This window comes from Alosa alosa, chromosome 5 (assembly GCF_017589495.1).
Source record: "Alosa alosa isolate M-15738 ecotype Scorff River chromosome 5, AALO_Geno_1.1, whole genome shotgun sequence".
Lineage (NCBI taxonomy): Eukaryota > Metazoa > Chordata > Actinopteri > Clupeiformes > Clupeidae > Alosa > Alosa alosa.
The window spans coordinates 5535768-5679946 of record NC_063193.1 but is presented as its reverse complement, the minus strand read 5'-3'; the positions used below and the strand labels follow the sequence as shown (position 1 = coordinate 5679946).

Sequence of the window (144179 nt, the reverse complement as noted above, 5' to 3'; positions counted from 1 at the left end):
GACATCAGGCTACCAATCCTCATTTTCAATTTATCTCTGCAGTTCCTGTATCCTATCAAATTCCAACATCCTAGATGCATGGATGAGCTTTAGTCATGTCATCTGCACCTGCAGCTACATCAACAATCCACCCGCCATCCACTAAACAATGTTTTTCCCAATAATTGATATCGGCACACATTTCAGTCAAAACCTTAGGTGATTTTGAACTGGCCATGTGAATAAATGTTACACATTATGTAAAACACAGGTAGCTCTCCTCATTTTATTCTCTAAGCTCTCAGGGGAAAACGGTCGGAAACTCCATGCATCAACTGCGTGCAGGCCACCTATATTAATTAATTAATGGCCTTCAATCAATGGCCAATTGCGCAAAGACGGGCGGAATTCTTACGCTCCAGTAGCCTAAACCACTTCAGAGAACGTTCAAATAACCCCCAGAGTTCAGTGTCCATCAGGGTGTTCAAACTGGATGTGCGATATAGTTGCTTATATTGCATTTTAGAGGACAATGATAAAGCCATGTGCAACGCATTTTGGCTTGCCAGCAGGTTGGATAAACTCAATTTACTACACAATAATGTAGGCTAGGCATATATATTTTATATGTCAGGCGTGCAGTTGTTGAATTGCACATAACATGTCTGCATATTTATTTAGTCTTTCTCTCGACTTTAGGCTAGCGCATGCATTATCATGGCCCTATAATTGTGCAAAGACAGGCGGGATTTCCGACGCTCCTTTTACAGTAAACCACTTCACAACGAACGTTCAAATAACCCCCAGAGTTCAGTGTCCATCAGTCCCAACATTTAGAAACATAATCGTAAAGTCCAAGCGTGAATTGGGTGTTTTTGATTTTGAGAGAGACTGGAAAAGGGCCGTATGTCTCACAGCAACTGTGATAACCTTGTTTCTTGAAGGCCATCCTTACCTCCAAATATCCACATCTAATGAGGGTCGGCAACTATATCCAACACCCAATACTATTTGCAATACCCTCGATATACATATTGTTGGAAAGCTTAGTTTATGGCCGTTCGTGTGAGTACAATAACTTAATTTTGTAAATTTTACCAAAACGACTGGTTCCGCCTCGCAGGGTCACATTTCATTTGTTGTCTTATCTTTTTTTATTCAAAACAATTTGTAGGTATCCATACTCAAGTCTAATTACCACCAGACACAAATAATCATCAGGTTAAGTCCTCTCTCTCCAAAATCTCTTCCTCTGAGATGCACGCGCTATAGGCTATATCATTTAGGCTACCCAACATTTCAAATGTGACTCTCTAATCAACTTTTTAAGCTCTTAAACACGAAAAATACTGTTCAACGGAGCTGGTTTGTGTGAGGCGCACTCTTGGACTCCTTGAGACGCGACTAACCTTTCGGTTGAATTTTTTGTGCGTAGGCTATTACAGAATCCAATCCTGTTGCCCCTGCTACTTATCATTGTAGCCTTTTATTGTTTATTTTTTGCCATGAATCCTCTGAGCTGTGATGAAATCGTGTGTTGTTTAAAGTTGGGACGATTACTGTAGGCCTAGGCTATACTACCCATATTGGAATAAAAAAAATAAAAGCCCACCCTAGGCCTAAGTGTCGCTACTCCGACAATGGAAAAAAAAAGTGTCGCAGTAGTGGGACGCTTGAAAATTAATGTTAATGCCGCCACTTTGACAATTAGACGCCAATGTCTAAGTAGCGGCATGTCGGAATAGCAGCATGTAACCGATTATGTGATCTAATCCAATTTCAGGACCCTTGTTTCCCTTTGAACAACCCATTTTCAAGATTTGATCCAATCCGACAGCCGAAATCCGATAACCGAAATCCGATCACGTTTCTTTTGAACAATTGGGCCCAAACAATCAAAGCATATGTAAAACTAAAAAGCTATGCTACCTCATGTTCGTTTTGCTTGGACCCCGTAAATCACCGCTTGCGGTTATATTTATTGGGGGCCTAGCAGCGAAGCTAGTCTAGTGCCACGGACAGGTCAAAATCTGGCCGAAAATTGAACCGCTGGGTCTAAAGTTATGAAATTCGACACACTGATTCAGCACTGTCCCATGATCACTCTCACCAATTTACAGAACTCTATGCCCAATACTCTAGCGCCACCAATGGGTCGAATCTAGATTGCATTCATGCATGTGACCATTGAACGGTGCGTCCAATTTTCACAAATAAAGGACTGTTGGAATCACTGGACCGTCCAGAGTTCACTGACCCCTATTACGTCACTTTCCGCCATATTGGACCTCCGCCATATTGGATTTAGTCCAAACTCTACGAAAAGTTTCAGCGGTCACAAATTTTATCCGATTTTCACAAAACTTGGTGAAGTTTACCATCAGACCAAGCCGCACAAAAGATACTTGTTAGATTTTTCAATTTCAACTTTGTTTGCCCGTGACAGATCAAATATGGTGATGAAGCCGCAAAACAGGAAGTGGGCTAACATCTCGGTGACACTTTGAGTTAACATAACAAATCTTGATACCATTAGTCAGGACACTGTCCCAATCACTCACAGCAAAGTGACACAGTGACACGCGTCACTTTATGCCATATTGGACCTCCGCCATATTGGATTTGGTCCAAACTCTACGGAAGGTTTCAGCGGTCACAAATTTCATCCGATTTTCACGGAACTTGGCGGAGATGATCGTCAGACCGAGCCGCACAAACGATACTTGTCAGATTTTTCAAATTCCACTTTATTGGCCCATGACAGCCAATCAAATATGGCGATGAAGCCGCAAAACAGGAAGTGGGCTAACATCTCGGAGACGATGTATGAAGTCCAAACTTGGTACAGGGACTTGGTATCTGATTGTGAGGACGCACTAGGAAATTGGCATCATTTGGCTTCTATAGAGGGCGCTGCAATACAGGAAGTGAGCTTGTATCTCAGCAATGCTTTGATGTACAAAGTCCAAACTTGGGATAAGGACCTGTTACCATATTGTGATGACGCACTAGGAAAATGGCATTATTTGGCCTCTATAGGGGGCGCTGCAATACAGGAAATGAGCTTGTATCTCAGCAACACTTTGATGTATGAAGTCCAGACTTAATACAGACAAAGCAGCTGATTGTGAGGACATGCAAGGAAAGTGGTCTCATTTGGCCTCTAGGGGTGCTGTAATAGACAAATTGAGCTCACATCTCAGCAACTCTTTGGTGTATGAAGTCCAGGGACATGGTAGCTGATTGTGAGAACGCATAAGGACATTGGTGTAATTTTCGCCTCTAGGGGCACTATAACAAAGTAAATGAACTTATTTCTCAGCCATTCTTTATCCAATTGCAATCAAACTTGCTGTGAGTGCCATATCAATGCCATTCCTGCTATAGTGCACTGCTTGGCCCTTACATTGCTGCTTGCAGCTATATTTATTAAGTGTGCTTGCAAAGCAGCACACTTATTGTTCTTCTTAAGTTTTATTATTTTTCCCGTCTCCCTAATTTTTTGTCAGCTCTAGCGCCTAGGCCCTTTGAGACAGAGCCTGTATGTGCAACAGACTTTTCCCTCTTTTTGTTCCAAAAACAGAAAAATTAAAAAGAAAAAATTAAAATATATTAAAAAAAATGTAGGCTACATTTTGAAGTATTACCAAAAGACTTTTTTGTAACAAAACCTTAAGCTTGTAAGGTAAATAATATCAGACTTTTGTCAATTGACAACTTTGTGGGAACGCTCAAACTGTGACTTCAAGAAGCTGAATTCAAAAAGAAAACTGGAAAAACTTCTGTGTATCGCCTACTCTGTCTTACGGAAGTCTATTCCTCAGACCATAAACCCTTGCAGAGCAGTGGTCAGCACCAACGTTCATGAGAACCTTCTGGATGACTTCAAAGGTGTATCGTAGCTCCTTTGGATAGTCAATGTTCAGCGCATACAGTAGACCCATTAGCATAGCTACCGCTTTTGAGAAGTCCTTGATGTCATGGAGAATGATTTGATCCTCGAGCACCACCGTCATGTCAAGGAGGTCCTCTCCATCTTTTACCAGGATGATACCGACGTTCATCTCTCTTGCCATGCTCTCTTCAGTGTCTGTCAAATTCAAGAAATCTTTCAAAAATAAGGAAAAGAAAACAGATAAACATTATTTTCAGCCTGATCTGCCTAAGACCTAAGCCATCTTGCAGCCAGAGAACGCAATGGCATTTTGACAAACTGCTTTTGATCTGTAACTTGAGTCCAGACATGAAAACTCTGATGGGTAACAAAGGTGTAAGACAGACAATGTTAACAATAAAACAATGTTATTTATCAAACTTAAATTGGTTTACTGTTTTACTTTACTGCTACCCCCAAATCCATAATTAAAACTGCAAATGACTAGCCTGTAACCCTGATTAAATACACTTACATGTTGCTCTGTAAATAAAGCTGGCCACTTAATCTTCACCTCTGCCACAGCTGGCTCTTCTTCCACAATCTGTTTTCTCCGCAAAGAGAAGGTGCTGACCATCATTTCTTCAATTTTCTTCATATCTGCTCTCTTCTTCTTCATCACTCCAATAATCTGCAATCTCTCTTCTTCCAGGACATCTTCGGTTCTTCCCTCAGGGAAGTCTGGAAGAAAGTTGACCAGCTTTTTTAGCTCACTTGAGTTTCTGTTTTGGTCCTGAGGAGCGGCTGTTAACTTGAAGTTCAGAGCATCCAGCCATATGAAGCTTGTTCCAGTAGTTTCCCATTTTGAATTTCAAACTGAACTTCCAGCAGTACCAACCCTTGGAAGACCCAGGTTCCCTAAGGCAAGGATGCTTTTTGATGAGACTTTGTGCAACAATGTCGTATTCCTCTCGTGATGGGTAATTTTTTTCCGCCAGCGTGTCAAGAATTTCACTTTTAGTGTCTTTCCTTATATTCAGCAAAGTTCCATCTTTCTGGTAGGCTTCGTTGCCCCCTTTAAGCTGCAACTCTACATCATATGGAAATCTTGGTATCTCAAATATCTCAGGCCAAGGCTGTCGTCTGGTGGAAACGTCCTCACGAGAAGATGTGGACGAGGGCAAACTTGCAGTGTCCGATGCTGAATCTGTGTGGTATGACGCAGTTGCGTTCTTGACAGTTACTTTCAATGTCGCCCTTCCTTCAGGAAGATCAGACAAGTTTGTCAAGTTGCACAGCTCATTGTCAAAGTCTCTATCTTCGTACTGGACTATCAGGTCATCTTCCACTCCAAGCTTACATTTCAGTAATTTCCTCGAGTGTCTCTGGCAAACTATCGATCTGTATCTTCCTGATGTCGTCTTTGTTGAAAATGACTCGGAGCAGCATACTGGGCACTGAATAACACAATAAGAGTTTTAAAATACTATAACAGCAGTGGTGGAGGAAGTACTGAAACTCAGTACTTAAGTAAAAGTACAAATACACAGAGAAATATTTACTTTAGTAAAAGTACCACAATGACAACCCTACTTAAGTAAAAGTAAAAAGTACCTGCTTTTAAATGTACTTTAAGTATTAAAAGTAAAAGTATTTGCATAATGATTTATTCTCTTAATATCTATATTCTAAAAGGAAAAATCAGTATGGGCTGTGGCATTTTAATTAAGCTAGTTTTAGGTTATACTCGACTAGATAGTTTTAAGCTAATGGCCCAGTACATTCTGACCTACAAGACTGTAATTCTGGTTACTAGGGTAATCTGCTGAGTAATATCATTCAGCAAAACACGAGAGCCTGAAGTTTAACGGGGTAGACAAGGGAAACGTCGGGCGGATCGTAATGCCAATTATGCTGATTGAACAGAAAAGTTGCTGAGAAAGGTGTCTTTATGATTAGGTTCAGTTTCACTTGCGCAGACTACCCCCCAATTGTAGGCTATGCATCTTTATTTGATCACACACAATTAAGGAATATTTCCTAATCTGGAAAATGTTACGTTTTTTTCCGGCCACCGGTTCATTAATAGTCTAGGCTACCATTAATTTGTGCTGCAAATGATCAGACGTGTGACAGTGTGACAAAAGCAATCTCATCGGAGAGGAGGCCCTAACGCTGCAGATAACAGACAGAGAAAGGCACAGAACACAGTTGCATGTACAGTGTAGCCATGGGTCTGGTGAATATAGCCTACCGAATGCAGATGGCTACAAGCTCACGAGTTGCCTGGTCTAGACTAGAAGCTTATGTTTCTAAGAATTCACATAGCGCTCCAGAATCTTTGGTAGCAACCCCGCCCCCTGGTAAAACAAACGTGTTTGTCAGAGAGAAAAAAAAAACTGATCATAAAATGTATTGTAAAAAAGGAACGATGGTGTTGTAGAAATGTAGCGGAGTAAAAGTACAGATAATTGCTGTAAAATGTAACGAAGTAAAAGTCAAAAGTATGCACTATACATTTTACTTAAGTAAAGTACAAATACGTGGAAAATGTACTTAAGTACAGTAACGAAGTATTTGTACTTCGTTACATTCCACCACTGTATAACAGCAACAGTACTCTACTGCAATACAAACAAATCTTCAGTAAGAGTGCAGCAATACCAATCTCCTTCAGATCTTAGAGCTGGGAATGAGGGAAACAACCTGTAAATGACATAAGTAAAGCATGATAAACAGCCCCCATTCTACATACTACCTCTTTAAATGAGCAACAACAGTGGCATGTTAACATTGTACAAAAGACATTTATGTAATTCTGCAATTAACCCACTTCAATCCAGGAGAAATGCTTTAGGAGAGACCAGAAGTTTCTCTTGAACCATATACGCTGACAGGGGGGAGTAGTCATTGAGCTCCTCTGGCTGGACTACAAGCAGTTTAGCAGAGGGATTTTTGCAGACCTCAAAGCATCCCAAGTGCTCCATGTACCAGGATGTATATGGTTCCACAACAAAACAGGGTTTGTTTTCAACAATTAGCACGTGAACAATCTTCCCAAAATCAGGAAGTCCACCTGTGTTCCCAGATGATAAAAACATGCCTTGAGTGTACCGAGTTCCATGTAGAAAGACAATTTTTGTAAGCGCAACAGTCACATTTCTGAATTTCCTCCTGATAGTGTCTTTGACAGAGGGGTCCAAAATATCAAGGGAAACTGTTGATACTCTTCCAAGTTCCAGTGCTGGTTTGAACAAGTCTGGCATGCCCATGTAGTATGCCAGCTGAAGCTGATGTCTAGAGGCTAAAGTTAGTAGTATATTTTTGAAGTTGTTAGCATCCTTAACAGTCTTCTTAAAAAAACTGTGCTTGGCCTCAAATCTAAAAGTCCAAAAGTTCAACACAGGCCCAAAACAGCGAGTAAGATGTGGGAAGTGCTCTAAGAAATGATGTTTTGGTTTTAACTCAGGAAACACCTCTTGTAAGAGCTGCCGGTGTTCGAAAATTCTGGTCTCAAGATAACACAACTTGTCCTCTGCGAATGTAGATGATGCTAGAATTTCTACAATGTCTTTAATATCCAAAATGATTTCCCAAATCCTATCATTCTCTGGGATTTTACTGCCAATGAGCAAGGGTAACAGCCTTAGAAGTGACCAATTTTCATGCCCGTTCCCACCAATTGTTCTTTTTGATTTAAAAGTCTTTGGAATGGTCTGTGGCCTATTTGTCTTATCTGAGAATGTATAGGGAAAACGCCTAATGGAGGTATTCAATTCCTCTAAGGTAAAGTATTTTTTATCAATCAATGACTTTAAACATAAACTCAATTCAACAGGCACGATTCCTTCCAATAAATCGTGTAAAAAGTCAGGTGGAAAACCTGTTATGCAATGAAAGTAGGTTAGCTTGTTTAGGACACAGTCTGCTTTTACTCCATCAACAACAGCCTCGTTTACTCTTTGAACAGCTTCAGCATGTAATAGTTTTGTTCTCAGTGGAGACAAATCATCCCTTACAGAGACAGTCTGAATAGCATCACGGCTGGCAAAACAAAATCTACAGAATTTATCAACATTAAATGACTCTTGGAAACCGGCCAAAGAATGTGCACCTAAATTATCTGATGACACATACAAGACTGTGCCTTTGATGAAAGAACCTAACCTATCAATGTAAAAGCCCTGATTTTCAAGAGTACAAAGCTCCTTTAGAAGTGGTTCAACAACTGGTTCAAATCCAAACTTTTTCACATCATTCCTGTTGCTCAGTACTGCAAGGTATATACTGGATAAGGTTGATCTGTACCTGGCAGGCAAATCTGCAAGTACCCAGTAAATAGCAGTGTTTTTTTCTTGACGTTCCTAGAGGGTTACATATTTCAAATTCATCAACATATAATCCTATAGAAATGGCCAAGTCTTCACCTCCTGAAAAGAGTGGGTTTTGTTTGTAGTACAGCCCGTCATGAAATGATTTGTAGTTATCAGACTGAGATGTACTAGACTGTTCAAGGATTTTATCAATTACATCACCCCTATTTAGTAACTTGTAAAATAATTGAAATTGGGACATACACAAATGTTCTCTTGTGCAGATCATCTAATACGTATTCAATTGGCTCAATAACTTCAAAGTTACTCTTGTAAGATAACTGCCTTCTGTACTCAGTTCCTAGAGGGCCACAGTCAGCAAGACAGCTAAGAGGATTGGTGTTCTGAAGTGCCTCAGTAATTAAATTGAGAGTAGCATTTTCAATATTTAAGTTGTGTTCTTCAATAACTTCTTGTACTGCAGTTTTTGAAAGTTTACCAGCTAAAATACCAATTTCGTGAAATCCATCAACAATTTCATGTGTCGCTGATTTGGACACATGCAAAATAGTTTGCACTCGTAAAAGCAACGAACAAAGTTTTCTCTTAATTTTTTTCCTTTATATCACTGCTCTGTTCAATGTCAGTATCTTCATCATCTGACTGGATATGGCCATATTCTTCACACCCTGACTGTGTGTTAGTATTATTTGTTTCTGCTGTAGTGTTTATAACCTCCCCTTCTAAATGTGGGCCAAGAAGAAGCTCGGTTTTAAAATCTTGAAATGATTTGGAGTTATGGTATCGACTTTTGTGTGCTGTAAAACTAGAACTTATTTTTGTTTTAAAATTACAACTGCTAAATGGGCAAAAGACAAGTTTCTTTGTTTTTCAAATGTGTGCCAAGTGGACGAAAATATATTTTAGTGTCTGCAGGTTCTTCAAAGTCACATAAATGGCATCGGATCTATGGCAGGGAGCACTGTACGGAACACTGTTGCTAGCTTCTACCTCACCAACAAGTGTAACGTTAACACAACAAAATGTCACCTAGCTAGCACTCTCCCTTTTCTTTTTCATGACTCAAACTACCACGATTCTAGACGGTGATAAAAGCCACATTGAGGTCCACTCATTTGTTTTGCATGTCGTCTCTGGTGTTAATTGCCCGTAATATTCAACCAATATCCTTTTTAAACAAGACATAAGTTAAAACTTAACACTGTAATTTCGAATCTTACTGACATTTCACTCTGACTAACTTACAGCCTTCATTAACTAACGTTAGCCTGGTTTAAACTATAGTGTACATTTTCTATGTTGTGCAGTTTAGCTGCTAACAATATTTCAGCTAGCTGTTTTAATATACCAAGCTAATAACTGTTTTACTTTAAGCTGTTAAGGTTACTTGTAATCGCCTTGTAGTGAACGACAGAAAATGGCGGACAGGTGCATTTTTTTTTTTATTGATGCTTAACAACACACAGTACAGTAATTACAACAAAGAAACTGCAGTACAACACACACATAGACAATGGTCACAGAAAACAAATAATACAATAGACAAAAACAAACAAACAAATGTAAATCAAGCATAAACAGAGGGAAGCGTTCTTTATCTATTTAAAGAATGTATGGAAGAGACAAAGAAGTCTGGGTTAACTTTTGGGTTATTACAAACCAAGCGAAGGGATGCAACAAGTGAGTCTAACTCTAAAGTAAAAGCAGAGAAGGATGGCTGTATAATTGTTGCCATTTCTGTTTGTGAATAAAAAATTTGGCTTGTAGAAAACAAAAGTTCACTACAAATTCCAGGGATTTATTTTCAGAGTTTTCATAATAAAATAATATATCTTTTAAACTAAAAGGATGAGATCTATCAGATTGGTTGAATAGGCCTAGGTGCTTACTTATGTCATTGAAAAAAGCTTTGGTCATTTCACAATCAAAAAAAAGATGTGACAAAGTTTCATCTGAGTTATTACAAAAGCAACAGGAAGTGCTTATATCTGCATATTTGGCTATGTTCACATTTACAGGATAAATATTATGGAGAATTTTAAAATGAACCTCCTTTACTTTATTGGCAATGCAATATTTGTAGGGCAAAAGCCAGGCTTTCTGCCAGTTAACATCTTAAGAACCCCAATAGAATTTCCCTCTTGGTGTAACTCTCTTTCTAAATTGAAAAATCTGGCGAATGTGTTTGTTGTCACATTTTTTATCTACCACCTCAACCCCGTCCAAAATAAGTTTATGTTGAATTATACTATCCATACCAAAAGACAAATGACTTTTGATCAAATGAGTTAACCCCACAGGGATAGCCTTAATCAGTGAATTAAATTCCTTAAAAGGGACTGGGAGGCCATGACGTGACAAAAACTGTTCATATGTCAATAACATGCCAGAACTGTCAAATTGGGAAATAATATTATGAATACCATTGTCAAACCACCTAGAGAAAAACAGGGCCTTAATTCTTAACAGTAATATTTGCATTGTTCCAAATTTTGTGAGGTGAAAAGTTGTGAATGTAACATAGTTTCCAGGCAAGAAGACACTGTTGATGAAATTCAGATAAGGAAATAGGTAATTTGGTAGGGGCATAGTCACATTTTAAAATAAAAGAAAGACCACCAATTTTGTTGAATATGTGATTAGGGATAAAGAACCATAAGGAGTTAAACTGGAGCAGACATCTCCTAATCCACCCAGTTCTAAATGAGTTAGCAACATCAGTAAAATCCAAAAAGTCTAACCCACCTTGGCCTCTACAACCAGAGAGCACCTCCTTTTTAAGCTTATGGGGCTTATTTTTCCAAATAAAGTCCAGGAAGATTGCACTAATCTCTCTTATTGTCTTGTCATTAATAAATATTGAAAGGGCGGGGTATACAAAATGAGACAGTCCATCCGCCTTGGATAGAAGGATTCTACCCAGCATACTCAAATCCCTCTGCAACCAAGAGTTAAGAATTCCTTTGGTTTTAGTAATTTTCCCAGAGAAGTTTAGTTGCTGTCTATCCGTAACGTTCTTGGCTAAATTAATTCCTAAATATTTAACTGAGTTTTTTACTGGGATATTGTTCATAGTAGTATCTATATTTATGAAGAGACAAAAGCTCACATTTGGAAATATTCAACTTAAGACCAGAGGCACTGGAAAAGTTCTCTACAAGGCTCAACACATATGATAACTGATATTTTTCTTGCAGAAACAAAGTAGTGTCATCTGCCAGTTGTGCAATTTTTATTTCTCTGTCAAAAATATTTATACCCTTTAATTCAAGATCATGAACTACACTTAAAGATAGCAGTTCTGTGACCAACAGAAATAAATAGGGGGAAACTGGGCATCCCTGTCTAACACCACGTTTTATTTCAAATCTCTGAGTCGTATAATGATTAATTATAATAGAGCTATTTATATCTTTGTAAAGCATCTCAATTATATCAATGAAAGAGTCACCAAAAACAAATAACTTAAGGGTATGTAAAAGAAATTTATGTTCAATGGTATCAAAGGCCTTATAGAAATCAAGAAAAAGAATAAGTGCGTCAGTTTGTATCGTATCTGCATAATCTAGAAGATCGAGTATCAGCCTTATATTATTTGTTATATGACGCCCTTTCATAAAGCCAGATTGTGTTTCTGATATCACATCATCCAGACTAGTCTTCAGCCTATTTGCATAAACTAAAGCTAACAGTTTGTAATCAATAGTTATTAATGAAATCGGACGCCAGTTGTCAACTAATTGTGCATCTTTACCTGGTTTAGGGATGAGTGAAATAATACCCTGCTTCATAGTACCGGTCATTTCCTTCATCCCCACACATTCAGCATACATAGCAAGCAAGGGACCCTCAATATATTCCCAGAAATGAACATAACATTCTACTGAAAGCCCGTCGATTCCAGGTGCCTTTCCCTTTTTCATAGACTGGAGGGCTTTTTGTTTTTCTGTAGATGTTACATCAGAATCACAGATGGCCATGTACTCATCATTAATAACTGGGATGTATTTTCTAATTTTTTCAATAAACAAGTTGCAACTAGAAGGGTCAAATTTGGAAGAGTATAGATCCTTGTAAAAGGCTGTGACAAAATTAGAAATTAAAATAGGGTCAGTACATTTAGAGCCATTTATATTGAGTGAAGTCAATGCTTTCCTTTGACCATTTCTTTTTTCTAATGCAAAGAAATAACTAGAATTCTTTTCTCCGTCCTCTAACCATTTGGCCCTAGATCTTATAAAGGCCCCTTTAGCCAAATCCAAGTAACACTCTATCAAGTTTTAAACTAATGGTTTTTATCTCTAACTTTTCTTCTTCACTAATATTCTTATTTGACAACTCATCTATTCTACTAAGTAACTTCATTTCTAATTGATTTCTAGTGGCTTTAATCATTTTACATCTTCTAATAGCTATAAATCTGGTCTTATACTTAAAGAATTCCCATTTTTGCTTACATCCCTCATGTAAATCAGAAAAAATGTCAGCTATAAGGTCCTTTTGTTGAAGTTTTCATCCTTCAACAATGTATTGTTGATTTTCCAGTAACCTCGTAGTGTCTGGACATCCCGCTGCCCCCTCAGTTTAATCATTATCTGCTTATGGTCAGACAATGGAGCAAAAGAGTGTGCAATATCCTGGACAAAATGCATAACAGATTGAGAAACTAAGAAAAGATCAATCCTTGAATTTAGTGTGAGGTTTTTGTTTGACCAAGTAAAGTCTATTAAATCAGGGTTGAAGAACCGCCAGCCGTCTACCAAAGAAAGATCAGCACATAAAGATAAAATCAAATTGTTAGCAAGTGGACCTTGATTTGCTTTTGGAGGGAATCTATCCAAACTAACATCAATACATTCATTGAAGTCACCTCCCAAAATAATATAAGACCCATTATCATATTTGTTAAGAAGTACGTTGATCTTATTGGAAATTTGAGAAAATAAAGTTTTGTTGGAAGTAGAGATGCACCGATAGATCGGCTGGTGATGTAGGGCTACAAGATCGGCTGGATGTAGGGCTTCAAAGAAAGCGCTAATAGACTACTGAGTTTTTCTATGCAGCAAACGCTGTGCTTTACCATTGGCCTACTGCGTGGAATTTACTAAGCTGTCACTTCATTAGGCTACATAAACATCGCTCATCACCGCCCGTCACTGCCGCTAATTGCATGCCCACAGCTGAACCACAAGCCTGCTGAACGGAGATAAACGATTGCGACATTAAAAATAATCAAAGTTTAGCGATCATAGGCTAGGCTACATAATAAGATGTCAACAAGCAGCGACATACAGTAGCCCTAGTAGTTCTACTCCACCAAAAAAATACTCTAACTATTTACTGCACGTAGACTAGGGCTATGCCTTAAAATACCCTAGTCTAGCAGATTGAGAAGTGGATGTCGTGAAAGTGAACAAATGATAGCCTATTAGAAAGGCAAACAAACGTTAAAGTTGCTTTTGACATAGTAGCCTACAATGAAGAAAACTGATGCTCTGAATACTGAATCAGCCGTCTCTGAAAGTTTCTATAGCCTAATTGATGCATTTAACCGGAATTTGGATTTCATTTTTTCACCGCAAAACAGACGTGCACTGTTTTCATATGGTGGAGCACCTAATAGCTATTAGCACTTCTCCCCTGTGTTTGCGTGATAGCCTAGGCTGCTACCACTTTTCCCTCGCCCTCCCATAAATTCATCAATGCATATGAAAATATGTTACATGGTAGTATGTTCAAATGTATCATGAAAATTGTTCTTAAATCTTTAGTTGGATATTGGATGTGAGAAGCATAAAATCTGTGTTCCATAACTTAACTTAATCCATAATTTGATACTGCATCTGAAGTTAGACTTGAAAAAGAATCTGTCTGCTCACCGGTTCCATTTTTTTAACAGCCATTTCATCATTGATAAGTTGATTACACGTCTATATTAACATGTTCTATCAAAGAAAAGATAGAAAATAACTATTTGTGTGTGTGCTGTAAAATGGTTAGAAGAAATGAAATCGGAATCGGCTAAAATCGGTATCGGCAGGTCAAACTCTATGAAAAACCAGAAATCGGTATCGGCCCAGAAAATTGCAATCGGTGCATCTCTAATTAACATGAATAACAGTCAACATGACTCCTTATAAAGAGAATGGGAAGAATAGTGTAAAGTAAGAGAGAGAAAGAAAAGGAAAAAACATCTGTATTAGATCTATGGGAAAGGATAGTCTGAATATGCGACTCGTTGAATAAAGGAGTGAGTGAACACAAATGATGTCTTCATATGACTTCAGAGAAGTTGTATTTCTTTCCATCAATGAGGGCATATGAACTCCTGAAGGAAGCTTTCTTACCCTCGTCTCGTGCCTTTTTAACCAGAGGCCACAGTTTATTCCTAGCAGCTCTGTCCTCGGGGATAGGGGTTCTGTGATGTTTAGATGAGACTCATGTAGATATTTGCAATTCCTGGCAGCCAACCAGACCGCATCTCGAACACTACGCATAGCGAAGAGAATGATGATGGATCTGTTCTTCCCAGTTTGTTGAGGACCCAGACGATGTGCAATGTCAACTCCATTATGCAGACTGTCACAGACTTCAGGTGCCACTCGCTTTAGGACATCTATGACCCTCTTTCTCACGATCTCCCCGTCAGATTCATTCAAGCCGTGAAGTTTTAAGAGAGACTTCCAACTATAACGGCGGCACTCATCCACAGTTATTTTCATTGTTTTATTGACCTGTTTTAAAGTTTGAACTTCATTTTGCAAACAGTGCAGCTCTTTCTTGTTCTCCCCCACATCGATCACCAGTTGCTTCACTGTCGCAGATAAGCTCTCAATTTGTTTAGAGGTAGCCTGCGTCGTCATTTCAATCGCGGAAATGTTTTTGAAAGTGGCGTCATGCTTACCGGAGAGCTCTCGGATAGCAGTTAGAATATCCCAATCCTTCTCATTCCTACTAGCCAATCCCGTCCCCGTTTCACTTTTGTTTTTTTGTTCAATGGTTTCTCGGGGGTGTCTGGGATGTGGCTGTCAAGCGAAGGGCTTGGGTCGAACCAGACTCTAGCATCTTCTTCCCCAGAGTTTAACGGAGAGTTAGCACCAGAGCTAACACTAACTATAGCACTACCTCCAGTGTTGTGCAGCATTCTCGCTTTCAGTTGTCCTTTTCCTCTATTCTTCATTTTTTTCTTACCCATACACACAATTTCAATACATTAACTTATAAAAGCGTGTCACCCATACACTGTGTCGAAAATAATGAACTATTATTAGTTGTATTAACCACTTCTCTGAAGTTTCTCGAAGAGCTCAAACGCAAACGACCTCTCAGACGCCGTCTTGGCCAACCCCCTGGCATGCATCTTTGCTGTTCAAAGCATAGACATAATATACATAGACGCCGCATTGGCTGCTGGAAACAAGAAATGCGGCCGCCATCTTAGACCGGTCATACTCCTCGTTGCGTTGCAGCAGAAGACACAAGATGACAGCACTGTGCAGCATGTTCCTTCTCAAATCGGCGGATTTACTTTTCACAAGTAAGATTTAACATAACTGTACTATTGGTTGTATTTTGTGAATAGAATATTACCAGAGCTGAGAAGGAGCAATCTTTGATATTACTGTATGAAAATCGTAGCCATCTAGCTAGGCTATGTTTACTCGGTGTTCACCCGGCTATGAACTGAGACTTGATAAGTCATATTCCATAACACTGACTTAGATTACAACTGACACAAGAAGGCTATTGTAGAAATAAATCGTACTAGATTTGGCCGGCGAATTTTACACAAGTGGCACAGACTAGCCTATTGGGCAATCGCTAGCTGCTACTTGTAGCCTAAGTGTGTTGGTGGTAGCCTCACTATTTCCTGAATAAAGTAACTTTTCAATAGCTCAACTTCTTTATTTATCAAGTAGCTTAGCCAGACAAGCTACACTTTTCTTGTCATGTGAAATAAGCACAATTTAAAGTAGCTTCCTATGTAGTGAACTAGCCTACTGCTGTGTTTGTGTTAGGCTACTAACACATTTGCCTGGGTGGTAGTTTTGTGTAGTGTTTTATTCATGGCAGAGTAACTGATAGTTTAGCTCACTAAAATTTCGAAGTAGCTTGCCCAACACTGTATTATTCACATGTCATTTACCCTAACAAGAATAAGATGCCTCTCAAATTCCTTTTAATTCATTTATTTATTATTTTGTATCTCTCCAGAACAACTGCCTTGTTCAAGAAGACTGTGAATGAACTGAACGGTCTCCTCACACCCTGGAACTGAGGAAGGTGCAGCTCTTCATTGCAGTACTGCAGGGCATCTGCTACACTGTGACTGAATGTTTGATTTATGAGCTCCACCTTCATCACCTGCATTCGCCACTCTGTGTCCCATTTTCCCATCGTCTGGTTGACTCAGTCCTCTTTTATGGAGTTTACCCAGTTTACTATACCATCTTATTTGCCCACCTGCTGTCTGAAGCACTTTTGTTCTCAGCCAAAGTGTACCCAAGCAATTTTAGCAAGGTGGGAACATACAAAATGACATGCACCAGTTGTCGAAATCATAGAACCAACTGCATGACGCTAACTCTGTCTCACTGAGCCTGTGAAGACACTCCCTGATTCTTTACTGATTGCAATGAACGGGTTGATCTTAGCAGTTCCTAAAATGTTTCTTAATTCCTTTTTATTTAATCTCTTCATTGGGGCTGGAACCTTTCTGTGAACTGTAAATAACAGATGCTGTTGATGAACCCATTGACACTGTACAAGTGACAAATCACCTTTTTGTCTTGAATTGATGAACTGTTACACTTACTATGCCAAACCAATGTCTGTTTTTTAAGGATCAGAAACAAACCTACAAACTTGCACTTTACAATATTTATGGAACTTGTCTAACAAATGCTGTTGATATTGAACCCAGTTACTCCATTTCCTTTATGCCACACCAACGTCTGTTCATCACTTTATTTTTGATGGCACTGAACTGAAAATGTTAATGGATTTTTTTCTGTAAATTTAACTCATTAAAACTTGTATCAAACCAGTTTTTGTCTATGCTGTCAAACGTGGATTAGTTATGTTCCCAGTTTTGTATATTGGATGTCATCACTTTATAATATATCATATATCAGAATATTCTATTACTGTTAAGCCCACTATGAATATTAAAATACACACAACCATGTTTCCTGTATCATACAGCTTTTCTAAGGGAGGTTTACAACTTATTCTGAGTCAATTTACCCAAGTTTGTCACTAAACCACATAGGCCTACTTGGAATACCCCTCAGATGTCTGAATGGCACTGATCTCACTTAAATGTTTATGGAACCTGTCTGGACTGTGAATAATGCTGTTGATGGAACTTTTCTGTCAACTGTGAACTATATTTAACTCATTAAACTTGTATCAAACTAGTTTTGTCTATGCTGTCAAACATGGATTATGTTCCCAGTTTTGATATCGGACGTCAGGTCACTTTATATCATATATCAGAATATTCTATTACTGTTAAACCCACTATGAATATTAAAATACGCTAAATCATGTGTCCTGTATCATAGCTACATGTATGACCTTTGCAGCAAAAAAAAAGCGTGAGAATCTGTTAAATTATTCAGTGAGATATGATTAATTAAGTGCGCTGACAGCTCATCTCACCGGCCAAACAGATTACACTGAGTGGAGTGGATGACCGGTCCAAGATGGCGGCTCCAAATCTCGTCAGCGCTAGTAAGGAGTAGCGGTCGATGCGGCGTCTATGTATATTATGTCTATGGTTCAAAGTGCTGACGTATGAAAAACCAGCCAATCACAAAAGCGTTCATCTGGATATCGTTTTGACTCTCATTTTTAATTTCGGTCAAATAGGATTTTGAGGTCTAATTAACTTTTCATAGAGTTCAGACCTCAAAAAAGTTTGCACAAATAAAAGGAAGTCTTATTTTTTACAGTGTATGCAAATTCATATGTTTACGGGAAATTAGGTTTTACTGGGTTGTTTTGTTGTAAAGACGTGCAAGGCATTCTGGGCCATGTAATAGACAAACAGTGGTCGGCAGCGTTAACTTGATTTCCATACGTATTAAAATGAATAGGTGTTTCTGTAAACCTAGGGACAATAAACAGCCATCTCTGTTACAAAAACGACCTGGTAATCGCTCACTGAAGAGGAAACTATGATAAAAAGATTGTTTTCCTCAAAGCATGGATTTGACGACAGTACAAGCAGGAAATGTCACGTTAATGTTAAATACATCTGAACGCTAGGTGGCATCGTTGTATTAGGCTACATTTCACATACATACGGTGACATCATTAGAATTATGTGAGCTTCACAAGAAAGGAAGGTGCAAATATTATGTAATTTATAATGGGAAATTATTGGAAATGTTATTTCTTGTTTATTCTAATTGCAAACCACACACATCCATTCGTAATCACACGTACACATTTAATACTGAAAGACTCTCATTTCGTTTATTTGATGTTGCCAGCCTACAGTAGTCCAGTTTCAGAGTGATGAGTTTGTGGCCAAACAAGTGCCCAAAATATCGGTTTCCATGTGTATGTGCTGGATGATGTGCGTCCTTTATGAAAGTAAGTGTTTTATAGAGTTACAGACATGAGTCATGATCATGGTCAACATAAATGTGCCCCTTCTGTTAGAATGCTAAGCGGAGGAGCATGCTAAGCAGAGATTTAGTAGCCTATCATTAATTTCTTGTGTGGCTAGCTATAGGGAGGAGATGTATGTTGCTAATTGGGATTTATGTTGTTTAGCGTAATGCCATGGTCATTTCATTTCATATGAGATGCTTGCACTCGTAACTTAGTCACTTGTAAGTTTAGGACTGCTATTTTTTTACTGACAGTAATTCACAAAGCACTTTAGCTCTGAAAGTAGCACCTAAGTCTGTGACAGCTTAAAAGAAGTCGCGAGGACTCCTAACTCCTAATGTGATGTTTTGAAATGCGTCTACTATGATCTACAGGAGCTTCCCATCACGAGGGAACAATTTTGCATTGTAGGCATAACTAAGGGATGCAATAACACCACCAACAACCAAAACTAGCCTACTCATTGTCAACATGTACATTAAATGTAACGTTTCATTGTGAATCAAATTCAAATGTTTTCTTTGCAAACGTAGGCATAGGCATATGGTGACAGATGAATTCAATAATGTTGCTGTGTGAATCACTGTAAGCGCGAATGAAGTGGCCACTTCTTAATGGGACCCACTGTATGAAAGTGGGCTAAGTAAAATAGAGGTGTTTCAAATAAGATAAGGTTAATCAGAATTCTATGATATGCCCGCTTGACAACAGCAGAGATAAAACTGGCCTTTGGCCATAGCAACCATCCATTTAGAACGACTGGCCTTCATAGCAATCAAATATCTGAGCTGTGATGTATACATGCAATGTGAGGCAAAGTATAGAAAGGTGATGAAATATACAGAGACAGGTCAAGAAATATAGTGCAATGTAGACAGTAGTATACAGTTGATTTACAGACGGTGGTATAAAGTAATATGAAGTATTCCTTTATTCTGAGATACATCTGAGATAGGCTACATCAATAGGCTCTCAAAACAACCCCAGGCTCACAAATCAATCCCAAACAGACATAAGGTCTTTATAGAGCAAATCCATATAGATTATTTGTCAAATAAACCAGTAAAACATAATTTGTGGGATGGAATATATAACATTCACACTCATAACTTATATTTTAAATAAATCAGTGAAAAAGTATCCTGATAAACATCAGCTTTTTAATGCCTTGGTCATATTTCATAATTTCAATTCCTCTGTAGGTTACCTGATAGCCCAGTTTGAGAGGCGCAAGACGCATGACATTATTTATTTTTGCAGCCAATCACTGCTGTCGTTTTATTTTATTGATTTTATCTTAGTCATAGAAGCTAAATTCGAAGGCAGGCTTGAGTGTTTATACTACTGTCCCTGCTGTTGTGGACATGCCATGATTCACAGTTTCATTAGTAGTCTGAAGTTAAATTTTGTAGTTTGAAATCAACTAAGCTTAACATCTCTACATTTTGTCTTTCTACAAAGACTGTTTTTTTCTTAGTTTTTTTTTATTTTGTTTTGGCTCTTTATAACCATCATAAATGGTTATAAAACCTTTAAAGCTGGCAAATGCACAGGACAAATGTCTGAACTCTGTTTGGTAATCCAATTTTACAATTCTCCATAGTGTGAAATTAATGACTCAGGTTATCACCAAGTACTGTAGTCCTACTTAGATTCCAAAAGAGTGTACAGATACAGAAAGCACACTTACTAGTCACTAGTTGGCGCTGATTAGTCTCTTTTTAGTGTAAATGTATTTTGCTTGCTCTTTGTAAAAGGCTTTTGTTTGTCTGCACATGTGCAGAGAATGTGCACAGGTCCATGCAGACACAACATTTTTGTGGTGTGTGGAGACCTTCCACGCTTACCATGATGGTGATGAAATTCACATCATGTACAATTGTGTGCCGCTCCGTTGGCTAGTTTACCCTTGCCTTAAACCTACAATCCAGGGGCGCGTTTCCCAAAACCATAGTTGCTAACTAAGTTAGCAACTTTGTTGGTTGCAATGCAATTTCCCATTGCCAACCATAGGTTAGCAACTATGGTTTTGGGAAACGCACCCCATATTGTAAAGATTCCTTTGGATAGATTCTTTAGCCCTTTCCAGATGATCCCACCCATACTTAGCCTGTCTTCCTGATCTCTTGTAGACCACAAAGACATATTAAAACTTTCTATTAGCAACTCATCTGCCAAAAATAATTCACTAAAATAATCGTACGCTGTCCAGCAAAATCAAGACATGGTGTCTGGCCAGGTCCAATGCAACCCTCTCTAACAGCATGTGCCTTTTGGTCAAATTAGCCAACAAGTTACTGTGTTTGGAGATGTTCCACATTTTTTCCACGTCTGTCTTTGTTTCAGGTTTGCTATCTCGCTTACTCTCTCTCTCTCTCTGTCTCTCTCTCTCTCTCTCTCTCTCTCTTTCTCACACACACACACACACACACACACACACACACACACACACACACACACACACACACACACACACACACACACACTAATGAAACCTACAGCGTTGTTGATGGCTTGGTAAGATTCTGCTCTTTCCAGCTTCAGTCTTCAAGCAGCAAGGTCTGTAAAATGTAATTACCCTGAACGGAGTCTTGTAACAAAGTGGTATGTTGTGACCTGTGTGAAACTTTTTATAATTTTTGTTACTTAATAAATTTCCGTGGTAGACTCCCTCTGTTAAGCTTCAGCCATGCCCTCTCAGTGAGACTGCAGTTTCCGACAGCACTCATTAACTCCAATGGAAAATTCTTCCTCAAGCTCTAATTGTAGCATTAATGCAAAAGAGGGGACACATTAAGAAAAAGGAGGAGGGGGTTGAACAGTTTTTTTTAGGATTTCTTGGAAGAAACATGCAAATATTTGATCTATTTATGCAGCAAGAACATGCTTGGTAACTACGCAGCAAAGTAGATAAGAACATGACAGACAGATGATCTTTTAATGCTTTTATTACAGTAAGCGGTATGTTCCTGTTAGGAGGGATGTTTATTTTAACGGGAACCCATTGGTCTAGCTCTAGGGAATTTACAGGGTAATATACTGTGGGAGATTGCATGGGTCTGCAGTGATATGTAGTCCTTTCTCTAGAGATAGAAAGAGCGCAACCTATTTGTGCGGCACAGCATATGTTGCAAGAGCCTTTTGTGACTACAAACCTCTGGCTTATTTTATTGTATTACAGCTGTGAAGTGTTCCTTCTTATCACACCACACCTTTTCAGTGCAAGCTAATGCCCCATGGTGTTTGGCTTTGATCATCTGTGTCATCACTAATGATGGCTATGACTGAGTATCCTGTCCCATTGTATTTCTTTTTCCTGCTGCGTCACATTTGAGGCAATGAAAGCAAACAAAGCTGAGCATCAGATGAGTCAACATTACCTTGAAGTGGCTTTCTGTGTAAGACCATAAGAGGTGTAGTATCGCCAAACCACATAACCAATCCAAAAGGTATTCAGGGACTCTCCAACATCCAACAGGGACAAGGAAGAAAGAACAGAGTGGCGTTGTTTGATCGGATGACTAAGTTTGTTTGAATGGTTTGCTGATGTACAGTACATTCAGTTATTTTCACTGAACGGCCTAGTTTGGATACAGTTTAATAAGTCAATGTACCATCACAGTGAGTTTGAAGCCATTATTTTAAGGTAAAAAATGCATAGTGTTTCTTTAGAACATCTTTAGGGTGATGAGACAAGACAGATATGAAGGAACTGCGTCCAGTGGCTTGAAAATTCCATAATGATGACTAGAAGGGGAAGGAAAGAAAGGTTACTCCAAGTATAACTCTTGATGTGTCTGACCAAACACATGCTGATAGTCGAAGGCGTAACATAATACACCTGCTCATAAATGATGAGTCTTGAGACAATGCCATGGTGGGGGAAAGGTCAAAACACATGGTCATGTAGTTAGCCACTTTTTCCTCCGGGTTAAGGTTGACATCAGCTCTTCTTTTAATACAACCATAGCTCCCTTTCTCCTCATCACATCACAATGGGATGTTTCTCTTCTCTGATCACAGAGTGTGTATATCTAATTCAGACAGAAGCCTGTGGCCAAAAACTAAGTAGTTTACACATGTTGTACAGTTGATGTCAAGATGGTAAAGAGCTCAACAAATTTTTAGCTACTCATATTTGTATCTACATTTATTCATTTAGCAGATGCATATCCAAAGTGACATACAGCAAGAGAATAACATTCAAGTTACAGTGAAGAGGAGACCTTAGCTAGGCATTACTACTGCATCTGTCAATATAATTACTAGAGAATAGGAGTGCCCACATTATAAGTACTAGTCAAAGTGTGGTAGGAGGAGAAAGTGGTAGAAGAAGAAAATAGAGAGGGAAGAGCTTGGTAAGTGTGCATCAGGTTTGTCAGGTTGTCAGAAATGCTAAGAGAGGAGGTATTCTTGGAATAGTTGAGTCTTCAAGAGTTTTTTGAAGACAAAGGGACACCCCTGCTCTGGTGGCACATGGCAGATGGTTCCACCATGAGAATAGTCTTAAATGCCTTGGGTGGTGGGGTGGCAGAGCCAGATGACAGGGTAGCCAGTGGAGCTCAATGAATAGCAGAGTAACATGTTCTCTTTTTGGTTGATTGAAGACCAGACGGGCTGCAGCGTTCTGGCCCATCTCTAGCAGTTTTACTGTACAAGCTGGAAGGCCCGTGAGGATGGTGTTGAAGTAGTCAATGCGTGATATAACCATAGTCTGTATTAGGAGCTGAGTGGTGTGTTGGGTTAGATATGGTCTGATAGTCCTTATATTGAATAGTGCGAAATGGCAAAATGACAGTGACAGAGGCAACATGGTCAGAGAAGGTTAGTTGGTCATCAATCATGACACCTAGATTTCTTGCCACCTTGGTAGGTGCAAGAGGAGAGGGTGTCAGTGTTCATGTTGATGTGTTGTATGGTTTGTTTGGCTGGGAAGACCAGTAGTTCATTCTTCGAGAGGTTTAGTTTGAGGTGGTGTTCCTTCATCCTAGCTGATATGTCAGAGAGACAATCTGAGATATGTGCCAAGACCGTGGCATCATCAGGCAGGAAAGATAGATACAATTGTGCATCATCTGCATAGCACTGAGCCTTGGGACACTCCTGTGGCAAGGCAGTGAGATGTCCTAGCATCCCAAGTGTCCTAGCCACATTAAATGAAGGCCCGGTGAGGTAGGTTTCAAACCAGGAGTGCACTTTGTCTGTAATGCCCATGTTTGACATGTCATGACACAGTCAGAAAATCATGAGACACCAAACTTCTAACGCCATTTTTAGTTCACTACAGATGATTAGGTTATCATGCAGCAATTACTTCAGCCTAAAATGACAGGAACCTATTCCAGCACACATCGTCAATACAACATAATGATGTCTGAAGGTAAACATCAGTCATACTAGTGAGTGAGTAGGTCAAACCTCTAATAATACTACACATATATGATACTACTACATGAAACATATACATGATACTACTACTGTACATGAAAAAGCAGACATCTGGTGCTTAGAGGGTCCTTCCTGTAGATAGGCAGCCATGTTGTCTTACTGCAAATTGGAGGTCAGAGCACCCTCCTCTTCCATCGGCAGCAGTGGGAGTGTCTGTCAGTGCACCGCACCATGCTGCACCACACACGGGTCGTATTAAAAACTCGCTTTCCCACAGTCTGGCCTTCATTAACGCGTGTAATGGCGGCCCCGGCAAATCAGGTACATCTGAAGCAGCCCCGATAGAGACAGAGGGAGGCAGCAAAAAGCCTGTATTTCAGTTCAGTAGTCAGACAGTGGTATCTAAAAATATATATAAAAAAGTAGGCTGACCGTGTAGAGCAGGGGTGGGCTTTTTGGCTCAAGGGCCACATTGGGTTTTGAAAACTGGCCGCGGGCCGGACCACCAATAAATGAGGAAAAATGCCATGTAATGCAGTGTTTCCCCTACAATGTATTTAACAGCGGCGCAGCGCCGCTGCAACATAATATCACGAGATTCACTTAACACACTGTAAAAGCACAAAGGCCAACGTCATCTCGAAATTGTTTTCTGAAAGTCTTGAGTAAGTTAAGTGCATCAAATCCGCACTTAGCCTCTCATTATTCAGGACATATATGCGGCATGATGTGTCAGGTGATTACAAGCCCAAAGACAAATCTGCAGCCCATGGCTAGCCTACGTTCTGAACACGGTTACATTGTTTAGCTATCCGACTGATGGGGTCTTGCTCCGCCAGTGTGTAGCCTATGGTGTCATCGTTCACTTGTAGGTTACACAATAAATAGCCTACTTATAGGCCTGGTGACAATAAAAATGATATTAGTTATATTTCATCACAAAGCTGTTTGTATGCGTGAATTAAACTGTAGCCTATGCCATATGTTAAGCTTGAGCAATTCCTCTGATCCAAAGCCTGCTTTGACACATTGACACTAATGTGAAACATGCATCCTCCTCTCCTAGCCTACATCAAATAAAAGAAACCAATTCATGATTACGAAATGAATTTAACATGGGGAAAAAAAAAGTTTGTTGCAATTTAGCCTACTGTTGTGATCGCGGTTCTTTCTGCTGATTGGATTTACCCGTGTCGTCAACTCTGAGAACTCTTGCTCCGGCTGACAATTTTATCCAGAGAGCTGATTTCCCAAAGATGAGCCTCCATCAACATTCAACGACAAATTATTAAAAGCGTAAGTAATGCAATAGAGTAAACCAATGTGCTACAAGGTGTATGGTCTTAACGTTAATTGTAGCCTAGACTTGTAGCGTTAGCGTAGGGCTATATGTAATGTTTGCATGGGAAATCTGGCGAACACAGTCTAGGCCTGTTTAAACTGTCTGATAGTTAAAGGAAATATGAGCATATGTTGGCATATCGTATAGCCTAAATTCTGTCCACTTAGCTATAATAGGCTATCACAAACAGACCTTTTTTCTACGTTTTACGGCATTAGACATATAGGAGCCTACATTCTCTTATCAGAAAGGCGTGTTCTCATAACTTCAGGGTTCTCTTGGCGGTGAGACGAACGGTTGCACTTCAATCAAGTAGCCTAGGTCTTTTTTCGAGTTAATTGTGAGTGAGTTGTATGGTAACTGTGGGAGTGATGTAGAAGAAAAGTGAGTATTTACTTTTTTATCATTGGGTTTGTTGTTTTGGGACTGAGAAATAGACTACAAGGAGAGCATCTGGCTTTCGTGCATGCGTGTCAGCATTAATGCCCCCACAATTCAATTCAATTACCAAAGAGCCTTAGAGATGTTCTTTGAAAAGCCCAGAAAAATTAAGTGCTTTCGCAGATTGGGTGTGGTCTTTGCCATTAAGACAATTTTAAATAAATTGTAAATAATCTTTTCTGGGTTGTGCCATTTCATTTTTTTTTAACCAATAATGTAAAAGAAAGCTGAAAATGCCCGCCAAGTAATAGCACAGCTGCTGGAAAAATTCTAGGGGAAACACTGTAATGACATCAATAACATGTAATTCATACTGTATCATTCACTGCTATTGAAATACGTGCAAAGAAACTACTGGGTAATTATTATTATTATTATTATTATTATTATTATCAGTATTTCCCATACATTGACTAATCTGTGGCGGGACGCCACAAAATAAGAATCGGCCACCACAGATGAATATTCTATGGTTAATTTAATTTAAATTAAATATAAGGTCAAATCCTTGCATTGCCATTGAGCTGCGCTTTTTACGCACGCAGCCTTTCCTTGCCCCGCCCGGAGATGGAGAGGAACGGAGGAGCTTGTGTAGGTGAAAATGATCCGTTTTAAAAAGTTGCCTGATCCGTGATCACCACCACCACACGCATTGCGCACTGTGCATAGGGCACCGAGAGACAGAGGAGGGGTCAACATGCTACTCCATTTCATTGAGAACGCTCTGAGCACGCACAAGAGGAAGAGAAAACGAGTGGCAGCTTCCAGCTGGCTTGTCATTGTTGATGATAATTGATATCAACTTTTTATTAAGTAAACTAAATGCGGCGGTGGTTGGGACAGATTTATGGGGGCGAGAAGAGGAATGAAGCAGGTGATGATACCATCAGAGAAATAGATAGATATATAGAATGATAGATAGATAGAGAGATAGATAGATATCCCAAACATGAAATGAAGTGTTTGCACTTTCTGTGTAAATTTTGTGGTATGTATTCATGCCAACAATGTTAATAAAATGATCAAATGCATTCAGTGACACTCATCTCATAAACTCATAATTCTCTTATTTTCACTGAAAAAAATTGGCTAGTAGAAATGCTGATTGGCTAGTAACTTTAAAAAGTTACCAGCCACATTGGCTGGTGATCAAAAAAGTTAATTTAGAACCCTGGATACAGTGTAGGCAAATTAACCCCAACTCAGGCCTTTTTTCTCTCACTTTGTCCTGAATTCTTTTCAGAAGTCCGACATTTTTTCCTGTTAAATTCGGTGATCCATCAGTGGTGACATTCACCAGTTTACTCCGAGGTAGCTTCAGCCTCTCGATGACCCCAGACACCCGTCATATAAGTCCATTTCTTGCGTTGTGCCCTTGATGGACTCCATGGCCAGAAATTCTTCTGTGATTTCAAAATTGCTATTAATACCTCTGATAAAGATTTAGAGCTGAGCAGTGTCTTTTACATCATTACTCTCATCCAGAGCTAACGATTAGAAATTAAAAGACTCCGCTTTCTTGTTCAACCCACTGGCCAAGTCATCGTCAATTAGCACTGCACGGCGAGTCACAGTTCTGTGTCACAGACTGAGATTTTCGAATTTGCTTGTAATCTCTGGACATAGCAGTCTCTACCATGCATTCTTTCAGAAACTCGCCTTCAGAGAAGGGCTTACTTGCTTTGGCTAACTTGGATGCCAGCACATAACTTGCCTTTGTGCATGACTTCTGAATAGTCGCCTGTCGTGTGAAATGCTCTGCTGAGCCTGTAAACTCGCAGCTAACCTTGAGGCAGTAGTGGCCCTGTCTTGAACTGACAAGTTACTAGCATAGTTAGCATGCCTGGTGGAAAAGTGATAATGTACTCTTTAACAACGGCAATACTTTCTTTACAAATCAAACACATGGCCCTTGACCGAACTTCAGTAAATAAATATTTTGTTTTCCAGTCTTTGTTGAAAGTCCGGCACTCGGTGTCGACTTTACGTTTTTTCCGACCGTTCATTTTGTCAGTAGGCCTATATTTCTCATGCTGGGGACAGACTACAGTGGCGACGAGAGAAACGATTGATTGTCGTTGGGCTGTACGTGCATTGTGCTATCTAGTGGTACTAACACAATGTCGGGCAGGGGGAAAATGCAGCTCTGTAAGGTTTATATTGCTGTTTTAATGTGTATTTGCAATTTTTTCTTTCCAATGTACATTAACAAGAAACAAAACATTGAATTCAACATGCATTATAATAACTATCTATGCATAACAACTATCTATTCTTACAGCAAATACTGGGAATAATCGGTTACACACAGAATTTACAAAAAACAACACATACTTCACTATAAACATATGGGGTTGCAATGTTTGTCTGGTAAAAATGAAAAGTAACTTCTGATATTCAAAAAATCAGTTCTGTGAGATAAAGGACATCATTTAACATGTTGTGATTACAGTATATATCCCTCTTGTTGGATGCATTACCACACAGCCAAGGCCTATGGGAGTGGAGTGAAAGAAAGGAAGAACTTGTTCATGTTTTGACTCCAAGATGGCAACACTTGTGGAGTTTTGTTTACCACCATTCATCATTTCAATGATAAAAGCAACTAGCCTGCAGTGGCGCAACAGGCTAGAGCGCCCATACCATGTACGGGGTGCCCACGGGGACCCAGGTTTGAATCCGACCTGCGGTCATTTCCCGATCCCACCCCATCTCTCTCTCCCTCTTACTTCCTGTCACTCTTCACTGTCCTATCTGAATAAAAAATCTGCAAAAAGCCCAATATATATACATATAAAAAACGTAAGGAATGAGACAGCTTTGGGACGTTTGTGAAGTCGTCAACATGAAGGTGCTATTGTATTTCCAACATGACTTACTTTTTTCACCAGATGCTTGACTGAATGAATATCTTTCATTCATATCAATAGGCCTTTAAAGGAACACCGTATCTCCGAGAGTTAAGTCAATACATACCCTTCTCATCATTGTCTGTGCAGTATCTTGGTCTGACGCACCCACCGCTAGCCTAGCTTAGCACAGTGCCTCGAAGTGAGCGGCTCCAATAGTTTACAGCTCCCAATAGTAACAAAAGATCTCACACAGAGAGAAAATGGCACAAATCTAAAACTACCAAACACTCCTATTCTGCTTTTCAGCCAGCATCACTGCTGCAAAGATGGCTTTCTACAAAATTAACAGTGTCTCAGACACTTGGAAACTCTTCTCAGCCTTCTAATCACTACTCAACCCTCAGCCTTCTCCTCCTCCGTTCAGCCTTACTGCTGATACCTTTGCCTTTTTTACAAACAAAGTGGCGGCAATCAGCAGCTTAGCTCTGGCACATTTCCAACAGCATTCAAAATGGCTCAGGTAACACCGTTACTTAAGAAACCTTCTCTACCGTCCTGTTTCACTTCTACCCTACCTATCCAAAGGTATTTAACAAGCAGTCTCCAAACAGGTCTCTTAATTCCTTTCACGGATCAACCTTCTTGATCCAAACCAATCTGGTTTCAAGAGTGGCTACTCAACCGAAACAGCTCTGTTGTCTGTGACAGAAGCCTTAATGGAAGCCAGGGCAATCGCACGGTCATCAGTACTCATTCTGCTTGACTTATTGGCTGCCTTTGACACGGTTAATCACCGCATCCTTCTCTCTATACTTTCAAACATGGGCATCTTGGGCTCTGCTCTCTCCTGGTTTGATACTGACACTGGTGTGTGTCGAAGCACTGCTACTGGCAGGGTTCCCACGGGTGATGGAATTTCTGGAATATCATGGAATTTTGGAAAGTCTATTCCAGACATGGAAAGTCAGGGAATTTGATCAATTTTCAGGCAAAGTCATGAAAAATAAGGGAATTTTGTTGTAGCAGTTTAAAATTGACTTGCCAAAATACTGTAACGTCGGTGTGCTGGACTGTGTGGTAGGAACTCACACAAGGCATTGCAGCCGGGATTCAGGGAGAACTTTGGGGGGTTATTGTGAGTGTCATTGCCTTTATTTACTGTAAATGGATGTCTGGGCTTGTGATACAAGCCTCGTTGCTCGAGTCATTACAATACATTAATACAGATATTTCCATGCAGAATTGGTATATCTGGTTATTAGCTTTACTGCTTGCTTGAGTAGCACAACTTTGTTTATTCAATGATCATTCATTCATCTCCCACTCTAAAAAAGTAAAATATTCTTGAGCGCTACGCAGCTGCTCTAAAAATCATTGGTCGGTATATACCGTTCTTAGTAAGTCATGGAAATTATTAATTTTTTTGTCAGGGAAAATTCATGGAATTTTACATATGACTTGATCACTGGGGCTTTTCACGTGCTGCGTGCAAATCACTCTATCCAAGTAGCAGTGCTTTGCCTGAATGAGAACATAGTTCCAGGTATGTATGCTTAGAAAACGACTGTGTCTCATTTGACATTGTTATTTTTACACTTTGTAACTATACAAATCACAACATGTAAATAGGGAAATGGGACTATTGGAGTCGCTCACTTTGAGGCACTGTGCTAAGCTAAGGTAGCGGTGGGTGTGTCAGACCGATTTACTGCACACACATAGACGAGAAGTGTACGTATCGACTGCGGGGAATAAGCTAATGTTCCAAAATGTTGGCGTGTCCCTTTAATTAATATAGCTGTTACTGTCTGACATATGTTTTTAAATGTTTTTAAATAATGTTCCAGTTTGCTATAGACCACAAGGATGTTCAGTAGAAACCATTTCTCCTGAGGTCCAGTGTGATCCTGTTAGTGTTGATAGGGTTTCACTTTCTAAACTTTTGTTTTAAGAGTATCACTAGCATTAGATGAAATATGCTGTTCCTGAGAAACTGTAACAGTTAGAAAATAAGAATAACCATTGTGGATTCTCTCTCACTCTCTCTCTCTCTCTCTCTCTCCTCTCTCTCCTTCTCTCTTTTTACAGTCTCGCGCTGTGCATGTGGGGTAGAGATAAATAAGTTGAGTGAAAATTGAAGGAGAGAGGAATAGGTGGTCAGAGAGTTTGTTTGAGACGGTGTGAATGTGGTATGTGTTAGTGCAGGCACGGACACACTACTGTTCTGTAACTACTGGCGGGTATCACTAAAACAATGGCGTGCTCTCAGATTGCTGTTTGTGTTGGGAAGCTATATTTAGCCCACAGATTAACTCAGTTTAGCTCTGAGGTGAACCTGCATTCTTGACTCTGTGCCATGCACACAAAACCACAGATAGGAAAACAACCACATTCACAGGACAACAAACAACAACAAATAGTATGCAAGGCCTTGCAGAAGCTCACACACCCACAGTGTGCTCATACGGATCTGAACACTGATTCGTTTGGCAGTCACACTTTCTGCCCTTTTTCTGGAAGTGGATGATGAGCACATTTTCTTTATGGCCTGTCCTTATGAGCCAGAGGAAATAACCTCTTCATGTTACTCTCAAACGACCCCCACACACACACACACACACACACACACACACACACACACACACACACACACACACACACAGTTAGGTTGTGTTGTTCCTTGCTGGTGAAGATGAAAAAAAGGTAGCAGGATTTGTTGGTTGGATTGCCATTCCAACCAACAAATTACGTATCACTGCTTTGTCGGAAGTTATGTTTTGTGAAGATAGGGTTGGTCTTTTCCTGCTCTTCCCTTAGATTCAGCATCTTGTGGATGTCTGTGTGTACTGTACGCATACTAGAAGGTATGTGTTTTTTTTTACGTTTGTGATGATCACAGCAACAGAGCACATGTGCGTTCCCTCATGTTGCCAAATTCAGACCCATTGTTTTTCACCTCATGGCTAACACACCCTCCACACCCTTCTCTCTGCAACAATGAAGGCCTGTTATGAGTTCATTCACAGCTACACTTCCTTCATTTGGCCATTAGCTTGTTGACTTTTGACACAGTGACCCTTCGCAATGCATTCATGCCAGGTCTGAGCTTCAGTATCATTGCCAAACAAATCCACAATACTACAGACAGACAGAGTGACAGGACAAAGCTCATTTGAGAAGCGATGGAAAAATATTATTTCTCCAGAGCGAAGTGTAAAACTCTCCTTGATAACATCTCAACTGAACTGCCAATCAGTTTGCATTTGGACGGAGAATAGCCTTCAGTATTGCATTGAGGCCACTGTTTTGTGTAACACTCCTGCAACCATTCACCTGTACAAATGCATGACTCGTGCTTTACCTGAATGATACAGTTAACCTTTTTATCCACTTGATTTCTCTATACATCTAAAACATTTGAGGCAAGCCGAGAAACTGGGGTACCACAAGCTAATGACATAATTGCAGAAGTGATGTATCTTGTCCAGTGTCTGAGTCAGCCATCAGCAAAGCAGTTACCTCAAAAGATCTGGTGAGGCTTAAGCTTGTCTTTTCTGGCCAGAAAGACTTTGTCCCAACCACTTTGAGCTGATGGATGTCCATTTTTCCCTCCACAGCTCATTTGCTATTTTATGCTTGCTATGATTTCATCTTTGTAAAAAAAACAAAAAAAACAGGCCCTCCTCTCTCTAAAGATGTGGCACGCTGTGTGTATGTGTCTTATCACATTTACATGTGATCAGACTGCCAGTGCTCAAATCACTGCTAGAAAAGGTATTACTCTGTCAACAGATCTGAATGATCCTTCGTGTTGTGTCGATGTGTTCATAATGTGCTCATGATGACAACACATGCTTAAATCCAAAAAAACAAAACAAAAAAGCAAATCTTGCAAACATGCTCCACAACGTGTTGCAAAATGTTAATGTTTCTTTGTGTCAACACTGTTGTCACATCATGTGAGATAGCATCACGGGCACAAACATGAATCAGGCATGTATATCATCAAAGCATTATTCAGACACCAACAAAAGTTTCAACAGGTGACGACATGGCCTCATAGAAAATGGCCTCATCATTTTACATTTAGTTTCTCAGCATATGAGAGATAATGGGGAAAGTTGAAGCATGTTTTAAGGGCTCTGACTGTAATGCTTTGTGGCATTCAGTTGATTTATTTGTGCCATAATTATGCATAATTATGGTTAAAAGTTCCATCCATGCATGTAGACCCCTACTGAAGTCTCGAATATAACATTTTTGTAAGACATCTAAAGCTTGCAAAGATTAATTATTTTCTTTCCTTTTTTTAATGCCTGAAACTGTCTGGAAATTCATGCTCTGCATCTATCTAACTAGGAGACTTTTTCAATTAAATACATTTGTGGGGATAAAGAATTTTGTTGGGTCATACTTGAAATCAGGGACATACTTGAAATCAGGCTTGGTATATGAAGTGGTGGTATGTGGTATGGATCCATAACTAAGTCCTATTCAATTCTCTGCAGTTACTGAGATATTACCACCTTTCTCTTACCTGGATGCATAATTTTACCATAATTTCGCCACAGCTGTAGAATTCAGTTCACCGACTGGCTGTCAACAGGCCATCATATCAATCTGTACACGCTCCGCCGCACACAAACCACAGGGAATCCCAGAGGACAAGTGACTAGCTGGGAGGTGAGAAGGGGAACTACTGTGTGTCAACACTTTGATCACTGTGGCACTCACCAAAACAGAAGCTGGAAGATGTGCTTTTCAGCACACGGTAAACATGAGTCTAAATTTAAGGCCATCTCCAGAAAGCCTGTGTTTTCCAGTGAACAGGGTGTGGACAGGCAGCTGCATGTGGAGCTGGGGTGGGGGTGAGGGTGCGAGGGGGGTGGGTGCAGAACCAGGATTCTAATAGCATCTGATTGTTTTATGTATGAGCAGGTGTAGAGAGAGGCTTTCAGGAACTCATGGTGGGTGCCGTTTTAAGGTAGTAGTGGGTTATGTGTGTGTGTGTGTGTGGGAGGGGGTCGTGGTGGCTGTGTTTGAAAGGGAAAGGAACAAAATAGGGGTGTAGAGGGGTGGGGTGTGTGTGTTTGGGGGTGTAGAGGGGTGGGGTGTGTGTGTGTGTGTGAGTTTGGGGGTGGGCTTCCCAAATTTGGCCTGTGCAATCACTAGTAGGGTATTAGTGATAGGCTGCTTTCAAGTCAGAATAAATATGCGTGTGAACAGAAGAGAGCTGGTGTGCAGAGGAAGAGAGGCGAGGGGAAACAATGCAGCGGGGAGCAACAGGGGAGAGGAAATGAAGTCAAGTCAAGTGAGGAGGAAGTCCAGCAGCTTCCTGTGCAAGCTGTGGATGATTAGCGGTGATGACTCTGAGTGCTCCCAAGGGCAGGTGTTCACTGGGCCAGTTCCTTTCAATTAGCTCTGCCATCTAAATATTGACTGTGTGGACTTGGTTTCTACTGTAAATGACTTACCGTGAAACACACACCAAAACAAAAAAAAGAGAATAAGGACATAAGAGAAGAAGAAGAAGAAGGGAAGAGAATGAAAAAAGCAAGACATTATTTCACAAGGGATGTCTGACCAGGGAACACTTTGGTGTGGAAAGCCAATCGTGACTCACTTGGAGCAAGAGTGTTATCACTACAAAAGCTGCACACTCTGACGCACACGGCAAATCCTAAGCTGGAAGTATGAATTCATGTCATCTGAGCATGATATGTTTGCCTAGGCAATCTTAACTAACATGCTTGCCAGCGATTTATTACTGTCTAATTGGGTTAGACCCAGTCAAGGAATTGCTGAAATTTAATAAAAACGTACAAGGGCTATTGAATATTCCTGGAAGTAAGTGTGGAAGTCATGCCAAGAGATGAGAACACCAACCGTCAGCTCTCATGCCTTTACTTCTGAAAACAAACATTCTTATACAGTTCCATAGATCCATGACACATAGGATAGAGATTAATGTTATAGTTATGTCAGTTTCTTGGTGAGAGGAATGATTACTTAAACCCCAGTTTCTCAGTGCTGTCTGATGTAACACTTTTGGAAATGGGCTTTTCCATGGAACACACTTAAATTCACCAGCAGACATGGTTCATGGGGGGCCCACTGTTGCTAAAGCTCTTACTTTTGCTTCAGTCGAGCATTCAGTCCATTGCCTTGCCAATGTTCCCTTTTGTAGTCTGAGTGAAATAAAAAGTAATCAAACATATGGTGATGGAAGTGCTCATTTGTTGTTCATTATGATAACACAAATGTCCTCCCCTCCCCTGCCTTGCTCAAAACAGTTTTAGGTCTCTGTGAAGTCTGCAATATAATAAAAGTTATTTATCGCTTATAATACCAGCAGGTGTAGAATACGGGGAACTGTGAACAATTTTAGAATTTTGCACCAAGAGTACCAGTCAATCCAACTCTGATTTCAGATTTCTTGGAATGTCAGATTATGTAATTTTTGGAGCTGGTTAACTCTGATCATGAGCAAATAATGAAACCCAGACTTACTCATGCTGCTATGCTGCAAAGGAAAATAAGGGAAAGTTATTCCTCCACCTTAGTGAAGTCATAATATATACGTTTATTACTTAAGAACTGTATTATACAATTAATGCAAGCAAAAGTCTCCAAAATGTGTTCCCCCAAAAATAAATTTGAACACCTTGAGGTTTTATGAAGACACTTCTAACTAAATGAACAGCATTTTTAGAAGGTACTGGAAAAAAAAAAGGTAAAGAGAAAAGTAGGGGTTGGGTGTGAAATTTGCTCTCCAAGGAGAAGAAAAGGAAGAAAGTAAACATTCTGGTACATCATGTGCCCTTTGGATGCAAACTAAAACACTCCAATGAAGTAGGAACATGTGTTATTATTGATGACCTCAGTGTTTTAGTCTAGCCCTCTGTCATTAATCAAAATGCTAAACATTTATTTTCAGCTATTTTATTTCAGTGACTATGGCATGGGGACATACCCGCAGCTTTTGCTCCTGTGACCAGTGTGGGTGTATGTGTGTATCTATAAGATATAATTTAAGTAAATACATTCATCTCTCTCTCTCTCTCTCTCTCTGGCTACATCCACACCATTCCGTTTTCATTTTAAAACAGTAGTGTAGATGAGAGGCACAAACATAATATAAGTGCTTTAGATTGAAACAAAACTGGAATAATGTGGATGTCACCTCACAAATACATACAACACACACACATGGTAGAATCAGCTGGACTGTGACCACACTAGACCATGCCATGTGCGTGTGAGATACACCGTGTTCCAAATTATTATGCAAATTGGATTTAAGTGTCATAAACATTTATTTTTTGGTTTTTCAATTAAACTCATGGATGGTATTGTGTCTCAGGGCACTTAAGGTCATTGAAATCAATCTCAGACACCTGTGATAATTAGTTTGCCAGGTGAGCCCAATCAAAGGAACATTACTTAAGAAGGATGTTCCACATTATATAGGGATTGTCAACTACTTCCTGAAATTTTGGTCAACGATACCCGGGACACCGAAACACCGGGGCACATGAAATTTGGTGGGTATGTAGCCCCACTCGCAAACCTCAAGGTGTAGGATCCTCAAGAAGTTTGCAAGTGTGCATAAACCTACTATTCGGCCACCCCTAAACAATGCTCACAAGCAGAAATGGTTGCAGTGGGCTCGGGAATACATGAAGACTAATTAACAGTTCTGTTTACGGATGAGTGCCATGCAACCCTAGATGGTCCAGATGGATGGAGTAATGGATGGTTGGTGAATGGCCACCATGTCCCAACAAGGCTGAAACGTCAGCAAGGAGGTGGCGGAGTCATGTTCTGGGCAGGAATCATGGGGAGAGAGCTAGTAGGCTCCTTTAGGGTCCCTGACAGTGTGAAAATGACCTCGGCAAAGTATGTAGAGTTTCTGACTGACCACTTTCTCCCGTGGTACAAAAAGAAGAACCGTGCCTTCCATAGCAAAATCATCTTTATGCATGCCAATGCACCATTTCATGCTGCAAAGAATACCTCTGAGTCTTAGTTCTTTACAACCTATAAAATGTCTTGAAACTCTGTTGTTCATAATAATTTGGAACAGTGCATTTTAAGTTTTTTTATTTTTGAAAAAAATACTGTCATCATTGGGTGGTTTGTTCAATAAAATTGGAATTATACTCTTTAATGGTTGATGACTTGAAAATTATACTGACTGTCATTTGCATCAACTATTTAGGAAAATCTGAGAAAAATGTAATTTGCATAATAATTTGGAACGCAGTGTAGATGCTGTTGTGGAAAATGCACCTGTCTCTAATGGCAGCCGTGGAGCCGTTTTTAGTCGTGGCTCATGCAAATAGTGACGTGAATAATATAAAAACCAATAGTGACCTCTCTCCAACACCAAACAGGAAGGGGCAAAGTAGGCGACAACTGTAGCCTATATGATTATTTGTTATTTCATTTCTTATGAATTTTTAGTCGGCTATTTCACGTGACAGAACAACTCTATATGTGTTAGGGATGTCACACATGAAACAATGCTGCAGAAACACGAATAAATGACTTTGATATGAGTAGGCTATCAGATGAGTTCCTGTTGATATGTGACAGCGGCTGCTAAGACTGCTTTCTACCATGACAAAATCAACAGCGCTACAGACACTCGAAAACTTTTCTCAACCTTCAAATCACTACTCAACCCTCAGCTGCCTCCTCCTCCATCCAGCCTTACTGCAGATACCCTCGCCTCATTTTTTACAAACAAAGTGGCGGCAATCAGCAGTCAATTCTCTACATGCCCACTGAACGCATCTGACTCAGATACCGCACTCCTACAACCTCTAGGGACTGCTGGAACATCTTTTTCAGCATTCACGCCTCTCTCCGAGAGTGAAGTGTCCAGACTCCTGACATGCAGCCGTCCTACCACATGCTCGCTGGACCCTATACCTACGAGCCTACTTCAGTCCATCAGCCCGACCATCGCCTCCAGCTATCACACATGTGATCAATGCCTCGCTAACCTCCGGCACATTTCCAACAGCGTTCAAAATGGCCCGGGTAACACCGTATTTAAGAAAGCTTCTCTCAACCCTGCTCAAGTCGAGAACTACCGCCCTGTCTCACTACTGCCTTTCCTATCCAAAGGCATTGAGCGAGCAGTCTCCAAACAGGTCTCTGACTTCCTTTCACAGAACAACCTTCTGGATCCAAATCAGTCTGGGTTCAAAAGCCCACTCTACGGAAACGGCTCTGCTGTCTGTAACAGAAGCCTTAAAAGAAGCCAGGGCGACGGAGTACTCATTCTGCTTGACTTATCGGCTGCCTTTGACACGGTTAATCACCGTATCCTTCTCTCTATACTTTCGCTGACATGGGAATCTCCGGTTCTGCTCTCTCCTGGTTTGAATCCTACCTCACAGGACGCTTCGTTTAGCGTTATCATGGCTTGGTCAGCTATCCGCACCTCACCATCTCACCACAGGGGTCCCCAGGGCTCAGTGCTGGGCCCCTCCTCTTTGCTATCTACACCACCTCCTTGGGACAGATTATCCGTTCAGCCGCGGCTTCTCATACCACTGCTATGCAGGCGACACACAGCTCTATCTGTCCTTTCCACCTGATCGACCCCTGGTTTCAGCACGGATCTCGGATTGCCTTTCAGACATAGCTACATGGATGAAGGCACACCACCTCCAGCTGAACCTCTCAAAGACTGAACTGCTGGTCATCCCAGCTAAACCTACCATACACCACGACATCAACATCAAATTTGACTCCCTGTCTGTTTCACCGACCAGGACTGCAAGAAATCTAGGAGTTGTTCTTGACAACCAACTAAACTTCTCAGATCATGTTGCCTCAGTCGCCCGGTCATGCCGTTTTGCACTCTACAACATACGGAAAATCAGGACTTACTTGACTCAAGATGCTACCCAACTTCTGGTTCAGGCAATAGTCATCTCACGATTCGACTACTGCAATGCCCTCCTGACAGGTCTCCCAGCCTGCGCAGTGAAACCACTTCAGATGATCCAGAACGCGGCGGCACGCCTGGTCTACAACCAACCCAAAAAGTAAAAAACCCACAAAGTAGTCTCCGGTTCTGCTCCCACCTACTTGAATGCCCTCATACAGACTTACACTACCTCCAGACCGCTCAAACCTCTGATGACGAACGGCGTCTAGCTCTACCACCCGGTGCGCTCAAGCCAATCAAACTTTTCTCATCTGTTGTTCCTCGTTGGTGGAACACACTGCCAGTTCCTACAAGGGCAGGGACATCCTTTTCCACTTTCAAAAGACCCAGCTCTTTAGAGAACATCTACTCTCATAGCAACACTTACAACAAGTCTTACTGATCCTAGCACTCACCAGCCGTTTTAAACTGACAAGTAACTGTTAAAAACAGCACTCACCGACGCACTTATTCTTACTGTACTCTAATGTTTTTTTAAACTGTCCTAAAATTGTGAGAATTGTTCTACAACTTACTGTTTACCATGTTGTTAGTCGCTTTGGTTAAAACGCGTCAGCCAAATGTAATGTAATGTAATGTAATGTAATATGTAGTGCATGATGGAAATAATGTTCTAAAGGAATCTAGAAGCAGTCTTGTAAATAGATCCCTATTGTTGCAAAATCATAGTCTGTGACTAGTCTGTGACTCAACAGCTCTATCACTTGTCTTTAGATGTGAGAGGGTCTGAGACTGTAGTCTTTCAGTGTAAGGAGGGCATAAGTGATGCAGTCATGGATGACAAAGAATACTGTATATGGGCTGCCATGTGCATGCATTCTGTTCACAATTGCAAGGGGTGTTTAAGCTTCCATTGGTATCAGTCTATGAAAGTTCAAGCAGTTTTTTGAGCCTCTCAGTCTGAGAATAAGCAGGGATTACAACTAGCAGATCTCTAGCTATGGTTCGGCAGCTGAACAGTTAAGCGGGGTTCACATTGCATGCACAAACGGCAGCGCTGCGCTATGAAACCCATTATTTTCAATGGCATGCTCGAGCAAGAACTGGTCTGCCACTGCGCCAGCATTTTACCGCTTTGCCACTCCTGCCCTTACCGCTCTTGCCCGCGTTGTAAATCATAGGTATTTTGCGCTGAGCCCGACGGCATGCACAACAAAAATCTTTGGGAAATTACTTTAACCAAGAGCAGCCTAGCGGCGAGCGCAGAGCATACCGCATGCAATGTGAAGTCCCCTTTAGAGTGGAAGCGTTGTGCTAGCGTCGAACAATTTCAATTAGCGTCAAACAATTTCATTCAAAGTGTAACACGAGACTCGTCAATTGCAATACCAATGTCAATATCAATATCAATGTAGACCATTCGGGTAACTTACGCAGGGCTCCAGAGTGTGACCAATGTGGTCGCAAATGCAAACAACATTTTTAAGGGTGTGACTAACATTTTTCCTGGGTCGCACTGGTGCACCTAATGTCATAAGGTTGAGCGCCTAGACTTTCCTCGCATCTGCTGTCTCTCCACGAACCACGAACTAAGTGTTTGTTCTCCTTTGAGTAGTGGTGCATGGTGCACCAATACTACAAAAGTATTGCAATAACCTGAAATTAGAAACGTCACAATACCTAATTGTATTAGTATTGATATAGCCTACTTTTAAGAATGACAGCCAGTGCGCTTCTCATAGCCTATGTGTCTTTTCTCCTCACACAAACACAGCTTTTCACCTGCAGCGGTCGTGATCCGAGCAAGTAGCGATGTTGATTTGCTGACTTCCACCTCTCAAGTTTGTGTTGCTAACCTACCTACCTGTATAGTGTTAGAGCACGCATTCTCTCCCTGCACCGCTCTCCCTCCCTCAAATAGCTTCAGCCAGCACCTCCCGTACCCAAATCAAAACGGTGGCTTGTGCAAGAACTGTTCATGCAGACTACAACTTGCGTGATGTAGCCTACACAACTTTGTTCAAAATCGATGCATTCAAGTTCACTTTGCAAAGTTAGTATTGTAGCCTATTTATCACAACGTTGTCAATCACGTTGTCAATTGCAAACGTCTCTTGACGGAATAACCTGTAGTTTAATTTGTGGATGTCGAAGAGAAAGCACCGGTTTAATAAATGAGCCAGTAGTGGAGAAAATAACTTTTAAGAACTCAGTAGCCTAGGGAAGGCTTCAGCAAAAAAAAAATGTTGTTGGCGATTTAAACTATCTAGTGGACGTTTTTAATAGGCTACAAGGAATAGAGGCTTAGACAACTGTATGGCCCACGTCATAAACTAATTTGCCCTACTTCCAACTCTTGAGTGCACTGTAGCCAAATTGACTGCTTGACAGGTTATTTATATTTTTCTGTAGGCCTACAATAAACAAATTTGTTTGGTCAACTTTATGCAGCAGAACTACGCACTTGGCCAGCCTACAGAACGGGACAATTTTGAAGAGGGAATGAGAATGTGTTCAGTGTGAAGTGCTTCTGAAGATCCATTACTTAAGGACCTCACACAAACCAAGGATGCTTTTTCACGAAAGCAGAAAGACATTTATTTTTTGTACACACACAGAAAAAAAGAAACAAATGTCTGGTGGTTTATGCTTTTGTAGGGTGGGTATAAGGGGGATTCCAATACCAAACAGAAGGAAATGGATTGTTTTACTTTCCCTCCTGGTTTACCTCTTTTGGTGAGGTCAAGCTTTGCTGAGGTCATCAAGTGGATGGTAACGTCCGAGGATTATCATCCACTATCGGAAATCGGAAACAGGATTGACAGGAACAATATCCTCCACACCTGTGATGGGGCCGATGATGGGAGAAGCCGGTATCTCTCTCTCTCTCTAACTGGCAGTTCTGTATTGTGTGAGAAAACAGTGATATCACTCACCTTCGATCCAAGTCAATGGATTGTGAATTTACGGGTATTGAGCTTGAGCAAAATCACACATGTTGTTTTTGTGCCTCTTCTTAGGTGGTAGTTTCATAGCAAAGGGAAGCAGAGCTCAGTTTGAACTGAACCAGGTTCAATATTAGCTACTGGATGTTCAATTTCTTTGGCTGCAGTCCGTTTGACTGATGAGATGATTCATAGCAATAGTTTTAATTATCATTACGCAGCACTAAAGAGCACACACCAGGATATTACATAGGAAATTCAAGGGTGGATATCCTTCTGATATGAAACAGAACCCATAAAGGTCAAATTGACGACAGTGATATGAAGGTAGTAAAACATAATGTGGGTGGATATCAATATCACGATTGATCAGTATTATGATTAAACTGATGGTTCTGTAATAGTAATATATCTATCAATTTCAACACACACACACACAGTGCACACACACTCTCACAGACACACATACCCACTCAAATAAATACACATACACACACACACACGCTCTCACAGACACGCACACACTCAAATGCACACACACACACAAGCGGAGGACAGCACACAGCAACTAATCTGTGCCACGCTCTGTAAATGTCTGTGGGCGTGCAAAAGTGGCTCACACTAAATAGCCTATATAAAAAAAAAAAAAAAAAAAATCTGGGTCATTTGAGGACATGCAAACTAGTCTCTCACAAATTCAGCTGTTGAGTTCAGAGTAGTCCCTCCCTCCACCATGTTCTTCATGCAAACTCATCATCTGTCACTTCTAACTGGAATGTAAACAAGTCCCCTAACATGTGGCATCACAGACAAGGCTTCATACTTTGAGCTGCACTGTTTATGTGTTTAGCTTGTTGCCCATATCAGAGGAGAGAAAGTGGAGAAAATCAGTGTTTCTCACAATGAGGAATTTATACAAATAAATAGGGCTCCATGTACTGTATGTGAAAGCAAAATGATGTTGCTAATGATATAAACCCGGCACAAATGGAGCTGTTCCTGACTGTGGTGTGGATGTAGTCTACTTGAAGCTTGCCCTCTACACTAATCTGCTCCCTAAGAAATCCATGCAAGTTGGCAGCCCTGAAAAACCAAGCTGTGATCCATCATGTCACCCTATGACTTGATCACAAGCAGCTGGGCATTCACACACAGGGGGTATTTTAGGCTTTGCGCGCAAAGCTGCACAAAAACAACACCTGTGGGTTGTAAGGCTCAGAGGTGACGTGGGGTTGAGCTGTATGTGTGGTGTGCGTCTTCACTTAACCTCCTTTGCGTTTTTGGCATAGACATTTCTTTTTTTCTTTTTTTTTAGCTTTTCAAGTGGAGAGTCTCATGCGATAGGGGATAAAAGATGCCAAACAACCCTCTCCACTCCCTTTTTTCCGACACCAAGCCCCCACACCAAGAAGACCAAAACAGATAGTGGGTAGGGGTTGGTGGATGGAGAGGGCCTTTTGATCAAGTAATGAGGCTCAGCGATTTCTCAGATGACTTGCAGAGGGTCCTGCAGTTGCTGCAGATGAAGGATGCATCATGCTCTCACACTTCAGGGGTCAGACGCCCACATCCAATGCATTCTGTGCCTTGTGTGTGTGTGTGTATGTATGTGTGTGTCTGTCTGTATAGGTGTGTATGTGTGTGTGTTTGTGAGGCTGTGTGTGTTTGTGTGTGTCAGGGTGGTTTGTGTGTGTGTGTGTGTGTACAGTGTGTGTGTGTGTGTTCATGTGCACGAAACATCTCTTGTCCCGGGGAGTGGAGGAGTCAACAGGTGTGGGCCACCAGGATGGAGGTCTTGTGCAGCTGTGGGTGGCTGATCAAAGGCCCCCTCAGATCCACGATCAAGGCCGTGGCGGCATAGTCACTGAACACAGCCTTTTTTTCCCCTTAAAGCCCCCAACAGCACCTGAGCTTTTACAGTCATCAGTTAATGTGTGTGTCGCAAGACCCTAAAAAAAGACAGGCTTTTCAAAGGCTTTCACACCGGGAGGGCCTAAATCACAAATATCCCACGGAATTGGACAGGAGGCCTGCCAAGACTGCTAACATAGAGGATCATAACGATTGGCTTGTTTTGGTAGCTACGCGCTCCACAGCCTGCGACCACAGCGAGTGTTCTCTCTGCTTTATATTGCATGTTAACCAAAAGCCACAGGAACCAAGTGCCTTAAAGAACTAGTCATAAAGACGGTACTCGTGTACTTGGCATGCACAAACACACAGGCGGCCTCACCTTTTGACCATAAAAAGAGCTTACGCTTGCCAGTCTTACACAACCTGTTCAATCTTTAGTCGTAAACACAGGCAGTTACGGTCAGCTTCTCTGAAGTTATGGCCACACAGATGAAGTGCATTTATAAAACATTTATAAAGCCTGCATTTCAGACCCATATTTAATATATGCATACAGTTAGTCTGACTACCCCTTAGTTGTGTTTACTTTTGTTGTAAGATTTCTTCTGTAGACAAAAGGACAATGGAAAATGGAAAGGAAAATGTTCCTCTTTGTATTCCTGTCAACAGGGGTGTCATAAAGGGTGGAGTGAGCTAGGACGATTTCAAGGGTCTTGCACTGACAGGGTACTTTGGCATAGTCAGACTTGCATACTTCCTTATGGGGCTTGTTTCAACCAATACGGGGGATGCCATTGCACACAATTGGATTGACCTAACTAATCAGAGCAATGAAATATGTGAATCCTATAGGGACAAAGTTGTTGTGCTGTCAATATCTTTCATTATAGCGAAATCTAAACATGTTGCTTCTCTAGTGGCAGCCATTTTGTTGTATAAATAATAAAATCAACTTAAGCATGCACAGGTTGAGGGGGGTGGCTACGTAACTGTTTCTCATCTGTCCATCCTCATATAAACCCCGCCCAGATTATTTGATTGGCCCGAACACCTCTGGGTCGGGCATAGAGACTTCTCAATGGACCGACTCCAGACCGAATTTTCCAGAACTCAATAAGGCTACGTTCACACCGCAAGTCATAATGCTCAATTTGGATTTTTTGCTCAGATCCGATTTTTTGTTTGGTTGTTCACATTTTAAATTAGGCCTATATCAGATTCCAGTGTGAACTGTTTGCGGTTCCAAACTGACCCGCATGCTCAAAAGAACAATAACAATGCCGATGTAGATGTTCCCCCAAGGTCTTCATTTTAGCGGAGGCTACCGGGTTATTATCAGAGGTGCCCCACAGTGGGGGTTCAGCATGTGTCTGTCTCAGCTTGTGCAGAGTGTTTTGGTTTAGCCGAGTTGTTCTGTCAGAGGGTCGACTCAAGGTTGGCAGAAAAAATGTTGGGTGCTGGAGAGAGAGACAATAGTTTTCAGTTAAGGTTTTGGCCCCAGTCCAACTTAGTTCTGTGCTAGAAAGAAAAGAAGGAGGAATGCTTCCCTGGGTCGAAAAATGTTAATAATAGTCAAAACAATTCAGGGTGCTCTTCAAAAAGGGCCTAAGCTAACTTTGAGAAAACAGAAAAATGAGGCACTCCTGATAAATATAAAAAGCCTTGGCTACATGCCAACGCGTTTCAACTCTACAGTTTTCATCAGGGCATGTCAGACACACACAGGTGAGCACATTTACCAGGTAGAAAGGTGTGGGAATGGTCACATGACATAAGTCCCACCCCCAAACCTTAACAACAACGACTAGGTTATTGAAAATACTAATTATGCGATATCACAACCAAACACATACTGAGCTGTCCCAGGGACCGCAAGAAAAGCACAGATGCTTAAATGCATATAGGATTGTTTGCATAAAACTATTTTCTGCACTTGAATATTATTATGAATACACAAAGACATACACTATGATATGTCTAAGAACAAAACCAAAAGAGCATTAGAGCAGACATACCAACAAATACTAAAAACCCCTATAGAAAGGGTGAAAAATCCACATAATCTTTTAGACCTGGCAAGATGGTATCTTTAAGTTTTACAATCCACCAGGTCTCCCTTTGAAAAAGACGTCGAAGCCAGTCCCCACCCCTTACATTCCTAGAAATTACTTCAATGACCATTACTTTCAAGTTTTTCAGATTCATGTGCCCAGCCTCTTTGAAATGCACAGCCATGGGGTAATTAGGATTCGCTATTTTACCGGCGGGATAATGACTGTTGTGCCCGACGCAAATCTAAAATGGGGTGGTCTGTAGTAGCTACATTACTCATGGGTGTGGTTTGGGCATAACGTGCAATAAACCATTTAGAGCGTCATCTCACATTCCCTTTAACAACATAATAGCGGATTGCTATTATGATGGCGGATTTGCCAGGCGCAGCCAGGAACGGTTCACAGCGCTATAGTCAGTTGGGAACAGTTTGCTATTGATTTTTCCTCATGCATGGTGATATTTGTGCAATGTAATCTAACATTACCTTACTATAGACAATGCAGATCTTCTGTCAGATAAGCTCTCCTCTCCCGTGCTGCTGCTGGGGCATTTGGGTTTAATGGCATCGGCATGCAGTTCAACATCACATCTCATTAAATCCTCTAATATTACCTAATTTATGTCATCAACACATCCGTGATTCGAGGAAATGTGTACGCTAGATTTATACCTATTTTTTCACATCGGAGACCACACTGATTTCCCTCATGTAGCAATATTTGTCCTTGTAATTATGTATGGTTTGGAGAAATGGGAACTGCATCGTATAGATGAGAGGAGCAAAGTGCATTGCGCAACACAGGCGCCCAAGCAAGCGTTCCTGCAGGTGTAAGCTACGGCTGTACCTTACCATCAGGCAACTCAACAACGAGAAACAGTTTCCAAGTTGACCTAACTTTCCAACTCTGCACAATATCCTATTAACTGCATGACAGTAGGCTATTCACAATATTTTATGTGTGTAGAGTAGAGTTTGTAAGCACGTTATCAACTTAATGCATGCACAACTTTTGTTTGAGCTGGAGAGAGAATAACAATGAATGGACGCAGCAACTACAGAAATTGTAGCCAAGGCTACTTGCTGCTTTTTTTTACTATCTATGGTTGCTGGTTAACAGCACATAATAAGCTGATTTAAGCTAATTCACAAACTCAAGACTTCAAGGCCATCATGGATATAAAACGTTTTTTTGGAGTTATTTCAGATGGGCTACAACAAGGTAGGCAAAATTGTGGTGCTTGTCAAAACCTTAGCGCAGCTGGAATAATGCTTATAGGCTGATGTTAAAGCGCACATGATGTTTAAAGCCATACACAACGGTAAATTGGAACAAAACTAAAGGTAACTTTAGCCTTTATAGGGCTGTATAAAGTTAGGTGTTGTTGTTGTAAAGATAGATGTACTATATAGGCTACTACATTTGTTGTTGACCAATGCACGAACAAAACCGGGAAACGGACAAATATTATAAAGGCTTTGAATGTTTCCATCTGTGCACAGAGTGTCTGTAGATCGGTGTGCATAGCATTCATTCCTGCAGGCCTGTGGCCATGCATGCGCCCTTAAAATAGCATCTGAATTTGTGCCACTGACTTTAGACCAGGAGGTTCCTGGTCTGCAGCGGAATTGTTTTCTGAAACTGCAAAATATCAACAGGGACCGTTTGCATCAGAACACGCCCCCTTTTTTCGCTGAAACGCCCCCGTGGGCGCACATGTACCTGTGGAGGGAAAATTCCAATATGCGCTGACTGCAAAATAGGAAAGACGAAAGCGTGAGTATACAAAGTCAGGAGTGCAAGATAGAGCCCTTTGAGTCTTCGCTTTGTGCATCCCACATAGAAACACCCACACTCACATTCAAGTCTGTAAACAACATGCGTAGTGTATTAATTAGCAAAGTCCTGAACAATTAAATGTTCTCTGGGTAAACATATAAATAAATAAATTAACTTTGGCGGGCAACATTGTCACAATGATTACATAAGCCACAACTGTATGTGCCCATACCTGTAGGTCTCTGCAGCCATGACGAAGGTCTAGAGGAGTGAGGTGCCTCCTCATCAGTTTGTGTTTGCACTCCGTAAAAGTGGGTGCCCTCCTGAAGGAGAACATTGAAGGCTCTAAAAACACTGGGTGTAAATTAGGGTCATTAGTATGTAGTATGTCCCAATTTTTTCTGATCACCCGTTTAATGTCAAACCCCATAGAGGCATACTGTGTAAAGAAAAACATCTTATTATTGGATTTACGTTGTCGGTGAGATGTCTTGAACAAATCCTTCCTGTTTAATGATTTTGCTTTGTCCAAGGTTGAATTTAGGTCTTTTTTTCTTGTACCCTCTATGCTGAAAATGTTTGTACATACAGTATCCTCGGCCTGTACTTCGAAGTCCACATTAGAATCACAGATTCTGCATAGTCTTTGAAACTGCCCATAGGGGATATTTGAAGTTAGTATCTGATTGACTGTACTCCAAACTCAATCTTATGTTGGGGTTAGAGGAATTAAGGTATTGGTGGAAATCTAACAGCTGCTCTAAAGAGCCTGTAAAAATGAGGAAAAAAAAAGATCATCAGTGTATTTTCCATACCACTTAATCCACTCTTGAAATGGGTTCAGATTGCCAAAGATGTACTGGCCTTCCCACATGCCCATGAAAAGACCTGCAATTACTAGTCGTTGTTGTTAAGGTTTGGGGGGTGGGACTTAGGTCATGTGACCATTCCCACACCACTCTACCAGGTAAATATGCTCACCTGTGTGTGTCTTTCATGCCCTGATGAAAACTATAGAGTTGAAACGTGTTGGCATGTAACCAGTTTTGATTAAAGGCTTTTTATATTTATCGGGAGTGCCTCATTTTTCTGTTTTTTTTTAGTTCTGTGCTATTTGGTCTGAAATATTCTCTGCGATTCCAGAAAAGGTTAAAATTGTCTATAAAATTCAACCCAACTGAGAAGCATGTTTTTGTGAGCTAGATGTTTAAACTGAATAGTCTGGGAAATACAAAACTTCCCTCTGCTGGGAGTGGACCACAGATTTGTATTCAAAGCTCATATAGGACAGATAAACGTTCCTTGAAATTTTCTTGGACATACAGATAGATGTTCTTTGTAAATATAATTTGTTCCAACAAGCACAATGATGCGTTTAAAGTTGCATATTTTGACACTATTTCTGCAAGCTTATGTCAGACACAGATGTATTTGGAAGACAGCATACGATCATCCTTTGGGTTGTGGGATGAACAGGTAGCGAGTGTTGCTTCTTGTCTGTACCCATCTTTGTTGTGGTTTGATCGCTGCCTGCTTTGGATCTGTTCCCTGGGAGATTCCTTTCTCACCTCCTGGAGGCATTCAAATCTGTTCCATAGCTGTGGGTTTCCCTTACGACTGCAAGCCCTGTAGTAGTTTGCTGACCTGTTTCTATTTCTGATATGAAGCCTGGAGTTTATTGATCTGGTAACATCTGAATTTGCTGATTTTGAGGTAATTAGAGATCTTTTTGTATTTTGTTTTTTTGGTCTGGTGCCTTGCCTGTGCTAAGGTTCTGTATTTACATTTGGCTTTTTTTTAAGTTGATGCATTAATCTGCTCTATTAGCAGTGATATCAGCGTGTCGGGTTACATTCTCTGCATTTCCAGCTGTTGCTGCTGTACTCACTTCATAAGATGTCTCACATATTTCGTCCATCTTGGAGGACTCATTTTGTTTTAATCCAACTTCAAGGCAGCTTGCTGTTCAGTTTTTGCCCATTGACCTGGCTGACTCATGTAAAGTTGCCAGAAAGGATAGGTCAATGAGGAGCGGTGTGAAAAGCATACTACTTGCTTGAGTAGGAGGAAGAAATCGTCCTATGGATTGGTCTTCTGTAGGGCCCAACATTTCAACATGACAATATTATGCAGAAGTGGCATTACTGTAAAACATGGAGATATTAAGGTGCATTTGCTTCTTTCTGTTTTTTGGTCTTCTGTGAGTGTGTGTGTGTGTGATATTTGTGTTTTCTGTGAGTGTTCTCTGTGGTCTGAGTGTTTTCATGGAGAGATACCTGAAATGATGATGCCATGTTCCGTTTGCTTGTAATCAACAGTCAGTGTTTAAAATACCAAATACCGGCCTTTGAAATCGGAACCATCTCAGACCTCATTGGAGCTCTCTGAAATGCTGGCTTTTTGTCAGTTGCATGAGATCACAGGGCTTGTTCCATTACCTTGCTCTCTGGTAGCAGTTCTCATGCACAAGCAGTATGTTTCCCTCATGCTTTTACCAGAAACCAGACTTTTAACGCCAGTGTCCTCCACAGTCAAGCTTGTTGATGCATGCATTTTTCAGAAGGTGGTGTGTGTGTGTGTGTGTGTGTGTGTGTGTGTGGTGGTGGTGGGGGGGGTCATTTGAATTATGAAAATGAAAACCATGTGAAAAGTTTCAATGTCAAAATGGGAGAGTGCTAGCGACACAACATCAAGTATAATTTGAAGCTTTTGTCAGATCAGCTGGTTGTGTGTGCAGAGAGCAAGATGCTGCTGGGGCAAAGATTGCATGACAGTGGAGCGAGCATATCATTCCAGCTGTGGTTCCTATGCTGCCTTTTGGCTTTCAGTATGGAAACATAATGGTCAACTAAACACATAGTTAAACTCTGTATTAGATTTTGACCAACACATTTTTTATCAGATCCCACAATCAATCAGGTAGTGATTAAATGGACTGCACACTCATGTCATCACCTTTAAATAGCATTGTTCACTTTGTTCTTCCCCAATCCTTCAGGCCTTGGCATTCAGCGACATGCCATCGTTACCTCTAAACAAAACCCAAACAGATCCAAGTCTCATTATTTCACCTAGATGAAGGATATAAAGAGGTTGGGGGAGAATGTTTGTCAGTAACACTTTTGTGAATTAACCTGAAATGCTCATCTCCTTCTGAGAGTGTTCATGTACTGTACATTCATTCATTCATTTTCTCTCTCTTTTTCTCTCTCCCTCTCTCTCTCTCTTTCTCTTTCTCTCTCTTATCTTCTCTCTGTGTCTCTGAATCACAACATCTAATATCCGGACCAAACAAAGCCCAGGCGAAAGGATTCAGAGACCGGGGGCTTGTGTGTTTTGTTTCCACCAGAAAACTGAGCGAGAGAGAGAGAGCCTGTGTCTTAGTTTTGTTTAGGCTCTGATGGATTTGTGGAAAATGCTTGTTGGGTTGCGGGAGTAGGCCCCCCGATATAATTGGAAGTTGTAAATGACCATGCTGTCAGTGTTGCACGGTCGTCACTGAAGGGCCCATTATAGCCCCAGGCGTGCAGCTGTGCCTGGCAAAAAAATGACACCGAGGACGAAGACTGCAACACTGTGCCGGGTACCTGCGTGGGAGTGGACACAGTGCTGCTGGCACATTAGTAACTCGTCCAAAAAAAAAAGTTCGGTAAGACTTTACTTGACAGTATCGACATAAGACTGACCCTAATCCTAACCTTTTACCCTAATCCCAACCCTAACTCTTACCCTAAACCTAAACCTAACCCTAATCCTAACCATAACTTGTTATGACACAAGTATGTCACTGTTATGTCGATACTGTCAAGTAAAGTGTAACCGAAATTTCTTTTAAATGTTTTTTTTTTTATGAGAAATGAGCAGGACAATGTTATTTTCATCATGTTTACATTATTCCTCACCCAAATTGGCCCCTTTGATAGGACATTGCCAGCAGGTGTCAAAGACATCTTCAAGTGGCTTCTGCTGTGGTCATGTCTAGTTATCTGCCTTCCACTCTATGCGTACTTGGCACTCTCAAATCTAATGTCTGCAGCTGGGCAGGTTTCATCCATCACCTCCTGAGTATCAAGTATTGCACTAAACTGACCCTGGTTGACTCTGCTTGCTGCATTGTTCAGGAGGTAGTGCTGATATCATACATGTTGCTTTGGGAATGACAAGTAACTGTATTCAACCAGGTTAGATTCCTTGTGGTAATTTTTCATCCATCACCACTTGAGTGTTACAAGCGTATTATGCTGACCTTACCCTGATTGACTTTCCTCACTGCATCGTACAGAGGCCTAAACGGGGGAAAAATGTCTCACAGATGATAGCAAATAACCAGACTAATGCGATTCACACCTTAATAGTTCTCAACTGGGTGCTAAATCCTCCTGAGCATGAAAATAAACTTTAGAGATAAAGGATACTGTACATAGAAGAGGGCTCTGAAGAAGGGCGTCTTGCCTGAAATGTCCGTGGGGTGATTAAAAAAGTTTAAAAATTAACAGAGTGCTATCCTTTATATGGTTTATTTTCACAGTTGATGGGGAAATTAAATCAAGAGGAGAATAAAAGTGGTCCTACCGATAACTAAATAAATAACCCACATGTGTCTGTGGGAAAAATCTCCATTAATTAAGTGATTCCAGTTTAGTGCTGATATCGTACAAGTCACTTTGGGAACGTCAAATAACTTTATTCAAGCAGGTTAGATTCCCTGGGAAACATCCCCAGCAGTCACAACAACTGAGGGCACAATGACACACACAAGTCTGTTCAGTTTAAGTTGCAGCTGAAATGTGTGGATGTACAAACAACACGAACCCATTACTCTCATCTGTCTGGCTTCAGTGCCATTATCTTATTGGTTCAAGAGCTCCGCTTAATGTGTTTCGTGACCAATCCTCAGGAATTAAGTTTAACAGCATGACTGGATAGTTTGTTCCAGATATCCAAAACCCTGTTTGCATTCCTAAAGCACACTGTCTTTCATTTCTCTCTCCCCCTTTATGTCCCCAGGACCTCCTAATATAGCAGGACATCACATCAAACACTAATCATAATATGGCCATTTTCCGTGGCACCTTGTATAATGTGATTCATGTCTGAGCAAAATCATACGGCACACCAGTTTCCTTATTCGTTTTCCTGCAAAGAATGCAGTAGACATCCATCTCTAATTGACACATTATTAACTTACAAGGTTACGAGATTATAGCTTAATGAGTGTTTTAACTGCTATGCATGTGCTAACATGCAGTGGTGTGTGGAGCTCTCCATACAGAGGTACTGGAACATTTGCTAGCGCTACAGTCTTTCTATTTTAGACTTGGTTTAATAGCCCAAAGAGAGGGGAGCTTTCTTAAAAAAATATTAGAAATATTCTAACCTCCATTTTTGAGCACAGGCCAAGACAAAAATGTAACCATTCTTTCTGAGGTCTAAATAGGGAAACATGGCAAGTTGTAGAGAGATATATCATCACAGCATAACTCCAAAAGTACAGAATAGCAAAAATATTTCTTCAAATAAACAGCTCTCCCTCTCGACTATGAGAGAGGCGTTAACCTCACTTTTCTGGCGTGCTTGCTTATGTGGGTTTGGCGTTGATCTCTGCCTGACCACATGGTTGAGTGTCCACTCTAAAATGAAGATCCTGAAGCCTCTGATAGCAGGACAGGAGTGTGCAACAGCAGCGGCAGTTCTATAAATATGATATGTCACTTTTATCACTGGGGCCAGATGCATTATGGGTAGGAAGGATATATTTTCCTCCCCTGATATCAAATGCTGCTTTTACCGGGCAAGTGTTGCGCTGTACAGTTCGCCGTCATACTTCAGGATCAGAGAGCACTGCTATTGATTATACCCACCTGTGGAGCAGCGAGACAGCTACAAGCTGTCATCATGCCAGTCAGTGAATGAGTTTCTCACAGGCATTATCCATAGACTCCTGATAGGAATAGGAACATGATAGGAATTCCCCTTTCCATCAATTTCCAACATAATGGATTACCATTGTGTGCTAAGGGGATACCTAATTCATCAGAAACTGACTAAAAGTGTCCTCCTACCCGAGAACAATGTTATATCGTGCGATAATCAGAGACTCCATTCTCCTTAGTGCAAGCCAGTGTGGCATCAAAATAAGCCTTTAAGGTAAAAGAACTACATTGTGTTGTTTTAAGAATTGACAAAACATAATATAGTCCAGAGGGGTTGGTCACCTGGTCGTTTTCACTCTAATATGTCCAAAATGAAAAACAAAAAAGAATCACTTTGAACCTGACTTTATTCAGTTTCTGTACTTGAAATGTATGCAAATTATTGCATAATTCAGTAGATAATGGCTCATTTATGTACTTACACATTACATTTCAGAAAACTTGCAATACAAGAAATGTTGATGTACTGTAAAAAAATCAGCTGTGGAAGTTTTGTGGGGATATCTCTACCTATTCACCTGTAGTATATCCCTTCATAGATATAGAAAGAAATAGCTTGATAAAACACTAAAGGCTACCCCAAATGCAATGCTATCACATATTTTAAAATTCTAGGGTGGTATACCTTGTCAAAAATCACTACTTGAGACTTATTGAGATCAAGACTTATTCCCCTCGAATGGTACAGATGGACCAAAATTAGGGTGTCTGGCTCAAGGACTGCAAAAAGACCCTGACGTCTGACAATTAGTGCAGACTGTTACATCGTGACACTGATTGTAAGTGATGTCAGTGAGTATGTTTATAACATACAAATTAATTTGATATGTACAAACAAAATTAATCTGATGCCATTAACACATTCAATGAATTACAGATGAATCACCTTGAAAGTTTTAGTATTCTGTGTCTTGCTCCATGGTGTCAATGTGAATGCTGTTATTTGGCAGAAGGCAGCCTATAGTCACTCACAGTGTATCTAATATAGCTAGTCTTTGATATGTAATGTAATTATTTTTAACCGTCTGATGCTTCTTTCCCATCTAATTTTTCAGTAGTCATCTGTTAGTGGTCTTCAACATTCATCCAGTGGTCAAGTCCAACTATTAAAACTGCAATCCAGTTCCTTTACTTTACACCTGTGTCTTTAAGTGCAATCATTAACCTGAATAATCATTAGATGCATTTTTGTGGTTGTCTGAATCCTGCTGGCATCTGCATAGTATTTCTCTTCATCCAACTCATTCACCATATTTTGAGTGCATTTATGAAGAATTGTCTAAAAGAAATAGAAGTCTATGCACATTTCCATCCACTGTGGAATGCTATCACATATATCAAATAGCAGGAGTTGCAAGCACTTGTTGCTTCAAAACATGGGGTTGCCAGGTCAACTTCAACAGAAAAAAAGCAGTCATATTACACCATATACAGACTGAGTTACTCGATTTAGGAGATTTTATTCGAATTTCCACGGAAGATGTTGTACATAAATTGTCAAGGTTTGCATTAAAAAGTAGAATGGACACCCAGATATTTAGGTGCATATGCTCTGTGAGTTTACAATTACTTGATATATCTATGACACTACCAGCTCTCCTAGTTAAATTTCTATGCATTTGTCATATTACGGTGCTTAAGGGAAACAGGTTGTAAAGCATCTAAGATTATTTGTACGAAGGTTTCAGCATACTACTTAAGATCATATGGGGAAGCAGGGAAAGGGAATAAGCCTTTCCATTAATAAGGTAGCAGTTCAAAGCCTATATTTAGAACCATTTAAAACTTTCCATTGCAAGAGAGAAAAAAAATGCATCATTCGGCCATGGACGAGGGCTGAACGGGTTCTCATCTTGAATCCACAGAAGTGGTTTCAGTGCGGCTTTCCCTGGAAAATGTCCATGCAATTTCTGGTCACACAGAAAATATATGCATTGCTTTGTATGATCATAAATTTGAATTATGGCAATGAATGTGAATGTGCAATCTCCCATAATTTTCAGCGGTATTGGATGAGATCATGATAACATTAATCATCAGTTTGGCTCTAGGTAGATTCAACCATAAGACTATAATCTCATGATGCTTGTGATGAAGATGTGAAAGAACAATACTTGTTTTCTTGTGCTTCTCTCTTATTCCCACTAATTACCATTTGATTTGGTGCAAATGTATTGAATCTAGTGGAAGCTATCAACACTTGTGTACAAGATGGGTAGAAACAGCTAGAGAAAAGCCTTTGTGTGTAGTTCATATTGAAGATAACACCGTGTGAACTGCTTGTTGTTAGATCTCAAGATGGTCTGATGGTTTTCCTCCTGCAGAGCGATGGAGTAAACAGACTGCCCGCCCGCAGTCCGGCTTGGAAAAGTCTTGGTTTCTCTTGGCCTGGAGGCCCCTGTGAACGGCTCGGCCTCTTGTAGACACCAGCATGGTCAGGCGTGCAGGGCAAAAAATGCGCCTGATTGCACCCACAAGAGAGAGACTAGATAGAGTGCTGATTGCACCCACAAGAGAGAGACTAGATAGAGCGCTGGGAGGAGAGGCACGGCAGGTCCGCTATGCGTCTTCTGTGGCCCAAGAAATCGGTCCTGACGTGAACCAAAGGGGACTCTCGCGAGCATTACCGCCGGTGAAACTAAAAATGCCAACCCAGATGGACATTTTAATCCCTCTTCCCCGAAATACATATGTTAATGGCACACCACGCGGTTAAGCACAAGTGCCTGGGGGTTATGGCTTTGAAGTGCAAAAAAAAAAAAAAAAACTGTTCCCCACTCAAAGTCTCACAACACGCAACTCTGCACAGCTGGAGAAAGCCAGCAGCCGTGTAACCTTGCTGAACTGTCCACTTAACTCCTTCCCTCACCTTCCTCTCCGAGCTCATAGTAGGTCAGGTACAGTGTCTCTTATTGCTTTTGCAGGTGGACTGCCATAGCTCTGTCAATCTGCCCTCGCTCCCTCTAAATGTCTCAGCTGGATTGATGCCTTCAAGACCTAGAGAGTACTTTGTGTCAGATGGAAGAAAAGCGAAGGAGGAAAAAAACATTTTTGAGAGAGCCAAATGGCCTTTTTATGGACATGACCTGGGAAATCAGTTTGCAAGTATCAGGCTCTTCAGATTCTGGCAAAGGATGGAATGGCAGACAGGGTGTTTTATTGAATATTTGTGTAATTTATCTGCCTGGAGCCAATACAAAAGTAACTTGTCTTAAGAACATTTTCTACACCTTCCACTACTGTAGTCTCTAAAATGCTGCCTCTCTTTTATGTGAGGCAGCTGTGGGGTGGTGAACAAAACTGTATGCGCACCAGCCAATAATATTATCACCAAAAACTATTAAGTAGAAGTCTACAACCTAGAGAGTAAAATGAGCACAGAGCCGATATAAATATCCTTACATGAACGGTTTATGCATTTGGTTTATGCTTTGCATTTTTAAGTACAATTAAAGTAAAGTGACTGGTATTAAGCAAGCATTTTTATCCAAAGTGACATGGCCTCCCAATGGTGGGTTCAGGAATCCAACCCGGGCCGATCCATTGTCAGGCAGCAATGCAACCAATGCTCTTCCACACCCTCACACACACTGATTCAGACTGATTAATTTGTGTACATTGCAAGTGAACTGGTAACTTGCCAGTTGGATGGTGCCTCTGAAGCAAGTTGCAGTGACCCACAGAATGTATGTGTTTTGATGACAAGCCAAACCAAGTGGAGAACTGGGTGTTTAGTCATCTAATCACCTCTTCAGCAAGGGTTTTCTTGATATAGTTCATCAGCGCAGGGGGAGTAAGCGGTGAGAGCCAAAGGTATCTAACAGACTTAATTAGATCTCCTATTGCTATGCAGGACAAGACATATGACTAATGACGTCTTCTCAGATAAGCTCTTGTGTGCCTTCTCTGTCAGTTCTGCGTATACTCCTCAAAACCGACAGAAGTGATGATGCATAATGTCTGTGTGTTTCTAAAGTGTATTCTGACTCAGGGCTTAACTCATGCAAAACTGCTTTGGACCAAAGTCTTTTGTTTTTCTCAATGGTCACCAGTAGCCTTTATTTACACTTACTTGCTGCGTTTGAACCAATGTGACGGCTAAATGAGCACCATGTGTTTCACAAGATTGGGCAAAGCTGCACGCACATTAAGGCCAAACCAACCAGAGGTGCATATTTAACTTTAAAGCAAGTAAACTCTCATTTGCTTCAGCCAGCTTTAGACTAAAAGCTTTTTTTTTTTCATTTTCAATTTTCATTGAAGTTTTCTAGGACTTGGCTTCCAAGGACAGGAAATCAGCTCCTTGTGTTGTTGTATTCTTTGCTTATCTCTATCATATATTTGATGGACTTGGGGGCGGGGGTGTGGCTGGAGCTCTCAGGGATTGTAGTGTCGACTGTGATGCTCATTGGATGTGACATGTTAAAGATGTCAGTAAAAGAAAAACATTTTTAGCAGACTTTGACCTCTTCAATATGGTGACTACGGAAGTGTGCAGCAGCTGTGTTGTGGTATTTTGGTCGCCATATTGAAGAGGTCAAAATCCGCTACTCTACGTGCTTCACCAGTGTACACAAATGTGAAAAGAAGAAAGCAGTTGAAGCTCATTGTTAGATCGGTATGTCCATAACTGGAGAAGAAGAAAATAGAGGGACAAAACACGAATGCTGAAATTAAGTCCAAAGTTTTGTCTTTTTTTGAGTGAGATAAAAAAAATACACCCCAACGATAATTGTGATAATTGATTATGTGCTGTCTCCATCTTGCATTACATAATGTAGTATATATGCAAAACGTTAACATTTTACATCAGAGGTGATTAAGACTCTTTTAAAGCTTGGGCAGGACATAACTGAAAGACCTTGATCAGCTACTGTTATGTACTAAAAGAGGTAGTGGGCTTGGTGCCACAGAATCATTTTACATACAATACTACACAGTCCTTAGTGAATACAAATTCTGCTCTTTTTTATGGTCTGACATTGATTTTTAGACGTGGTGTCCTTTAAAAACTGGCCTTCGCGGACCTCAGCTCTCCCCAGTTCTTCAAATGGATTCTTTACGAACAACAGATAAAAAAGGTAAGATTGAAATTAATGAGTCAGCATCTCCCTTTTTAAGACCATGTCTCCAGACTCCCTGTGAATTACAGCATATGGCCCAATATAATTTCATTGACACCCATAAAGTATTGATTCAAAGAAAATGGAATGCTCCTAGAAGGGGCTCCTGTGTGTGTGTGTGTGTTGGTTCTGACTCACAATTCAACTTTGAGTTGCACGGAATGAAGTCGAACAGAATAGTAGACTCAGAGAGACAAACATACACACACACACGCACACACAAAAGCAGTCCAAGAGTATGCAGATAATCATCAGTGCTTCATCATCCGTGTGAGACTTAGAAATTACTTTAACCTGCAAGCTGATGTTTTGGGGCTTTCCTGACTGAGTCTCCAGAGGTGTTGTGTGCAGAGGGAGCTGGGGCGTAGTGTGTGTGTGTTGGGGGGTGGGGTGGGGGGGTAAGTGTGTGGTAGCGGTAGTGGTGGTTGGGGAGGGGGGTTGCTCAGGAGCCTTTTGTGGGCTAACTGCTCCTGGGGCACAGGCTCCAATCCAGCCCCCAGCACGCACACCCCAGCACATCTTCCTACCCTGGAGGCTCGCTCATTGATGGCTTGGACGGGCTTTTCACTGCACCATCGTGCTTTCATTAGACTCAGTTTATTCTGCCTTTTTTCCACTGCTGGGCAAACCTCCATCTGTGTTCACTCACACCGAACTGCCAAACTGCTGAGCGACCACGCCATGGGAGACTTGGAGGATTGGAGGGGGTGGCAAAACGGGTTCACAATCTTGATGTTATGGACAGGCCATGTCCTTATTACAATGCCCTCTTTTGGCTCTTTTGGGCCATGTCAGAGAACCAGAGAAGTCTGGGTTGTTACACTGTCTGTCCCTGACACTGGTTAGCTGCAGGACAGCATGGGACAGCGAGCCAAGCCAAAGCTCCCACACATTGCACCTCTGTTTTCCACTTAGAGGCTGAACTCCATGGCCGTGTGATGGATTGATTGCTGGCTGTCACACACATACACACACACACTCACACATACACACACACGCACGCGCCCAGCACAGCGCAGAGAAAGAATGCACATGGACTGGACAGGTACTCAATGATCGATGACAAGGTTTGTTGAAACTAGAAAAAAAAAAAATGTTGCTTGGGTCCGGAAGCAGCTGTGTGGAAAAGGCTTGATTGGTGTCAGGTTTGCAATGCTGAATCATAGCCCCTGCAATGTCCTATTCCACTTCCCCGGCTTAAAATAGCCATATCTTTGAGCAAGCAAAAGCCTTTGACCAAACAGCTGTGTTTTAACTAAATCTCCAGGAAACTAACACACACACGCATTTATTTAGAGGAGGTCTGGGATATTTATTTGACATCACAGAACTACGTGCTGGCGATATTGCATTTCTTCTCTGTAATACAAATCTATCCGAAAATTAAACAATGAAGATATCTTCACCTGTATTTCGGGATTCCATGACAACAAATTGCTAAACACCCACTAAAAAGATTTTGTAGGGACAAGTACCCAGGTTCCAAAAGTAGGCAAAGGATAGGAAAAGTGAACTGGAATGTCAGTCTAGACGGCTATTTTAACCACAGGCAGCTGAGGTGCCAGACACAACGTTTGGAGTGAATGTGACCGGTTCAGGGTAAAGGTGAATTAAAGTACTGTTGTAGCCTTTTAAAGAACTTTAATTAAACAATCTAAATAGAATCAAGGTGAATTGAATCCGAGAACCGCTTGGTTCAATGAGGAATTCTGTCTTAAGTAATTTCAAATGTCTCCCACCAATTAACAAAGGGGAAATCGATTTAACGCTTCTAAATATAGAAAGGTTCAAAATATCTTCAAAGAGAAAATGCTGGGACCTTTTAAAAGGAGCGCTAAGAATAGAAAGAAGTGAACTCCAACTGGAAGCCTCTGGGAGTTATTTGGTGACATTACATGTGAACTTGTTCTTGGCTGACTTTCTGGGATATCCACTGAATTATGTAATTTTAGGCATTCTGTTGCACTGTACACAGAAAGCAGTGATGAATAAAAATAAATAAAATTGATTATAAACACATCAATGACTGTTATAGTGTTTTTTTATCATTATTATTATTATTATTATTATTAATATTATTAAATAATCCTATAAACAAGGCAATTTATCAAGTGAGATTAGGTGAATGAATACTGTACTAATGCCCACTAAATAGCCAACTTTTACACAAATTCGTATCTTGAAGTGTCAGCTTGGTATCACATATAGATTACTACCTACTGATCTATAAAATCTCTAAAGGAACTGGATTATATGTGACAGGATATGTGACAGACTTGTGATCAGGCTTCAAAATGGACTACTTTTCTTGATTGCTATGCGTAATGAGGATCTAGGGCATCCTGTGTTCACGCTCATGTGTGTTCATCAGCAGGACGGTACTGCTCCGCAGCGTGCCACCCATTCTGTAGCGGCCCATGTAGCGCAGCATCTGACCCCCCACGTTCAGTATGCCACCGTTCCACATGTGACAGCCATTCGGGAGCGCAATCTTCTAAATGGAAGGGTTAATGGAAGTGGGCGCATGGAAAATATTCCCGCCGCAGCGAGGTGGGGGGGGGGGGGTTGAGGGGGTTGTGTACAGCGGTGCCCACAGAGCAACATCCCCAGTAAACATACAAACATCTGGCTTGGATTCCCAGAGCAGAGGCATGCCGCTGCTCCTCAACCATTCCCACATTCCACCGTTTGAGGCTAGGGCTTCTTGATGGAAGTGTTTGTCTTTGGGGTGATCATGTTGAGCTGAGGTCGAAGTCATTCAGGGACTGAAATGTTTCTGTTGTTTGGCGCTGAAGACATGAGGCAATGCTAGCAAACACGGGGGGTATGGGATGGGGATGGGAGTCAAGGATGACAACAGCAGGAAAACAACAGGTCAGAGCTGTAGACACCTGCAAATGAGTGGTTTCTGAAGAACTGTACAAGAGCCGGGGTTGTTTTTTTGTTTATTTGAATCTTTGAATACTTTTCCCCATCTATCTATTATTCCCCATCTATCTATTATGCCCCTCTCCTTCTCTCTGTCTACCACACACACCAAATGTACTTATGGACTCCTCTTTTGTCAGAATAGACACATACGCAAAAGCAACTGCGAACAGATAATATCCAAACAATATCATTCTCACTGAAAAAAGAGAGTAGTAAAGAGTATTTCAATCATCCGTTGGTTTAAAATAGCCTTTGAGAGCCTCCTGTTCCACAGGCATGCACGCAACGATCGACTTGCTGATTTTCCTGTGGCCACTGTGACTTAGGAAGGAGGCCGAAACTCATCTTGTTCCCCGGGAGCGAGGGCAGAGAGTGCAGTTTCCAGATCAAAGACCACTTTCATGGTCCTGTGTCTCCATTTGAAATTTGTTGACAGTAAAAACTCATGGACTCTGCACCGTTACGTGACACAGACCTGTCCCGACTGCGAAGAGGATGACAGTGGCAGCTCCGGTTGCATCGGATGACACAGTCGCAACGCTCATTTGTTGGGCCACAGCTGTGACGCATTACGCTAAGCCCGACGTGGGCCCCGGATTGAAGCTGTGGGGGGAAAGATTGTGTGTGAAGTTTGTGGAGACACACAAACACAGCCACCCACGCACAGTCTCTCTCCCTCTCCTTCGCTCTCTCTCAACCTCATCATCTGTCTTGTCTGTCTGTCTCTCTATCTCCCTCTTTTCATCTCTCAACCTCTCCTTTACTTTCTCATACACACACACGCATGTACACACATACCATCGTACACATGCCTTATTCTTATTCTTCTCCGAGTGGAACATAGAGTGTGTGTGAATTGTAATGTAAATGGATTTGAGTGAATGCTGGACAAATATGAATAATTCTCAATTGTGAATTACTTGGTTAGTGTGGTAGCTGGTAAGATGGATCATTTTTCATTACTGCATGGAACACATAATAATAATGTAAACAAAGATAGAATCCATTGTTCAAGATAAAACCCCAATCTGTGCCAACAATGTTTTAATTTATTCACTATAGATATCTATGCACATGCCGAATCATTACTTCAGTAGTTCAAGAGAATCGGTACACCACATAACACCCCAAATGGCTGGAGATTGTATGAAAATATGTTAATCTCATTTGCATTCAAATTTCAGTAATAACCCTATGTCATGTTATAGTGAAGTTAGGGGAATCTCTTCCGTCTCCAAACCAAGTAATTTCCAGTGCAAATATATCAACACAACAATTAAAGTGACAAAATTTAAGAATGCACATGTTGTATATCAAACTTTATAAGATGCTGTAGGTGTAATATAATTTTGTCTGCATGTGTTAAGTGCTTTTAAGATATCTTTATTCACACTTTAACGGGAGCTCAGTGTGTCATAAGCTTTAACTTGCTGGAATCCAAAGCCGAGGTAAATTTTCCATTGGCCGAGTTTGAAATGTAAGGCTTGCAATGTATCCACAAAAAGAAATAACAAATAACATCACATTCTCAGAAAAGAATGTTAGTTAGATGGGAACCGCGAGCAAGCTGGAGGACCACATTAGAAACAAAGGAATGCAGCATTCACCAACCAAATGATGTTATTTTTTAAGTGCTCTATCTACATACAGTAATGTATGGGACACATGAATACTGAATCATATACATAGCAGGTCTATTTTTTTATTTGATTTATAACTGACAAAATAGGGTTGTGCTGATAAGTGGCCTTACTCACAAGATCTAGGTCAAGCTCTGGTGTGCTATATCTACTACTGTGACTATCTGTTGTCCTATAAGATATAATCAGTTATCCTTTCATATTTGTTTAATCTTAATATGCATCTAATAATTTCTTGAACTAGGCGAAAGGTAAACATAAGCATATGTGCTATATCTCCATTATTACATTATTTACTGAATATATAAGAGGAAACAATATCAACCCTAAGAATGAAACAGCATGTACATTTTCCCCTCCTCCTTGCTTTTTTCTAACAGTAGCTATTTTTAACGCCCCCTGGGTCCTCTTTACCTTTAAGTTATAGCTCTGCTCTTGTCCTATCAGATGAAATCAAGAACTCCATTAGCATGCAAATTGGAAAAAGGGGGCAATGTTTCTTTTGGATTAACTGGCTGCTGGTGTCTGTGACAGAGTAATATCCCTTATCAAAACGCAGCGCAGCATGGCCGACATGAGCGTGAGCTTACAGGCATCGCTGCCCGAGCCTGGCGCACGCTCGTTTTGTCTTTCGGCTCATTGAAATGCAAGGCATTATGGGCCCCTGGCTCCTAAAATAGACACACAGGTATAATACGGGTGGGGAGTTAGTGACACAGCGTTTTTCCATTAGCCTTCCAAGAGAGAAGCACTACATCTTTATGTGCGAGACAGCTGCTACTGCGGGATCTCGCGGCAGGATTCTGTGCCTCAGATGAAGGGGCTCGCCAACAACACAGAATGGAGGCACAGATGCAGAGCCACTCCTCTCAGTGCATCTGGAAAATTACTGCTAGTCGCTCTGTTAATTAAAATATACATAATTTACTTTTTGGACATTTACTCATGTTAGCAGACTAGCCTATCTAAAGGGTACAGTTCAGTCGCTGCATGTGCTGTAGTCTTGCTATTTGGCTCCCTTTGGGCTGAATCTCTGACCCTGGAATGGTCAGTACATAAGGTTGACCGTTATCTGTCTGTAGAGGTTTTATATAAAACGTCAGGTCATAAGGCTATGATTAGGGTCACCAGCACTATGAACACTGTAGGCTGAGGCAATGGACAGCTTTTGTACAGTCAAAATAATCAGACACTGACAGACAAAACACTGACATGCATGTAAAAAACCATGAAGGAACAACATTGTTCAAGGCTCTGGAACCTTACTCATCATTTAAACTTTTCTGACTTCCAGACAGTATGAATGGAAACATTCTAAGATTATTGTTTCTATGGGCGCTATTTCGCAACATGGCGCATGGCGGAAAGCTAGTTATTTGCCTGGCGCAAAGTTAAATTCGTATTTTACACGTCTCTTATATTAAACAATGTGCCAGGGGGTGTGGCAATTAACAACCTAAGGAGGGGATCTGGCGCGTTGTCTAAAATCGCTATTGTACACAACCTAAAACGCATTTTTTAAATTTTTTTAATTTAAACCTTTATTTTACCAGGAAGGTCCCATTGAGACACAATGTCTTTTCTGCCTGGGAGTCCTAGTCAAGATGGCAGCAATTATTTGAAAGACAAAGAAAATACAACATGGGACATGGGTACAGAGCAAAGACATCAACAGCACACTAAGGGCTTCTACATACTCGACGCACCCGACCGGTAGCGCGACACCGTGACGTCAAAATGACGTAGATCTTGCTGGCGCGCCAGGATTTTAGCCAGGTAGCGCGAGGTAGCGCACCACTCATTTTTTTTCAGACGAGCGCGACAAAGCAGAAACAGGAAGATGGACTAGTTCGAGGGCAAGCGAGAGTTGCAGTGTTTTGATACAGTCGTGAATTTTTAATAGTTTGCTGGATAAATTAACAAAGTTACCAGCGAGAGTTGCAACACATGGAATTAAGAGGAAAGAATAGAAACGATTTATTTTCAAACAAAGGATATCTATTAAGGCCTGAACAAAATCTCTTTCCACTTCAGGAAATTACACAAACTCAGCCAGCTGCTAGCTAGCTAGCCAGCTAACTAAACTGTTTAAATTATTAAAATTTCCCTCGGGATGACTAAAGTATCTATCTATATATCCATCTATCTATCTACCCAAAAGAATGGACACCTTGGAAACTAGATGATAATGATAATGATGGTGGTAGTTGTGAATAGTAGCAACCAAAGTCTGAAGTACCATCACAGAGGCTGGCTAATAGCAGAGCCCGTTTACATTCTCTGCTACTAGTGTTTCTTAATGCAGCTTCTTCTGCTGTGTAACGTAGTTAGCATTAATCTTTTCACAACAGTGACACCTCTGTTCAGGAGAATATTGCAACTAATATCGTGACCACGACGCGTGAGTATAAATGGTTACGGCGCTTCTGTGACGTCACATTGTCGCGCTACCGGTCGGGTGCGTCGAGTATGTGGAACGTTTAACACAGACTTGCGCCACTGACCAAGAGAAACCTGGTCAGAAGTCCATGGCGAGTTGTTTATATGTCATTTTAAGAGCGCATTATCAACAGTCATATGGGCGGGTGCACAACGCACCATCCTTCTATCATCCATGAACGCGCACCAGCACACATCCATGCAAAACATTACAAATTACACGATTAGGCTACAATGGGAAACATAATTAGAATAAAGATATTACTAAATACATCTCACAATGATATTCACCAATTTTTGATATGCAAATTGGTAATAATGGTTAAAAGTGATTAAGCAAGAGCACAGCTGAAGACGCACTATCACGAGATATAAGTAACTCCACTGCAGGATAAACGTTGTTTTATTCAGTCATTCGAACATTATTAGGGTAAGTGTTGCTTTTTCCAGCCTATGTTTTCGCTGCTAACCCATTGTCAGTCAATAGTGAAAGTATCTAACTGTGAAGAACTGTTTTGTCGTTGACTGACACCACGGTGAGGTTAGTTTCACTTTGCCAATGAGTTCAAATAATAGACAAGTGCAAATGCATGAAGGCCATACTATACTAGCTTTTAGTAAAGCATGGTTTAGTGGAATAACTGTTCCATACAGTCTCCTGTGCAAGCAGATTCCTTCAAATGCGCCACTGACCGTCAAAATACCGATGCACAGTTTAAAGTTGCGCTCCGCGCAATTAAAGGGAATGACAGATGTCATTCTCACTGGTTTAAATTATGTTACGCCCAAAACACACTCATGCCTGATTAAGAAACATAAGGCCCACCTTCTTGCGCCGTGCGCCGGATGTTTCATAACGTTTCATAACTAAACCACACCCTGAAATTTGTTTAAGTGACCATGCGCTGTAGACTGTCATAATAGGGCCCTGTGTTTTTTTGCTCTAATACATTCTTAGCAGTGTTGGGAGTAATGCATTAAAAAAGTATGTATGTAATGTAATTACAGTAATGCATTGCTTTTTGCTGTAATGCAGTAATGTAAGGCATTACCAATACAATTTCAGTAATATTTTACTCAGTAATCTATGCTGGTCCTGGAATTTGATTGCCTTGTTTGGACGACTGTAGAAAGGGAATTTGCGTTATCTCTGCCATTCATGCAACAGATCTAGCATGGTTAGGCTATACTTCTCATTTCAAGCAGTGAGAATAACTAAAATGTTGCTTTTACAGACAAAGATCGTAGCCATTATTCTCAAACTATTTGCATTTAGTCTACACCGCTGTAAGTGGAAGGAAAGGCAACCAGCAATGATGAGAACCATTTAAAGTCAACATACAATTTCGCTATGGCTATATTTTACTATATTAAGTTGTGAGTGACCTTTGGTCTTTGGGGCCTACATTGTCCCATGAGCCATAACTGCACTGCCATACCACATCACCTCCTGCCGTGTAATGAGCTGCATTGAACACATTAAGATCTATTAAGAACACCAAATCCATATTTCCTGTGATTTTGGTGAAAGTAATGTAAACGTAGTGTAATGCCTTACAATTCAAAGACAGTAATATTGTAATGTAACAAATTACTTTAAGATGACAGTAACAAGTAATAAATAATGCATTATGCTTTTGAAGTAACTTGCCCAACACTGATTCTTAGTGAACCCAGACGAAGCTGTTGGTATATTTGAATATGCTCTGCAAGTCAGTCTGGAAAGGATCCCATTGACGCTGATTTCCAAATCACCAAAAACCCAGGATCCAATCACAATCATGTGCATTCAGCACAATCAATGGCTGTGTTGATGGCAACAGGGTTAAACAGATATGGACGTGCAGGGGCGCAGCTACCCAGTTTTTGAGGGGTATGCATCAACAAATTGGCCCCCCAAAAAAAAAAAAACAAAAAAAACATAAACAACTAAAGTAAAACAAAAGGCCAATAAATTCTGCCGATTTGAACTTGAAGTATTGTTAAATGTCGCATTGTCACTTTAAGAGAGTCTAAACGGTTCTCATAACGTCCTTTTGCCAGCTGTTGCTCACAAAGCCGGATAAGGCTGATCCAACTCTAACCTTTGTTTGCGCCACATTGACAGCACAATATTACGTTATTACAAGGAGTCTTGTTAGGAAATGGAATCATGTAATGAGTTGTTGCTAGTGTGTCATTTCTGTTTGCAGTTTGCCATTAAAAGTGCAGTATGAGCATGGTAGCCACCTAGTTATGAATGGAATATAGGCTGTTTCAATCGGCATATGCTTAGCAAACGCTAGTTAGTCTGGTAACATGAATAGCATGAACATGAAACGTGTGCTTCCAAGCACAGACGTCACACTTTAAATCCTACCTGTTGCTTTTCACTATTCACTTATTTAACTACTGTCGCATCCCTTGACATGCCATCTCATTTTCCCTTTCTTTTTCTATTTTAGCCCCCGACAGCTTTTTTGCTTCATCCATCTTTTTCCATAGACTAAAACTCACTACTCGTACCTGCTCACTCAGCGCTCACGGCGCCCCCACTCCCTCTTCTATGTCAAAATTTTATAATAGAATCTTATGAGATAGGGCGCCTACTCTAGCCTGTTAGTCCTCTAAAATGTTATTTAACATCGAGGACATGCAGAAATGATTTAGAAACGTACAACAGTAGCTACATATAGAATGCACCAAATATATTATTATTATTATTTTACCATCGCTTTGAAGCCCCCATGGTTCTGCTCTATGCCATATAAGCATACCCACTTTTATGCCACTGTTGACGTGCATTTTCTTTGTAATTGAGTAAACAATTGTGCTTAAAACCTTTGTTTACAAGATAGATGTGTTTGCTGCACTTCTGAAACGATTTGGTAAAAATTTAATGCACCAATTAAAATTTTATTTCACTGCTTTTTATGCCCCTGGAAGTAGTAAAATGGGAAGTTCGAAAACAAGCGTCAATGGGATCCTTTCCAGACGGACCTTAAAATTCAAATTTGCTGACAGGTTCGTCTGGGTCCACCCAGGTTAAGTGAAGAGCTTTTGTATGCAGAATTGGGTACAAATTACAAACTATGGAACACCCTGCCTCTGTACATCAAGCAGGCGAGTTCAGTAAATATTTTTAAAAAAGATCTGAAAACATACCTGTACAGGAAAGCTTTTAGTTAACTCATCTTATCCTGTAGACTACATTTTCGGATTATTCTACATCTGCTACTATTGGAGGGCGCAGCCAGCCAGAAGCAGATGGGCTCCCCCTATTAAGTCAGGTTCTGCTCAAGGTTTCTTCCTGGAATATGGGAGTTTTTCCTTGCCACAGTTGCCATATGGCGTGCTTGTGGGGGGTAAGAGGGTTAAGGCTGCCAGTCTTATGGCGTCATTTTCTATATTTTTGATATGTTGCTGAGTATAACATAAACAGCAAAGAAAAGTGATTGATAATGACTGACTGACTATTATTGTGTTACATGCTTCAAATGTAAAGCACTTTGAGCTGCATTCTGTGTATGAAAGGTGCTATACAAATAAAGCTTTATTATTATTATTATTATTATTATTATTATTATTATAAATCCCTAGTCTTTGTCCAGCTCTTCAAACAAATACTATTATTTATTATAGAAATGATGCATCTGCTCAAACAAATATCATTATTGATTACAGAAATTATGCATCTGCTCAAACAAATATGGACTATAGAAATAATAGTCCTTGTCCTGAAAGGAGAAGGAGGCTGATAAGTCATGCTGTGTTCCCTAATATTGGCACATCTGTGAGGTTTCCTCCACCTCAGCCAAAGCCGGATAAACAGAAATTCCATCAATTATCAATCATATTATTTTGTTTAGGGTAAAGCTACAACCATTCTCCCCAATTGTGCATGGTTTGTTGAAATAAAATTAGGTGAGTCCTTGATATGGTTAAAGAAAAATCATGTAAAATGTTAATACATGATGTGGTCTTCACATTTGCATTGTAAATGGTTAGCACAATTAGCCTAGCCTGGAACCCAACCCAAATTTAACCCCGCCCATGAAATTTGAGATCAGGAAATTCGGTCTATGACTGTATGAAAACTGGGCGTACCAATCAAATCAGACAGGCTTTATAAGATGATGGGAAAGTTGACACTCATTTTCAGAGCGCTTCATTCAAGTGTTTATTGTTGCTGGGTTGCCAAAACCATCTACCAGCACTTCCTTTTTGGAATATTGCTTGATGCTAACTAACTAGCTAGCTAACTGAAATGGCAGCAATCGTTCAGGTCTCAGCTAACCAAAATATGACTAGCCCTATTCGGACGGGATTAGTTTTACGTGGAGACGTGAGGTAAATTAATGATTACCGTTGGTTTTAGTCCCATCCGAATGCACCATGTCAGTAATTATTACGGACAATGTCAGTAGAAATGAAGGCAACTTTTACCTCCTGTAAAACGGTCCAGAAAAAAATACCTTGGGTAATATTAATCCTGTGCGAATACAACCCTTTGTAAAAATATATGTAGATATTCCGTCATATACTGTTTAAAAATATTTTACACACTTTTTTTAACATGGAGGCACTTGAAGAAGCCCTCAGTGTATTTTTTTTTTTAGATAATCGATTCTGTCCTTTAGTTTCCCCCATCTTAACCAATGTCAGCTAGCATTGCTTGAACAGCTATTAATCCAAGGACCAGACTCTCCACTGCACCATTCAATCTTTCCAAATCTCATTTCAAAACTCATTTCAACTCCATTCCTGAACTTTGCGGCCCCCTGGGGCATCTACCCTTAAGTTTCTGTGCACCGCATGTTTCCTTCCTCGTCTGCTTGATTTGTCCATGCTGTTCACCAGCTGTGTGATGTCCACCATTCTTTGCAAGTGTGCTGGGTTCTCCTTTGGCTGTAGCTGGGGTATATCTAGTGGTCTCTTGTACTCAATGTGCCTTCAACTGACTTCATCTCAAACTTATTTCTTCTCTCAAGTCTTTCAGTGAAATTTCCTATTTCCCTCTACATACACAAACCTGAAGAGCTTTCCCCTCACCTCTGTCCTGTCCATATTCATGTTTGTTCCCTGTCTCGTCACCCAAGCAAAGTCAAAGTCCAAAGCCATGTGGTCTGCCACCCTTGTTATTGCTGTGTAGCTAGTTGGATGTGGGGATAGTGTAGTGGTTAAGGAGCTGGGCTAGCATGCAGTAGCCTGAAAAGATGTGGGTTTAATTCCGGGATTCCACCATTGTGTACTTGAGCAAGTTGACACTTGCTCCAGGGACAATATATTTGGCATATATCACTTTGGCTTAAAAATGTCTAATAAATGTAACTCAATAACTCAGTAGAATGCAACTACCTGGCTGTACGTGTCACTGATATGCTGCTGCTATGGGTTGCCAGCCCTACACAACCACTGTATGTCTATTTCTTCCTGCCATCACATGTTTTTTGCCTTGTTTCCCTGCTCTATTGCAACCACTAGGTGCTGTGGAGAGGTAAGTCTTTCTACTCAGGCTCAGGCTCTAAAAACATCCTCTATTGTGGATATTTAGTATAAGTATAAGTAGTGTATATATACTCTTTTGATCCTGTGAGGGAAATTTGGTCTCCCAACAGATTATCCCAATCCATGAATTAGTGAAACACACTCAGCACACAGTGAAGTGAAACACACACTAATCCCGACGCAGTGAGCTGCCTGCAACAACAGCGGCACTCGCAGTGAGCATGCCTACTGGTCGGGGTTCGAACCGGCAACCCTCCGGTTACAAGTCAGAAGCGCTAACCGGTAGGCCACGGCTGCCGTGCCAATTGTAATTATTTAATAGATATTTAATTGTAGACCAGAACCATTTTAAGAATATATGTAGCCATACATCTGTAACATTAACTTGATATTGGTGATACCACCTTACCAATTGTATTCTTGTATTCTGTATTGTAATTCTTTAAACAAGAACGGAAGTGGAGCGCATACACACGGCTCGCACGCATAGACAGTAAAAGAAAAAAAAGCTTGCTCGTCTGGTGTAGCCAATGGAAGCATATCTTTGCGAAGGTTCTGTGGCCATTCCGTGTTTGTCCGTGTTTTACGGTTAGTGCATAATTGTTCAAGGACTGAAAAACAATTGCTTCAGGTCACGGGTCAGTTCTAGTCAGAATATGAGTCTGATACTGCTCCATTGGGACTTAATTATGGGGCGTGTTTCAACCGATACAGGAGGGAATGCCTCTGCACTCAATTGGATAGACCTAACCAATCAGAGCAACGAAATAGCTTACCGTGAGATGTAGGAAGAACACACAAACCATCCTTCTTCTCCACAAATGCCTTAACATTGTTTTCTGGTCTTTTGTAAAAGTTAGTGTGCCGTCAATATCAGCTACAACATTCATTAGCGAAATCTAAGAGATACGTAGTAGGGTAGGCTATTAGGAAAAAACTCATAGACTATCCCCTCCGTTTTTAATAATAATTCTGTTGAACACTGATATGCTACAAACATGTTATAAACAGCTGGGAAAGGCTGTCACAAATCCCTCGAACAGGTGGTCAATCAGAGATTTCGAATGAACGAGGTAACAACATGTCACAATCGAACATGCTGATTTCCCTTGATGAAAGTGAAACCATGAGTTTTCCCACATCTCAACTTTGGCCAAAGTTTTCAGAAATAATTGTTTTCAGTGATAAAACCTCATTGAAACAATATGCATTTTCATATGGGGTCTTAGAAGCCATCTTTAAGCCATCCTGCTTCAATGACTACCGCCCTGTGGCACTGACACCCATCATCATGAAGTGCTTCGAGCGGCTTGTCATGTCACATATCAAAGCCATTCTCCCCCCCACCCTGGACCCCTTCCAGTTTGCATACCGAGCCAAGCGGTCTACAGAGGATGCAATCTGCTCTGCCCTCCATCCAGCCCTCACCCACCTGGAAAAAAGAGACTCATATGTGAGATTGCTGTTTATAGACTTCAGTTCTGCATTCAACACCATAATACCACAACAACTCATCTGCAAACTTGACAAACTGGGACTCAGTACCTACCTCTGCAACTGGCTACTGGACTTCCTCTGTCAGAGGCCCCAAGTAGTAATGCGTGTTGGCAACAATACCTCAAGCAGCATCACACTGAGCACAGGGGCCCCCAAGGCTGCGTGCTCAGTCCGCTGCTCTTCACCCTGCTGGCGATGACTGCACTGCAACCTACAGCAACAATCACATAGTGAAATTTGCTGGCGACACAATAACTCTGGTGGGTCTCATCACTAAGGGCTTACGAGACTCAATACAGGTTGGAGGTCGACCATCTGACCACGTGGTGCAGGGACAACAACCTCCTGCTGAACGTCAGCAAGACCAAAGAGATTGTTGTTGACTTCCGGAGGGTCACACCCAACACCTGCCACTGACCATCGGCGGTGCTGTGGTGGAGAGCGAGCAGCACCAAATTCCTGGGGGTGCACATCAGTGAAGACCTCTCCTGGACCACCAACACTGCATCACTGGCGAAGAGGCTCAGCGCCGCCTGTACTTCCCAAGCGAAACTCAGGCGAGCAAGTGCTCCACCAGCCATCATGACCACATTCTACCCAGGCACCATTGAGAGCATCCTCTCCAGCTGTATCGCCGTGTGGGGGCGGAAGCTGCACTGAATACAACAGGAAAGCCCTGCAGCGCATAGTGAACACAGCTGGAAGGATTATTGGTGCTTCACTCCCCTCCCCTGAAGGACATTTACACCACCCACCTCACCCAAGAAGCGACCAAAATTGTGAGTGATGCAAGTCACCCCGCTCACAATCTGTTTGATCTACTGCCCTCTGGGAAGAGGTACAGAAGCCTGCGCTCCCTTTTACCAGACTCACCAACAGCTTCATACACCAAGCTGTAAGGATGCTGAACTCTCTCCCTCCTCTCCCCCCTCCACCCTCAGCTACATAACATCCTGGACATTGGACCCAAAATGGCCGCCTGCACTACTCCACTTGCACATTTGCACACTTGTACACTTTACAACTTGGTGTTGTTGTCTTGAAAACACAACACTTCTGCTGCTCTTACATAACTTGCACCACTATGCCACTTTCTTTCTTACTTAGGTCAAACAGAACTACCCAAGCCTTTTATTGGCCTGACTTTGCACTAGTATTTTATTGACTGTCTATGCACAATTTCAACCAAATTTTGCTGCTCTTATTTTTCATTATTATATGTGCCCCCTCTTATTTACTTATTTACTTACTTTTTGTTTACTTGAATGCTATGTTTGTCTGTGGACCTAAATTGGCAAAATATGTCTTGTCTTCACCGTGGGATAGTGAAGAAACGTAATTTCGATCTCTTTGTATGTCTGGAACATGTGAAGAAATTGACAATAAAGCTGACTTTGACTTTGACTTTTGTATTGGATATAGACATATAAATACACAAAGTTAAAATCACAATGACTCACCAGCCACCATTTAGACAGTAATTCTGTTGTGATCATTGTGCCTTACAAACAGTGTTGGGCAAGTTACTTCAAAAGCGTAATGCATTATTTATTACTTGTTACTGTCATCTCAAAGTAATTTGTTACATTACAATATTACTGTCTTTGAATTGTAAGGCATTACACTACGTTTACATTACTTTCACCAAAATAACAGGAAATATGGATTTGGTGTTCTCAATAGATCTTAATGTGTTCAATGCAGCTCATTACATGGCAGGAGGTGATGTGGTATGGCAGTGCAGTTATGGCTCATGGGACAATGTAGGCCCCAAAGGCCAAAAGGTCACTCAACTTAATATAGTAAAATATAGCCATAGTGAAATTGTATGTTGACTTTAAATGGTTCTCATCATTGCTGGTTGCCTTTCCTTCCACTTACAGCAGTGTAGACTAAATGCAAATAGTTTGAGAACTAGATGTACCGCATAGCGGTACAAAATATGACCGCCGCTCAGTCCTGTACATCCGTTCCGCGAAAATAAATCACACTTCAATTTGTCTCCATATTTTACTCCATCCCCCACTCTTGAAACTTTTGTGTATGCTTGTTTGGCATGCCTGAGTGTGTGTGTGCGGCTGCACAGAAAGTAGCCTACTGGTGCTGAAAAGGTGAATAGATTGTAGAATAGCCAAAGAAGATGTAGCATTGTTATAAAACCTTTAAAATCTCTAAACAATCACAAGTAGGGCAGTTCATCACAGTTCATCCATTGCAACTGGATTGATGAAAGGTCACTTGTCACACCTGTAGGCTACATTGTATTTGGGAAAAGCAAAAGGTATCAGCATAATGTTATTTATTTATTTTTTTATGTATTTTTAAACAAAAACATCTCTGTCAGTTCCATGCCGTTTTCAACAGCTATCAAAAACAAAGGTCATTTTTGGATGGATGGATTTTTTGTGAATGTTTCTTCTTCTACATAAGATTTTAGTCATCTTTAGTTCATGTAATACTTTATTGTCAATGCACAAATTAAGTAACAGTAGTCTGAAACGTTATTGTTAATGCACAAATTAAGTAACAGTAGCCTAGTCTGAAACGAAATGCTGTTTTACATCTAACCAGTGGTGCAAATAACTGACATGTCCAAATGGGCCTTGATGAAATGCGTCGCTAGACTGTTCATACACATTTTAACGGGCCAAAGTTGAAGAGCTTTTGTCCGTTATTGTTAGTGCAAATATAGGCTGATTCATGTTCCCTTTGCATTGTTTAACTGAGGTCCATGGCTAGTCTGGCTTTCATCAGACCAAGCTCAATCTTTTAAGAAATCAAAAAAATAAATAGCGGGCAGATCAGGCTGGGTTCACCCAGCCTAGTCCATAGGCACCCGATATTGTTTAATTTTCCGATTGAGATATACACGCTCTGGCTATTCTAAATGCAAAAATGCATCAGGGAGTTATGACAAAACGGTAACTAACAAACTAGATCCTAATAGAAAGCTGTTAGCTTCCTAAGCTACAGGTAGGATTATAAGGTAGGCCTATTTACAACATAAATTGTCAATAGGCTATGCTGGCGACACAAATAAAATCTCCTTTGAAAACCAATGGCTTCGCCTTACAGTATCAAGCGGACTTAAACTGTCATATCGTGGCGAAAAGTTGTAATAACATTCACGCAGCTCCATGAATCAAGGAAAGCGAATGAAGTAGCCACTTCTAAATGGGACCCACTACACAGTAGCTTAAGGTGTTTTGCTAAAGCAGCCATAATGAAATGAAGGTGTCATTGTTTGGATACTTCACACACAATGCTTTTTAATTTCACAGACTACAACTACCAAGCTGTAATCAAAGTACATCGATTCCCCTCTCACACCCTGCACGCACTTAAAACAAAATAAACAGGCGCCTCAGTCTCACGATGTATAGGCAAAACTGTATCAGACCGGTGTAACGTTGGTAAATCTTCCATGGCACAGAATGATTTTGTAGCACGTGCAATAAATGACAGTCGAAAGATACAAACAGTGCTGCTATACATTTGCTTGGTATAACCGCATTTATAGTTTTCTACAAATGCAATAAATCAAATGCCTCCATCACTCAACCAACGCTTAACGGTAACATTACCTAGGTCCTTATTGATATTACAAGATTAACGTGCCTGCAGTAAAAACCAAGCATGTCCGATAAACATCCTCAGATTTATTTCGGCTTCAAGAAGAAATGGGAATTACACTTCATGTGAACATCGTCCCCTATCCTTATTAGATGTTAAACATGTAAATTACAGTCCTTGTATGAAGCGTCCATTGTTTTTCCAACCCACTTTAACTTCCAACAAAATTAAGTCTCACTGCAACGATGCGCCATCTAGTGGACAAACGACTACTTCTCGCCATACTGAAAATGCAGCCATGATGATGATGATGAATATTTATTTTGGCTTTCTTTTTAATCCTACTGAATTTGTAATTATGTATCGGCCGCTCTAATACCGATAGTATGTGGGTGCCTGTGTGTGTGCATGTGTATATGTGTGCACCGCCATTTACAGGCCAATGAGTGTACAGTCACTAAATGTACACATAACCTAATTTTAAAATTGGTGGTGGGGGTTCGACTAAAATGAAATTTTTCCGTAAAAGTCTAGTGGGGCTACATACCCTCAAATTTCATGTACCCCGGTGGTTCGGGTGTCCCGGGTATCAATGACCAAAAATTCAGGGAGTAGATGACGGAAAAAATCTTGAATTGTGTGCATGTGTGTGTACAAATTTATGTTTATGTGTGTGTGTGTGTGTGTGTATGTGCGTGCTTGTGTGTTTGCCTGCGTATGTGTGTTTGTGCATGTGCATGCATGCATACATATGTCTACTGTGTGAGTATGTGTCATAATGATATGATTACTGTAAATGTATGTGTGTGTGTGTATCTGTTTATGCACATGTGTGCACATGGAATGGGTTAACATGACCCCTGGAGGCAAACATACGGGAAAAAATTGGTCATCCTAGGCCCTACAGTTCTCAAGATATTCACAGAGAACTGTGTCTGCCCCACCCTCCTTTCGGGGGTCCAGTCCAGCTGGGGCTACAGATCAAAACGAAGAATGACGGTTCCATGCTATCCATGTGGGGTACATGCCCACCAAGTTTTGTGTACCCCGTCTTTCAGTGTCCCGGGAATCCTTGTTGGTGTAATGCCACTAAATGTACACATAAATTATTTTATTGTAAGGCCCCCATGAACGAAAGTACACAAAACTTGGCATGCATTTGGAGGGTGTCATAATGATCCTACACTTTTAATTTCGTGCAGTTTTGACCTTGTCAGCCAGAGATATTGTGATGAAAACACCTAATTTTTTGCTTTTAATTTTTAACTAGGTGGCGCTATACATGAAATAAGTGGTAATGGGATGGGTTGACATGCCCCTTAAGACCAACATACATAAAAAAGGTGGACCTCCTAGGCCCCTACGGTTCTCGAGATATTCACAGAAAACTGTCTCCGGCCACCTACAGGCCAGTTGGTGTATAGTAACATAAATTAATTTATTGTGTGGCCCCCCATGAACGGAATTCCACAAAACTTGGCGTGCATACAGAGGGTGTCATAATGATCCTACACTTCCAATTTCGTGCAGTTTTGACTATGTTAGGTCACAGATACCTTCAATTACAACACCTCATTTTTACTTTTTTGTGTTTAACTAGGTGGCGCTATACATGAAATGAGTGGTTATGGAATGGGTTGACATGGCCCCTTGAGATCAACATACAAAAAAAAAATGGTCCTCCTAAACCCTACGGTTTTTGAGATATTCACAGAAAACTGTGTCTGCCCTACCCTCCTTTCGGGGGGTCCAGTCCAGCGGGGGGGCTACAGATCAAAACGAAAAACGATGGTTCCATGCTATCCATGTGGGGTTACATGCCCACCAAGTTTCGTGTACCCCGGTCTTTCAGTGACCCGGGAATCATTGACGGAAATTTGGGCATGCGAAAAAAAAAAAAAAAAAAAAAATCTGACTAAACCTACGCTTCGCTGCGCGGCGGTCATAATAATGGCTACGATCTTTGTCTGTAAAAGCAACATTTTAGTTATTCTCACTGCTTGAAATGAGAAGTATAGCCTAACCATGCTAGATCTGTTGCATGAATGGCAGAGATAACGCAAATTCCTTTTCTACAGTCGTCCAAACAAGGCAATCAAATTCCAGGACCAGCATAGATTACTTTTTTTAATTCTTGGATAATCTTCTCTGGTGCCAATTGAGCATTTCTCAATTTTGGATTAAAAAGCAAAGTAACTTCAGTTACTGAGAATTGTACCGAGTAAAATATTACTGAAATTGTATTGGTAATGCCTTACATTACTGCATTACAGCAAAAAGCAATGCATTACTGTAATTACATTACTTTTTTAATGCATTACTCCCAACACTGCTTACAAAGTTCAATAATGAGTGAGCAAATATAACATTTGAGTAAAAGCACATTGCCATTTCGAAAAACATGTTAAAAGTTCATTTGCAGCTGAAGTTCACAGATTTTTATTTTATTGGGTATTTGAGGCTGTGGCCCACGTGATAATCACACAGACTACGGTCTACATTAAGGTCCCCTCGACACCACAGATTAATCAGACCCAGTGTGCTCCAAACTGATTCATTACATAAATGTGTGTCCATACGTCCCACTGTGGATCACATCACGGTTGCCCACACCCTTCAAGCGTGACGCGTCAGACCAGCATTCAACCCGGTCTCTGTAAACTAACCACAGAACATGCTTTCAAGATTTTATTCCCTCCCCACTTCAATAAAAGCCTCCAGTTTAACTATGAGCCATCGATATGGTGCCGGCTCAGGGCAGAAAGACTTCTGATCCCATTGTGCCCGTCTGTGTTGCGATGAGTGGTGGTGCGATGGTGAGGTTTAGACTTAACTGGATGATGGAATTTGTGGCTGCTGGGTTGGCACAGGGTGACAGGGCCTGTGGGACCGACAAACCGCCATCCAACTCAACAGCTCCTGTGAGGCGTGCAAAAGGCAGGACCAGGGGGACTCAGACCAAATGCACGCACTGAGTCAGGCAGCTTTGTCACTTCGCTCTGCTTTTCTTTTTTTTTTTGCCAAGCAGAGAAGTAGCATTTAGCATCACCAACCGCCCCCCCACCTCAAAACACCCACCATCCCTGTTCCCTTCCTCTGTAAAAACACACACACACACACACACACACACACACACACACACACACACACACACACACACACAAACAGCTTAGAGCCACGAGCTCTTCAGAGACATTTAAAGTAGTGTAATTGAAAACACTAGTCTGTGTGAACGGATGTGGGCATGGCTCCAAAACGTATTCCTGAAATTCCTGGGCTGGAGACGGATCCAGATGGATCTGAAGTGAAACCAGATGGCTGCAGAGAGAGAGGGAGAGAGGGGACACTTATGCGGGACCTGACAGGCTAGGTACAGCTTGTTCACATACTCAGTCACAGGTCAAAGGTGTACATGTGTCTACAGTATATGAGTGTGTGTGTCAGAGAGAGAGGGGGGGGGGCAGTAGACTGACCTTGCCTCTTGAGAAATGATCCTCATTATTTTCACTCTGTGACTGCATGATGACTAAGGTTGTGGTTTGTCAGCACTCAGTAGATGGGACAATTTTTCTCTCTGATTACACTGCCTGATAGCGGAGTCTTGTTCACCATGAAATCCTCCTGGAAATTTATCTAAAACGTTGAACTTCTTTGTTTCCAAATGCAGGACTCTTAATAAAATTCAATAGCTCATCGTTAATTATGATCGAGTTAAGATGAACTGGGAAACTCAATACTCTAGAGCTTGTTGAAGAGTTTTTCAGTTTAAAATATAGTACATTTCTGTGAAATCCCATTTGAGTTTGGTAAACACAAATGTCGAGGTCTTAGAGTATTTATTTCACTTTGCTCATCTTAACTTATTTATGACATTTTTTTTTTGAAGCTCTGTTGCTTCTGTGCACTCTGTGAAGTTCCACAGACATCAGAGCCACAGCCTCGTCTCTTCCCGTGATGTCTAACTACATTAAATGCTTCCCCAAGAGACAGGTTTCCTGGGGGGATTTGTTTGCACGTAATAGTTTAATACACTTCAAACACAACGCAATCTGTTTCCCAAGGCCAAGCGGCTCACGCGACACAGCAAAGCTCATTTTTACCATTCGGCTCCTAATGCAGTTCAACATAAAATCCAAGATGTTTCCAATAAGGTCGAGCTGTTGGGATAAACGTGTATAGCACGCAGCAGTGGGAGGCATGCCGAATCGCATTGCTAAGGGACCCTGGAGTCATTAAGACCTACAGTGACCCAAGTGCAAAGGGATAGAGGACAGGGCTTAGAAAGCAACAAGGAGACAACCACAGTCAGTCTGGGAAACTGAATAGGCAGCAAACCGTGGTCAAATCCATTCCTGAAGACGCACTATTCTTAGCCCACACCCCTCATTTATGCACGCAAATGTTTACTCATGTGTTTGGCCTTCAGATTGGGATAATCAATTCCGCTTTAACTCTATAATAGGATAATTGAAATTCCGAGTTAAGTGGGATTCAAATAAACTAGCAAACCAACTGTCCAGTGAAGTTTTTTTTTTATCATGCCACCAAGTCTCTTGTAAGAGTTTTTAGTTTTTTTTCCCTTTTGCTATGCTCTGTTTAACAGGTGCATGATTACAAAATAGGATTCTGAGTAAGAGCCCTGCTGAACCTGCTGAAATTTGTCAAGGGAGATTGTGACTCTGCTCAGTGTATAGTCTAAAAACTCTGAACATTTCCTCAAGTGCTCCAAGCAACATTTCAATCAGAAATGCCGCACCACGCGGGACGACACTCATCTGGTTCTCAGATGTGCCTCGCCTCACGCCTGTCCAAAACTCAGCCGGTGACAACCAGCACGCATGCAAATCTGCCTTTGTCAGGATTTTTCTTGAACTCTCTACAGCAGTTCACCAAGCCAAGACGATGGGGGGAGGAGGCTACACAGGGCATTTGCTTTATTATTATTACTTTTATATATATTTGTGTGTATGTATTTATTTATTTATTTATTCTGGCATTTCAACTTAATTATAAAATTCCAAAGTGTGCATACATTTCTCAGTGGAAAATAAACACATCATAAACAGTGGATGACATAAGAAACAGCTGCTTAATGTCTGGTAGATTCATATGCGGAGCCACAACTTATCCCTAACCCTACAGTATATCTCACTTAGAAACTCCACGCAGATTTTATTTTCCATCTTAGTTTCCATTAGTTGCTAAAGTCGTAAGAAAGAAGTTATTTAATCGGTCGCCATTGACAGTTCACTTCTATTTAGCATTATGTCTATCTTCAGTGTATTTTTAATCACTAAAACATATCATTTGAGTTTTTTTAATTCACTGCAGAAAATATCGGTTCACTCAGGAATACAACGGCCTAATCAGCTGGTGAAGCTGTCATCACATGCATAAAGGCATGGAAGCAAACAAAGGCGTTTGTCTCCATGTACTGCTCAAAGAGACAGTCTGTGCGCACACAACAGAATTATTTTGGCACAAATGCTAAACAGACAGCTAGGGGACCGGGAACAGAAACCCACTCAATTTGATGCAAAGTGCAGCCTATTGGATCATAATAATATACTGTATCTATGAGCCTTTACATCAGCAGAATTTTAGTGTGTTTTTTGTTTTAAGAAATGTTAACATTGACATACTGTACATGTTCATTGAATGCCAGTGCTTTTACTGTGGGAACCATGCACACATTCAGATTTGTTTTGTGTTGTCTGTAGCATGGTAGTGTGCAATGGTATAAAATAGTTATATTTGTCATGGAGTGTGATAGACTATGTGGGTTAATATGGTCATAAACAAAACCATGAATCTTAAGTGCATGTAAAAGCCTGCATAACATGTGTGGCATTGCTGAATCATTCACTTTGAGCCCGCAGTTCTTAATTTAAGAGGAATGAATGTCGTGTCGCTCTGAGATTTCTAATAATATCATCTATGGGATATAGAAAACAACTTCCATTGCTTTTAACACATCTCTGTGTCCAGATAAGGACAACACATTCATTTTAAGAGTGTGGAATGTTATGGCGTGCTTAAGAATTCTCACATGTAGTCACATACAAATACAAACACACACACACACACACACACACACACACGCTCATCGGTTTGCTCTGATTTTGGCCCCCTTGTTTGTATTGCATGATTGATGACTGAATTATCCATGGCAAATCTCATTCTTAGGTTGCTTTGTCATGGAGCAAGAGGTTAACCAGTCTACAGAGGCTGGAATGCTTAAGTGACGCATATGCAAGTCCTACGTTTATGTGAAAGCATCTGGTCATCATGATGTCTGTTACACAGACAATCCAGCATGTTTTCATTGTATCCCCTGGGTGCGTGACAATCAGATGGATAAACTTGTGGAGTTGGGCTGTCCAGCGTAGAGCCTTGTTGCAGAATGCACAGCCCTTCCAACCTTTTTTTTTATATACGTAATGTCACATCTAAGGTACACGGCAATCTGTTCCCAAACAGCCTCATTGTGGGCAGCCGTGGCCTACTGGTTAGCGCTTCAGACTTGTAACCGGAGGGTTGCCGGTTTGAACTCCGACCAGTAGGCACGGCTGAAGTGCCCTTGAGCAAGGCACCTAACCCCTCACTGCTCCCCGAGCGCCGCTGTTGTTGCAGGCAGCTCACTGCGGCGGGATTAGTGTGTGCTTCACCTCACTGTGTGTTCACTGTGTGCTGAGTGTGTTTCACTAATTCACGGATTGGGATAAATGCAGAGACCAAATTTCCCTCACAGGATCAAAAGAGTATATATACTTATATACTTATACTCATGCATCAGGATGTTGCCGTGGTGACACAGAGTATGTTGCAGATGGACACTGAAAAGGTTGCACGTTTCTGTTAAAGCATGGTCACCAGACAGGAAACAACAGCATGTAACAACATATACACAGTGGTTAAAGCATGGTCACCAGACAGCAAACAACAGCATGTAATAACATATACACAGTGGTTAAAGCATGGTCACCAGACAGCAAACAACAGTATGTAATAACATATACACAGTGGTTAAAGTGGGATTTGGCAGGTGGGGGAACCCTAAAATTCAGTGGCGGTGCAACGGGGAAAAATGACTCACCATTGGAAAACATATTGAGTATCGTGGTGTAGCAATACTTTTTGGACAAGAATTGCTAACTTCTTGGTCACCTCTGTACACGCGGAAAATTAACTCACCATTAATTTAACAATATCATCGCGCTATATTGTTGGTATGAAAGAATATATTAAGAATATATTCTTTTAATTATCTGAGCTGCCCCCACTTTAACCCCTGCATACAGCAGTATGTATACAGTGTATATAAAGCAAAGTTAAAATGGTGTTCAATCAAGGTTTATTTCGGTCTGCTTATTCTGCAACACCAGACCCATCAAACACTCCTACATGTTAAAGGTAGCCACAAGTAGGTACCATCTACTGTCTGGATTAACAGGACAAACTTGCACCATCTTCCAGATTATATCAGAAATTAGTTTCCAATTCAAGTCCAGTAAATCAGGGCAGATCCCTGCTGATCTAAGTATAAACCAGTAGTGGTTTCTCGAAGCCTCAATCCCCAAACTGTTTTGAATTATGACCAACTTGTTGTCATACATATCAATTGAACATCTACAATTCCATAGTTTATACAATACAATACATAGCTTATGTCCTTCTTTAGCATTAAACCAAATCTTGAGCATTTCCAGCTGTACATGGTATCAAGCTATGCATGAAATACATCACTATTTTTTTCTGTATTTCCCGAAACTGTAACATATTAACTGTAGTGTGGTATGACTGTCTGTACATTTCCTAACTGTAGATTGGGAGTGGTCCCTCTTTCTGGAATTTGTGTCATAGTTTTACATCAAACATATGGCTATTCAATGACTTCCTGACGCTGAATCACTTCAGTGACTCTTCTCGCTGGGGGCTGTAATTTGCATCATATTCTAAAGTCGCATGAACCAGCCTGACCATGAGTCAGACGGCCACCAATGGCAGTTCACAACAGTTCAATGTCTTCTTGGGCGGGTGATAAATTAAAATATTTGATTTCTAATATTAATACACAAGTAATACATTTCCATTTAAAAATATGTATAAATAAATATTTTGTTGATATTAATTGTGTTAAGTCATGTATGATTCTGTAGTATTCAAATTGACTTGAAAGCAACACTACTGTACATCCACGACTGCACTCGGATGGTGGTCGCTTGATGGTCTTTTGGGCTCCACCCTCGACTTCAAGGCAGTGCTGCCACCATCGGTTTCATGGCACCTAATCCTAATCTTAACCCTAACCCTAACCCTTCCCTAACCATAGCGCCGGTGGGGGCCCAAAAGACCATATAACCACTCTTTCATTGACTTGCATCGTATTTGATATAGTGCCTCTTGAGGTTCAAAGTGGTATTACGCTACAGGAGAGTATGAAGTTTACTGGTTAGCATGCTAACTTTAGTTGCTATCTGGGCAACACAGTGCATGTGATTTGCCTGCATTTCTGACATCATGCCAAAACAGTATTTCTTCATATACTGTTGCTATTTATAGGTGATTTTTGAATGTTGTAAACTAAAAATCCCACACATAGCATAGTAGTAGATAGGAGAAGGACACCTTATTCTGAGACAGCGATATGACAAGTCAGAAAATATGAATAAAAAAGTAGAGGAGCTGAGTTGTTATACCCGCTCATTCAAAAGTGTGGGGGCACTCAGAAATGTCATTGTTTTCAACGGAAACATACTTGAAATGAGTTTGAACAGGAAATATAGCCAAAGGAATAGGTTGTGTAGTCAATGACAAGGTAAGAAATACTAACATTTCATTGATATAATAATGGTGTTCTTTTTCTTTTGTTAAAGAGTCCTCAATTGCTTTTATTTGGAAAATAAGAACATTTCCGAGTGAGTCAAGTTACAGTATGAGCAGTAATTAAGTGGAAGTGTGGCCCCACTTGTTCTCCTCAAAAGGGCCTTTATGAAGACCTTTGTAATTTTAGTAAATTTAATCAGCATCGTAATCATAATCAAATTCAATCAATGTAGAATAAAAACAACATGGCACATTGCTATCTAGAGTTAAAGCGCTTTTGAGAGACTTCATAGAGACATAGACTTCACAGAATAAAAGTGAAATTGTATTTCTCTTTAAGATGGTATAAGAGGTTAGACTTAATCCTTTCAATGCTGTGAGGTTTTTTCAGACCACAATTCTAATTTCCGCATTTTCCTATTCAAAGCTGTATTTGTGAAAGATTGTGCTTCTACAACCATTATCTCAGGTACACCTTGAGTAGAAACACACAGCAACGTCAGTACCTATCGGATAAAAGATCAAAAGATCAAGGGTTGCGGTTACTTAGATGTAACACCAGGAAAAAAAAACTCATGTGGTTTTTCATAACGAAACAATGAGCTGGCAATATTTATGGGGGCAATTTTAAAAAGTTATAAAAGGCTTTTATTTGTTCAACTGATTACTCAGTGTAAGAAAAGGCTGCCCTTTGGCTCTCAGTTACGATCCCTGCGTGGCTGCAGTGTGGGATTTGATCCATCTCATGGCTGTCTCAGAATTTCCTTTGAGTTTGAGATGTACCTTGAAGAATACAGAGCTCATACAAACTGGTTGGGATGGGTTTCATGAATAGCAGGCATGGAGGCATCAAGGGAAAGATATCACTAACGTGACTCATGTCTACTTCCCGCAGTAAAGCAGGGCTCTGCTCTGTCTCTCGACACTCTTCAAGTCAGCATTTTCCATTGTTTCTGAATTATTTGAGACAATTTGTTGAGATATAATGAATGCCAGTGCCATTGGAATAGTGTGTGTGTGTGTGTGTGTGTGTGTGTGTGTGTGTGTGTGTGTGTGTGTGTGTGTGTGTGTGTGTGTGTGTGTGTGTGTGTGTGTGTGTGTGTGTTTGACACACAAACACAGACGTGGGGATTTCCTCCGGTACTGCCTACCTTTCCATTTTCTTGCTGTGTTATCTTAAGGGAGAGAACCCTCAGGTAGCCAACACTATGACATGACACCAGTAGCAGCACAGGAAGCAGGCAACTCAGGAAGTTTTCATGTCTCCAATCACATAACTCTGCTCCGAAGTGTGTGTGTGTGTGTGTGTGTGTGTGTGTGTGTGTGTGTGTGTGTGTGTGTGTGTGTCTGTGTGTGTGTGTGTATGTGTGTGTGTGTGTGTGTGTGTGTGTGTGTGTGTGTACAGAAGTGGGAGTTTCCTCTGCTTCTGCCTACAATTTGTATTTTTCTCCTATCTTTGTGGAAGAAATCCCACAGGTAAGCCAGTAATATGATGGCAGTAGGAACACAGAAAAGTTATCATACCTCCTCAGTTGGTACCATGCTATTCATTGCTGCTGCCTGGTCTTGGGGAGCCAGCCATATTCTGCATAAAAGCTTTAAAATAACTTTGTAAGGTTTTTGGCCTAAATTTGAGACTATCCATTAGGGTAGTCATTCAAATTAATTCAAATGTAAATTATGAAGATGCCTTTCACATGTTTTACACTATCATAGATCGATTCCATCATCCACAATTACAGTGTCAAGAAGTTTTCTTCAGCCTTGTGTTCTGACCTCCATGTGACTTATGTAAGAATTTGTTAGACTGATACCAGAGGAGAGGTAGGATTTCAGGGTTGTAACACTTGTTGTAACAGCAGAGCCATACAGTCCATCATACATACACTTGTAGATGCTGAGCAGTTGACTGTTTAGATTCACATTTATTAAAACTTAATCCAGTTAATATAGAATGTATGTTCCCTCGGGGAACTAACTCATCATATTGCTAGTAGCACCATGTCATCATATTATATTATCACAATATTTTTGTTCCAGAAGCATTACTGAGCGCCTGTATTACGTTACGTGATCCTCACAAGTGCCTGTCTTCCTGGCCTCTGCCTCGCCTTTGGATTATTTTGGAATGATGATACTGAAAGCTACTTGGCAGAGATTGGGGTGCCCTTTTGTCACTGCGTGTCTGTCGCTGTGGGAGCTCACCTCGGTTGACCCGGAATGCGGAGAGTTTTCAGCAGGAGCCGGGTGTGAAGCCTCGCTGCTTGTCGCACCACAGCTGGGTCAGGGTGTGGGCATTGCCTTGGCATCGGTCAGCGCTGGCGTGTCCACATCACGGCCTATAGGCGGAAGTGTCATCCCAGGTTAGTGCCACCACTGTGAGGATAGAATGGAAAATCAGGCCGGCTCAGAGCTTAAGTGACACCCTAAGTGTTAACGAGCGGTAATGTGATAGAGCGCCTCACCATCAAAAATACGCACCCGGAATCAAATGGCTTTTCACTGCTATGACCAATATTTATTTTATATTGAGTCTACAACAAATGAAACACTGTTTTATAAATCCAAATGAACGGTCTTCACATTAGAGCTTCAAAACATCACAAATAAAAATTACTCAAATTTGCCAGGAGTCAAGTAAACTAGTAAACCTAAAAAGGTCAATAAGGCTTACTGTCTAAGTCTGTCGTGCAGTGCACCCTTGATCTGATTCATGTTTGTTCATTTGGCTTTTTCACCAAGCTTCTGGCCAAAAATACAGTTATATGCTTGAGTGGACCATAACATGGCTCGACTACATCAATCCTATGCTTTGGAGGGAAATATATAAAATACACGGCTGCAAAAACTACATTCCAGATTCATGTCTTGCTATATTAACCCTACCAAGTCAACATTAAGGATTTAAAGCTGTTGGCATACCCTTGTTTTTGGGACTTGTTCTTGGCCAGGGTTCCAAAGATGGCTGCAAAGGTTCAACTCAAGCATTAGAAATAAGGGTATCATTTTTAATGGTTGTATTTCTAAAGGTTTGGACGGTAATTTAATCTTCCAGAGCAGGTAACCTGAATTTTCAACCTTTTCTGAAAAAATGAAAGTATGCAAATGAGAACTAGAGCCCATGCTATGAATGTATATGGTTCTTTATAATTGCTGCCTTACCAGTTCAGGTGTTTTCCCACGCGGTTTATAGATTCTTTCACTGGGCGATCCTTAGAGCATCATTTACCTGTGGTTGGACATTCCTCAAAGTCCCTCTTGTGGACAGCATAATAACTACAAGTACCTCATGTATTCTTACCTGCTTTTGCACACTGGCAATAGCAAAAAAATAATAATTATCACCTGCTCGTCCCTCAAAGGGATCTGATATGTTGATTCACACATTTCACAAATTCTCCAGCTTAATGCCATTTGTGACAAGAATTTGCAGTGAACAGGGGTCACATGTTGTCCTTGCCCACTGATAACAGCTCTAGTGACCACCTATAACCTCTGCTCACATCCACAGTTATGGAGAGCTACATATATTTACTGCATAGAAGGGCCCTGCCTCCATCCCTGCCATACTCTATGCTCTGACCCTTTCTTCCTCTGCTCGGAGTCTCTCTGCTGAGTAACTCTGCAAGCGCTTACGCCACAGCCAATGACTGCTGTGTTCTGCATGTAAAGCAAAGCGTCCATGTCAGTTTGTGATGAGCTGCGTTTTTAATTATTTTCAAATGGCCCAGGAAGATAGTTCGCTTCATGCAGAGCTCCATCTCTCTGTCTGATAGGCACACTGATTTCTATACAGCTATATTGCACTGCCACGTTTCCCTTGAGTTAAACAGGGGCGAGTGTGATTATTAATTTGGCATAGATGGTTGCTGGTAAACCAGAGTGGATGATTTAACCACATGTATCATATACGTCCACTAAATCTGAGCATTACAACTAATGAATTTGAAGCATTTAAGTTCTATGCCATTACTACTACAGTGGCCTGTATTAGTCTATTAGTCATGACTAATGTAATAACCCTAAAACAATAAACAATCTCGAGTTATTCTTTTGAGAACAAAAAACTGCTTTTGACATTGAGTGATTAACCACAGAGGACATGATTGAGACTCTCCCCATGCGATAGGCCCCTGACAGCTATGCAAAGGACTGCATGCAAAGTATCTGGGTAATCTGAGAATCAGTTAAACTGACTCAATGCAAACGATGCCAAGCTGCCACGTGTGTGGCTGTACCAGTGTGTGAGTGAGCACTCATCTTCTGTAGTGGGGTTTGCCCGCTCTCTGAACCCAGCCCCATCTCCCATTGCCTTACTCTTGCACCACACACACACACACACACACACACACACACACACACACACACACACACACACACACACACACTCAACTGGCCGTTTTTTTGTTGTTGCTTGTTGGCAGAAAATGGGCTCAATTACCCCCTTCACACTGACAAAAGGATAAAAGGATGCATAATCCCTCATCTGCAGAAACAGATGTATTCTCCCTAGATGTAACGTTCCCTCATCATGTGTGTGTGTGTGTGTGTGTGTGTGTGTGTGTGTGTGTGTGTGTGTCGGGTGATGGAGTAGCTCAAAGGAGAGCACTGTTTTTTGGCTGATATGCTGTAGCACTAAGGAGTCAAATACAATTAAACTTATGGGCCATCTGCAACCACAGAAACCACTGCTGGGGTTATGCAACACTTTTCCTTTAATCCATCGCATCTCCAGTTACAGATCTCTGCATTCAAAAGAACAACAACAACAAAAAAACAGTCACACTTCTGTTCTGTGCATCTTATCAACCTGATATACAGTACTGCTGTAATGATACTATTTCCCACATCCTCTGTGTGCCTTAATTCAGTGTTTATTGTAGGGTCAACTATCGTATCAAAACCTGATATAGCAAGCAAATCTGACATAAAAGAACAGTATAAGACATAAATGCAATACAGAGGTGATGACAAGATGCTTGTGTTATAACAGCCATAACACAGGATTACACTCGGGCGGTGGTAGTGTAGTGGGTAAGGGGCTGGGCTAGTGAGCAGTAGCCTGAAAGTTGTGGGTCCAATTCCCAGCTTCTACCGTTGTGCCCTTGAGCAAAGCACTTCACCCCAAGTTGCTCTGGGGACATTGTAATCCCTTGTAATATATGTGTCACTTTGGACAACAGCTAAGCTTTGGATAGTATCTGCTAAATTAATAAATGTAAATGACTAAGAAGTGGGTCTCTCCATGGTCATCACCTGCTCATCGAGTCCAATGCCACCTATTTGGATGTTACTCCACACAGCCAAAAAACTGACTGTGTGAACAAAAGTCGTTTCTGTAACCCACACTTGAGGGTGTAGCAGAACAACCCTATCCATTGTCTCTTAATGTAGAACCCTTTGTCAGAAAAGCACAGAGAAAGAAAAAAAAATGCATTTACGGCTTTACCAGCATGGTGACTTGGCCACCCAAACTTCCACAAACTCTAAAGCTTTTCTGTGATAGGAAGGTGACTCAGCTTTCTTTTTCAAAGAGGGGCAGCCTGGGAAAGGCTTGAGTGAGTGCACACTGAGCTGACATGTTTAAACTACCCTGGTGAGAACCGAGCTGCCAAGGGGGAAGGGGGGGGGGGGGGATTTGATTGTCTGCCTGGCTCGTAAGAGCAACTTGGGGTGAAACCAATCAGAGTTATAGCACCATCATTGCTAAAGCAATCATGACAAAATCGAGCTTTAAAAGCTTTTTGAAACATTTCATTTTTAACTCACTGAGGGTGGGAGGTTGTTGATGGAAGCACATAGATCTCTGCAAGAGATTTTTTTCTGTTTTGTTCTCAAAGAGGGGTGCTAAATTTATTGCCTCACAGACAGAAAAAAACATGCATTTGCCAGTTTCATTTTTATAAAGTGGGGGTAATGCAATTAACACATTGAGGACTAGACTTAGAGGAGCCATTCAAGCGTCTCTACATTTACTTCCTATAGCTATGTTTGAAAGGTACCAGGGGAACAACATAGACCATTACTGTGAATGTACACAAATGGGAAAAAATACTGAAGATTTGTATCCAAAGGAGGTCTCAACATGATGACATGCATGGATCAGCGCATACAGTCAGGGTTGGGGTCTTGCTCGTGTCAAGATTTATTTGCCTACACTGACAGGCAGACTAATCATTATCCCTTACTGATCTTAGTGTTCTACATCCAGACACTGCCTGTCTCTATCTTGTGGAACAATGATAAAATGAATGGAATGGCAATGCCAGACTTTTGGCCTTATATACCAACTGAAAAATTAACAACTCAGCAACAACAGTGGTGTATAAAACAGGTTCAAATTGATCCCAGCAAACATTACACTTGTGGTTTCCTAGCTTTTAAGTCAAATTATACCCCATGGAAACCATCTTACCTTATTGAACCATGAATGCTGTTAGCAAAATTTTAGTACCATGGTTATTGAGTGTTTCTCTTAATTTTCAATAATTAATGACGGCACAAAACAAATAGTCATTAGACAGTAATGGGGTATTCTATCCTTTACTACCTGAACTGTGAACAGTAGCCTACAAAAAAATTGATAACTGCAGAAGTTGAATGATGGTCTATGGACTCAAGACGCAATGAACTGAGAACATACACAAGAAAGAACTTATATAGGAGTTTGGGGAAAAGATGGGAATTAGGGCCGCTTGAAGTAGCCCCAAAAACACAAAAAGGTGTTCAGAGGAACCGTTAGCTTTCCCTACAATGATCTTGGCAGAACATTTTTCACTGAAGAAAAATCTTTGGAAGAAAAAATAATCCCCTTTCAGAGACGGTCTCAGATTAGTCAGATGGTTTGCAACTTCATTCGCTAAGTTTTAATATTTATGATTTATGATAATATCATTATCAATAATAGTAGGCCTATTATTTTACTTTACATGTAGTATTTATGGCGAGTCATCCGTCAGTAAAATGTTGAATACGCTCCCACGTGATGTACACATCTCAAAAGTCAGGTAGGCTATATGAGCGTGACGTATTACGTGCTTGGAAGTTGATAAAGGCGAGGTTTTGAATGGATGAACAGAACACGTTACAGATGTCTAAACGTGACTACTCCAGTACTGCTCGCTCCTCGCGCAGTAGCCACTCTAGCAGGCGCGCGTACGTGCATCTCTTGGGGAACAGAGCGGAGACGCACAGAATAAAGTCAACAGTGTTTGGCGTTACACAACATGATTTATGTCAAAGGCACTGAAGTTTATCTCCATGTTATAGACTTGATGCATGTAACACCAACAATGCTTTTGTTATGAAGCATGGTTCAGCAAAATGCCATTGCGATAAAACCCAAGAGATTTGAATACCTTCAGATGTTATTTGGAAGACATTTGAGACAATCCACAAAGCGCACAGTACATTTGACTAACAACGCTAGTTTGCTCATGACGAGGCTACCTGATGTGTAGTAAGAAGCCCCGAAATACAAAACGCGGATTACTAGTTTAAACAAAAGGGTTAAGAAAATCCTTTCACGCATTTGCCAACGTCAACAAAGACCAGATGTAGTCTGTTCATCTCAACATGCAGGTATGTTGTTTCAAGCGCAGACTGCAGTTCTCTTTAATGTGGTGACCCACACAAAAAAGAAAATAACTCATTGAAGGCTCATTAGCAAGAATGACACGTTTATATTCACAGATAAAAAAATGTCACCATGTCTTTCAATAAACGTCATATCAAAACATATACTCATAGACATTCCAGATGATGTTTTAGGAGATGATGAGCACACATCAGGTCACTGTTACAACTATTAATCTTACGTGTTCTGCTGAACGAGAAACCCCCACCAGGATGTGTATGGGACACTATCCACTTAATACTATTTTAATTACCAAAGAGTACAAGACAATCATTTCCACCGATGGATCAAGTCACAATAAGTTGGTAAAAAAATGAATAGCAGATTTGTTGTAGTGACTAAAATGCATGAACTGTTGCAGAGTGAATTGTATGTTCAACCCCCGAATGCAATAAAATCACATGGATCAAAGGTGATCGAGAGTCCGTATGAAAAACAAAGTTTTTAAAAAGGTTTTTTATGGAGTGGAAAATGGTCAATTAAAGGCTGCCGGTCACACTGTCATGCTGTGTTGTGATTGGGCTGGGAGGCGGCTCGGATAGTGATGATCATCCCTATATAAACTGCGACCTGCGCTCCTGTCATGCACGCCAGAAGAAATCAGTGGGCTGATCGCCCGGCGGGGACCGAACCACATCCCTTGATGATACTTGTAAAACGACGTTTCATCAATATTGTAAGCTCTCGTCAACAGCACGCTTCGACCAAACTCCAGCCCGAATCCATCACATTTTCTCAGAGTCTAAACCACCGAAAGATTCCTTTTTTATTTACAGAGCACCGGTAATTTTTGTGAGCAATGCCTCTGAGGTCCGGACTTTTTCTGCTTGTAGTGCTGATTGCATCTGCATATGAACTGGATCAGAATGAATCCTATTCGCCCAGGAGAACGCGTTTCTCCTCCAACAGCCCTTGTAAGTAGCCTACATATTTATCAAGACTATGCTTTTCTGTGATAAAGCTTATTACTGTATTAATTGTATCAGAAGAGATGTAAACGTAAGCCATGCAAATAATTTCAGACCAAACATAGAGACCGAATAGACGTGCAATTTAGCCGGCGTTTTTTGGACAGTTACTGGCGCACACTGCCTGCGTTCCCTTACACCACGTAGCCTATTTAACTACGCTTTCTGGCTAGTTTGTTAGTAATATTATTAGCTTTTTATTATTGCCCATTGACATACACCTCGCCTACACGATACCCTCAAAGACATACGTTGTTACAGTCTTGATTGCATACAGTCATGTACAGAACGTGTACTCACTCAGTTGGTGACTGCGCGACTGCAAATTAGTCAAGATGTTTAACACAAAGCCTACCCTTTTTGCAGCTAAGAATGCCATCATATGCATTATGCATTAAATCATATTACAACATATTTAAACCTGCTGTTATGCTTATTCTTAATCCTTACCATTCTGATTTAGTGTAAGGTGACAGAGTCAAAGCAACCACGAGTATCCGCACTCATTGCCGCAGAAAAAGTGTTCAAGCGCGAGTTTCTAATGGATGGCTGGCTGGTTGGTTGGCAGTGCCGGAAAGGCGAAATCGACTTCGAGCTGGTGTGCTGAACCGCTATTGCCAAATATTATACTTCTGTCTCGTTCGATCTCGTTGATCCATAGTGGTAATGGTTAGCCTATGACAAGGGAGAGATGATTTCTAGGCTAGGCTGTGCAAAAGTACCGGTAATGTCACCAGTTCCTTTCAGTTGTCCTATGCCTGGGAGACATGCAGCCTAACTCAAACTTGCATTTACAGTAAGGAAAAGTGAATTTACTAATTGCCTGATGTGATGAGAAATATGACATTGAGTATATATCTCTCATAACATCTTATAGGCCTACAAGATTGTTGATCGTGGGTGAGAGGATGTCATTCACACATCTTAAGGTTCATTCATCCATTCGTGGGGGAGGGGCACTGAAGAACTGGGTGGTGTATGAACATAGGCGACTGAACAGTTTAAAGACATCTATATATGACACCAGACAATACGTCACAGTATGTCAAGAAATTAGTTTGCTGTAACAGAAATCTGTGGAGAATATTATGCTTTCACCAGTGGGTGCGCTTGAGTGTGAGAATGACACTATCAATTCCATTCCAACAGTCAAATATCAGCGCACACATGCAGGACAAAAAAAATAGTTGGAAAAAAATATTCCCCAATGCAGAAGAATGCACTGCGTGCCTGCAATTACACATCCCTCACAAGACAAGTGAAATACGCCTCTCTCTCTCTCGCTCTCTCTCTCTCTTTAATAGCCTTCTGCACGCCCAATTCTGCCCTGTGTGGACAGTAGACGTTAAACCTTTGTCAAGCGCCACACGGTATTTGCATAACTTCCTGTTGTGCTTAGTTGCCGGGGAAACATGTACTGACTCAGTGCTTTAGTAACAAAGCGGTAGAAGCCAGCACTACACTGGATCCAGGAGACTATAAAACTGAAAAATCGGTGAATAGCCATTCTCCAACTCCTCATCCAATCTGATTGTAGACACTGTAGGTGTATTGGCATTTTGCCAAAGCTGCCTGGAGCAATACGATTTTGCATGGATTTGTGTCTGCAGGAAAGACAGGAGCAACTTTAATGGATTGAGAAATGAGAATCAAAAAGTTTTACAACATACCATCCATTACCTATCAATTCAAATTAACTTAACCATTCCTTTGATATTAAATGCCTTGACCTTTAATAGTAGCCTATACAAGCACAAACTTTTCTCATCCAAGGACTCTAATCAGTGTTGCCATGATAGCCATTGCTAATGGGAAGGGCTGAGGGCATTAAGTCTCATTTAATCTGTGCAGTAAGATATTGGCTGGCAACACAAGGCTGTGGAGTCGAGTGGAGCTGGCTACTAAGTCAGACTTTCCCTAAATCCACCAGTGTGAGGAAAGAAGAGATATACTAACGTAAATGTACTGTCCATCAAGAACACTGCGGCCGCATTGTGATGATTTCAAATCATTCCCAATCCAAAAACATCAGACGTCAAGGGCGCAAAGAAAACACAGAGCTGCGCCTGGGCCGAAGGAAATTACACTAAAGTAAATTACATTAAAAAAATAACCTTCTTGGCAGAAGTAATACAACAAAGGCTTACTGTTGGTACAAAACGGCTGTCTCTTAGCCAGATGTGACTTTGGCCATATAGGGACAACTTTGAAATGAGAGCGCCAGATTGGGGGGCAGCATTGATTGTGCTGAAGGGCATCTCAGTGGTAGCCTACTTAGAACCAGTGAAGGACAGCCCTTCTGTGGTGCTCAGATGGGTGCAGATGAAGGGCCTTCATTCAGAAGGTTTCACTAAGCAACCTGGAAGAACTAGATTCTCAGAGAGATACAAGGTTGTCATGTAAAAGTCTTGGCTAGTTTGCAGAATAAAACCACATGCTCATTGTCAAAGACTATCAAAAGAGCATATGTGACTATACCTAAACCTGACTGTCAAGCAGAGCTTTTTTTTCTTTCTTTCTTTGATGGTTTGAATGCCTTCTCCGTATACTCAGTGAGCTCAATAGTCATGATCACTGGCCATTAAATGCAGATAATATGACAGTACTTTAACCATAGCTAATGGCTCACCTGTAGTGTTGTGACCATTGGGCTCACTGTTTACCATTGCACAAATTCCAGTTAATCTAAACATGCAATCATGATGAAACCTCCCGGTCAGCAGTGAATGTCTCTCCATGTTTAGTGAGTTGGCAGCTAAATAACCATCATTATGATACCACATTGTGATGTAATCCTATTTTATGTACAATTTACCCACCTTGTACTTGGACCCGTCAGTCAATTAGCACAGCTGAGGGATAGCTATGTTTGTGAGGCTTTATATCAGGGGTGTCAAACATAAGGCCCGGGGGCCAGATCAGGCCCGCCAGCAGGTTTCATACCCAGATGTTTTGGGTAGGAAGGGAAAATTAGAAAAAAAGATATTCACATCCAGTTGTCTTCAACAATGTGTTACAAGCAATAACTCTATGATATGATCAATTGATTAAACCTAGCAATCTACAAACCATCCTCAGGAAGGAAGAAGCAGAAAAACTAACATGGGTAAGAGTATTTCAAGAGAGAAAGAGCAGTATATGACAGCAGTACATTATTGTGTACTTGTTTGCTCATAAGTGATATAATTAAACAACACTCTGATACCCATGTAGAAAAGTGATAATGACCATGACAATGACGGCCCCCTACAAGATCTCATTCCAACAAATCCGGCCCACTACCTAATATGAATTTGACACCCCGGCCTTATATACTTGTACGGCACCTATATAACATTTTCTAATAACAACTTTGTGCCAAAACCATCTATGGCATGCCAAGCTGAGGCTCGTAAGCACATGTCCACATAGCACCGTAACACCCATTTATACAAAAGTATAGGCCAAGTTTTTGGTTTCATTACACATAACAGCTTGAGTGGCTTACCCAGGTCAAATGAAGCCTATTCCAGTTTCACGGTGTTAAACAAAGATATGCTTGTCAGGTGGTGATGAAGCCTTAGACACTAAGACATTCATTTATCGCTTTACCACTCTCCAAAAACTTTTTTTGGATGTCTGAGAAAGGACAAGTCCGTATCTGTGTGGTCTAAATCAGCTACGACATTTCTCTCTGTGGGAGATTGCTGGTGCTGATAGCCAATTCATGCAGATGACTTACTGATCGTATCAGGTGTGGCATGGGATCACAGGGTAATGAGGGACTCGGCCCCGGCCTGACACACTTTCATAATGAATGTCAGCCTGACTGTACAGGTTTCTGTTTAAGAGAGACAGACAGGCATTGATAATTAGATACGGTGCGTGACCCTGGCAGCCATGTCTGACACCCCACTACACCTGAGTGCAAACTATTTGAACAGAGAGAGAAAGCCATGAGTGGAAGCTGTGGCTTATATTTAAAATCTATAATAGACATATTTTACAGGGTCGTATCCACTTCGCATTACCTCTAGTTTGCTCAAAATGAACACTTTTACTACTTTGTCCTGGATCGTTTCTTCTGAATGTCATGGCTTACAGTATTTTACATGACCATGGCACTTGACTCGTGACAATGGCCACCATTGGAGGACCGATCAATAGTAAATTGGATTTCAGTTTGCTCATTCGGTGGTCTTTCCCCATCCCTGGTATTGTGATGAGCCCCAGCTTTCATCATCACGCAGTATAGGTCACATATATCAGTCCTCCTCTATGCTGACTGTCGGGAAAATGCAAGTATTAAATTTGCTTGACAAATTACGAATTACGTCAGCTGCGCACTTGTTTTGAACTCGTCTCCGTTTGTAAAGTCTCGTCTCATTGCACAATGGAGGTATTCACAGGGTATCACTGAAGGGGTTTTCTGGTTATTTCAGATCGCTGGATCTTGCCAGATCTGTTGGCGCTGGAGCTTGACAAATTTTTGAAGAAGAAAAAAAAATAGACCCAGTCAGAACAATAGTTCTGTGGTTATGTCTCTCACACAACTCCCATATAAACTCTCGCTCTCTCTTCCTCCCTCCCTCCCTCCCTCCCTCTCTCTCTCTCTTTCTGAGGAGTAAGGCTCAGACCAGACCTGACGCTGGGAACGAGCATGTAGTGCTAAGTGTTTATAGTCTCTGGTGGTGTGGGGCGCTGCTGGTGGTTTTGGCGTGCTCACTCGTCTCGTTGAGCGGGGCGTTATTGTCTTGTCACATGTGAGAATAATGGAAACAGTGAATCTTGTGCCAAACACAGCAGTCAGCAGAACCCAGTCCTGTGTGGCACACATCATCCACCTACACACACACACACACATCATCATCCACACCCACACACATCATCCACACCCACACACACACACACACATCATCCACCCACACACACCCATCATCCACCTACACACACACACCACACACACACATAATCCACCTACACACACACACACACACACACACATCATCCACAGCCACACACACACACACACACACATCATCCACACCCACACCCACACACACACCATCCACACACACACACACACACACACACACACACACACACACACACACACACACACACACTACCCCCATCGTTCTCTCTCACTGTATGCTCCTAACACACACACACACACACCCCTACCCCGCCATCGTTCTCTCTCACTGTATGCTCCTAACACACACACACACACACACACACCCACTGCCCCACTCTGCAGGGCATCTACAGGGCAGACATCTCCTAGCCTGCCACTGGAGGCCCAGGAGACCTGCCGCTATTTTTGGTTCAATGGGTCACAAACTCAGTTCCAAGAACCAGAAACACTGGAATACCCATAAAACCAGTGGCCAATGAGGAAAATGGACAGCAATTATCTAAAACTGTGCCCAAGTCTTTAAATGTTGAAGGTGTTCAGTGGCCAGTCAAGGTAGCTGTTATTTGTTTTTTGTTTTTTTTAAATCTTGTCTTGGAATGAAGTGACTTGGAATTTCCTATTAGGTCATTTAGCTTTACGTATTATTTGATTTAATTACTTGACACATACTTTTTCCCAACCCTTGCCACAGAACAAACGTGTACATGTATTTAGGTGTAACCTTGTGCTATATGCATAAATGAATGCATATATTTGTGTACATTAAGTTTGTGTCCTTATTTTATTTTTATTTTTTTCTGGCATGTTGGATGGGAGTGGTTTGTGTGGCATTAATGTTCCCCCCCCCCTGCAGCAGACGTAGCTCGCTGTCTGAACAGCGCCCTTCAGGTGGGCTGTGGCGCCTTCGCCTGTCTGGAGAACTCCACGTGTGACACAGATGGCATGCATGACATCTGCAAGTCCTTCCTCTACAGCGCGGCCAAATTTGACACTCAGGTAGGTGTGTGGACATAGGAAGGCAACATGGCCATTTAAATATTGGCCTGGCTCCAACTCAGTGGTGCTACCAGTGGGGGTAAAACGAGTGAAAAGGCATGCTATATTTGGATCGCCTTTACTTTGCCCTTTATTATTGCTAAACCATATGGCTAGAGGCACCATTAGTTGGACTTTATCTACTCCAATGGTTCAATGATATGGGCTGTCAACAGCTAGCCAAGTTTAAGGACATGCATTTGTCAGATTTCATTTAGTTCGTATAGCTATGATAGCAGGCTTATGACAGATTTCTTTCAGAGTGATAACATGACTTTTATCAACTTCTGTGCAGGGCAAGGCCTTTGTGAAAGAGAGCCTAAAGTGTATCGCAAATGGAATTACGTCGAAGGTCTTCCTGACAGTGCGGCGGTGCTCAACGTTTCAGCGCATGATCTCGGAGGTGCAGGAGGAGTGCTACAGTAAGCTGGATATCTGCACTGTGGCGCGCTCCAACCCTGACGCCATCGCTGAGGTGGCCCAGCTCCCCAGCCACTTCCCCAACAGGTAAAGAGCTGACCATGATGATGATGATGATGATGATGATGGTAATTGGATGATGATATTTTGAAGACAGTATTGTCTGTGCTTCAACGTGGAGTCAGTAATTCAGATCCACTATTTTTTTTAATTCATTGAATTGCTCCTCATGGCTCTCTAGTTGTCAGTTTAGTGCATGGGCTCAAAAAATAAATAAAAAAAACCCTCTGGATCACAGTAATAATTTGGTCCTTGTCCCTGTTCCGTCAGGTTCTATGGAAAACTTCTGCAAAGCCTGATGGAGTGCGATGAGGAGACGGTGGACCTGTTGCGGGCCAGCCTGGTGACCCGCTTGGGCCCGGAGATCACCATGCTCTTCCAGCTGCTCCAGAGGAAACCGTGCCCGTCCGTCTCGTCAGACCCAGCTGTGCCTACGGGCATGGAGGCTCGGGGCGGCTGGAGGTGGGCAGTGGGCCCCCCCATTTACAAGAGCCAGCCCAGCCTGCGCAACAGGGACTCTGCTAGCCTGTTTGGGAAGAAACACAGCAACGGTGACAGTTCTTAATCTCTCTCTCTGCTACATGACAAAAATAAATAAATCAACCATCAAAATTTAACACAAAACACACAGCCATGTAGATACACACACACACACACACACACACACACACACACACACACACACACACACACACACACACACACACACACACACACACACACACACACACGAGCACATACTTAATGCAGATAACACATCACAGTAAAACACAAACAAACAGTGGTCTCCTTCCCTAGGTGTCCAGTCCAATTGCTCCCTTCCATGTTGGGGGAAAAAACTACACCTTTGGGGGGGGGGCAGATTCTGGGTCAGGTATATTTAGGTATAAATCATTACTTGATTGATTGATTGATTGATTGATTGATTGATTGATAATTAAGATGATGGTGAAAGAAGAACGCTTGAATTCCTGTCTGTTTAGGAGAGTGGGCACCCAAATGGCAGCAATTCTTTGGGATTCCATAGGTATGCAAAGTTTCTGTTTTCATAGGCTGGTAGAGAAAAAAATGTCTGTCTTGCAGTCTTAAAGAGACAGTGAATAAATAACTAGGTAACTATCAAAGTATCTCAACATGTCCGTGCCAATGAGTGCACTGCAGTGACATGTCTAGACTGGGGCAGGTGCTTTGGACCCTGTTGGGTGCTGTTTAACACTCTGATTTTACATCCTTTTAGAATCACAGAGATTAGTTTACTGTTATTCTTTAGTGTTAGTTCAAACTTTGTAACATATTATCATCATGTCTTTTAAACTTTGAGTCCTTCCACCTCTCAATCACCAAGCACAAAAAGAAATATCTTAAGCGTCAGACCAGGATTCATATCTTTAGGTCATGGTCACCATACAGTGCACAAATCTACAGATGTGAGCAATCAAATGTGTAATTATGTTACTTGCAATGAGACACATATACAATTAACTTAAAATATAAAGTAATCCTATAGCATACAACTGGCATATAATATTTTTTTGTTTTTGTTTTGAAATTACAGCTAAAATACGTATGTAATGGATCTACTGGTGATGTGAAATTGTTGGCATGTGCTGTAATAATACAGAGTGTAATATTTATTTATGAGCTAATATCTTTAATACATGAGCTAATATCTTTAATACTTCAGGCTATTCAATTAGGGATTACCTTTTTGTGTGAAAGCTCTCTTTAAAAAAAAAAAAACTTGATCAGTTAAGTATCCTAACAACTTGTATGCAGGAATCTGTTAGAAAAACCAAAACAGGAAAGACTAAAAAGAAGGAAAGAGCAGAAGAGAAACCTGATGACGACTCCAATGCCATAACCATGTTTGAAACGTTTTTTATGCCGCATTTCATCAAACACCAGTGTGTGATGAGGAACTCATGGGTGCCTAGCTCTAGTCATATAGCATAGCATCTAGTAAGGCTAGGAAAGCTACATGTCCCCTCATTGGACTGATGAACAACATGCTCCCTGGTGAATATGACAGAGTGGGTTCAAGCAGTATATAGTTTATCAATATAAATATAAATATACACACACATACATATAAATATATATATATTACTATTTAAAAAGAAAAGCCTTGTTAATTTGTTATTAATATTTATTTTCCTACTATATTATTTAAAAATTTATTTTATTATGTCGCTGGGTTTTTATTGGGTTCGTCTGCTAGAGTTAGTTTATAGATATACATTATTAAGTGCAGTTTAGTTGTTGGATTCCCATGTGTTTTTGTTTTGTTTTTTGGTTATTTTTTGTTTTGTTTTTTAAGATGGTGGCCATCATAGTCAAATGACACAAGCTACCATTCGTTCTACCCTCCACTGAGCTAGGCTAGGAGCATTGGAGCAACTCATGTCATGACTCTGTGCTGGTCATAGGGAACACGTTGGTCATTCTGGTCAAATGAACTTTGTAAGTGGAACATGGGGGAATTTAAAAGTCAACTTTGTTAGCATTGCCAATTGTGTATCTGTGCAGGGTCAAAAGGCTGTTGTTTAGATTATTTTATCAGCTATTATAATCTGCCTGCATTTGAGGGAAAGTGTGTCCATTTTCCAAACACAGCTGGACATGTTATTTTGGACATACATAGGACATGCGTATGATTTCAGCCATGATTCTGTACATGAACAGAAACTTAAACAGTTAAACTGGAAAAGTGAACTGCAAAGTGTTTGCTGGATCCACTCTTGACACTATGCAATATACAATGTTTGTGAAAAGCCTATTTTTTCTCTGAAAGTTTATCCTTAGTGAAATAGAGTGATTACTCCTTCAAGTGCTTCATGGGAAGTGTCGGAATAAACAGAGGCTTGAGGGCAATGCATTTTTACAGTGCTTGTGCTTGGCTGAGGTTGACCTTCATAAAGCGAGAATTACTCAAGGCTGAGAGCTGGAGGGTGGATGACTGTTTTACCATACCAAATGATGTGTAAAGCTGAAATAACTCTCACAACTATGCAATAATCTCTCTATAGGGAGGCTTAACACTAAAATCCACAGAACCACAGTGCAGAACTGGGTAACATGAGGCTGTAGGACCGTAGCTGAGGTCTCCTTTGCAGTCTTGCACACTTTTGTATGCAGGTACTGTGAAGCTGTACCATGTTGAAGTGATATTTTAGTTACTGGATTAACTGTGGCTGATATCTTTCTCCCCCCCAGATTTATTTTCTTGTTCATTTCAAATGCTTTAGTTAGCCGTGCATATTCGTATTTCTTCTATAAGAAGGTGAGTGTGCTACTAACCAGTGCCAATGCAGAGGACTGTGACTGCATGTTGCATGCATCCAGATTCTTGTCTTTATATGCACTTTGCATCACTTAGAACCACTAATGAAGGGCATTCTGCTTTCATGCATCTAAAACCTGTGCTGGTATTTCAGTTTCTCAGCTTGTCTAACATCAAACAGAGGTACAGAGGGGGGAAAAGAGTACAAGAGAACATTGACATTTTTACCAATATACTATGTGCACAGTAAGACCTGATGTGATTCTGGCATTCTGAAAGGTCTGGCTTTGTCTTAGGTATACTCCTATTGTTTGGGTTTAAATGTGTCGTGTGTCTGTCTCCTAGATACCAGGGAACTTCCTGTATCAAATGGTTTGCTGCTAATTCACTTGTGCGTGTCTCAGTTCGTCAGTCCATCAGCCATTCAGGTCCACTGCAAAACGAAGCAAATGTCACTAAAAAGATACTTAAATGCTTCTTATCTGTCTTAAGAGGTCACTGTCAATGCTACCATATTCATCTCAAAATACTGGATATCCTAGTCTAGTCAGTCCCATGGAGAGAATCAAGCACAAATGACAACAACACAGTGTATGAATTTTGTGAGTTGATCCCCACCCCTTCTTGCATCGCATAAATTCCTTAGCTACTTAGGTGTGTGTGTGTGTGTGTGTGTGTGTGTGTGTGTGTGAGTGTGTGTGTGTGTGTGTGTGTCAATAGCCTCCTATGATTATCAAGTCTCTCATTTGCTTACACATCAAAGATCTAATAGATTTAGTGAACTTAAAAGAGAATGTATCTTAAATCAAATGTCTGTATAAGTGGGAAAGAGTGCCCTTGCCAATATGGTGTAACACTATATGACAGGACAGGACCCTGGTCATTATAGCACTGATGCGATTGTGTCAATAAACAGAACTAATATATGTGAGTCACAAAGGCTGTATGAATGAAATTAGATGCTAAAATATTATTGAAGAAAAGCAGACCCCAAAACAAAACTCAGTCCCATTGAAGACAAGCATTCTTTTTGTATGTATTCCCAGAATGTTAAATATTTCTTGAAGAACACAGCTGCCAATATAGGCTGTAGTTTTGTTTCTATTTTCTTCTGTAGAAGCCCTAGCTTGGTGTTCTTGATACTTTGAACTTTGAACTCTGGGGTTTGGGCTCCTGGAGCCACTGAGCTGAATGGTACTCTACTCTTGCATCTTAAGACTTGAACTCAAAATCTCTTCCCCCCATATGTTATAGTCTTTTATGTTATTAGTTTTTGTTTCGTTGTTTTGTTTGTTTTCTGTATATGTCAGTCAAACAATGTTTTGTTTGACTCCAGGTTCCCTGTCAGGTTTATTTTCCTATTTGATCAGTCACTTCAAAATTGAAATCAGTGGTGAATACATTCGCAAGGCATTCGTAGAGATTATTTGTCCTAAAGTTCCTAATGTTACGCATGATTGAATCTTGTGATTTATTTGCACTTTATTGTATACCCATATACATATATACCCATATATATGTATGGGTCTTTTTTCTCCGTGCTGAAAAGTTAATGAAAGATACAAATGCATCAACTGTGTCTTTTTGCTGTTAAAAAATAAACTATGAACATATCTGGCATATGGTATCAAACCTGCGTTGTCTGCTCTGTTACTAAAATGTAGCACAATACACCCTATATAGCGTCTATGGCAACAGGTGTGAATTTGTGTTGGCCCTTGAAAAATTAGTCTATGGATTATTTCACACAACACAAACAATCTACAGCAGCAGGGGCTATTATGACAGAATTAGCAGAAGAAAAACTCTTCATGGAGAACTCTAAGGGGCTGTTCACATGGACACACTTTTTTCACCTGCAGGCGCTCAAATTCAATTGTTTCCCTATGGAACGATGCCACTGACCGTTGCAACATGCCTCACGTTTAGATGAGCAAGGTGCAAGCAGAGAAAAGTGAAGCTTCTAAAAAAAAATGCAAGGTGCTCAAAGTTAACAAGTCAACAATGGATCGTTGCTTAGCTGCCTGCCTTAGCTAAGTCAGGGAGCTAGGTTTTTAGCTACATATATGTATCAACAACATGTACGATAGGAACTGAGTTCAAGCACCAGGTTTGGTTTCCAGTATAAAGGGGGCTAGTGTGAATGCCGCCTAAGTCTGTCTCATTACCTGCCTGCCAATTAAAGCCCGGTTCTACATCGTATGTTGGGTACGACCAATCAGCAGAGGTCCCATGAAGTGAGCTGGTAGGACTGGGGCACTCATTCCTTAAGATATGAACTTTCTTAAACTCGCGCCGCAGTTGAGCTGAAACTGCAAAGTGACTGAGCTTTCAGAGCGTTCTTGTTCCGTTCCAAGGCCCCAGGAAAAAGAAGGGGGGGGGGTGGGTTGGTGTGGGTGTTGTGTGCGAAGCAGAGCGGCGAAACGGCTGCGCTATCTCTGTCAGTAGGGAGAGAGATAATTTCATGGCAATTTGGAAGTCCTGAAGGGCTTTTCTCATTGGTTGCACACTCACGCACTCACAGGAATAGGTGATGCAGCAACGACTCAGACGCGATTCCGGCATGTTCCACTTCTTTACAGAGAAGCGTCCTCCTCTCACTGAAGTTCCCCCAGCGTGGCCCAGAGGACTCAGATGACAGCAAGCCCATGGATTACATCCCTTGGAGCTCTCGCTCGATGCTCGCTAAAAGACCCATCTGTTTTATATATAGTTACTGAAAGAAAATCACTCTGTTCTGTTTACAAAACCTTCAGTCGATCATAAATGTACTGTAGTGTAATAGTGTAGTGAAAGGCCCCTTTTAATGCCAACACATATTCAAATCATGTGTAAAAGGCCATTTCATCACTAGAAACCCTTTTGCAATTACATTTATGTATCTCAAAACTGTTTTGGAAAGCAATAAAACTGTCTTTCTTTGGGCTTTAAGTATAGGAGGACTTGTGGATATCATAGCCTAAAAAATAGTAAAAAAACAAAAAGCTCACACGTATCACTCTATTACTGTCCTTGAATTTAAAGGCTAATCCATGCAAGAAACTGAACATAGTAATTTGAACTTAAGTTAGACTTGGGCTGAGACTATAGGAGGGCTATTTCTCAGAAACTGAAATAAAAAACAAATGATGAGAAAATGTCCTCATATTGATGGCAAAAAAGTGAGAAAAAGGAGAGATCTCATTTTGAATTTCGGAAGGAGTGAATCAGATCTTAAACAGGACAGTGCAAACTGAGTCTAACTGAACCTAACCAGCATAGAGCGAGAGAAGCAGGAGGCCCTGAAGCATAATTGTGCGCCTTCCTAGTATCTCCTTTATTTTCATTTCACTGAGACACTGGTCTGGCACCTGTTGTGCCTGGCCTGTTGTTTCCTGACTGCCAATGCAGTTCATAATCAGTTTGTAAAGGTAAGGCAAAGTAGGAAGTGGGTAGGAGTTAGGTTGGACCAATAATATCAAAATGAATGCAAAGTCTACACCAATTAAGATGCTAGAGTTGGAAACATTTCCAACAGTAACTGTGAGAGGCCAGGCTGTCTTGGAATTGGTGAGTCTGGAAACCAGGCTAAAATTGTACATGGGTGGATAAAAAAAAAATCAGCATCCTTAGTTTCAGAATCAGATGCCTCACAGGTACTCACTCAACTGGCAGCTTTCCTTTTTACATACCAGTGTTTGGATGATAGAGGAGAACCTTTAAGAGGTGCAGAACAAATAAAAAGATGCTTAAGGAGGGCTTGGCACCATCTCTCAAGCATAGCAGAGGAACTGTGATGGTCTGGGGGTGCTGCTAAAACATGTACGTGATGCAGAGAGTGTGGATATATCAGCATGCCATACCCTGTAGACAGGGTTTGACTGGAGCCAATTTCATCCTACAACAAGACAGCAACCCAAAGCACTGCTCCAAATTATGCAAGAACTATTTAGGGAACAAGCAGTCAAGCTGTACTGCTGCAGAATCTGCCAGTGTGATGGAGCATTCCTTGATTAAAGCATATTGTCAAGCACAAAATTGCTATTTCAAGCAAAAGAAAACATTATTTCTAAGTTTGTTTGACGCCTTGGCCTTTTTTCCTATTAATTTCACACACAGTTTGCGTTGCACGCTGTACATAAAAAATGTGCTATAAAAGACTTACTAAAGACTTACTTATGATAAAAATGGAATGTTTCTGGAAAACGTTTCATTTTCTGAGCGATTCCAAACTTTTACACAGTGATGTGCTGCCAGTGTTTACTACATTGTTAATCTTCGAATGTCCTCCTAACTAAACCAAAACATCAATACAATAACAACAACAGTAAGAAAACCTAGTCTCTTTATACTCCCAGAGACATCTTAAGTATGGCTTCTGTACAGACAGCTCAAACAAGCTGCAGTTATTCCTCCTATGGCTCTTGTCTGTGTCAAATCAGGACATGACTGATAACAAACTGGAACAGACCAGATTACTGCTAATATTAATTTACTGGGAAGAATATCTTAAGGACATACAGCGAAAATGTGCTAGATTTCATCATGACCAGTGACTCGCTGAAAGCACAGAATATATTGTAATCACATTCCCAAAGCAGTGTAGATACTTTCTTACAGGGGCGGAGTGGCAATCGGGACGATCGGGAGTTTTCCCGGTGGGCCGGCCAATGAGTCTGCGCGGTGCGGGCCGGCCCATAGAGCTTTAATCGCGGCCGTGAGTCGTACGCGGCCATAGACCTGATAGATGCATTAAGAATTTTCCGCGAAAATCTCCGAGATCTACACTTGAACGTTTGGGAAGTCCAACCAATATTTATACCACTCGCTCACTGTCTATATGTCATTCATGGTTACCCTGCACACTCATCTCTCCCATGCTGATTTTTGTGTAGGCTAGCCTTATTTTTTTTTATCTTAATTCATTTTTGTCTTATTCAGGCTTTACAGAACTTTCATCACAAACAAAAAAATGACAATTTAATTTGTTTGTTTGTACTTAAATTAAAGTAAGCCTAGGCTAGAATGGAGCAAAGCCTCCTGGGAATGGGGAATGTGTTTCTGGTTTATCCAGAGCCCGTCTACAGAGAGCCTGGCCACTCCGTATTAAGTCCCATTGTACCGAATTTTGGTTGCAGTTCCACCAGATTTCCACTGGGGGCGATCGCCATGAGTGCAGAATGAATGGGAGTCAATGGAGCTAGACGGCTAAATTTGTCTCTTTAACCTGATTGTCGTTGACAAATCTCAGATTTGATTGTAGTTTGTATAACTTCAACATGGGTTATAGGTCAAAAGTTGAATGAACGAGTACTTATGTACTTTTGTTTTCTTACAGGTTGGGTCGTTGTTGCCCATAACACGCTAGCATTGTGCTAATGAGTGACATCATTGACACGTTTGAAAGGCTTTTTAGAACAATTAAGTGACTTTTAAAAATATAATACTCAACCAAGTGTATTTTCCATGCCTCCCCTTTCGAATACAATATTCAAATGACTTGAAAAAAAATTATATCCCGAGAAAAGTGGATTTTGAGGGGTACAGCTCCATAGACCTCTATGCATTCTGCACTCGTGGACGAGCGCCCTCATGTGGAACCACAGAAGGAACTGCAACCAGTTCAGAAACCGGAAGTTTTCCGAGAGTGGCAGTTCTCCCCTTAGTAGACATTCTCTGGTTTATCCATATACAGTAAAAGAAATGGACGAACAGACTCCGTCGTTTTCAATGGGAGGGCACTGAGTCAAATAGAACGATTTTTCAGTTGGTCCCCCCAGTACTGCGCAGACTCACACTTAACTTCATGACGTTATCCATCGAACTGAATGTTGTAACTCATATGATAGATACACAGAAATTCTTCTCACACTTCCTTCGCCTTCAAAGTCATCAAAGTTAAACATTTATTTATGTATTATTATTAATATCATCCTCACCAAGTCGTGTTAATGTTGAAGCTACCATACATGATCATCTTCAAAAACAGTCAACAAAACAAAAAAGTTATAGCCTTGAAGCTAATCTTCTTTCCACTTTTCCGACATACGGTCAATCCATCGAACACCTCTGAAATGATTAGTGCCGTTTTTAAAAAATTAGGTTTACTTTTTTATTATTATTAGGTTGCCTCTGTGTAATGCTTTACCTTAACATACGGTCGTGTATGCTAGGTTTTGCTTATGAGTTACCGTCATAGACAGTAAGGTGGACTGAGCTTCTTATCCAAACAATACGGTTATCTCCCTACGGCGCGAAAGAGAGATTAGCCTACGTCAAAGCTAGCTTCCCTCCAACCGAACAAGCTAACCATTCTTCTTACGGGTAACCAACGTTACGGACGAGGTAGTTGAGTCTGTTTTGCCTTTGTAGTGTTTATGTGGATTACACAGAAGCTACAATATCGGCACAGGATATATGTTATATGAAGTTATGGTACTTCAAAAAAATCCTAGAATGAATGGGCTTCTATGGGAGTTAGCAGAGAGGTGGTCCCTCCAGCTTACGTCGATTATTCTACTTCCGGGAATTCGCCTGCCCCCTTGGGTTTATCCAATGAACCGATTGCAGGTCAAGTCTATTTACAGAAATGTAGGGGGATAAATGAGAGGCCCCTCGTCTAATGGCATGACCCTAAACGATCAAGTTCGAGGAAAACTACAGAAGTTTTGACAGTCGACGGATTTGCGTGGTTGCTTGCTGTTTTACATATGGATGGAAGGCAGAGAGAAAGGTTAGCGGAGCTAAAGCATTGACGTTATTGAAACTAGCACAAGCTAGTCTTATGTTGATATGTAGCCTAGGCCTAGCCTAATGACTAATTAGTGGGCCACTCAGTAGTGATGGCGAACTGAAGCTTTCTGAACCAGTGAAGCTTTTAATCCAATTGTATCGAAAAAAGGTTCAGTACTCGAAGCTTCAGAACTCTATGAGGACCTCTGCTGGTGAAAGTTAAGGATAGCATTGTGTCAATGGCGTTTCAGACATTAGCCATGAATGTCTTTAAGTCGAAGATGAATAAATGTTGAGCATGAATTAATGGATAAATAAATAATGTCATAAATAGGCCTAACTAAGCCTATTTTGTACCCTGTATAAATACAAATGTAATTGCCTTCTCTACAAAAACAATAAAGATAGTATTTTGGCTGTGAACATTTCTTGTATTTGTAAACAAATACATCAATTTAGAAGGGAGATGAATAAAGAATGGGCATGCACATTGCACACACATTTCTGTGATTATATTGAGTACGTAGCCTAGACCAATTGTAATCTGGGTTGTGTTAAAACTGCGATTCAGGACTGCACACGCCTGGACTCGAACCCGTGAAACAGACGCACCTTAGAACGGGAGTCGAGCGTGCTAACAATGGAGCTAAAAGCCCACGCTATAAGCTTTTGTGTCAGCAGCACTATTGACTCTGTTGGCTCTCCTTTTTCAACAACCCACAACGGCACGCCCCGTGTCGCGCAACTTTAATGCTTTGAATTAAATTTCAAGCAGTCACGGGTGTGGGAAACGGCTTCGACGCCACTGATCGCGTGATTATCACAAAACGAATCAAGCTCCGATACAAAGCTCCACTCCAAATTGGTTCATGTCTTTGATACACGCTTCGAAGCAGGGGGTTCACAGGTAACATCACTACCACTCAGGCTGATAAATGGTTTGTGGAACTCGTTGGAACTGTCTATATGTAAGCCTATATAGGCCTACTTTAATCATTCTTGTACAAATCTATTCAAAGTGCCTGTTTTTTTCAATTATTTAATTACCTGTGTTATTAGGTTGACATTGTCTGTAGGCTAGGCCTTTTTTAAATTTATTCAGGCAACTATTGGAGTGCTATTATACCCCGATATGTCCTTGCATGATGCTTAAAATTTCCATCCACCCACAAAGCTGTTTTTATACTGCACTGTTGCATATATAGTTCCTTACACATTTATTGAAAGTGCCTGGTTTGTGGTTGATTGGCTTGTTGTATTGCATTAGCACTATATATTTTGTTTGTGCTATATAAAACCTGGCAACCCAAAACCCAAATAAGGAAGCGGGTGCCGACTGCGCAGCCTGAGTCTCGTCGTAAGCAAGCGGGCTAGTTGAATGGCCTCCAGACAGGGGCATCATGCAAGCCAAAATTCAGAGGGGGCACATTCAAGCATTTTTTTTCCGGGGGGGGGGGGTCATGTCAGAGGGGGGCCGGAGATGTCTCCCCCTGGAAATTTTGAAATTCTGGCTGCTAAACATACCATTTCAATGCAGTTTGGAAGGGACAGAAATACCTTAACAGAGCAAGAAGCAACCCTCATCTATCTGAGGACTAAGCTAAAGTATCTATTTTGTAAGTTAAAGCAACACCAAAGAGTTTTTTGTACCTTAAAATAATGTTTCCAAAATCGTTTCAGTGGTTCATCAACTTGTAACAGGGTGAACGGCACTTCTGCATTCGCTTCACAGCCCTCTATCGGCTATAACCGCACTTTGTAACTTTGCCAGATCGGGTAGCGGATCTGTAGTTCGATGGAATGAGACATAAGAAACTACAAATTTGACTTGCATCTGATGTCGCAATACATCATACTTTCATAAATCGTGCAACATATTCTACCTTGTCTATGGACATCGTTATTTGCAAAGCCGGTGCTGGATAAACAAATAGCATGCGTGGGACAGAGGGAAAGTTCTTTGGTGTTGCTTTAATGTAAAACAGATAGGTTGGTGAAAGAACTGTAAGCTCAAATTCAGCTCATTAAAGTGTAAGCTCATTAAAGCATGTTTAGACGCACAAATTTACACTTAGGCGTAGGCTACTACACATGATTTTAAAAACAGTACCATTGCAGTTGTTATGATTTGATTGATATGTGACCTAAGAACAATCTTACATTAAAAAAGTTGCTGAGGTCTGACTTTGTGGTGCTCAGAAATTGAATTAGTTTAATCTTAATTCATGTGATGAAGGACTTTGAACGAAGTTTGACAGGTTTCAGTGCTGTTCATTTAAACACTAAATATTTGAATATTTTACTACTAGTAATATATTTTTCATTACCATTATGGCAAGCAATAGGCTAGGCCTACCTCATTTGTAAGTTGCTACCTGCAAATCATGAGCAAGTGACCTGATAACCTAAGTTATGAGCACATGAGAGAGACTATTATACTTTCTTGCCCTCTACATCACGGTCATAGCGATCCTATTTATATAAAACAACTTTAGGCCTCCTTTTAAAAGGGTAGGCCTATCCCTTTTCACTACATGGATTAGCTGCCACATACGTGAAGAGAACAAGTGGAGATTGAGAAACATCCAACGCAATGACTTGGTAGGCCTAATGTTATTAGGTTGGATTTTGTAGCCTAGTCACTGCAAATTTAACACCCTCGTTTCTATTAAACTGGAAACAATTGAACCAGGAGACTTTGCCAAATATTTGTAATATGTGTAAGAGTAGCCTAGGCTACGTTACACTGACATGTAGGCTAACGTTAACGTAATGCTCTGAATTCGCGGCCAACATCAAATCCATAGTTCTAACTATTTGATCGCCAAGTCAAAATTTCCTGATCAACCACAAATAATTTCACTACTTTTTATTGCTTAGCTAGACTACTTACCACTTCAACACCATTGACTGTATCTGTTTAAACTGTAACTGTAACAGTTCAACTGTTCAAACTGTAGCGTTAACTTTAACAGTTCAACACAAGCAAAACATTGCGAGCTCAATGCGCGTGTGAGATGTTACGGGAACATACATAGACACCAATTTTAGGAAAAGGGCTAATGTTGACCGGTCTTCAGCTATTTTGGTACTGTTTATTACACATCCAGAAGAATGCATTTGAGTCGTTATAGGCTCTGGCTTATTATGGAGCATAATAGGAACAAAGTTATGATCAAAAAAATTATCAGGGAGGAAAAATCCGAGGGGGCACGTGCCCAGAACTAGCTGTTGTGAAATTGTTGGGAATTTAATTGATTAACACATCACATGAACTGTTATTGAGTGTTGTTGATACACTGAACTTGTGCCCTCGGAACCAAATCTGACAGCAAGCAGCTTTGGAGTTTTGGAAGTAGGCTGCAGTCAGGCAGCTAACTGACATGCGTAAGGTAATGGTAAGGTAAAAGCAACGAGCAAAATGCAGTGTTGAAACACGTGTATGAAACGTATTAAATATGCAAACACAGATCCGGTATAAACACTGACACCCCCCCGAAAAAAATCTCCCGTTTTTGGAAAGCTAAATGTTGACAGGTATGATGACAAGGGAGATGGGATAGTGTGCTGTGTATGTGGGGAGAGGGCAGTGTGCAATATGTGTGTTGGAGAAGCTTCCTCATGAGACAATGTGCTGTGTATTGGGGGGGGGGGCAGTGTGCTGTAAGTATGTTGGGGATTTGTGTTGGAGAAGCTTCCTGATGAAATAATGTGCTGTGTATGTAGAGGCAAGGGGCCCTATTGCAACCAGAGTACTGTATGTATGATGTATGTGAGTGATGACAGTGAAGATGTGTGTGTGGGCGGGAGGGGAGTGGAGCAGTGACTGTGTGTGTGTGTGTGTAGTGTGTAGGTGGGGGCAGTGTGCTGTAAGTATGTAGAGGATGTGTGTTGGAGAAGATCCTGAAGACAATGTGCTGTGTATGTAGGGGGCAGTGTGCAGCAAGTATGTAGAGGAGGCTTACTGTAGCAAGCAGTGTGTTGTATGTATGTGAAGTGATGACAGTGATGATGTAAGTGTGTGTGTTGGGGGTGGGGGTTGGGGGCAGAAAGGCTAGGCAATCAAGGACATGGGTAGATGGAGGAGAAATCAAAAATAATAAATAAAAAGTTCTATGGAGATGTGCAAAAGTTGGAGAAAGTCAGATATGTGTGTGTGTGTGTGTGTGTGTTTTGACGTGTGATGAAATAAGAAAATAAATAAAAGGTCTGTAGCATAGGGAGAGGGATGTAAAAGTGCTAAAAGTCTTGTAGGTGTGTGTGTGTGTGGGGGGGGGGGGGTCATGAGTGCTGAGTAGTGAATGAGTGCAAAGTCAGTATAGTGTGAGTTCAGAGTTGGGAAATGTTTGAGAGTGCTAAGGAGTGAATGTGTGCAAAGACAGTATAGTGTGAGTTCAGAGTTCGGATGGCCTGGGGATAAAAACTTCTCCTGAGTCTCTCAGTTCTGGCTTTGTGACTACATAGGCGTCTTCTTGATTTCAGCGGTAGGAATAATCCATTGTTAGGATGAGAAGAGTCCTTCAGAATCTTTTGGGCTCTTAGGAGTACTCTTCTGGAATAGATATCTTGTAGAGCAGGGAGTTGAGTTCTTATAGTACGTTCAGCTGAGCGCACTACTCTCTGCAGAGTACTACAATCTCTAACTGTGGAGTTCCCATACCAGGTGATGATGCTACCAGTTAGAACACTCTCAACCGCTGAAGTGTAGAAGGCCTTCATGATGGATGTAGAAACTTTGAATTTCCTTAGCTGACGAAGGCAGTAGAGTCGTTGTCTGGACTTTTTCAGAACATATCTTTATCAACGCTGTTGAAAAGTTGAGTCGTGAGACACCTAGAATTTGTATCCTCCTATGGTCATGTTCATCCAGTGGGCACCTCCACAAACCAAATATCCATCTCTCACATCGAGATATTGCATTTTTATGCTTGTAGTACATTCAGCAGGTTGAGGGTAGAAAAGTACCTCAGTAAGCTGCACTTTCAACCAGTGAGGATCCTGGATGCCCTGGCTGATGCTTTAGGTTTGTCCTCCACGTTAAACCAGTGATAGTCCGCCGTTGGCAGGGGGACAGGGCCAGGGTGTTTCCAAGCAATTACTTACGTTAACTGTATTCACTGCCAACGTTACCATTTGGCCGTGGGTTGACCAATGTTTGTACAAACTTTGAATTTAAACGGTTTCTTCACAATAATGAGTTGAAAATGCATCATTTTGTCATGTAAGGACCCTAATCATATTGCACAGACATTTTAATGACATTTTGAGTCTGTTAAGAGGCAAAAAGGCATGTTTAGATGATGCCCCCAGTTCAGTAGCACTAATAGTCTTCATTTCATTGCTTGAGTCATTACATACAAAATTGGTGAACTATATCAAATTCTGTCACAATGCTGTAGAATTGCAAAGAGCATATACAGTAAAGCTGTGAAACGTACATATTCAGTGTCTTGTACTTACTTACTCTCCTAACTACAGCAATTTCTAACTTTACTGTAGTTTTCAAATGGCTGTACAAGTACTGTATAGTGCTGTCTTGAGCATGTTCAGGTAGTGTCACCGAGTTCTGACCTTTTTTTGCATGGAAAAACACTGAGAGAATAAACTGCCATAATGAAAACATGACAAAGCCATTTGACTATCTTGTTCATAAACGATGGTGTCAAGACTTCTCATTTTGATGACACTGGCAGTTTCATTGACATAAATACTTGCTTTTGAGGAATGGACTATCCATGTTGAGCAAGTGACGTGCTTTTGCAGGTTATCCACTAGGTTTTGCAGTTTGCACTAATTGTTTTGAGAAATGCACTAACTGCTGTGCAAATGTTAATAGTGATGTGAGAAAAAGACAATTTGATTGCCGTAAATGACACATGCTTGGAAGTGAAAGACCTGTTGCAGGAATTGAACAGTAAATTAGTTATTATATTTAGTAGTATAAAAAGTGAAGAAATGTTATTTATTTTAAAATACAATAATGCTTTGTAAAATAGTGGAATTTATTTTATTTTTAAAATATATATATATAATATTTGTATTCAAAAATATTAATTATAAAATATATACTTGTCATTTAAATTATATATTTGACACCTGCAGAAATTATGAAAATGCAATAACCATTTATTTTGCACAAACAAATCAGTTCTCAAATGTGTGTATAGTGCTCTTGAGTGTTCGTAGATTCTGTTCTTACCTAAGAACAAGAACACATTGGTGAATGCCAGAACCTTCGCAAAAACTGCGTAGGTGCATAAGTGGATTTTAAGAGCAAATTTCTTTGTAATAACAGTTGGTGAATGAGGCCCATTGTTCTCCTATTTGATGCCCGTTATAAGGAAAAGACTTGCGTTTTAATGTTCCAAAATGGCATCAAATTTGGCTGACCATGGATCTCAAATAAAGCATGTTAAGGACAAGCCCATATATTGTTTCCATTAATATAATTAATTTAAGATAATTAATAAATAAGAGTATAAAAAAGATAATTAATTAAAAAGATAATTAATAAATAAGAGCATGAGTGAGGTATGTTATAATATTAGACTTTTTCAAGGATGCAAAATATTGTCCAGTTATCGTTATCAACAAAATTCAACAATCACAAATCAAAAAATGTTTTTTTGGTCTATATCGCTACATCCCTACCTCATAGTCTATCATCATAACTAACATGGCCACTACAATGACCTCCCTTTGACCCCAACAGACTTGCTGACCCTGCCAGACACCAGTTGTGTGGAATTCGAGTTCACAGAGCCGTGTAATAGACCTCGTTTCAAGTTGGAGTGTAAACCAACTTTTGAGGCCTAGAGTTACAGTGAAGAGTTCACCAACACAACACATTTCATGGAGAAGGATCTTGGATGAGTGGGTCATACGACCTCACTTCAGTGGTTAGTCACTCTGAAAGACAGCATTAGCATTGTCAGGAAACCCATAATAACATTAGATGATTCATTCCAGATTGTAGCTGGTTAATAGTCTCCAGAGCAACAGCAAAATCAGGCAGAACACAGGGCTAGTTGTAGATTTTAAAGAGTGAAATTACAAACAAAAAAACTTTAAACGTTCATTTTAATACTGTAAGTAAAAGACCCCCTTTTAATCTGAAGAGAGTAACAATTATTTCAGGGTTAATTGATGACTGCTGATTTTACTGTGCAGAAACTGATTCATAAATATTGAATAGAAAATATAATTCACTTACAGAGTAATACTGTACATCCATTTCAGTACAGTTATCTGTTTGTTTTATACAGTTAATAAAGCTTTGATGTTTTAAGGAAAGGCAAAGCAACACAGAGATATCCCACATCCGGATAATCCATAAGTGTTGACAAGCCAGTGACCGTGTTTTTCCATGATAAGATTTTCTTCTCATTTATGACACTGCCTCACATCTTAGATAAACATGTGGGTTTCCTTGAAAGGCCATACGGCGATAGGCAATGAACTGCACAGTGACAAGTTAAAAGTAAAGCTGAGGCAAGCATGACCAAAGCAAACACAGAAGGGATAGTGTGACCAGCGCTTCATGAGCCAGACACATTTCACAACAATCTACTCATTATCATCAGGCTATTTGTGGCTAAGATGTCCAAACAAAAAAAAAAACACTTCAGCTGAGGCCTCCCAAATCCTTCCCGACAGCTACCTTACCATTACTGAATTACTGAGAGGCTACCTCATCTAAATTACAGGGTGAAAGCGCACACACACACACACACACACACACACACACACACACACACACACACACACACACACACACACACACACACACAAAGCCTTTGCTCTGTCTATACTGGCGCTGTTCCACAAACGATCCCATCTAACACCGGAAGGACAGCGTGTACATTATTTCAGCTTCTCTCTATGTTGTGAAATGATGTAACTGACCAGGCCCAGATGCACACGACAAAAAGCCAAGAATGCTGACAAAAGTTCACAGCCTCTTGACTCAGGAAAGATGACTTTATGGACATGTTGTCTTTTTGCTTTCTCCTCAGAGTGCAGAAGTGACTTTCCCAAGGCTTCGCTGAGGCTCTCCCCACTACAGCATGGAAACAGGCAGTGGTGATACCGACACTCTGCTAGAGATGGCTCTGCTCGATGCTGTTTTAAGCCCCCACCGTCGACTTCAAGGCAGCGCTGCACCTAACCCTAACATTAACCCTAACCCTTGCCTAACCCTAGTGCCTCCCATGCAGCGCTGCCTGGAAGACGACGTTGGGGGCTTAAAACACCATACAGGAATGTGCCTCTGTTGCCACAGAGCAAGTACAGGGTCTTTTACATACACTCACAAATTTTAATTTATTAAATAAACCAATGTAAGCACATTTTAGTCTGACTCCATCCCTACAATAACTCCATCTTCAAATGGCTTGGGGTTTGTTCCGCTTAATGCCCTTTAGTGTATACAACATGAACAACTATACACTGTGAATATCAACAAAGTGTCTCTTAGCTGCGTAAACATAACTCTTGATAGGGACTAGGGAGCCTGTAAAAAAGTATAATCTTTCTGTCGTTTGGAAGGCACGTCAAGAGATACTACATTACAGTAGAACACATTAGTTTTTACTCACTATATGGAAACAGTTTCTTTCCAATTTTCCTGAAAGCCCTTCGATTTATAGAGACAGTTGTCTTGAGACTTTTATGGACATCTTTGCATGTAACTATGACCACTGTTGTACGCATGTATTCCACAGAAAGACTCTTGCAATAAATGCTCATGCACTCAGAAATGGAGACGGCACAGCTGTGTTTGGGTACACTTTGAAACGTATGCCAAAGCCTACGTACAACCACTAGGTGGCGATATTTAATTGCTTTTGCAGTCAGTCTCTGATTCTAATGATGTCTGAGTAAAAGCTATTAAAGTTAGAGCATGACCCAAGATTTGGCCTGAGATGTGGCTACTATTAGAATAATTATTTTCAGTGGAAGACACTAAATCATCTAAAAGCTCGCCTCAGCACTGAAGCATGTCCATCTCTGGAACCCAAAGCACTGGCCCGCCTAAAGCCAGAAGGTCCTGTTGGATCGGAGTCATGTTGTAGAGAGCTGGGTTCTCTCTGGTAACCCGGGACCATTTTCCTTCTACTTTTGTTCCTCTTTAAACAATTTGCCACTTTTTGAGATATGCTTGCTTTTTGTCAAGCAACAAGCTTTGGTATCATCTTTAAATTTACTTTGATGGTATATGGTCATAGTATGGAGGACCGGAGGGAAAGATAAAAACATGTGCTGTTCCAACCGGCCATTCACTACGCAGTTCTGCGCTCCAGGCTGGACCACTGCAAAAATGAAAGGAAACCTTTCACAGCACAACACGACATCACCAAAAGACACCAACATGTTAATAGGGTTCTGTCAGTGCCAATTAGGCATTTGTAAGGCTTTGCATGCCTTGTAGGTAGCTCACTAGTTTTAGACCAAAACCCTGGCAAGCGGATTTTGCCCATTCTAGGGTGTAGGATAGGACTGTCACTCTAAACATTTAACAGAAAATGTGACTTAATGGAACACTCCATAACAATCCCAAACATTGTTGATATTTGACCTTAATACAGAAGCCAATGAACCCTTCATGTACCCCATGAAGCCAAAATGAGATATCAAAGCCATATGAGGAGCTTCTAATGAATAAGAATACATCCAGCAAAGGAAAAAAAATGTTTTAAAGAGGACTTGCAGTGACATCTAGTGGCAAAAAGTGGTACTTGATGGAGATGTCAGGAGATGATGGATAGCCGAGGTCTATCCTGACACTACAGTTTTTCTCAGTCACTTTGGTGCTTTTCTCAGATCAGAATGAAAATTCTCATAACTATAAGTTCAACCTCCACAACATTTAGTCATTTGTGCACATCATAGTAGCAATATCTCCTTCCTCTGAACAAATTGCACATGCTTTTGGACATGTATCAGTTGCTTTGTCATGTCAGTCAAAATGCTGAATAGTCGTTCCCAATAAAACTAATAGTCTTCATTTCATTGCTTGAGTCATTACATACAAAATTGGTGAAGTAGTTATCAAATTCTATCACAATGCTGTAGAATTGCAAAGAGCATATAGTAAAAATGTGAAATGTACGTCAGTGTCTTGTACTCACTTACTCTCCTAACTACAGCAATTTCTAACTTTACTGTAGTTTTCAAATGGCTGTACAAGTACTGTATAGTGCTGTCTTGAGCATGTTCAGGTAGTGTCACCGAGTTCTGACCTTTTTTTGCATGAAAAAAAGAAACTGAGAAAATAAACTGCCATAACGAAAACATGACAAAGCCATTTGACTATCTTGTTCATAAACAATGGTGTCAAGACTTCTTATTTTGATGACACTGGCCATTTCATTGACATAAATACTTGCTTTTGAGGAATGGACTATCCATTTTGAGCAAGTGACCTGCTTTTGCAGGTTATCCACTAGGTTTTGCAGTTTGCACTAATTGTTTTGAGAATTGCACTAACTGCTGTGCAAATGTTAATAGTGATGTGAGAAAAGCACCAAAGCGACTGAGAAAAACTGTAAGCAAAGATGCATCCGTTTTACTGTAAAGTACGTATTCAGCAGCTAACTTAATTGACAAAACCTGATTGATGGAGAGCAAGGCTAGACATGAAACATTACTGTACCTCATGAATGACTCATTTTTGTTGTCTCCAATGTTTCCACTCTCAAACACTAATAGTAGCTGTCCTAAAGGTTGAGATTGAAAACACTCAGCATGCATATTGATAGATAGATAGATAGATAGATAGATAGATAGATAGATAGATAGATAGATACTTGATTGATCCCTAAGGGGAAATTCAAGGTCTCAGTAGCATACATCACACACAACATGCACTTACAGCAGAAGAAGTAATATAAGTATATACATATAGAAAAGCACCATAAAGACAGAAGAAGATGAAAAAAAATACTAAGATAGTAAAATACTAAATATACTAAATAAAACTAATATATCCACATAGTGTGCTTAAGGATGATCAAGCATGAGGCGCTTGCAGTGATAGGGCAGGGACTGAGCCTGTAGTTCTGTATGCATGGTAAGGTGCTCTATGAGAGTGAGTGTCATGGTAATAGTGTAAAAAAGTAAGTCCAACAGTGCAACAGTGCAAGAATAAAGTCTAAAGACCAGCATGAAATAAATATGGAGAATAATGTAGACAAAGTAATATAAACAACTATATCAGTGCAAGAATAGGTTGAAGTAATAGGGTTACAGCCATTGGTCAAGTATTAAGTATTAAGTACATATGTAGATAATGAAGAAATATTGACAGAATGGGATAAATAACATACAAAGATTACTGTTTCACAATGCACCAATTCTAGAACAGTACTGTGTTACCATGAAATTAAACCAAGTTTTGATACCCCATTTTGAATGTATTGATGCTTAAAGTGTTTAAAATAAGTTTTAATTAAAGATGTATTAGGGCAATTCCACGGAAAATTGACTTTTTGTCACATCCATAACACCAGTGAAATGCCAAGGCATTTGTATGATGTGAATGATAACATTCATTGTTTGTGCATTTTTTCCTCATTTACATTCTTCAGCCAAAATTAGCAAATGCTCAAATGTCATGTAATCATTCACATCATACCATACCATCACATTTTATTGGCGTTATGGATGTTACAAAAAACATAATTTTCCATGGAATTGCCCATAATATGTATACATCTTATGATGCATAAATATTGTACATCTTTATAATATAATATTTTAAAAGAAATGTAAGTTCTAAGTTCTATCATTTAGGCCTATTCTATTACTTCTATTACTGATGTCTAAGTATTTTGCTGTGGTGTTGTTTCAGTATTGGTATCAGAATACTTAGGTATGGTATCATATCAAAGTCATAATTTTGGTATTGTGACAACACTGCATTAGATAATAAACAATGACACATGACTATGCTTAAGGCCAGACCATGACTTCCTACTTCACCTGAGAGAGACCACCATGGATCTCAAACTGCAAAGCTTCATCCTAGAGTGTACTGTCAGAGCCTGACAGCTCCATAGAGCAATTCAACTTCTGAGTATGTCGGCAGTAATTCCTCCACAATACAATACACATAAGTTATTGCACCAGCAGTTTGTTTTTATAGAGTTTCCATAGTTACAAGATGACTGTGGTCTGACTCTGCACAGTAATTGGCATCACATTCTTTTACAGAATACAGGACACCCTGAACATTGTTATTACATGAATTGGAGGCAATTAGTAATTCTTGCCTCCATACTAGTTATGTCATGCTACAAGATTTTACCACCACTGGTTCAGGTTGACTGTGGAGTGACATAACCTCCATATGTATACATCTCAACCCCATGTTATCCTGTTGTTGTCATGTCTGAAAATGCTCGTAAAACAGTAGAACAAAGATATATACAGCCATTACTTTACACCCACAATGCTTTATGAAGATTAATGTGCATATACAGACAGCAATTGGATATTGGAAGTGTGTGGTAGCACGCAGAGTTCAATTCATGTTTATAAGAGAGAAGGGACCATACATGGAGGCTAAGTGGGTTGGGTGAAAGAGGGCCTAAAGCTTTCTTGGTTGCAGCCGTTACACTCTTGACAACACAACCTCTGAGGGGAGTGGTGGGGGGGTGTTTTTCCATGACATGGAACAGATGCTCCCCCACTCAGAGACGTCTTCTTTCTTTCACACACACACACACACACACACACACACACACATTTCAAGTACGAAGACAGGCAACATGCTCATACATGAAGGTGCTATGAAGAGGATCCTCTTCAGGCAATTCCACAGTGGAACACAGTGAAGAGACCGGGAAACAATCCCCTGACACTGGGCGCTACCACTCTCTTTTTTAATTGTGCCCCCCTCTTTAATATCCACACAACTCTTATACAATAACACAGAGCATACTGTTCACAGAGCATTACTAAACATGACTGCTATCCCTTCCGATATAGTTTGATTCCAAAATGCTGTGTCCTCCATTTTAATGGAGGTTTTCAAAATTATTTTGTTTTCATGCAATATATGTGGAACTGCAACTGGGTTGTTGTTACCTGATTTATCTTTACCCAATTAAAACAACTTATTGATATTCTTAAAAATAAAGTTATTGAGTTTTGGAACCAAACTCTTCCATTTTCATTGTGTCATGTGAAAGCCATTTTTAGATGCACTCACTAAAGTGAAAGAATGCCAAGTAAGCATTGTGTGAGTGCTGCTGTGTGATTTCACTCTTGAGCAGTTTGACTTGGGTGGAGCTGTATTGTGAGGATGACTGCTTGTACTGTACTCCTCTGCCAGACAGCAGCAGCACTCTCAGACAGATAATCCACCTGGACTGGTCGGTTTTGTGTCAAGACAATGCATCGGGAGAAACTTATAGGGGCAACACTGACAAGAGATATCCGTCAGACCCTGGGGGACACCCACAAGTGGAGTTGTTGTCTGCATCTGCATATTGTGTGTGCGTGTGTGTTTGAGTGTGTGTGCGCGGGTGTGTGTGCGCATGCACATGTCTGTTTGTGTGTGTGCATGCACGTGTGTGTGTGTGTGTGTGTGTGGTTGTGTCTGTGTGTGTGCGCGCATGCACATGTGTGTTTGTGTGTGTGCGTGCATGTGGGTGCGTGCGTGCACGTGTGTGTGTGTCTGTGTGTGTGTGTGTGTAAAGAGAGAGAGAAAGTGAGTGTGAAAGGGTGTGGATGTCTGAAAGTCTGTTGTTAGAATTTCAAACTTTATTGAGTATACAGGTTAATCCAGGACAATTACATGTGAAAGGACAAGTAAACTCTGAAGCGCACTGCACTTCATATCAACAATGCACCATTCAGTACGAGTTGATGCCATCACCTACTTATATACCCTCTTATGAAAAGAAACAATGTGGACGATGATGGCTTGTAAACATAACCCCTGGTAAAGCATGCACTCCAGCCTCCTCTCTCTCAAACACAGTGATGGAGCTTGGCATCAAGAAAGCATTGCCACCACAAGATCAAACCCTTGACAACCACAGAGGCTCTCTTAGAAAATAGAAAAACACTTCAGGTCCAGCCCTCTGCAAAATCACTGGTGTATGGGATTACAGTAGCCAGAAAAGTCACTTGGATGGAGAGCTCCTCAAAGGAATCTCAAGTAACATTTTGATGAAGATCTCTGGTGACAAATTGGCCAGTGGAGAGGGACAGGAAGAGCGCCTCAATGGGACGCCAAGCCTTCTCTTCTTACACAGGCCATCAGGTCGCTATTTTACTTTATGATTAATTAGGGCATTTTGTGGTAAGCGTTACTTAACTGGCTTCTTACGTTACAGCAACGGGACAAATGGCGGGATTAAGGGAGACCGACGCGCTGAAGGCCCGGAGGAGGGAGCACGGGAACACGAGCAGGCTACGTGGGTGTGGGAGTCCCTGTCTTTAAACTTCACAGGTGTAGCGTAATTAAGTAATTTACTCATCAAGGTAGACGTGGCAGACTCCCTCTGGAAGAACCCTCTCTGTACTGGAGGCATTTAAAACTATATTCTTCCCTCTTCTGAAATGTATGCCTTTAAACGTATTACATGTATCGTATCATAACAAAAGGCATCAGATGGTTAAGGTAAAATTGTGTTTTGCAGATACAGCGGTGCAATTATCATATTCAGTACATAACTAAATGAGATAGTGAGGTAATTCATTGATTTTAAACCTGGTGTTCATCGTTTTCTATATCTAAATTACAAATGCGTTGGCCTTCAAGCGCTAAGGACTCAAATTAAGTTATACCGACTCATGGGAATAACAGACCATTAACGTATCCATAGGCTCACAAATAGTATACCTTAGGCCTACTCCTTTTTCACGGCTCAGCTGTAACATTTCTTACCAAATAGCGTAAAAACGTCATCTCCGCCGTTTAACACCAACAATGTTATGTTGTTTTTAATCTTCTTGGTGTCCTGTTTTGGTGTTCAAGATATACTCCATAAAATGTTCCATTTTAAAGGTAGACAGATTTTTACAAATCACAAGAAAGCAGCAACTTGTAGACTCTCTACATGAACAGATCGTAGCAGACAGTATTTCAGCAATTAAAAGTGGCGCTGAGGTTAAAATGTTTTACATGACATCGTTTCAAGTTGTATGGTTGCATTAAATAATATGTTGGGCCAAGTAAACACAATGATGCTAATGAAAAATGTCCGAAAATGAATTATTTATTAACATTAGTAGGCCTATATAAATTAAAAGTGAATTATTCATAGTCATACTTGGGACAAGAGGTCACGCATAAGGCTAAACACATTTATGAAATAACAGGTTTACAAAATGTTTTACCCAAATTGTTTATGAAAGGGAATTGTTTTACATCAAGTGAAATTCAATTAAGTAAACATTTCAGCTCCCAAATCGTTTAAGAAAGGATGTTTATTAGTCAAACAATGTGGAGTACATACCCAAACATTTTTGCGTTGGTTTAGCCAAAGCCTAGCAAACAAGTGGTTAGACAATAAATCCAAGCGTACTTCTCTTGTTCCCTTAAATGGAGAGGGAATTGTCACAGACAGCAGGGCAGTTGATTTTTCTCAATTGTAAACCATTACGCATGTACTAAATATTACACACACACACACACACACACACACACACACACAGAAAGGGAAGTCATTATATAGCCTAAATAAATAAGTTACTTCAAGCAGAACTTCGAATATTCATAGTTTAGGCTACTCCGAAAATAAATATAAAATATGGTTCAATAATACATATGGTTCATGGAGCATGTATCAGTAGGCTATACAAAGATGTTATACAAACCAAGACTGACATGCGTGGGCAGGTTTTCTGTCTTAAATGTGAAGGCCTACCTTTGATGAGCTGAAATAACAGCCAACGCAAAGACAAATATCATAAATATATTTGGGCCTGAAAATAGAAATGCTGACATCACATCAAAAAATAAAAAATAAACCGCGCAAAACAAGGTAACAACTTGACTTATACAGATAGGCGAACACGTTCACGTAGTTGGCCTATTCTAGCTAAAGATTGACTCACAGATAAAATATAAAATAACCTGGAATCATTGGAATTCCGTGCGCATTTCACTGAAATATATCCGGATTAAATTAAAATCCACCGGTGAACCTGTTGGTCTATAGCCTATACAGAGTAGCACAAGAAGCCTATCATGGGACCACTGATGAGCACTTTAGTCTCCCTGTCAAACTATTGCAGAGGTCAGCCGGCAGCAGTCTGCGGGGTCATTACGGAGGGATAAAGACGTTCCCGCTCGCCCCCGTTCTCCTGATCTTCTCAGCCTCAGCCAAGCATTGCAGTCTGGCGCCGCGGCCTCTTCTCCTCCACAACATTAGGTGTAGTATTACTGTTTGTTGTGGCCTGTGTACACTAATAGGCCGTTGGAAGTCCGAGCTTGTGTAAACCTCGGCCAACATCCACCTTGTCCTGCTGGTGCACTCAAGCGTGGGGATGTGGACACTAATTCGACGTCCTGCAGACAGGACAGGGCCATGGATGTTTGGGGTGTGTGGCACAAGAATGTGTGCATTATCGATAGAAATGAGTAAGTCAATGAGGATGGCACATCAGATCTAAGACTTTCAACAGCAAGCCTAAAAGTAGGCTACATCAAGGGCTAAGTAAGCCTCATTAACTGTCATTAATAATTTCGATTGGATTATTTTTGGGAGGCTAACAAATCTTCATAAGCGTCATTTCCCTTTCCCCCTGCCATTTTCCATGTTTAATTTGAAATAGTTTGTGCTATTATCATTAAGCTGGATAATAGGCTAGGCTTATTCTAATGCAGATGTAGGCCAACAATCTTACAAGAATGATTTTAAATTAGTTTGTTACAGAAATAAAACTAACAAACATGAAGTTCACGGTTTGTGAAACCTTCCCATTCCTGTCTCATTCTCAAAGAGGCATTTCTTTTTGAGTTGGTCATTCTTCAAATCCAGTTACTGGACTATTAATATTAGACATTCGCACACTTTCAAACAACCTGTTTACCCAACTGGATTTAATTTCAAATATTCCGATAATACATATACATATATATATACATACATATATATATATATATATATATATATATATATATATATATATATATATATATATATATATATATATATATATATATATATATATCGTATAAATATTTGTGCATGCATTCAGAGACAATTCAGAAGCTAGCCTCACCAATATAAACGGTTTCTAGATTAAAATGTCCTTTACGTCAAGATGTGCATAGATTAAAGCAATTAAAGAAATTCTTAATGTTAGTTTTCCTAATGACAGTGTCTAAGGTATCCTATATTTAAATATCTATTTGAAATATAAGGTATATTAAGGTATCCTATATTTCAAGTTTCTTCCATAGGCTACTCATATTCCAACAGATTGCAAAAACTTCGTTGGCTAAATGATGACCACTATAATATTACTGTTGTTGAGTCTTTGAAGCACAGAAAAGGGAGTGGTCTCGGGCGTGATAAGAGCTTGCTTCACGCCATGCGTTTGACTAGGGGTGGTGAAGGTTCGAGGAAGCACATAGGGAGACGCGCCTGGCAGAGAGCCGCTCTGGCACGCAACTGAAATTTATCCCACTACATGAGGAAAGACATCAACAAGACATCTCGGTTACGGGGCTGGAATAAATACGATTGGATTTTTTTATTTACTGAAGTGTCTTGAGTTTGCGTAAATCTGATTTGGAGACGTCGCTGGCAGTCCTCAACAAGTGATGCTTCCCTGCCCGGTGACTTCAACGCCGTTCTCGGTGAAGGATATATTAAAGCTGGAGCAACAGCAGAACTATGTTTTTAATCAGCAAGCGACCTTGCCGGAACTAGATGTCCCTCCGATGCAGTCTCTCCAGTGTATGCACAACGCGCTCAGCCGAAGTCTGGATTTACTGTACAGCCCGGACAAGCCAAACTTCACCGCCGGTGAACAGCCGAGATGCGGAATGAACTCAGATGATGACATGCTCCGAGGCTGTGGTTCCCCGACGGAGGATGAGGCTGATCTAACTGAAGACTCAGGTGAGCTTTCTAACCTTCCAAACAGGTCTTGGGTCTTACAAGAAGGCTAGTATGTTATGCATTCAATGTGCCTGGAGAGCATACATTTATCTGCCTGATATTACCCCAGTCCTAACCTATTCCATTAATTAAAACTGACAATCCATACCAGACATCACAACACTAAAGGCATAAAGCTTCCTCAAGTTGCGTCGTTGAAGCTTGTTTATTTTAGAGGACTATCAACGTGGCGTTATTCAAATGACCCCTCTACAACACCCCCCTTACAGTAAAACTATTAATAATTTACAGATATCATGGCAACACCACGTCAAGTCAAGCCAGGAAATTAAACATGTGTCGTAGCCTACAATTTTGGCGGTTAACCAGGACAGCAAGAATATGCTTTCGGAGTAAATTGTTGCTTATTGTTGCCTCAGTTTGCTTGGTCGGTTTCAAGAAAACAGATATACACACATGAAATGCACTTAATAGGCCTAATTCTCTGTATTTTTCTAAAACGTTTGGACTTTCTTTTTCACAGGCGCATGTGGAAACGACATTTTGAATGGCAAAATCAGGAGCGATGACGGCAGGCCGAAACAGAGGCTGCGTCGGAAGCCGCGCGTGCTGTTCTCCCAGGCGCAGGTGTTGGAGCTCGAACGGCGCTTCAACCAGCAGCGCTACCTCTCTGCGCCAGAAAGAGATCACCTGGCTACCCTGTTGAAGCTCACTTCTACCCAAGTAAAAATCTGGTTCCAGAACAGACGGTACAAGTGCAAAAGACAAAGGCAAGACAAAACACTGGAGTTGGCCGGCCACCCGTTACCTCCTAGAAGAGTTGCAGTGCCAGTATTAGTGCGAGATGGAAAGCCCTGTCTTGGCGCTACGCATGCGACACCATACAATGTTACAATGGGCTCATATACGTACAACACTTACTACAGTGGTTACGGCAACAATCCGTACAGTTGCAATTACGCAGGTGTGTCGCCTTTGGTGAATACTGCGCAAAATCCTATTGCTGATCTGAGCCTGGCAATGAGTAATACAGAAGGGCCCATCAGCCAGCAAGGACCCTTTCAAAGCTCTCTCCCGGGTATCAGGGCATGGTGAGAGCTGCGCAACATAAACACCATATCAATATCATGAAGAACAAATTATTGCAAAGCTCCGCAATGGACATAAATGTTAGGTTTGCAGTGAAACACTGTACCATCCTGACCCGAACCCCGACCTTATGAATAGACTATGCCTATCAATTTTGATTCATAACGTATTATTGTTTTGTTAATTATTACATTTGTATTTCCAGCCATTTAGACTGACACGTACGGGCCTGGCCTTCTGATATTGTCAACTAAAAATATAAATATTTCTTTTTTCATTTTTCTTTTGATAAACATTTAAAAAAAATGTCCGTCTTAATAAACGGTATACTACAAAGCATTATTTTCGTAATAAAATGTGAAAAATGTGGGAAAGGATGTGCGTAATTTGTTTTATCAATGTTCTACATTTTGCTAAGAACACATTCATTTTATGGTTATGTTCGTACAGATATTCTGCAGAGAGTCTAAATATGGTCATTCTATAACAAAACACAGGCGATACAGCCTAGCCTATACATACCTTCCCCGCTTTTTAAATCTTAATGGAAATCAAATGGGGTGTTAATGATTGTTCCATGGACCAAACAAGCTAAACAATGGCTGTGACTGACTCAATCAGATTTAGATAAGATGCCAGATCCTGTCTCATCCTGGACCGCTGAGTAGGGTAAATAAAGCAGCAGACAGCGCGTCTCTACTCTGCAGCGTGTCTTTCAGTCGAACAAGAGCCCTCAGCTCATCTCCCCCAGTTTAGAGGTAGGCCAGATAGACAACCTACTTCTACAACACAGAAGTACAACTGGCTGACTAAGTAAACTAAGTATTATCATTATTATAAACGATAATACCATTAGGATTTAACAGCGTCTGTATGATTATTATTATTGTGATTATTATTAATGTAATAAATAAAAAATAACTTTTTTTTATTAATACAGTATTATAGTCTATAAAATAGTCTTTGTTTTGCTTACTTTATTGATCCTATATTTACAGAGTTTTCATTTAAGAAAGGCCTCCAAATATCTGAAATACATCACATATAACAGAATGCATTATGATCCATCACACAAGTTAGTCAGGAAGAAATACTAGGTCCTACTACATTATATTTTATTTTTTACGCACTACATCTCTGAGTGACATTACACACTTTACATACAACAAAACACCAGAGTGACACAATGTTAAATAAACCCTCCCTGCATGTGAAATCAACAGCATCTCACTTGACCACTGCAGTAGACGGCAGAAACTATTGAATATTCATTGAATGTGTTTAATGACCATTATAGTCCATTAAGCTACTGACCACAAGAGATGATTATCAAGCATTCCTGTCATTTGATGGAGGTGATATGTCTGCAAACTCTACTCTTGACATAGCGAAAGCCCTATAAGATAAGGGACAAGAAAGATGGGAGGGTCGCAAAGATAACTGAAGGAATATTAGGCTCATAGCAATGTTTTAGGAGGGAGATAAAGCAAGGCTCTCTAACTGGGAGCTGCACTTAGCTGCAGACAGTGTGGAGTCCTGGGCCACTTGAGCAGATCAGATAAGCTGAGTGAGTGTCGGAAGCTAGACTTCTTGCGGCAACACTCGACGTGTGCCACAAGGCGACACCGGAGGAAGAGATGATATCAGCCAGGCACTTACCTATCAGAGATGAGCCAAGCTTAAGGAAGCTGCTTAATCAGTCAGTGTGTGTGTGTGTGTGTGTGTGTATGTGTGGCTGTGAATGGTGAGGTGTGTTGTTAAAAAGTTATTTCCAATCTTGGTGTGTGTGTGTGTGTGTGTTCATGAAAGTGTATGCATATTTGTAAATGTGCATGGTGTATTCTTTATAGTTACATTGTTCATGCCAAATAGTGAATTAAAATGTTGAATATAAAACACTGTTCAGAATTTAAAAACGTTGGTTTATGCTAAATATACCAGTTCAAGACATAAGAATCTGTTTATGCTAAATATACTAGTCCAAGACATAAGTATCTGTTTATGCTAAATATCCCAGTCCAAGACATAAGTATCTTTCGAGATGATCTATTTATCAAATCTGCAATTTGATTAACAACAAACAACACAGAGTGAACACAAGAATTGTACACCGCAGATAGATAGATAGATAGATAGATAGGTAAGATAAGTATAGACATATAACATATATATATATGTTATATGTCTATACTTATCTTACCTATCTATCTATAAAGTATAAACATATAACAAAACTCCACTGTACAATAGAGACAGTAGAAGATAAGAAAAACTAACAAAACTAAATACTAAATATACTATATAAATTAAATTAAAAAATCCACAGTGTGCTTGAGGGTGATCAAGCATGAGACGCTTGCAGTGACAGGGCCGGGACTGGCCTGTAGTTCTGTGTGTATGGTGAGGTGCTCAAGAGAGTGAGTGTCATGGTGAAGGTGCAAAAAGTAGTCCAACATTAGTCCAACAGTGCAACAGTGCAAGAATAAGGTCTAGAGACCAGCATAAATAATATGGACAAATAGGAGAGTAAAGTATAATGTAGACAAGGTAATAGAAAAAAAAACTATGCCAGTGCAAGAACAAATATACTTTTCTTTTCAATTGTATGAAATATGAGTTACAAAGTCCTCTTTTGAACGGACAGAAAAAACACCTACAGCAATTTAGCCATGATTACAGCTTCTTCCGTGCTACCTACTCACATGCACTCCTCAAAGAGGTCCCTGTCACAGCTGAAATGTGTGAGTCAATAGCCTCAGGTATGCAAAGCAAAAACCTTGATCACCCCCTCAATTGCAATATAGTTATCCCTGCAGATTCCAAAATGTTTGATGATGTGTCTCTGCAGTTAGTTGAAGTTTCACTAAACATACAAGTAAAAAAATGTAAAGTAGGAAGATTAAGAATGATGAGGAAGGATACTTCTGTTAGGACACAATATTTTTTGTGATATTCACTCATCCTTATTGTTTGTCAAAGTTAAAAATGTTGTCTAGATAGTGATTTGATGAATGAAAGTTATCTCAACAAGAGTCCAAACCTGTCTGCCAAGACTTGTGAGGGTTGAGATTTTAAAAGAGCTGAACTACTGGCATGATGTCAACAGCAGTGTCTTAAGCAAAGATAATACGTTTTTCAACGCTGTGGCAAAAACTGCAACTGCCTTGCTTGCTATGTCTGTTTAAAGCAGGCTGTTAAGCACTGTTGTCTGTACTTGCATTAGCTGGAGATTGGTTTAGGACATCTCTATGTGAAATAAAGCAAAACCTTCCCCCAACAAAGCTTACATCTACACATCCGTCCACACTTATAGCACATCACTCAACTGTCGGCCATCTTATAAACAACCTCTTGTCTCCTGGCAACAACAATCTTAAACTCGGTTGAGTAAAAGGAAAACTTGTAGCCTTTTTTAACGACTTCAATTACAATGATGTATTGTCTGCACTATTTTATTTACCCAGCATTCTTGTGTTTATGGTATTTTACGAGTTGTGTAAGATTGCGGTCTTACAAACTGTTAGCAGGAAAGGGGCTTTGCCAGAGTTTTAAATCATACGCCACCAGTTTAAACCAGTCTACTGACTGTGTATTTAAAAATGGACATAGGTTAGAGGGTAGAGTGGGTACTCTAGTAAGTACTCTCACAGTAAGTTGTTCTTTTCTCAGCAGGAAGGAAAAATATTTATCAGCTGGATTAGGAGTGATGTAGATCAACTCTGATTATGAATATGACATTTGGTTACAACAACAAAAAAATCATACAAATCCTAATTTTTGATGTAAAGTTGGTAGCAGCTGAGAATGCAATTAAACTCAGAGGATAGGGTTTTAAAAAGTCCAAACAAAGCAGCAGTTAGGTGTATTTCAGTGATGTATGATATTTAGAAGTTGCTTTCAGACTCTCCGCCTTCTGTGTTTGATCGCAATCACGCATCAGGAAAAAATGTTGCGTTTTGTATCCACTAAGACTACTAAGAATAAAGAAATGCACGAAACACACCATGGGCTATTTATCCAAGGTTTAAGCCAGTTTGAAAGGCGATGTTTGTACTGTCAGTCACCCTGTCAACCTCCAGTCTGAGAGCGCAGCAACATTTCTGCCCTAACCAGTTTGATTGAACACCAAACTGTCAAACACTCACTTACCTGCACAGGGCAGCTTGCCTGAAGCCTGCTACGTGCTATCAGATCGGACCCGAAGGCCTAGAAAAGAGGAGAGGATTTTAACAAAGGGAGACCAAAACAAATGATCAATGTCAATTGAGACAAAAAACAGGCAGAGGCCTGACAGATACAATACTCATATTCCAAGCAGGACTGTACTCAAAAGTGCATACAGCATACTGTATAACATGCTGTTTTAGCTATGTGAGTATCACATGAATGGATAGGACAAAATGAAAAAAGCTGCCCATCCAGCCAGTGAGGTCCAGTCACTAATATGCAAATGAAATTATTGTCCACTGGCCCCCTCTGCTGGTTAACAACATTAACTTCAACCCAGTTCTGTGGAGATTAAAACATACCAAACAACCAATCAAATAGAATTGTCAAATGAGGGCATACAGTCAGACATAGGTTAAACACATTGAAATAATTAAAAACATGACAAAACTATAAGTATTTTACAGCAACCTAACTGGTGGTTACGGTTATGCTCATATTGACAAATATCTCTGCTGCTGAGTGGATCAGTACAGAGCCCATCAAACCTCTTCAGAAATCGCACTGTCCATGTGAGCAGCTCTCAAGGAGAGAAAGAAAACTGGAGAGTGGCTCTCCATATCACTGAAGAGCTCACCTGTTCAAACCTCACCTGGCAGGTGTGTGTGAGGCATCTTGAGCCAACATAAACTATGCCCCATCACAACCGAAGACGTCTCTCTCTGAGCTCACAAAGGTCGGGCAGGCGTCAGCAGAAGCTTGTTTGATCTCTCATCAATTCAAACCCCAATCTGAAATAATATTTTCACTCCTGCCTAACAACTGCAGTTACCACAATACTGCTGATGTGTAAAAGCAACTTCCTTCGACACCACAACTCACATTGTTGTGACTGTTTGCAGAGCTTACTTTACAGTTGCTAAGTGGAATGGGTGTCTTTGTAAATGAAAGGACGAATCATCTGTGTGATGGCGCACAGTCCTTGTACAATAGGATCTTTCCCTTTTTTTCTGGACTACTTCACTAGGACACATTAATACAGCAGCAACACACAAAAATAGAGACTTGTTTAAGTAATTACATGAGTTTTCTGTTAAATAAACATAATTCACTACAGAGCACATCAAGCCAAGGTGACAAGGGGCTCTATTTTGATGATCAAAAACGCGGCGCAAAGCTTATTCTTGTCCCGAGGTAAAGCTTATTTCAATCTTACACTCAAATTTTTCGCCATGCGCTTCACTTTTATTAACCCCTTGTGCCCAGGGGTTTGGCAGAAGGTGTGGTCTGGTGCATGATCCAAAAATCGGTATCTTACACCCTCTAAAAATCATTACGCCACTGACCAAGAAAAACCTGGTCTATAGCGAAAGGCTCATCTAAAGCACAGCTGAAGAAGCACTGTCACGAGATGTAAGCAGCCCTTAGCAAGCAGTCCTAAACAACTTCGAGCTATGTTTCCGATGGTAACCACTTGTCAGTCAATAGTTAAAGTAATTAACTGTGTGGAACTGTTTTGTCGTTGACTATGAGACCACAGTCAAGTTAGACCACAGTCACTTTGCCCTTGAGTTCAAATAATAGTGCCGACGTGTGTAGGCTAGACTCTGCTAGGTTTTGGTAAAGCAAGGTTTATTGGATAGCAGATTCCTTCAAATGCGCCGCTGACTATTAAAATACTGATTTGTTTGCTGTTAAAGGGAATGACAGATGTCATTTTCATTGGTTTAAACTTAAAGGCCAAACATAAAAACATTAAGGCCAAACATAAAAACATAAGAACCACCCTTTTGCGCCAAGCGCCACCCCGAATTTGGACTGGACACACCCCTAAATGTATTTAAGCTATTCGCCACTGACCATGCATTTTAGATCGCCAAGATAGAGCCCAATGTGTGCAAGAACATTGTGCAAGAACAACAGACAGTGATAATGGTAATAGTGACCATGTTCACCACTAGAGGGAGCCTCAATACTGGTACTCTGCCATCATCCAGCCCAGTCGGAAAGGGGGAAGGGGTACAACTTTTGGAGTACGGATTTACAACTGTAGCTTAAACATGTAAAAATGGACATTTCCTGCCACAGTTCAATATAAAAAAAAAGTAAAACAACACTCATTTAAAAAAAATGTAAAGTCTACGTACGTCCTCTCAGTTCATTTGTATTTCTCAACCTGAAGGAGTGTTGAAGACCATGTAGGAAGGAGAATGCAGGGAGAACACAAAAGACAAACAAGTCAACCAGATAAACCCATCCTAGAAAAACAAATGACACTGGCGTGGGCCATGTACAGGGCGAGACATATGACTTCCTGGGTCACGGGGTCATACCCTAACTAGCCCACATCTGGTGGTGGCACCTCCAAAGTCTGGGGTGTCAGAGTTACTGCGTTAGGTTAGGGCGCAGGGCATGAGGTAACCAGAGACAGAAGAGCTCGGTCAACTATGAGTGAATGATGTTATTCCATTTGGAGTACTTGTCTCACAGTCCACAACATGGCAAAGGGCAGTTTCAATGAATGGAGTTACTATGCTCTTCTAAAATTAAGATAGGAATCAGAAAGAGACGCAAAACAGGAAAAAGACTTGATCAAAGACCTTATGAATGAAGGCACTTTTATGCAGGTACACACACACACACCCACGTGCATGCACATATGCACACACACACACAGGAAGAGAATTCAATGTGAATATCTTTGGAAGAATCTTCAATACAATGTTTACATGACAACAATATAAGTCTTAGAATGAAGTAAACCCTCACAAAAATGTTGATGCATACTCACTTCTCAGTTCAATGGCTGTACTTAGGATTACACAAAAATACTGCACTGTATACCTGTTTCACCTGCATGGAGCATCAGGTCCATGAGTCATGCTTTTGAAGATTTCCTGAAGATGAAACCCTCAATCCCATGCTGGGTTTATGCCATCCTATTCTGTTCTATTGTAATACTGGAGATCCTGTATGTCAGTGGTTCTCAAACTTTTTCTGTCATTCCCCACTTTGGAAGCCCCACATGACCCCATCAACTCGGCAAAATGGCAATATAAAAAAAAAAATGGTTTCACGTTGCATTTCCTGTCTTGGTCTTGCTATTTTAATTCATATGTCGGTCTGTTTATGACTATGTTTGTGTGTGGCTATTTTGTTTTGAATCTATGATCTATGAAACGTGTTATTAAAGATTAAAATAAAATAAAAAATCCTCCTGTTCATCGCGCCCTACCTGACATGTCTCTATTCCCCGCCCCCCACACTGAGAACCACTGCTGTATGCAGTGCCACACGACCAATGAACCCCCACAATGTATTACAAATCATTTATAAGGGAAATATATTTTCTGGTTTGTTCAAGCATCAATATGTCTTACCAAAACTTCTTTTCCCAAGAGCACACACTCAGAGAGACAAGCTGGAGAGGCTCTTCTAGCATTTGAAAAAAGCCACGCAATCACACTAAGACAGGCAGACAAACCCGGCAGAAGTCTGTGTGTGTGTGTGTGTGTGTGTGTGTGTGTGTGTGTGTGTGTGTGGTCAGGGACGCACACAATACCCCCGTTTGTCTTCCTCGCATCCTTGTTATTCCAAACCGGAATCTCAGCTCTCCTGAGAGACGGTGCTACTCCTCCCCCTCCCAACACTTTCCCCCCGTCCTGTCCTGTCCCGAGTTCTACGAGGTCAACCAGAGACACAGGGGAGCACAGCAAACAAACAGCCGCGGCGGCAACGTGGGTGTCAGCCAAGGAGCCTGCCCCAATGTGCAGAACACATTAGCCCCATGGTGAGGGGCCACCCACCCGCCCTGCCTGCCTGACCCGACCTGAGAGGGCTACAAGCCTGCAGCAGGCAGACACATGGCCCCTCTGCCTAGCCCTCTTGTCAGTGCATAATACAGATATCCAGTTGCATAATAAATCTCCCCGTTTCACGAGCTGAGGATAAGGGCCAATGCAGGGAGGGGAAGAAGAGCAAAGCTGCTCACTTGCGGTGTCATTTACAACACATTGTGCCAAAGGCACTAATACAATCTGTGTCAATGGCATTTACACTGAAAACTGCAAATAAAAATAAGCTACAAATTTAAATAATTTAAAGCATTAGAATAAACACTTGCATCTATAGGAAAAGACATACTAACTTGTAAATCTGGGGTCTAATGAAGTTTTTTTTTGTCCCTTTTGTCCCTTGTCCCCACACTGGAAAGGTTTACTGAAATATTTACCACACTGGAAAGGTTTACTGAAGTATTTACACAGTCCATTAGTAGGGATGCATTCTTTAAGGGAGAATTATGAATCAATCATTTTTTTCTTTATTATTTGCCCCATATTATTTCCATTCATCTATTTTTTTAGAATGATTTCTAAATAGTGGCCTATAGGTAACGAGACTACAGGTAATTGCAGATCAGGAGACATGATCTATGAACAACCTCTGTTTTTATCATTATGAGGGCTTGGTAGTGCTTCTACAGCGCGAAACTGACGTAATCAGTTCAACTCACTTAACTCTCAGCCAATAAGAGTTGGGCAGGGTAGGCGGCAACACCACCTGTATAAATTGTGTGAAGAAAGTCAAGAGGAAGACAGACTTACCAGTAACTTTCGTTTGGGATGTTCTGAGTTATTTCCTTTGAACTGGCGTTTAGAGCGCATCTCCTTTAGCCCTGATTTGGAATCTATCCGAGGGAAATGGCGGGGTCGGAGAAGCAGCTTACATCGTTTTTCATTGAAGATATCCTCTCAATTAAAGAAGAGAAACGACGAACCTCAAGTTGCGGTGACATACGGGATGACAGTTCTGAATGGAGAACACAGCAAACTACTGAAAAACCTCTATCACTGGAAATGAGAACAGAGGAATCACCACATGACACAACAGGTAATATGCCAAGACCATATACTGAATAGGTTATGCGCTATTGTATATTGGAACTGTAGACACAGTATGTCCGAACCTGTTAAATTAACTCCATTTCCATCAAAACAATTTTTGTCCTAGTGGAGTAGGCTACTTCATAATTTTAACATTCGGCACCTTTTGTATTCTTGTAGAATCTATCGAGTCATCTGACTCGAGCACTGCACCATCATCAGACAGTACCAAACACAAGCGTTCGCGGGCTGCGTTCACACACCTGCAAGTCTTGGAGTTGGAGAAGAAGTTCAATCACCAGAAATACTTATCTGCGCCAGAGAGAGCTCACCTTGCCAGCAGTCTGAGACTAACGGAGACGCAAGTCAAAATATGGTTCCAAAACCGTAGATACAAAACCAAACGGAGGCAACTAGCTTCGGAATATGGGAAAGACTGTTACCAAAAGCCGGAGGGACTTCCCTTTTCTGTCACGGAAGAGGATTTGCGTCGAGCGTCACTTTTGGCAACTATCTACAAATCCTATCCACACCAACCGTACAGGCCGTATGGCTATGATTTGAATGGATTTGTTATAAACGGTGTGTGGAGGGGAGCCGTATGGTAATCAAGACTTAATACGGACAATTTGAGTGTTTTCAGGGTATTTCTTGCCTGTATGTTATAAACAATAAAAACATATTTTTCAGTATCTTGAATTGGAACCTCTAGTCATTCAAAGCTAGAGAATTAAGGTAAACTGCCTTAAACATAAACCCTGTTTTTTTATTTACTTTTCATCCAGAGGGAGCGATTAGTCACAGCTGTAGATCAGTCAAAATATGTTGTAGCAGGTGTAAAGAGACCCTGAGCATTATGGGCACAGTCGTGTTTTAGATTAAAACTAGATGATATGTTTCAGGGGACCACAATTTATTGTAATGACAATTTACATTAATTCATTTTTGTTGCAGACAAAAATGTGCTGCTTGCATGGAGCATTAATTTTTTTTCTCATAAATGTATCCCATTGTGTAAAACCCAGTGATGTTTTCAGCTATATAGAACTTTTCAAAACATCCCACACAAGCAAGATAGATATGCACCCTTAAAATCTGATAATGATGAAGACGCACTAGCAGACAGAGTGCTACCAGTGAAATGTGTGGGTTGTTAAAAGACAAGTTGCACACCTTGATGAACAGATTAGAGACAAAAGTGCCCTCATGCTCCATTGCAAGATGATTCAGTGTTAAGATGTCTGTAAGCTGACTTCACTGGGCGGACATGGTTCTTAGTCTTCAAACAACATTAAGTCATTGAGAAACATAACCAGTGTTCCCTCGTGTTGTAGGACAGAGAAGAAATTTTATTGCGATATGTTTGGACACTGCCTGGCCCTGGAGGAAGTACCTTTAAAGGAGGAGTACTCTGCCACATCAGGAGGCTGTTCACAACAACAGGTTATGCTAGTTGCTAGTCTCTAATACATTATTAGTATATTCTATTTACAATGACAGCATCAGTTAAAGCTCTTAATAGGCCTCCCTCTAAAGACAACCGTACGTACCATGGCACATATCACATGGCAATTCTTCACCCACCACATATTTTAAATATCTTTACACTCACTGTCATAAATCCTGATCAATCAATAAAAAGGAAACACCTGAGATTTCTCAGATTTCCCTGAAACAGATCGGCTACTGCTTAAAAGTATCTGAATAAATAAACATATCTTTCAAACACATCTTGTTCACACCCTTCTGGCATTTGCACAACGCAAGGCCTAAACGAGGAGATTTTTTTGAACAGACAATAATTCAGGAGAATTGCTTGAGCAACGGAAGTGGTATTTTGACAGATGGTCTATTGATTTTCACAGGACAGTTGTCAACTTCTCATTTATCATGCTGAAGTCACAGTGTGTGTAAGATTGATTTCATTTTGGCCTGCAGCTATTAAGACAGTCAACATCAAGGTGAGGTGCCCTTAAGTTACTGTAACTGTCACTTCATTTATGTAAGAATGTGTATTTAACATCTGACCTGAACAGTATGAATGCACACGTTAAAGTAATTTATCTGATCTTTTCATTAGGAATTCAAATTCCACTTCAAACCTTTAGACAAGGATACTTAAAGTGATTCATATTGACACATTTTCATCACATCTGCCCCCTACTCAAATGTTTCAAATGTGACACAAAGACAGGTATTACCAGTTGTAACTCAGCGAGGCTACTTTCTGGAGTGTATACTATGCTGATATCTACTACAGACATAATAGTTGATGTAAGAGATTACATGATTTTCATTCACTTGCCATTCAAGCGAGAAAGCCAACACGCCCTGTCTCTAAAGAAAACTATTTTTCCAAAGGCACTACCATGCCACTTAATAATAGCAATCTCTTCACTGACAGTGTTTTGTTTTGCCAGATAAGGTCCGATATAAGACAGTGAAAAGAGGTCAGACGATCTGGAATTCCACCCATGGTCCACCCTGGCTGCTCTGGAATGCACTCCAGTTGGTTGTCAGAGCTCTCCAGAAGCCACCCAATGCATTAGTATTGCTAATGGCATGTATGCTAGCAGCTAGCCAAGATTGGAGGTAGATTTATGCTTTGTTCACAATCCATCAAACAGTCTGTTGCCAGAGATTCTCCCACTCTTATCTGTTGGGGAAAGACTCCAGTATGTCTGGCCCTAGATTCTTGGCAAAGAGTAGCTGTAGCTGTTGCACTGCCTATTTGTGCAAGTGTAGCTTTTCATGGTGGTCAGTAGGCTTACCTACAATGTAGTGCAGTTAGTGGGCATTGCTTGAAAGTCCACTTAGTTAACAGAAATGAAATGGAGCAGCTAGCATTAGTAAAAGGCAGTGACAGAAGCTATGATGTTTGTTGATCCTGAAGTTCAAGCGCTGTTCATGACAAACAACACAGATCTTCAAGTAAATTTCTTAGATAACATAATTGAAGAGCTGTAGTACTTATCACTTCCTGTTTATAGGCTAATTGATCAAATATCAGATAAGGCCTGATGATAAGGCCTTTTGATGTTAATTCATTTATCATAATTAATGTATGTATTAACATTAAATAGAACCTACATTTTGTATCAATGTTTTGTTGGATTCAAATCAAAAGGACCACCATCTGCTCTTTCATAAAATCTGTGAAATGTGTCCATGATTCTTGTCTTCTGGAGTCAGTGTCTGCCTGTGTTTCTCTTAGTGAAGACATCTCGGGTGTGTGGGTGACAGTAGTCATGCTGGTATGGGCTGAGAGTGTGAGGGTGGTTTCAGGCTGTTTTGAATTGGTGGGTTGCTTTACTGAGAGCCCTCTCTACAAATCCTGCCAATGTGAGATGATGCTCCTTGACTCTTAATCGTGTGAGGGCGAGTCATCGTGCTCTTCAGAATTGCACACAAAGCCTCATCTCACACAAATGCTGAACAATAAATGAGATCACTTTGATTCTAAGAACAGATAACATTTTCAGGTTTAATGTTTGAATAATTATATTGGGGGTTTTTGTATTGCCATATCCCTATTTAAACTGCCTCACTTATCTCACTCACTTTTACTCTGCTGATCTAATCAGATATTGTGATATTTCACTCTTATTTATATATACACTCTACGACATTTAAGTGTAGGTTATGTAGAAGCATAATTAGTTTACCTGTTCTGGTGCATGTACAGTTCTTTTATGTTTTGAATATGATCATGTTTGATGAATCAGACATGATCATATTCAAAACATAAAACGCCCGAAACGTCACATCAAATTAATTATTTATTGTGAGATATGGTGTTGCGGATTTTCTTCATTTATTGAATATGATCAACCTCTAAGAAATGTACAAGAAAATCACACAAATCAGAGAACTACTTTCTAGTGTAAGGCAGTGAAGACACCTAATCAGAATCAGCTTCATTGGCGAGGTTTCCGTAAACAAAAAGGACACTAATTACAAACAACATCAAGGAACAACAAACGACAAACTAATTTAAACTTTCTGAAGAATCTTGTGATCAATATTAGAGATTAGACTGGGGATATGCATATTAGGATATTCACACCCGTGTGTCCACCCACCCAAACATCACTATTGCTGCAGAGGCTTCTCATTAAACATATATTTTCAGGTTCACAAATCACAGGCCTCTGCGCTGAGTAGTGAGCCGCTGAAGACAGCGGGATGAGACAGGTAGCAAAGCTTTTGGATAAACAGGATTACCAGTATCCTCTCCAGACGCAGGTGGTTCATGAACCTCTCGCTGACTCCCTCAGCCCCAGACCTCAGGGGATTAGGACACTGCTAACGTCTGAAGGGCTTGGCCCACTCCCCTAACAACAGCTCTTGGGGATATTATCTGTTGTGTGGCGGGGGGTGGAGGGTGGGTCCTTTTTTATGAAGACTAACGGTCACAATTATCATAGGAGGGATTAAGCCTCTTGTCATTTTATCTGATAATCATGTCCGTTGCTGTGAGTGGTCTTCAGTGATGCAGGGTAGAAATTTCACGGCGGCCACGACGGCCATGGCCGTCGTAGCCCCTTGCATTGGCCGTGATGCCCCTTTGAAAATCAGAGGTTTACAGGCCACGGTGGCCTTGGTGCCCCCTTCTTTCAATATTCTGCTTTGCGTCCTACTAATAGCGATTTTTATTTAGCCTGTGGCCTGTCAAAATAATTGTAGCATTCACAGCGCAAATTAATTTAGTCTTTTACGCAGTGGAAAGTGACAGCGCAAGAAAGAAAGTGCGTCCAAATTCACCCATTCTTCTCAGTTGAACTACTCGCGAAGTAGCCTACTCCTCACACAGACATCACAAGTATCACATGAAAGCTTTTTCTCAGCTTTTAAACGATGTTAGCTTGTTGCTGTATTGAACGGTTCGCGAGAAAAGTAAATAATATAATTCAATTTAATCATACATTCTACTGAAGGTTTTGCGTCCATGATCTCCCTACCCATTCATCTCACTGGAATACTTCACGAACCCTTCTTTTAACACATGACAACCCATATATCAGAATAAACAGCAGACCTTACCGAACACAAAGGTGTAAAGCAGTCCCCTGTACAGTTAGCCGTTCCAGAGTAATCCAGTTTTGAATTTGTAGTAAATTTCGACATGCATGGATGTCTCCAGATTTGGGCTTTAAGTTTTACAATGTGTTTAAATTGTTCCACATGATTTCATAACGGGCCAAATACAAAATAGATGTTACAAATATCGCCTAGATATTGGTAAATCAGAGGACAGCTGCTAAGAGTTTGTGAAAGTAGCCTTAATGATCACATGCTAAGCATGCATCTAGGCTATTTGAGTTTCTTAAAGCTGAGCTGTGCTTAAATTGTTTAATACATGATTTCATAGCAGGCCAAATATAAAATAAATGTTATATATAGCCTAGATATCTGTAATTGTTAGATGATCAGATGATTTACAGTTCTATGTAATATGTCATGTTTAATGTTTTTGTAATGTTTCATACAGTGATGCAGGTCTACTGCAGTGAATAGGCTAAATACAACTTTGATCATTTTTATATGCTATACTGTATAGTTAACTTTGGCCTTGGTGCCCTGATATGTGGCCTTTGTGCCCCCCACCAAATATGCCCAACTGAAGGCCAAGTGGCCTTGCCCCTAAAATGGTGAAATTCCAAGCCTGGTGATGTGTATTGAATGTCAGGAGAGAACACATACGGGAGGAGATATGATTAATGAAAGTTCATTTAGAACACTTCCACATTTTTGCACCTTTGAAAAATGTAACAAATTGATTTGCTAATATGTCTTTTTTAACCACTGAACTATTCTGTTGTATTTTTGAAAAATATATATCTCTTTGAAACAATGACACTCATTGCTAATAGGCATACATCACTATACTAAAGTAGAAAAATGGATATCCAGTCCACGTGTAATCATACCTTTCTGACACAGGCTGACCATGAACGCCCACTAAACTGGGATTTGGGCAGTGTCTGCTGCATCAGTGTTGGCATGGCGTGAGACTTTCCCCTTGCGCTTGTGTGTGTGTGTGTGTGTGTGTGTGTGTGTGTGTGTGTGTGTGTGTGTGTGTGAGTGTGTATGTGGGGTCAGAAGAGGAATGAGGACAGAGGGCTC

At 40.7% G+C, this 144179-nt stretch overlaps 3 protein-coding genes across 4 annotated transcripts; all 3 read left to right on the top strand.

Annotated features, from left to right (window-relative positions):
- The first annotated feature begins 58310 nt into the window (after positions 1-58310).
- On the top strand, positions 58311-100469 carry stc1 (stanniocalcin 1). 2 transcript variants are annotated; one of them, XM_048244407.1, is made up of 4 exons: positions 58311-58386; positions 99176-99318; positions 99653-99864; positions 100108-100469. In XM_048244407.1, the coding sequence occupies exons 1-4, from the start codon at positions 58356-58358 to the stop codon at positions 100400-100402; spliced, it is 681 nt and encodes a 226-aa protein (XP_048100364.1). In that variant the 5' UTR covers positions 58311-58355; the 3' UTR covers positions 100403-100469. The 2 variants fall into 2 exon arrangements, with proteins under 2 accessions (XP_048100364.1, XP_048100363.1); XM_048244406.1 differs by lacking the exon at positions 58311-58386 and adding an exon at positions 92996-93371.
- A 26946-nt stretch (positions 100470-127415) lies between these two features.
- On the top strand, positions 127416-129720 carry nkx2.7 (NK2 transcription factor related 7). Its single transcript, XM_048244405.1, has 2 exons — positions 127416-127914; positions 128438-129720. Exons 1-2 carry the CDS (start codon positions 127614-127616, stop codon positions 129007-129009), a joined length of 873 nt encoding a protein of 290 aa, XP_048100362.1. The 5' UTR covers positions 127416-127613; the 3' UTR covers positions 129010-129720.
- Positions 129721-137769: 8049 nt separating this feature from the next.
- Positions 137770-138745, top strand: nkx3-1 (NK3 homeobox 1). The gene is made up of 2 exons (XM_048244049.1): positions 137770-138060; positions 138234-138745. Exons 1-2 carry the CDS (start codon positions 137871-137873, stop codon positions 138659-138661), a joined length of 618 nt encoding a protein of 205 aa, XP_048100006.1. The 5' UTR covers positions 137770-137870; the 3' UTR covers positions 138662-138745.
- Positions 138746-144179: the final 5434 nt, after the last annotated feature.

What these genes read in the sequence shown, in the direction of transcription:
- stc1 (XM_048244406.1), top strand. Translation starts at nt 93,257, where the DNA reads ATGCCTCTGAGGTCCGGACTTTTTCTGCTTGTAGTGCTGATTGCATCT. An exon ending in TTTCTCCTCCAACAGCCCTT is followed by an intron (nt 93,372 to 99,175) that starts GTAAGTAGCCTA and finishes CCCCCCCTGCAG; the next exon opens with CAGACGTAGCTCGCTGTCTG. An exon ending in CCCAGCCACTTCCCCAACAG is followed by an intron (nt 99,865 to 100,107) that starts GTAAAGAGCTGA and finishes CTGTTCCGTCAG; the next exon opens with GTTCTATGGAAAACTTCTGC.
- nkx2.7 (XM_048244405.1), top strand. Translation starts at nt 127,614, where the DNA reads ATGCTTCCCTGCCCGGTGACTTCAACGCCGTTCTCGGTGAAGGATATA. An exon ending in TGATCTAACTGAAGACTCAG is followed by an intron (nt 127,915 to 128,437) that starts GTGAGCTTTCTA and finishes TCTTTTTCACAG; the next exon opens with GCGCATGTGGAAACGACATT.
- nkx3-1 (XM_048244049.1), top strand. Translation starts at nt 137,871, where the DNA reads ATGGCGGGGTCGGAGAAGCAGCTTACATCGTTTTTCATTGAAGATATC. An exon ending in ATCACCACATGACACAACAG is followed by an intron (nt 138,061 to 138,233) that starts GTAATATGCCAA and finishes GTATTCTTGTAG; the next exon opens with AATCTATCGAGTCATCTGAC.